A 128,230-nucleotide genomic window follows, 5' to 3' on the forward strand; every position below is an offset into this window, starting at 1 on the left:
TTCCCTCATCCCCCATTTCCTCGCTCCTTCATTCCCACATGCCCTCATCCCTCTCATGCCCCCATTTCCACACTCCTTCATTTCTTCATTCCCTCATCCCCTCATGATGTCATCCCTCATCTCATCATTCCTTTCATTCCCTCAACCCTCTCATTCCTTCATGATCTCATCCCCTCCCTCCTTCATTCTCTCCTGCCCTCATCCCATTTCCTCACGCCTTCATTTCTTCATCCCCTCACTCTTTCATTCCTTCATTCCCTCATCTCATAGTTCTCATTCTCTCATCCCCTTGCTCCTTCATTCTCTTCTGCTTTCATCCCGTTTCTTCACTCCTTCATTTCTTCATCTCATCATCTTTCATTCCCTCATCCCTCTCAGTCCTTAATTCCCTCATGATCTCATCTCTCATCCCCTCACTCCTTCATTCCCTCATCCCTTCACTCTTTCATTCCCTCATTCCTCTCATCCCATTTCCTCACTTCATTTCTCAATTTCCTCATTCCTTCATTCCCTTATCCAACTCATCCCCTCATTTCCTCACTCCTTCATTTCTTCATCCCCTCAATCTTTCATTTCTTCATTCCGTCATGATCTCATCGCTCCACTCCTTCACTCCCTCATCCCATCATCGCTCTCATTCCCTCATACTTCACTCCCTCATCCCTCACCCCCTTTCCTCACTCTTTCATTCCCTCATGATCTCATCCCTTCAGTCCTTCATTCCCTTATCCCTCCATTCCCTCGCCCCCCCATCCCCTCAGTCTCCCATTCCCGCCCTCGCGCCCCGCGCGCATGCGCACCAGGCCCCGCTCCCCCCCCTTGTCGCGCTCCCGGAGTGGCGGGGCCGCGCATGCGCGGCGGGGCGGGGCGGGAGCGCGCCCGGAGCGGCGGGAGGAGGAGGAGGAGGAGGAGGAAAGGAGGAAAAAGAGGAGGAAAAGGAAAAGGAGGAGGAGCGCACGGTACGTGAGGGGCGGCGGGCGGGGCTGGTCCCTCCCGCTCTCCCCGACCCTGTCCACCAGGGCCGGGAGGACCGAGGAGGAAAAGGAAAAAGCTGTGCGGGGCTACTCGCCTGCGCTCCAGCAGCCGGCCAGGCCCGTGAAGGGCTCGGGGCTCTCCACAGAGTCTGGAGGAGGGAAGGGGAGAGGGGATCCCATCCGTCCATCCAAGCATCTCCAGGGCTGCCAGAGGATGGGGCCAGGCTCTGCTCAGTGCTGCCAGTGGCAGCAGGAGCAGCAATGGCCATCAGAGAAAGGGCAGGCAGTGCAGCCCAGCAGGAGGAAGAACTTGTGTGCACGGAGGGGCAGAGCCCTGGAACAGCTGCCCAGGGAGGGCCTGGAGTGTCCCTGTGTGGAGCCATGGCAGCCCAGCTGGACACGTTCCTGTGCCACTGCTGCAGGGGAGCCTGCCTGGGCAGGGGCATGGAGCACAGCATCCCCACAGCTCCCTCTCAAACACAAATATCCTGGCGTTCTGGGATCCTTCACAGCTGCCCGTTTCCAGAAGCACACAGCTCTGCTTCAGCCCTGTGAGGGAACCGTGCCCTCCTCACGTTTTTCAATGAAGGCAATTTGCAGCCCGCCGTCAGTGCACTTAGAGAATTGCAGATACACCTGCCCTGTCTGCCTCCTGCTCTTCCCCTTTCCTGGCATCCAAGAGGTACAGAGCAGCGGAGCCTTGGGTTAACTGCTGTTGAGAGTAATATGTTTCAAGTGCTAATAAATAATTTTTGTGTTGGGCAGACAGGATGATGATGTGACTCAGGGTCAGACGCTGAAAAATAACGATCATTGCGTGAGGTGGTGTGTCACTTGTATTTCTTGTTAAGGAGAGGTGTGATCTGGTTCTAGTAGTTACAGGTTATTGTGATAGCCACTGACAGGGCAAGGGAAATGGCTTTAAACTGAAAGAGTAGGTTTAGAGCAGAGAATGGGAAGAAATCCTTCTCTGTGAGGGCAGACAGGCCCTGGCACAGGGTGCCCAGAGCAGCTGTGGCTGCCCCTGGATCCCTGGCAGTGCCCAAGGCCAGGCTGGACACTGGGGCTTGGGGCAGCCTGGGACAGTGGGAAGTGTCCCTGCCCATGGAACAAGATGAGTTTATGGTTCATTCCATCCAAACCATTCTGTGATTCAGTGATTTGTTTGTGGTGCTGCTACAAACACATTAAACTAGCTCTCTTTATGACACATCCTCATTAAAATGGACAGAGGGAGAGGGAGGATATGTAAAAGTGTGAGCAAATTCTCTGAGAAAAAAATTCATCCTCAAAACCCTGTGAGAAAACCCTTTGAGGGTCAAGGAGGGTTTTGAAGCCATGTGTTTGGACCACAGAGAACTGCACTGCACTGTTAAGGAAATGCATGTTAAAAGTGCAACTCAGGGCTGCCCAGTACAGGGAAGACATACTGTACTGGAACCAGTCCAGCTGAGAGCCCCAAAGATGATTAAGGGTGTTTGGTGTATGAGGCAAGGCTGAGAGAGCTGGGATGAATCAGCCTGGAGAAGAGGAAGGTCAGTGGGATCTTCTAAATGTCCATAAATACATGAGGGGAGGGAATGAAGAAGATGGAGCCAGACTTTTCTTCAGTCAAGGCAACACAAGAGGCAACAAACTGATTGGTAAATGTTTCCAGTTAAAACAGAAGAAAAAAATATTCCTTGCTGTGATAATTGAGCACTGAAACAGGTTCCCTAGAGAGGCTGTGGCATGTCCATCCTTGGGGATAATCCAAACCCAAATGGAGATAATCCCAAAAAACCTGCTGCAGCCGACACTGCTGTGAGCAGGGGGAATGGACCAAAGGTCTCTTCCAGCCTCAGCTGTTCTGCAGATCCACGATTGCCTGATGGAACTGAAGAAAAGTCTTTGCTTTATTTAAAGCAATAGCTTTCCCCCCCCCCCCATGCTTTGTTATTTTACTCTTCAGTTGCTATAAATTAGTGAAATTTCTTGGTGTTCTTTTTATGTGCCCGCACTAACCTGCAGTTTGCTCTGCAGGTGTCCTGTAGCATGGCTGGTGAAGAAGACTTCTTTTTGGAGGAGAAGAGATTCAAGCAGTACTGTGAAGACTTTGTTAAACACTCGCAGCAGATAGGAGATGGCTGGGAGTGGAGAACTAGCAAGGTAAAACAAGCAGAGTGTTGACTTCTAGAGACTCTTGGTGGACTTTTTGAGCTGCTGACAACCACCACAAGCTGGAACATCCTTCAACAACGCAGGAAACAGATTTTTAACACAGCTGGTCCAAGACCATCACAGTGCATAGGTTGATTTGAGGGTTTAGGCCAACGTTGTGAATGGGGCTGTGGATCTCTGAATCTTGGCCAATCTTTCAAAACCCTTTTTCAGCTGTGGGCAGGACCAGGCAATGAATGTGGTGGTGTCACAGTGAAATTCAATCCCTCCTACTCTGGGCAGCTGCCTGTGGTTTTATATCCCAGGTTCACTTTTAACCCTTTAGGTTCAAATAGCACACAGCATTGGTTCTAGATCCTTGGTTTGTATTTTCATTACAATTCCTATCAGTTGCATACAGCAGCCAGAAGTATATGCCAGTATTAATGATCAATTCTCATTATTTGCTGCTCCTCCATAAATTTCAAACCTCTACCATAATAACTACATATTGTTTCTAGGTCATTAACCAAAATTTTAAATAGCACAGGGGTAAGACTAGTCCCAAAGGACCCCATTAGGATCACTTCTTTTATGATGATTTCCACATTTTTTAAGTTACACTTGAGATCTGTGAATTAATACATTTTCATCCTATAGCACGTGTAAGATTAGTGTGGGATTTAAAAATGTTTTTTATATTTCCACTTGTGGAATCCACAGATATCTTAGGGAATTCTGAGCATATGTTGTTCCAACTTGTATGTTTATCAACCAAACACGTCTTCTGAAATTACACTGACAAATTGTGTTTTCTTTAAGGAAAATGCTTTTACTGTACATATTTTTTCATTTACTGAATTCCATATGACTTTTGTTATTTTGCTCGGGATAACATCAAACTAATATGTGTATAGGTACAGAAATTAGCCAGTATATGTATTATAGTGTATAAATATATATTGATACAGTATATAAATATGTGTTGTCACAGTATTTGAAGATATATTGATGCTGGGTTTCTCGAGCATGTAGCTTTTCATGTTCTCTTTTTTGTGTATCCATTCTATTGTAGAAAATTTGTTGCTCTAGGTTTTTTTTTTTAAGAGTTTAATGGCTTTAGTGGTTTCCCATGTTTTCATGGATTTTTTGGAGAAAAGTCATGATTTTCCCAGTGTGTGCCATCATTTTTACATATGTAGTTGTACATTAATATTTGTAACCCTTTCATCACAGACAGTCAGAATTTCAGTAAGAGGGAGGGCCTTGGACTTAGACTTGTTCTGTTCAGGAGTTTTTAAAAGAGTGCAAATGTTAGCCAAGTGTTACAATGCACCCTTTATTACAGGAAACCATTTGAAACTTTAGATTTCAGTCCAAGGCTATATTTGTGAGGATTTATTCAACAAAGAAAGATGTTCTGAGCCTCTACTGGGAATTTAATACATGGGTCAAAGTCTGAACTTTCTGTGAAATAAGCTTTGCTGGAAATAGCAGAATGAGATAGATTTTTGTTCTCATATAAAAAAAAAATTCTTAGAGGGTTGTTTTCTTTTTTTTAATGGGCCAAGTTGGCGACTCTGTGATTTCAATGTGTGATAAAAACCTGGCCATGGAGACCATCCATGTATAGTGTGGAGTCTGGGAAGAAAGTTTTTCCTCAACAAGATGTCTCATTGTCTTTTTGCTTTTTTTTTTTTTTTTAAACCAGTATATGTGTTGTGGGTAGTGTGGGGCACTCTTAATTTTGCTGATGTAATGCACTTGGATCCCATTCCCCATTCCTGACTCACGTGAATAGACCCATTGATAGCAGTGGGACCACACAAAGTGAACCAGGCTGGTAGAACTGTGTTCCTGTGTTCCCGTGTTTTCTGTGGAGATTAAATTTAGATGATGAAATACTCATTGTTCTCACGGAGCTGGCTCTTGGTGCATAAGCTCACATGGCCCAAGCAGAACCCTGTATTTATAGCTGTAAGTGAAATGTTCCAAATGATGTTATTTTTATAATGTGTTTTCTTGGTTTGGGTTTTTTTTTCCAACTGGAAGAAAGCTGTAAAAAAGCCAAGAGCACCTCTACTGCAGGAGCTGGTGGAACTGAACTTGGGTGCTGCTGTAGGGATGAATGGTTAAATCTTGCTGTGGAGATCGAGATTTAACTGAAGCAAACAAGGCCCTGTTTGCTCTCTGCTTTATGTTTGTTTCATATTTAGTGAGGTTAATCCAGGTAATCGTACCAAAAGCTGCATTAGTTCCTTTTGGCTTGTGATACAGCTGCAGTAGGAAGGGACTCCCTTTGCACATTAGTGGGATCAAGGCTCTGGCTACAGCTTTGATTTATAGGGGTATAGAAGTGTACAGAGCACAAAACACTGTGGAGTGCAGCAGGAGGGATGCTCCTCCTTCCTGCCTGCTCTGACACACACACAGCTAGAGACACTGCTGCCTCCAGGTCTCCATCCATCCTTCCATCCATGTTTTTTCGTGGCACTCTCAGAATGTGAAGGCTGTGAGGTTTGAGTGCACTCTGTTGGGAGGAAGAACCGGTTCAGGGAGGCAGAGGCTCTGTCCAGCCCTGCTCTGGCACAGCTCGCTGTGCCCCGGGGCATTTCACCTCTGTGGGTGGCTGCAGCACTTCCTCTGCTGCTCTTAGTGGGACAAATCCCTGTGCAGGTATCTTTCCTCCTGCTGGCACTCTTGGGAAGCTCCAGGAGGAGACACTTGGGAGGGACAAGGAGACGCTTGAGAGAGTGTTGAGAGTGAAAGAAGTGGATTTTCTGTCACCAGTTTAGGCTTAGTTTTCCTTTTGTCATTCTCTGTGCACTGGGTTCCTCCCTGCACAGCCTGCACTTGGCTCTGCAGCCAGAACATGCAGGGAAGTTTGGTGGGTTCATGCTCTTAATGAGATTTATTGAGAAAATAAGGCATACAGGAGGAGAAGTGAGCAATATAATTGCCTACAGTGTTATTCATGCTTAAAAATCAATGGGAAAAATGCATGCAGAGAGCGTTATCCTTTTTTTTGTGTGTGAAACTTGATCAGAGCAAAGTAAACAAGGAGCTCATAGTAGATTTTGGAGGTGTGTATAATCTACAGTGTCTACGGAAAGAGAGAACGAGTGTGTCAGTATATAAAAACCTGTGATGGTTTAAAGGTCAAAATAAATTGCATAAACTGTGTCAGCAATGACAAATTAACCAGAGAGTTAAATCACAGTTAAATTTGCACTCTTGTCAAGTAATTTAATGCTATGTTAATGAATTTTGTAGTGAGACTGTTTTGAATAGAATCCTTTTTCTTCAGATGTTGTGCACATGCTCCCTGTTTGTCTAAAATAAAATGTAATGGAACAGCTAATAAACCCCCAATTTATTTGTTTCCTTTGAGAAATAAATCCTTGACACGCAACTACTGTTCTTTGTGTCCTGTGCATGCCTTCTCCCTTTCAGAGTGTTATTAAACATTTATCTGTTATTAAACATTTTCTCTCCTTTTGCTCCTAATTAGGAAAAATAAAATGTGCAGGTAGACAGGCCAGTAATGCAGGAAAGCTCCTAAACTTTTCTTCTGCCACTCTGGGATTGTACAAGGGTACTTAACAACTGTGGGCCGTGTGGCCTGGGAGGCAGAATGATAAAATGGGAACTGGGAGAAGGCACAGCTTCGTCTGTTTTCTCTTACTTTTGACCTCAGAGGTGATCAAGAGAAGGAAACAAGTTGTGACTCTGCATACATAAATTCCAAAGTGGTTTTGTTTTGTTTTCAGAACTTTGTAAAGTTAGAGGGGGAAACAGAGCAAAACCAAACCAGCCTCGCAAGAGCTGGGAAGTTAATCCTGGCATGAGTGCACTGAAATAGGTCAAAATTGTTAATAACTCCTCATCTCTTCGTCACCTTGGTGCACTGCCTTCCTGTTCTTTGGCACTTATCCTGATCCCCAGGGTGCAGTTGTCTTATTCCATTAATAGCTGTATTAAACTTTATTTTTGCTGTTCAGGTCTTTGACTTTCTTCAACACCAAGGACTGGTGTAAACTATCTGTGAGAAGGTGCTGAGGAGCACTGCAGTCATCAGTGCCTATAAAAAGACTTGGAGCCTGTGCCTAAATACCATGCTCTGTTTATTTTCTAGAACAGTGAAGACATTTACCATTTTGGTTACAGAAAATTTCTTTTCTCTCTTTCTGAATGCAGGACCTTGGTGATGGTTATCTTAGTAAGACACACTTCCAAGTAAGAAATAGACACATCCCACCAGACCTCAAGGAGAAAAACAATGATAACACTGAACAAGTGTTATGTGCACATGTAGAAGTAAGTACGGATTTTTGAACTTACATGTTTATAAAATAAGTAATAAAATTAAAAAAACGCTATGCTAGTAAGTCCTTCCAGATCTGAATTTACCAGTGGTTTTTAATTAGTTGTCCTACAGTTATAGGGAAACTAATTAATATACCTCATTGAGGCGTACAGCTGTATTGGTGATGAAAATTGGGAAAGAAATGGAAAAGCATCCTTTATATAGGTATTCTTCTCATAATATTTCTTAGCATTTTGATTCACTAACATTAAGGAAACTGTTTTTGTGTGTGTGTTTGGAAAACAGATTAATCATCAAGATTTATTTATTTTAGAGGTAAATGTTAGTTAAAAGAATAAAGGAAACTTTGAGGTTAACCCTCATCTGAAGTGATATTTATTGAATAAGACTTTTATACTCAGTGGCTACTTTTCTACTGTGGAACTGAATTGTAGACTGAGCAATTTTTTGAAACTGGTGGCTGGAAATGAGATGTTCCTGAAGGAGAACAAATGTCTTTCTTCCAGAAAATTAAAACTGTTCATTAAAATCTGGCTGGACTGATCTGAATGATTATTTGCTTGCTTGAGTCTGCATTAGACCTCCAGATTATTGACTAATCAGGATATAAATGACAGGGATTCCCTCTCTTGTTATGTTGTTGCCATAAATAAGAAAATAAATCTTGGATTATAATAGACTGAAAGCAATGTATTCTGTGTGCTGTAAGCTGTTGAATAGGTGGATGGTGGTACGCTTTGCAGTTACCTTTTTCTGCAATTCCTTTCCTTTTTTCATCAGCACTCTGATTGCGTTTCTTTTCCCCACTGAGCCTCTGGTACATTTAAGACATTTCTGGTCTGAAATGAGTATTCTTGTGGCCTGGTTTCTGAAGGAAATGGCACTTAAAACAATTGTGCTATTAGTCTGTGATACAGTAATTTCTGCTGATTTTTGAGCTCACTCACAGGTTTCAGCTGCATTTTGAAGAGGGATAGATATCCAAGTCATTTAAGGAATAGCTGAGGCATTTTTCAAGTTTTTCTTTAAATTGTATTCTAGTATTTTGTTAAAAGAAGGTGGATATCAGTGCTTCAGGGGTTGTTATTTAATTGTCATTAACAACAGTGTTTGTATACTTCAGTCCTGACTTGTAACAACAGATTACTATTTATATTGAAAATCGCTTTTGATGATTGTGACCCTTTATTTTTTTTTTTGAATAATGAATCGAGTCTTCATTACAGAGTGCATTTTAAAAGAACATCTGTAAAAAGCTATTGAGTCCTTCTGGAAAGAAGGTGTCAGTTATAGAAAATGTCATTAAACAGAAAAGACTTCAGAGTCTCTAACATACTGAAATGTTACATACACCAAAATATTATAGTAAATAATACACTGAAATAAGATTCCAGGCCAAGCTTTGTGATTTATCAAGATACTGAAGTGAGCAGTCCATGAGATGTCTTGAAAGGTTTCTTTGTTTTGAACCACAGTAGTAATGTGCAGGTTGGAAGGACCCACTTTGAGATGGAGCCTTTGTACCTGTCATGTAGGAGCAGTAGAGCAAGAGAAAGGTCTCAGAAAATTATGGAGGTTATAAGACCATAAGAAAAAGAATTAATTTCTTCTCCAAAATATTCAACGCCTAATAGAGATGATGTCAAATTTACATTCTTCATTGAGCTGAAGGGTAACCAGACTGTTAAAGTTATTTAATCTATCAAATAGGAAAATTAAATTTGCTATGGATATGTAGAGTAAAGCTGTGTGTTTAACACTAAGAAAGATGAAAATGGTGGCTGTAGAGAGGTTACATTTTCTTAGGCACAGTAGTTCCTGTGTAAGATGCATGTTCTTTTTCACAGATATTGAATGCTAGAGACAAATTCCACTCTAATAACAATCTGTTATTTAAATAGGTGTTAGGTTTAGGGGGTTTTTTTAGTTTTAATATGTGTTGTACCCATAAATCACATGGTATTATGGAATTACTGCAATCTGTTTGAGTAAGTTATTGAAATACATTCTGATGAAAAGCAAAAGTTGTGATCTTGATGGAAATTGTAAAGGTTTCTTCTGGCTATTTGCATTCAATATTTACCTTTTTTTTTTCTTTTTCTTTAGAAAATTAATACTTTTTATTTTTCTATATTCGGAGCTTAAAGCTTAAAGCTTTCTCTAAATGAGAAATTAAATTTCATTTGTAAGAAATGTCCAATAGTTGCATATTTCACAATTTCCAGAATTACTGTTATGATCTTGATTTTTCTATACTGTATCTCTGTTATTTGTATCTTATTGGAATATTTCCATTTGTCTAATCTGATCTCCAAGGTGTGGTAAATGCATGTGCATGTAACAATATAATTAACCAGGAACAGTAAGAAAGGAAAAATACGGAAATTAAAATCTGAGTAATCAACATTCATTGTTAGGAACAATCAGTGTTGACAAAAATAAAAAAGCCTGTTCTGTGGAATATGCCAGGGAGTAAGAGGCCAGAAGATTTTCTTCTCCTCATCCTGGAAATCCAGTTCAAAGGTCAGAAATAGAGCATTAGTTTTGGCAGACAAGGTGAAAATTTGGAGGAACATCAGAAGACAGATTTTTGAAGTTGGGTGAAGCTGTGGGAAAGTTATCCATAGTGAGGATAACTTTAACTCCTGTGCAAGAACCCAAGACACATCAGGGAGGAGGTGATGTAGAATAAATCATAAATATATCCTGATGTTAAAACTGCAGAGAGGCAAAATTATTCTTGTTCTACTCGTTTTTAGTCTGTGAAGAGATGCTGAAACCTAATGATATAATAAAAAAATACACAAATAGCCTGAAGTAACTTTATTGAAACAGAAAATCAATTATCAGTTATCCCAGTATCAAAAATGTGTTACTCTTATGAGATCTACTGGAAACCTGACCAATTTACTTGGGATTTGTTTCACCTCTCTGATTAGCATGGATAGTTAATGTTTCCAACTTTCCATGTCATTGACTGGGGACTAAGTTTCAGGAGCCTTCCTGCTGAAGGAGTGATGAATAACTTTGTCTTCTGATCTTTTCCACAGAGCAGTCTGTATTGTGTGCTGGTTCCTTTTATACAACTTGTGTTTTCATCTGAAAACCAAGAATAAAATTCTATGTGGGTTTCTTTCTGCTTATTTTAGATATCTGCAATATAGAGCTTGTCACTTAAATCTTTGTTTCAGCCTGAGGAGGTAAAAAAGCATTTTTGGGTATAAATCAGTTGACCTATTTTAGGTGTCTCCTCTAAGAGAGGATGAGTCTAAAAGTCTAAAAGTGTGTGTTTTTCCTCAGGGGTGATCAAGGTTAAGCTGCATGGCTGTAGATGCCTGCATGTTGTCATGTGAGCCCCACACAACAAAAGGTGGCTCTGGGCTCCTTAAAGCACTGGGAATTTGTGCTGGTGACTTCACTGGGGCCGAGATTTCACTTTGATGGTGAAGCTCATGCTTAGTTGAGGCTCGTGCTTTGTAAAGTAGCAACTTAAAGACGGTTTAAGGAAATTTGTCTTTTTATACTTGGCAGCGTCTCAGTTGTCAAGCTGATTATCTTAGTGAGGTGCCTGGGGATCCTGTCTGAGGCAGACCCTATTTTTCCATTTTTCCATCCTCCTAGAATAGGATTCACACTGTTCTTCTGGTACGCCATCCTCCATTTCTTGTGGTTTTAGCTTAACCAAGATGTTTATTTCAGCATTCTGATTGGTAAACAGAAGTGACTAATGACATTGTGACTGATGATAAACTTAAGGCCAAGCTGGTGGAGGACACCCTTCTGACCCATGAGATCGGATTCAGTCCCTTGGATATGATCTGAAGAGTCATAAACCTTTTAGAGTCTCTTCCAAAAGAGTAAAAATAGCCTGAGATGCAAAGCAAGGGACAGATAGGAACACAGGGGCGCCATTTGAAAATTTTTAAGTTGCCATTTTGTTCTGGTTAAATTTTTATTGAATCAGTTGTTGTCTTTCTGAGCTGTTCTGACTTTATGCCAGCTGAGTGTCATCTGTACTTTTCCACAGACAGCATAAATCTTGTGTAACCACCATAAAGCGTTCTGGCTAATTCAACAACAATCTTCAGTATGTATTCTTTCTTGATCCAAATCAAATCTGTCCTCCCAGGACATCTGTCAGGGTCTTTATCAGTGAACATGGGGCTGTGCCTTCTTTTCTAGCAAGGACAGAACAGTTACATACATTATTGCATGAATTGTTGATAAGGTGAAAAATACTGTGCGAGATCCAAAGTGAAGGTAGTTCTCCTGCCTCAAAGAGCTTACACTCTAAACGAGTGAAATGGGAAAATCTGGATTCACTTTATGCATTCTTTTTGTTTGTTATTCAAATAGCCCAAGGGAAGCAATAACTTGGAGTAATAATTCTCAGTGTGTGGTTTGTCTCAGCTCCTCTGGGTATTGCAGAAGAAGTGAGTCAGCACGGAACCATTCCTGGAGCTGGAGCCACTGCCACTTTATAAAGGAGTGGGCAGGTTGGGAATGCTGAAGGTCTGTTCATACCTGATACTGCCTTTGGAAAAGGAGCACTGAGCCCCAGCAAACACGCTGATGAAGTTGTGCACTTGCTTTACTGTGGGCTCCACCTTTGCTGGCAGCTGTTCATGAGTGTTGGTGAGGATCTGCCTGGTGGGGGATGTGGGAATGAGTCTGACATCTTTCTTAAACATTGTCATTCCATACTTTGCTGTTCAGCTGTGCTTTTAGGTTTGTAGCAAATAGAAAACTACCATTTTTAGCAATTATTAATCATTTTTTTCTCCAAACAAATCCAGTATTTTTACAATTAGGAACAGCTCCTTTTTATTTTTTTCTGTGCAAAAATAAATGAGATGAACGCAGTGTAAACATTTGCATAACCACAGTATTTGTTGGATGGTTAAGTGAAAACCCAGCAAAAGGTGCTTAAGGAGAAAAATGTAAATACATTTAATAGAATCCAGCATTCACTGCAGGAGATAATGGAAGTACCTTAGTAAAGAGGGAGAAAATCAAGTATTGCATACCTAAAACATCAGTTTGTAGTAAATGTGTTGGGCTCAAGTGTAGTGAAGTTGCTTGTGTACCAGCACCCTTTTCAAATGCCACATCACAGAAATGAAACCCAAATGGAGACCTGTAAAAAATAAATCAAGAAACCACTTATGCTGAAGAGTTCTAAAGCGTATTGCAAAACGCAGTGAAGATCCTCGTGATTTTGCTTAAAAATCTATTAATCCGAAAGTTGGAATTAGCCTTTATTAAACCACAGGAAAATATTCCAGTGTGGATTTTATTAACTGTTGTCTGCATGGAAAGGCTTGGCAAAATAAAGGCATTGTTTAGAAATATCAAGGCTGGAAAGAACTTTTTTTTTTGTAGACATTACACCCCTTCCTCGAGCTGGAGAGCTCTGAGAAAAAGAAGAATGCCTCAGAAAGGAGGCACCTGAGCCCCAGCCCTGCTTTGGGGCTCCTGTGATGGGATGCCTGAGTCTTCTTTAAGTGCTTCTGCTCCTGTAGAGTTCAGGAGGCACGGGGAGGTTTTGTCTCCCACACACAGACCGTTGTGCATCGTTTTCACATTGGAATCCTGGCAAATCTCGTTAGCAGTAGTTACATTTAGTTTCCAACAGCTTTGGTGACATGCTGTTGGCTTGATTGTCGTTGAGGGTGGTGGGACCCTGATCTGAATTCTCTGTCTTGCTGTTCTGTTTTACCCACTAATAACTTTCCACAAATCTTAGGAAATATATCAAAAGCAAGTATATAAACTAATTATGATGCTTTTGGGAGAGCTGAAGGAGCACTTTGTATGACCTCCAAAAGTGACTCATTTTCTATTTAGATGTTAGCATGGAGTGATTTCAGCTTTTTATCTGCCATCTTGGAATTCAGAGCTGTCACTTAATATTAGCAAATAAATGCTACATCAGACACAGGAAAAGATGCTCTAATTCAGGTTTGGTAACTGAATGTGACAGTTTAGTTGGAGTTACCCTGGTTGAAGGCATGATGTCATTCCAGCAGAATGCCTTTCTTCTGCAGTAAATAAACCTTCATTTCCTGTGGAGCACACACTGAGGCTGTGGGAAGTGAAGGTGATTTTCCCAGAAACTGAACTTTGGGAGAGTAGTAATGCCAGTGACGAAGCTCTTTGTAAGCTCACCCTTTTGCCCTGTTTTAGATACTAAAAATGGGTTCTGGTTGTTGTTTTGTTTCCATTTAGTGCATTTTCTCATGATGTCTGTAAAGGTGTTTTGAAAAATCTGTACAGTGCTTTCAGAGCATCTAGACAAGATCAAAGTCAGGGTAAAGTACTTACACTCTTTTAATTCTTCAAGTTAAAATTCAATTAAATAATTCTAGTCTGCTTTAATGTCATAAATGTAAATTCTGGTGGGGTTTCTTTGTACAGTAAGTCATTATTATGAGGCTGTAAAAAATAGTTTTTGAAAATTGTGCCAGAGCAGACTTGAACTGTGGTTGTCTTCACATAGTAAATTGTATTAATTTACCTTAGAACTGTGTGTAATTGCATATACAGCGGCAGTATCAGAGATATGTAGGTCACAGAGTCACTCACCTGTGTGGACTGTGTGCTCCCCCTCTCAGCTTGCTGGGTTAATAAGATTTTTTACATGTCTTGGTGACTCTTCCATCAAATGTTTTGATGCTTGGCATGCCTTGATAGCTGGGCAAAACATCAAGCTTCTGCAGTTTTATCAATGGAAAGGCTTGTGAGAAATTAAAATCAGTTTTTCTGTTTCCAATTTAAAAAATATTACTGCTGTGTTCTTAATAGGAGAGACAGTTTTGAAAAAAGACATTTTTCCTTTGTTGTATTGTTCACCCCCTGTCTCTCTCTCCCCCCTCTTTTTTTTTTCTCCTCCAAAAAAATGTTCAAAGTGAGCTGCCATGAGTGGAGGAGGTACTGAACTGATGGCAATATAAGCAGTGCTTATGTTGGCACGTTTGGCCACACTTTGGCTTCCTTTAATTTAATATATTGAAACTAATGCGTGTTGTAACACAGTACCACCATGACATTTCCTAAGCAGTGCTGTGTGCCTAGGGATAATGGGAATGAAGAGTTTGGGGGGATCTAAATTCCCCAACTCTTAAGCATTTTGATATCAAGACATACTTTAGGCTGCAGTAGAACACAATTCACATTGGTCGTAGTTGTTCAGAGCTGTTTAATCACTGAGATACACACACTGGATTTTTCTCCAGGCACATGCCTTGAGATGTGATGTTAAATATCACAGAAAGATTAATGTTAACATTCCTGCGTTCCTGAAAGCAAATCTCCAGAGTGTTTGTAACAATCTGACCCTGCCAGGTGTAGATAAATTTTGTAGATAAATACACATTTTCAAATACTTAACGACATTAATTCACTAATGAGGGACATGACACTGTAGTGTTTGTCAATACTGTTTTACCACAATAGGAACAAAATCACAATCTGGTCAATTGTTAGCATTTTACTTTTAATGGTGAACCTCAAAACACTTCATGTTTCCAGCCTTGCATATATGCCTGCTTTTGTTTCTCTTAAATTAAATTGTACTGGTTCAATGTTATGCTCTAATTTTCTGGGGATGATGATGCTCATCTGTATTGGAACAATGCTTTTATTTTGGCCAAGTGCCTGTGTTTTTAGCAGTGTCATATGATTATCTTTCAGTGTATTTGGATTGCTTGCCTGCAGCACACAGGTCGTGCTGGCTCAGAGTGAATATTGCAGATTTAGGGCCTCAGAGTGGCTGCCTGAGAACCAGGCTAAATGGCCAAACTTCCATATGTTGCTGCTTTGTGGAAAATTCATGGTTATTGTCCTTTCAGCTGTGAGGTCCAACTGTGAGTTTTGTTTCCTTCCCAACACCATCTCACTCTCATTGTCTCTGAACTCTCAAGATTCAAGAAAAAAATGCTTTAAGTGGTTGTGAATTTCTGTTCTGGAGAAAGATGCAGTCTCATATTTAATTTTCCCCCCTGCACGATAAGGTTTTCTTTAGCATAAATATTTTTGTTAGCCTTATTAATTAAGAAGCAGCCACTGCTGGGTTTGTGTTAATATTGTAAGTAAAGCAATTTAGCTTTTTTCTTGAGGTCAGAACGTGGGGTTTCTCGAGAACATTATAGACTTATATTGTGTAATCAGTGTGTGATTTTGAGGTCAGGTTCTTTCTAGATATAACTAAAGAGCATTGAAGTTCACTGAAACTTAGGAACTTGTGGTGCTGGAAAATGTGTTCTAGAGTTACAAATTATTTTTCATGAGTCATAAAAATATCTTACTTTTCCCCATGTAGATCAACACACAGAGAGGAGACCTGCCTTTTTACCTTGTAGGAGTCAAGACTTAATATATATACACTTTAGAAACATGCCTATATATAAAGTGTATATATAACATAAGACTTTTTTTGTACTGCACTGGTACTCAATATGATGCTGCCAATGCAGAGGGTTTGGATTTGGTACTAATGTGATTATGAACTCCCCAATTTCAAAATTTCTGTTCTAGTATATGGCAGAAATTAATTTGGTTTCTGTTAACTTATATGAGACAGGTGTTTTCCTGAATGAGCAAGAGAATAGATCTTCACTACAGAGTGGGTTTTTTTTTTTCACTTGAATTAGGTTTGTTAATGTTGTGTAATCTCTCTGCCCTGGATTGCCAGGGACTAGTTCAGGCAGCACTTGGACATGCTCACTGACTTTTTAAATGAGACACTCACTTCTACTGAGTGCAAGATACTGACTACAAGGGACATTAATGCTTGGGAATGGAAAATACACTTGGCATAAGTGAATGTAACTGGGAGTATTTTCCTTAATGGGTGGCTTTCTCATGATGATCTGTGGTGGTAGCAATGAAAATGAGTTATTTGAGTTGACTCAAACATCTCTTACCACCATTTTGTTCTGAATTCTGAGGAAGATATAATGTCGTACACTAAATAAGATTTAACTTTGCTGTTTGAAGAGGAAAACAACAAAGTTTAAGAACTCACTGTGATCATGAGATAGACGTTTTCTGGGATAAGTGATCAATGAAGTTGTGGAAAGGCAGACGTGTCCAGTAAGAGAGAGAGAAAGCCGAGAGACAAAAGACTCATGCTTTAGGTCATACTTTATAACATAAGCTTTGTGTCCAACTAGCAATTTTTGTAATATGATCATTAATGTTTCCATCTGTATTTTGTGTTTTTCCCTATTTGATAGCTTGCCAATAAAATTCCTTTCCCAGACAGCTGAACCTAGCTCACACACTGACAGGGCACAAAAAAACCCCAAACCCCACCTTCAAAGGAAAGCACATAAAAAAAGCTTAGAAATCACCCGAAAGCGTTAACGGCTCTGTTGGCTGCTACACGATGGGATGCAGGAATTGCAATAATGTTCTCTTCCATCTGGTGCCTGCAAACTTGCTGTTTTCGGAGGCATTCACTGCTGTAGCAAACTGTTCACTTATTCATTCTTGTGTTAGTTGCCCGTTATTCTTTGGAAAAGACTCGGGTTGAAAGCGGCTCGGTTCTTTGTTGCAGAAGTGCTCAGTGTCAAACATATTACAAGGAGATGTCAGTCCAAATGCAAATACCATCAACTCTCAAAGCCTCCCCGCATGTTGTGTATATTTGGAATGTGCTGTGAAGGTGTAGTCCCAGGAGCGAGGATCTTGACTGACAATACTCCAAGGAAAATCATGCAATGTCCGTGCCAAAACGTCTATCTCAGGCTGAAATTTCAATTTCCGCTTTTAAATTTCCTGGCTGGTGTTAGCTAACGTTACAGCCTTGCTTTTCCTTCTTTTCTTAGGATCTTGGTGGTTATTTTCTTTGTTGCATCTGGACTGGTTAATTTTCAGGAGGGTGAGATAGCAACTGAGTGGAAGGTGTCACTCTGAGAGGGAGGAATGGTTTAAGGAACTAAAGCAAGTGAAGACACATTTCTTATTGCCAGACCACGAGATAAAGGAGTTCATATATAATTTCTGAGCACAAACCACTTAAAAATATCCAACTTTTGGTCATCCCTGAACATCTGAAGTCACTATGTTCCTACAGCAATAGTCTTTGCTGGTGTGTTCATAGCAAGACCGGTTAGCCATCACCTGTCATATATGATCCTATCCCATAATTTAAATTAGTTTCTTCAGCCCTGCAGTATTAAGCAGGTAGATCAACTTACTAATAGTTTTCCTGAAAGTACTACAGGAATTCCTAGCATTCTGCCCCATTTTGGTTGAATGTTACATAATGAGGTGCATTTATGTAAATCTTGTGTTGATTTCAGAAATTGTGAGCCAGTATTGGGGTGCACTGAGAAGACCTTGGAAACCTTCATCTCAGAATATGTAAATTTTCAGGTGCTGTACAATGTCCCTTTCTCTTTTCCAGCTTTTTTTTTCTTTTTTTTGGGAGGATTTTGGTTCTGCCTGTCCTGATGTAACCGTGGTAGCTGTGTGTGGGATCTGGCACTGCTGTATTTCCACGTGCTGCAGGTGCAGTGTCTGAAATCCCAGCCACCAGGTCTGCTCTTGAGGGTCTCAGGGCTTTTAGGTGTGTGGGAGCCAGTGGTTGTGCCTGTTTTTGACTCAACTCCTTTGGAAATGCTCTGGAGATCACTTAGGATTCTGTTTGTCACCACAGTGTACTCTTGAGGTTGTTTGCCAGTTTTTTTGTGCTTTTGAGAATGTCTAAATAAAGATCTTATCTGCTTGAGTTCAGGCAGCAGCAGTGAAGAAGTGGGTAGATGGTCATGGTGACCTTCAAAACCAGTTATTTCTTCACCAACTAACTTGGAACTTTAGCCTGAATATGATTTAATGATTCTGAATTAAGTGTCTAGCTTAAGCAAACGGAATTCCATCTTCCAGCTTCGTTAGTCCTTCAGTTAGTGCTTGTGAAGCTTCTGTTTTCCCTCCTGTATACCCATGGCAGTCCATACTTTTGGGATGTTGGTAGGGAATCCTGAACCTTTTGAAAGGGAGGTATGTCAGAAGAATTAAATGTTGTTATCTGGGCCATACGATTCCAGCAGTGTGGAAGCTGAGGCAGGTGTCTGAGCTGACCTGGGCCTTGGCAGCAGTGGGTCCTTTGCTTGGGAAAATCAGGCCACATGGGCCCTTAAAGACAGCAATTCCAATCCGAATGAAAATCTCTGATTTTGAAAGTGTTGTCCAAAATTTAGAAGATAAGGCAAAGTTAAGTGTCTTGAGTAGTTGCACAGGTTTGCAGGAAAGAACACAAGAGCAAGAAAAAGCTTCCTATATGAAATCCTGAAACCAAGTAGGATGCATGGAATATATTTAAACATCTCCTTTGCAGGATTCTTGTCTTTCAGCAGAGTCACAGCATGTGTTCTAATACATATTTAACGTATGTTTAATTAGTCCAGTGTTTAAGATGCTGAGGTGTAGTTAAAAATTAAAGAAGTTATTGAATCAAAATTTTGATCTCATACTCTGGTATAAGCTAGAAATGGTTAGCACTCAGAAAAAAATATTTTTACTGCTATTATTGCTACTGTCCACTTAAATATAAATGGCAGACTGTCTCACAGGTTTCTAATTTTTAAAATATTTCTAATTGCTGCCCATTGTTAGATGCTTAAGTTCTATATTCCCCGGGTTTTGTCCTATATTTTAGAGGGATAGAAACACATTTGCTATTTTAACATTAGATGTAGCTTTTGTGTAAACTATAACTGCACAAATTTTAATTCCGGGAAAAATGTTAAACATTGGAAAGATGAGACTGCAAAAGGTCTGCTACACCATGGTTAGCAAGGTGTAACACTTTCCTTTGGATTGTGTTAGAAAACCTGTTTTGATCTGTTTTTCTGTGATGTGTGCTTCAGACTCTGCCCTTGCCCCTTCTCAGAAATCCTTCTTTCTGTGGAGTGATGCTAACTACATTTGAGCAAAGTGAAGGTTTTTTAAAGATAATTAAGCTCCTGCAAGTGGCTGAGTGGAGGACAGGCCGTGAAAGTTCTCTGCCTGAGGTAACTCACTCTGTGCCAGAGAATCCACACGACAAAGGCCTTTTTTAAATGTCCCAGCTGGGGCAAGAGCCTTCTCCTTCCTTGGGGCCAACTTGGTGCAGATCTGAAGGATAGAAAAACCAGCCAGACTAAACATTTAAAGGTAATTCCAGGTAATTCTGGGTTTACAGTATTTAACAAGCAACCTGATAACCAATTTCAAAATGTTTTGTCATCTGAATTTGAGGCAATACAAAAAAATAAATATGAGCTGATTAAAGAACTATGCTTGCATAAAAAAAGAGACTGCTTTTTGCTATTGATTTTTTCCCCTCCTCTCTTTCCTCAAGTGCCTGTGCTTTGAGAAGACAGAGGGTACATTTGATGGAATGTGAGTAAAGATACCCTTGTATTCTTGGCACAGCATGCAAAGTACATGGATATTAAAACTTTGCCTTGTTTGGGGAAGCCCAGCTTAAACTGTGGCTGACACAACATTTGTCCCTGTGAATGGCAGATTTGAATGCATATGAACAGTGAGAATTCCTTGGCCAGGTACTTTTTTCTCCACTGTTAACCAGATTGGTGGTATTGGACTTTATTTCCTGCACCAGGCTTTTTACCTCACCTACCAACTCTACTGCTTTTCTTTGTCTCTGCATGGAAAGAGCTGCCACAGTAGGGTCTCATTATAGAATTTTATTTGAAACCCATCTCTAGAAATACCTCTAAAAATAACTAGACTTCAATGTCCTTTTTTAAAAAGTCTTTCTGAAAACTGCTGAGATAATAGTGTGACAGAGATCTTGGTAAAAAAGAAGAAATAAAAAAATAACATGAGTGGGGTGATTGGTGATATTTGTCAGTTAATGTATTTCATTACCTTCAAATGCAATGCATGTTCTTAGTTTTCTGGAAAGTGTTCTCACATTATTTCCATTAGCTGGCACTTTCAGATTTTGTCCATTGGTATTTTAAACTGTTTCTGAGAATTGCCTTTCACCTGTTGTTTTTCAAAGGCAGCCGTGGATCCCAGACCTTGTTACCATGTGTAAACAGCTGTAGCAGGTGTTCCATCACCTCTTTTTTCAGTCAGGTCTGGGAATCTTGCTGTGATGAGCTTTCCCTTACATGTGTGGAGCCCTTCATGAAGGACAGCCCTCCTCAAAGATGTAAATAATATGTAATTAAAAAGCATAATCAGTTTTCTTTAGTGATTAAAGAACATTTAATGGCCACGCATGAGTAATACAACAAAGTGCTTAAGCAAATCAAATCAGAATCAAGTGCTTCAAAGTTTTTAAAATAGTAATTATTAAGAACTGAACACTTGACACTTTGAGCTGAACTTATTAATAATTTGTAGTCATAGAGGGAGGGAGTGAATGGATGAATAGAAAGAAGTGTGAAGAGTAGGAGGGAAGTGAGCTGATGCAATACTTTGGTAAGGAAGAGGATGAGCCCATTCTAGTACTTTACAGCCTTTTTCTTTTCTTTTCTTTTTTTTTTTTTTTTGGTAGCTTCCTAGTGCCAGAAGTGAAATTGCAAATAGTTTGACTTTCAGCAGCAGGAGAGCAGAAGGATGGGTTTTCCATGCTTTTTCTTTTTTCTTCTTTTTCCCCGTCTGTTTTTTGAATTGTCTTTTACTTAAATTTCCCCCCGCCAGTACAAAAATCCCTAGATATTAAAAAATTTCTCTGTAGAGTAGATAAAGATGTATTCAGTTGGTTCTAAAGTAAAAATATTTGTTCTTAAGTAATTTAAGAAAAATAGGGAAAGCTTTTTCAACACTTCTCTCAAAAAAGAGGTTAAAGAACATACTTAGTGGGGGACTATTAGTCAGTTTGAGAGGATCTACAACTTTTTAGTTTAAAAGAACAGTTGAAACAAGTTTTGAGTATGTAACTAATTGGATTTGAAGTCAGATTTGTAGAATTATTTTTCCCCACTAGTCTATTGCAAGTGGCTTGTTGAGAACTATGGCATTATTAAATTTAATTACTGTTCTGATTATTATTTCTGAAAATGGTATGAGTTTTTGGTATTTAACAGCTGATGGATTTCTCTCAGCAGTTGTGTTTCTTAATGAGCAAAACCTGAAGCTCCTTCAGGCTTGGTTTCAGCATGTAGTGGTAAGAGCTACAGAACAGCTGGCCTGAGAAAACAGGCTCGAAAGGTTATATCATTAATTGATTCTGTTTAAAATAAATAGATGGACAACTTGAGTGTTTATGCTTCTTAATTTCCAAAGGGCAAATTTTAATTTCGGGAAGAGGTTTAATGGTTTTGACTGAATCATGCTTCATCTTCCTTTAATCAAATGTGTAGGATAGTCTGAGAAGCAGCCATTGTACCAAGATCATTAGGGAAAAAAACCCCCAACATTTAGGAATGCCAGAAAAGTATAGCTTAGTCTTTTTAGATTTAAGAGTTTTCAGAAAGAGAACCTGCTTTATATGTCGAAAATAGTTGTGAAAAGATGCTGAGACAAGTACCAGATGGTTATTTAACCCTGCATATAGCAATATTAAAGAAAGAGAAACAAGCTCAGGGAGAAGATTGCAGATAAAATTATATTTTATTCTGTTCACTAGGTAAATGAAAATAAATTCCTTTTTCCAGTAAAGATTATTTCAAACAAGGCAGTATGGCTGGTGAGGATGGGTCTGATGAGTAACTACTGTAGATAGTAAATGCTTCAATCAAGGGGGAAACAATTTTTGGGAGGAGATCATGAAGAAGAAAGAGATAACTTCTAGCCTAGAGTTTCTGTCAGGTGTCAGAAATCTGTTGGGTTTATTTTTTTTTCTATTTCAAAAGGCAAAAAGCTATATATTTATTAGTCTGGCATCGGTGATATTAAAATTTTTCGAAGAAATTCTTAAAGAAGATTTAAGTAAAAGTTGAATATGGAAATAGGATGGAATGCAAGATGATGTTATAGAAGGTAGTGGATGTATTGAACCATTATCTGTGATCTGGCAAAACAGCTGAGTGACTGGACAAAGACAATTCGGCACTCCTAATCCATGTTGAGTTTAGTAAAACTTTTTATCAATAGCCCACAGGAAAGCAAAGCCGTGTGGTAAGACCACAAAAATTCCCCCTCAGACAAATCTGATATTTTAAGTTGTAATTGCAGGACAGCGAGTCAGAGAGGGTTAAAGAAGTTTGCTGCTGGCAGAATATCTGGAGGCATTGTCAACACAGCAGAAGGTAAAAAATTCCTTTGGAGAGACCCAGAGGAGCTCGAGGAGTGTGGCACAGCAGAGCCAGGAGGAAATTCAGTGGTGCAAAGTATAAGGTCATGCACTTGGGGAGCACAGGTAAGGTAATGCTGCTTCAAAAGCTTGTGGCTCATTAGTTGGAAATGACTGAGGAGGAGAAATAAATTGATGTTTTAGTTGATCATAGGATTACTGTGAGCTGCTCATGGGCATGAATGAAATAAAGACAGGTTTAGGTTCCGTCTGGCTGTTGCTCTCTGATGGAATTGGTATTAAACAAGGATGTTGAGGACTTGTCTGTCATGTTGTGTGTTTAATTACAGCTACTCCCACTGAAACAAAAAAAACAAAGAAAATTAAAATTGAATAGATTTTTTTATGTTGGTTGGAAAAATCAGACTGGGAGAAAAGAGCAGAAAAACCCTCGTTTAGTGTTAAGAAGAGAAAGCCTGAAAGGAAATATGATTTATCTCTGTTAATATACTGGGTAAAAAAGGATTGGAATTACAAGGAATGAAAAAAAGCTCCTTAAACTAAACTATCATGTTGGCATGAGAATTTACAGCTACAAATTGACCTTGGATAAACATGCACTAGAACCAGAGAAGTGAGATGCTAAAATAGTTTCCAAAAGGAGCAATAGTATCCTGAAGTGAGTTAATCTGCAGATAAAACTATATAAATCTAGAAAAAGGCATTCTATGATGTTTATACCTGAACTTCATCACCAGGAGGTCCCTTAGCCTCCTGTTTCACAGAACATTGTTCTGAGAAATTAGAAAAAAAATCTGTGGCTTCGGTGCAAGATGCACATTTACAGTTAATTTTATTAATTGCCTTTGTTTATATGTAAAATCAGATTCTGCAAGGCTGCTTGGAGAGCAAGGAAATCAAAGTCGAGCTTGAACAAGAATGAGTATTTTCCCTGTGTGAAACAGGACCCTCATTTTTACATAGCTCTGTGAGAGGGATTTTCACTTTTGGCCTAGATAAGGGGTTCTGGAAGCCTGGGATCTGATTTTGAGAGTGTGTGATCCTCAAAATCCCTCAGATTTTATTCTTTTAAAAAGCTGTCTCCCAAGTTCTGTTTTCATGTGAAGTTCAGCTAGGAGTTTCTCCTTTTATGTCCTGATGGATTAAAGAAGGAGAATGCTGCAAGGTTAGTAATTTATTTCACCTTTATAGCCAAGCTTTGTCTTAAAGCAGAGAAACACTCTGGTCTTTAAAAATGCCATTTTTAATCACACACAATTTTCGATTATTCATAGCTTTAGATTTTTACCTTTTTCTTGGTAATCTTGTTTCCAGCTTTGTTACTGAGAACATGGTATTTTCCTTTCCTGGCTGGAATTTGTTTTCATTTGTCAGGCATTTGGTGTTGAAAAGGAGCAGAACTGACAGACAGTCTTCTCCAAGGAGGATGTGTAACAGGAAAGCAGCAGGGATGTAGAACCTGAGATAAGTTTGGGATTTTCTGGAGCTCTTTGAGGAGTCCTGCCAACTGGAGGGGTCCATGAGCACCTGGAATCTCTCAGGTGGGAGGAAAGCACCCTGGCAGCATCTGTACAGAGCGCCTTAGTTGAGATTAAAATAAAAGAAGCTAACGACAGAATTACAATTTTTCGTGATAAAATCTAATATTAATGTGCTCTTTTTAGGTTAATTTTGTCTGAGTGACTCAGACAGTTCCCAGTTGTGATTGGCAATCAAGAGCAGTGATATGAGCACTGTTTCCTCATGGAAGTGACAGGGCTCAGAGCAGACAGTGTAATTGTTTGCTTTTCTGCACTGGTACAGGTGTGATTGCACTGCTTTTATTCCAAGGAATGAGTTCATGGGACTGAAGAAGTTGTTGTGTAAAGTATCAGAGACAAAGACTTATGTGGAGGGAAATGTAAATATAAAATAGAATGGGCATTAATAAGTCATGCTAAGCATTGGCAACTCAACAGATTCTAACCTTATATCTTAAAACCAAATTAAAATCTGTAATAACTTTTTTTTACACTTTTCCAACATGGCATATGCTTTTCCTTGAGGCTTATCTCTGTAAATAAGAATTCAATATCACTGTTTTTCTTCTATGTTAGGTTAGCAAAGTTATGTATTTCTATCTAGCATCTGATTTTTCCCTTTGCCCATTCCAAATCTGGCTTGGTTCTATGTCTATTACTTAACATCTGCAGTATCAACAATTCCTTTAATGCCTGTGTGGTTAAGAGATAAACCAAAAAAAAAAATTAGTTATTTTGAGAGCACCTAATATTAAAGGGATGAAAGACACAAATTCTGAACCATGGCAAAACGGAGCAAAGCAAATACATCATAGCTGGTCAGTCAGTTTTGAAAAGCTGATTCCAACTCTGTGTTACCTACTCATCATCCATCATAATTTTAAGGAAATATATGTATTTTTAGGTGTTGTTACAAAAGTCATGTTTCTTTTTTCTTTCCTGTGTTTCTCTTTCCTCCAAAGACTATATAAAGAATTGGTATTTTCTTCTACAGAGGAAAATGTGGGAAAAGAATATGTTCAGATGTGTTTCAAGTATGCTTTTGGCACTTATTTCTGTGATTAATGCTGTTTTGAATAGAAGATAAAATTTTCAAAACTGTTAACCCTCCTAGTGTTTACATTATATTTTCAAGTTAAAGATACAAACACATTTTTCATTTACTGTAGCTCCTCTGGCCTCTTGGGTTTACAGTGGAAGTTACTAGCATGGTAATATTATTAATTTTACAGACACAGTTGTAGCGTTTTCCTGGGTTATATGTGGTAAAAATCTTGCACCACCTGAAGAAATGAATAAATTTGGGTGTTTGCAGCTTTGGGTATTACTGCATTTTGTTCCTCGAGGTTGCTGAAAATGGAATTCTTGCTGATAGGAGGGTATCCATCCTTTGGAAATATGTCTAATAGCTCACAGAGCTATTTGGCAGTGACTTTGTTTTTAAAAAACAGGTGTTCAGCACAGAGAGTTGTTACACTTGAAAAAGTCATTGGTAAGATTGTTTCAAAGCAGGGTTTTTACAGTTGGTAAAGCTGCGAAGGTGCCAGGGCGTGTTCCAAGGTTGTCTGACACATGATAATGTTGTCCTGTAATTACAGGTTCTCCTCACCTGTGGTGAAGCATCGGGCATGGTTTTTACCATTTTCAATTGTAAAAATTAAACAATTTAAATTGTAAAATTAAACAGTTGCGAAAATGACTTTTAAAATACTTAGCTATTTTAACAATACAGCCTGGTAATATTTGATCTTAGTTTTGGAATGTTTGGATTTGGAAACAAAGATATCTAAAATATGAAAATATGTGTTGAGTACTGCCATCACTTATTTTAAAGGTTGCTAATGTTCATAAACAGAAGCAGTTTTGGAGTTACTTTAATCAAATAGTGAACTAATTGGAGTGAGGGGTTTTTCTGGTTGTTTTGGGGTTTTTTTGTGGGTTGTTTTAATGTTTGAAAATGCTCACCATTTTGGCAGTAAAGGATCAGGATAACTGAATTATACTCTCTGCTCTGTTGTGAATTTGAGATGTACCTCTGATCAAAGCTTTTCACTTTTTTGTGTCTGTTTTCAGACTAGTTCTTGCTTGTAGGGGGTAGAAGCAAACAGAAAAAAACAACTTTGTAAAAGTAATCTTGATTCAGATTATTCAGTGAGCTCTGTTTGTCACTTTGTATTGGAATATATTTCTTAAAATATTCAATGAAACCATTAAGGTGAGAATTTTGCCTTGAATTAATCCTTCACTTCATTGCAATGTTTACGTGCCTTTCAACTATTCCTGTGTTAAACAACAAAAATCTGTTTAGGACTTTGCCTTTCCTGTTATATCTGGGTCTTCTTGGGTTTATTGCTGAAAATTTTGCCCAACTTTTTTTAAGGGTGGAGCTGTAGGATAAGCAAACGTGGTGCAGCTTAAAGAAAAGTCATAGCACTAAAGAGTGTTTTTGAGAATGAAAAGACCTCAGGACAGGGCTGTTGGATATTTATGTTACAGATGGTCTTGTAAGTTAGAAAAAACTTTGTCACATCAGAACTTGTATAGTCAGTGTTTAGTGTAGTGGTCTGCATTCCTCTTCCATCCTGAAATTAGTTGACAGTAAAACCAAGAAAAGTGGGGTTAAATTTCTGTCCAGCGTAATGTTACATGTTTTAATGTACTGATATGAAATAAATGGTTTTCTTTGACTATGAAGTGGCTTTATTTTTTCTCTTTTTTTCAGAGCTATGATTGCAGTTTTGATGAACATTCGCTTTTTTTTTGCTTAGTGCTGTGTGGATATTACAGTACAGGTGAAAGCATCAATAGAATTTCTGTGTAGAAAATCCATTTTCTACAAACTCAGATTTTTTTCAGGAACTTAGTTTTCTAATTAGACAAATGAAGTAGTTCATCTAGGATCAGATTAATCCTACTGAAAATGTGTACAAGGTTTTCAGCTTTTCTGAAAGTTTTTTTTATCTGCTGCATTGCCCAGCAGAAATGTATTTTTAAAATCTTTTTCCACTAATGTCGTAATGCACAGGACTACCAGGATTATCAAACTGAATGTCCAGCCAGTTCAGATTTATATGGCACACTTTAATTCGGAAATTCTGACATTTTCTATTTTAACATTTACCATCTCAGACCAGAAGGTTTTTGCTGTGGAAAGCGCTCGTATTTAACTTGTGTATTGATTAAAGAACAAGACAAATGTTACCACGGCGGGTTTTGTCGTGGGCTGGCAGTGGGCAGCGCTTGGTGGAGCCTCAGCAATTCTGTCTGTGTGCTCCGGTGTGGGTCGGGCAGTGAGGTGTGTGCGGGATCCCTGGTGGCAGCAGGCAATGAGGGACATTCGTCTTGTGATTTGTTGTCCCTGTCAGTGCCGGGCTGCCCGGGGGAGAGCAGAGCTGACATCAGCTCCTGGGCGATCCCGGCGTGCTGTTATAAACTCCATTTCCATCCCCTGCTCTATTGACCGGCCTGCCCGGCTCTGTATCATCAGCAGAATTTGTCAACAATCCCCCGCTTTTGTGCTCGGGTTGTGGAGGAATATTGTAACTAAGATTGCAGTCCAGCTGTAGAGGTGCTTTGTTAGTTGACTGTCTCCTGGTCAATAATTCTCTCTTTAGCTTTTCACGTTATTCTCTCCCCTTTCCCACTTGGCTTGTGTATCACATTTTGAACATAATCCCCATCTTCTCCACTTTAAAGAACTGCTTCCCATTTGGCCTGGTATCAAATATTTTACTGCATCCAGCCAGATTGAATCTCCTGCATTTCCTTGTCCACTAATTCAGTTATGTTATCAGGGGAAGATATCAGGTTCCTTTGGCTTGCTCTCTCTTTGACAAACCAATGTTAAGTTTTAATCCAGTTTCTACATAGCTCTCTATGATTAATTATTCTTTCTTTCAAAAATGTTCCTAATCCCTTTTGCCATTTTTAAGTACCACTTGAATTTTGGCAGTTCTTACTTTCTCCTTTAAACTTAGGCTTCAAGAAATAGTTTTTTTTTTTTTTTTTTGCTTTCCATACCTCTTTTTTGTTCTCTGTAGGAGTTTTCTTTTCATACTCTTGGTATGAATTTGTGAGGTGATTATTCACTCAGATCTGCAATTTTTTATTTTGTTTTCAGTAGTTCAGGGTGGAAAATTTTAGAAAGTTTTTGTATCTCTGATTTAAATAAATTTAATCCTCTTCCAAATTCCAGTCCTTCCCCATTTATTCTGCTTTAACTCGTGATCTCCCTTATTTCTCAAACATCTTTAAAAAATCTAATCATAGATTTAGAAAGCTCATCATGGGCAGTTTTTGAACAGATGCTGAATTCAGGAGGACCCATGAAATGCCTGTTCTGTGGTTCTGTGGTCACCTGGATATTGCAGGTGTGCCAGAACACATTTCTCTGTTCACCATACAAAGATTTGTTACAAAATCCTTACTGCTGCTCCTTGAACTTGTAAAATTCCTGCCTGATCCTAGAAAGCAGAGCACGCTCTTGATTTTCCACTCAAGACATTAAAATTTCAATAATCTCTGCCAGTCTGATGGCAGACGGGATTCCCACCTGACTTGGTGTCTTGCAGTTGGTTGTTTTTGAGAGACTGAGCAAGACCCAACAGTCAAATACACTTAATATCATGTCTGTACCTATCTTCATGTATTTTTACTTGTATGTAATTGTAATCTTTGAGTCAGATTTATTTTATGTAACCAGCTATCCTGTAATTGTCTTAGAACTTTGTTAATCCACATAAAAATGTTTTTGTTTATTAATTCAGGAAATTTAGGTGAGGAAATAATACCAATATTGCATCCAAAAATGCTAGAAACGTTATTTCCAGGTTTGTTTTTTTTTTTTTTTATATCTTTCTGTTTCCTCATGTGTGCTTTTATTCTCTGTTTGAGTAACAGGAAAATCTCTCACAACCCTTTTCCTGGTTCCTGTAAATATGAGTGGCCATGGTGTGTTTTTATTGAGAGAGGTCAGTTTTGTGTGGATGCCTAATCAACATTTGCACTCAATGATCTTAGTGGCTTTTGCCAGCCTAAATGATCCCATGATTCTACAAAGTCCAAAGCAGGGAAAGAAGTCTGCTGTGAAAAAAAGAGTTCCACATAGCTGCACTCACGCTGTGCATAGGTGTGTAGATGTTTGTGAAAGCAAGCAAATTGATAGAAAAAGACATCATTAGCCTTTTTTTTTTTTTTTAATTTATTTTTTGTAAGTTAGGTGGAGTCCTCTCAAATTCAACTTATTAAAGACCCTGGGAGCTGGTTTCTGCAGTCAGTAATTCCTGATTGCTCACGTGTAACTTCCAGACTCAGCTAAGTCAGAAACTCTTCTTTTACCTGAACCATGATAGCATGGGCACCTCAGCAGTACTGTTTGAAATATCATATGGACACCAGGCCTTTATTCTAAAATTATTCCTTCAGGGATTGCAGTTGAGTTGCACAAACATGTAAACTGAAGTTAAGAAAAAACTCAATTAACTTGTCTTTGATTTTGGTACAATGCTACCATTTATGCCTTATGAATGAAGGCATCATATGGGATGTTAAAAAACATGAACGTATTTTTAGTTGCTTTTCCTTCCCTAGATTCCCTGGTTTTGCACCTGGCTGAAGTTTAATATTTAGGGAAGCATGGTCTTGGTTGTCTCCAGATTGATTCCTTTACATACATAACCAGAGACAATTTAAATAGTAAGTATCTTGCTGTGGGACCCTGCTTGGGCTACAAGCAGCAGCATGCAGAACAAAGTAAAAAGGTTCTTTCAGCAAATGTTTAGGAAAATACTTTCCAAGAGATCTGCAGATGATTAGAATTACTGAGTGCTCTCCTCTCTGGCTTCCTGTTTTGGAATTGGATGCCTTCAGGACACTTGGAATATCTCAGTTTTGAGAAGCAAGAGCAGTTTAACCAAGTCTGTACTTCATTGTCTTAGCTACGATTTCTGTTAGTTGCAAATAGGGATAAATATATGGAATAACCCCTGAGATACCTTAATGAAATTGAAGGAATAAATTATAGAGCAGCTTTTGAGGGAAATGAGGGCAGATAAATGTCCCAACAGTCAGAGCCATGTTCTGGCTTTTTCTCTGCACATGTGTACAATTAGTGGCTCTTTCCTTGCTTCTGGATTCCCATCCTGTGGGATAATGAGTTTGAGCATTTTTTGAAACAACTTGCTAATTGCTTAAAGCATTTTATGTAGGTTATTTATAAAGTTTGAAGGGAAAATTTGATACAATTATTGAACAGTTATATACAGAATGGTTTCTTGAGATCCCTGCACCTAGTTCTGAGCAATTCAACTACAAGAATAATTCCTTGAAATGAGATTAATTTATTTAACAATTCAGCCATTATACTGATTTTTCACATGTGTAATATTTTTGTAAGAATCCATGAACTTGGCCAAGTGCAGTTATGTACATCTGTACCATTTCTAGGTGTTTTTAACCCTTCTGCCACAGTGGTGTTGTCTGGTCATTGTGTTTTGGGTGTTGTTGACCCCATGTTTTCCACCCCATACAGCAGGGGGAATATTTGGGTATTCATAATTCTGTACCGGGCTGTCTTGTAAAATAAAACACAGTTTGAATGGAGACTGTTAGAAGAGTCATTGCAGACAAAAACATTGTCAATAATTCATGCAGATTTTCTACTTGGCTTTAAAGAATTGTAAATCAAATTCCAAGTGGTTAAGTTTGCATCAAGACTTATGATGTACCACATGTCTGGAAATTGAAAATACCATGTAACACTCCATGGCAGTTTTCATTTGAGATCAGACTAATAGAGGAAGTAATTCAGTACATCTCTCCAGCTACTATGGATGTCTCCAGTATATATTTGGTGTGTTTATGATCAGTGACATTTGATAACTTTGTGTTTGTTCCTATTTAGAATATTTGTACAGAGTACTTTGTTTGAAAATGAACTTAAGGGCTTTTGACCTGCCCCAGTTTGAGTTCAGAGCTTTGCATTTTCCTCTGTAGAGTTGAAGGTAAGTGCATGTGTATTGTATCAATTGTGAATACAATAAAGAGCTTTTCAGAGTGGGCAAAAGCTGAACATATTTGACTTGGTTGGGTCTGCCCCTGTTCAGTTTAAAAACTTAGCTATTATTTGTGGGTATTTCCAAATGCAAACAATCAGTGGATTCTAATGTGCAGTCATTTTTTGTCTAAGTGTAGGAATAAATTCAGGTTTTCTTTTGGACATTTTAGGAGTAACTTCACGACTATTTTGAGTAATTTCATAATTATTTGTAGTGATAGCTAAAATTTTTAAATTCAGGCTATTTTGAATGTGAAATTGATCATTGTAATTTAGTATGATCTTCCTGTTTTCTTAATAAGAGAATAACACATGTGCTTTAGCCCTAGCATACAGTTAAGAGGATTAGATCTCACATCCAAATAAGCCAGTTGTAATTAAGCCACATTGTTTATGATTATTATTTCTAGTGGTTGTGCTTATCTAATACAGTCTATGGCCAAGCTTAGGTTAGCATCTCAGGTAACTTTCAAGATGTATCATTTTGTCAGATATTAACTTAATCAGATGCCATTTCCTTTTTGAAGTGGGCAGCATCCAAACTTTTCTATTTCTTGCAGTAAGTCACTGTCCCAGTGTCACAGCTGTTCCCTTGGAGTGTCCTGGGTGGGCACCAGTGCTGCCACTTCTAATTGCAACCCCTTAATTTCAAATTTCTTGTTTTTACAGTGCCAGATTTTGTGATAATTTGAGCATTTCTGTCTGTAACTTTTTCACCAGAATTACTGTTAAACACTGTCTGTCAGTCTTGGCATCGTTTTCATACAGTTTCCCATCTGAGAAATTAATGAGGATTTGAGTTTGTCTTCTAAAAAGTAAAGGTTTGTAGGCATTTGCTGTCAGTCTCCCTGTTGAATTAAGCGTGGCCAAAACTGGGTTGCTGCTATGATTCACAAAGCAGAAATAATAATCCTTGTTCTAAAAAAATAAAGCTGACCTAAAATACAGCTGAACTGCTACTGTTGTCTTCTAGTGTAGAATTTTTTTTTTCCTTTTTTTGCCTGTTGTAAAGCACAGAGCCCAGTCCTGGAAGCACTTCAGTTCTAAAGAAGCAATAATCTTGTGGAATAGTACTTAACCTCAAAGTAGTAGCTTACTCCAATTTGTGCAAATGGGAGATAATGACAAAAATGATGGAAAAATCCTTCAAAAGGAGGCTCAGGGGGGTCCTTGTGGCTCTGCACAACTCCTGACAGGAGGGGACAGCCGGGGGGATTTGGGATCTGGGAACAGGGAACACGGACAGGAGGAGAGGGAACAGCCCCAGGCTGGGCCAGGGCAGGCTCAGGGGGGACAGCAGCAGGAATTTCCCCATGGAAAGGGTGGGCAGGGATTGGAAGTGCCCAGGGAGGGTTGGATCCCCATCCCTGGAGGTGTCCCAGCAATTCCTGGGTGCTCTGGGCTGGGGACAAGGTGGCATGGGGCACAGCTGGGACTGGATGGCCTTGGAGGGATTTTCCAGCCTTTATGATCCTGGGATTCTGTGATTGAAAAGCAGGTGGCACAAATGAGTGGGTACAGGCACCGCCATCTCCAACTGCTCCTTTTCCCCACCGTACTTCCATGGAAAGAAAGCTGCTGTAAATTCCTCAGCCTGAGGAATGACATTGGCACAGAGCATTGGTGGGAGGCACTGGAAGCAGTTTCGGGGGGCTGCTCTGATGCTCTGTAAGGTCTGTGTCTGTAGGGGGACCTTCTTTTCAGGAGTTACAAGTAGTTTGGTTTGGTCCATCTTCTCTCAGCAGATGAGCTGTGTCCTTCTTGTCTCCTTGGATTTCTTTGCCTCATTTCCCATATTTCCTGTCATTCCTACCAGAAGAGGTTTCCTAAAGCACTGTGCCTCTGTTCCAGCCCTGTGCCGACAGCCTTGTGCTCTCTACATTAAAACAAGAGAAAATGTTTCTTCTGTGGGAGGAGAAAAGCCACCAAATTCTGCATTTTATATGTGACAACTCAGGGAGAATGAGGAGTGATTTTGTAACAATTCCCCACCTTTATGTGAAGACAAAATTCACAACTGTTCTGTTTTCACGGTCTGTTGCTTCTTTTGCTTGAAAAGGCTTTGCTTTCACTTGTGATAGTGGTTTTGAAGCAATCAAAAGACAAATCTAATTTCCAGCTGTTAGAAATGATTGTTCATGCATGAGGAACTACTGCAGTTTTATGTGCCATATCTTTTTGGGATGTAAGTCTTGGTTTTGGTGTTTTGGTATGCTGTGAATAACAGAAGGCTTGGAGTGGGGGGGCAGACTTTTTTGGGGAAATAGTTATTTTGAAAATGACTGGATGCTTTCATAGTGTCATGGCCAGGGTGCTGAGTTCAGTCAGAAGATTTCCCTTTGGAAAATGACATGTTTCAGGGATCCACTACCTATTTACCTTGACTCCACTGGTGACATAGTGGCTTTTCAGGGCAGCTACATCTTGCAAAAGAAAGCTCCTTCCACACGGTATTTCAGGCATCACCAAATGATTTAAGAGCCACTTTCTTGCTCTGTTATTGAGTATTTAACCAGGTTCTTCGCTTGGATGACTAAATTGTAGGAAGTCCAAGACAGTGGGGAGGATTTTGTAGCTGCACACAGAAAATAAATCCGTAAGATAACTTCGTTAGTTTCAGACCCTTCTGTTATGCCAGTGTTTTCCTCATCTATCACCAGTGATGTCGGCACTAGAAAGCACCTGGAGGTGGTTGGATTCCCCATGTATTCTTCACATAAGAGAGCATTTTATCAATGTACATAAAAATGGTGCAACTGGTGGTAAAGGGTTTTGTGCAACATTCATATTGCACCGAAATTCTTCAGGGAGATGTCTGCATTTTTACAGGCTGTGGTAGAGCAGGCTACGTTTGATTAGAGCCTGTAGATTTGAGCACAGTGTGAATATTTAGTAGTGATGAAAAGCAGTGACAGTCAGTAAATGCACTCAGTGTCCCTCTCCACAGGCAGGGTCACCTCGCTGGCCACTGCGTGGTCAGTAGTGGTGGCAAAAGTCTGGAGGTCTCAGGGTTGTGCCAGGCTGAGGAGTGAAATCTTGGACAGGAGGGACCAAAACCTGCAGGAAAATGTCCTGCAGAGCCTGGACCCGCGGGGGCTGCAGCAAGGATGTGGGGTCTGAATGCTTGGGAGAACACCCGGGAGGAGAACAGAGATAGGATCTCAGCACACAGCCGCACCCTGCTCATCAACCTCTGCTGTAATTCTCCCCGACGAACACTGTCCCACCATCCAGTTCCCGTGCTCAAATCTGCCTGTTTGCCAGGGGAAAGGGTTGAGAGAGCTGCTCCTGGAAGTTCCTGTGTTTCACTGGTGGCTCTGCGCCTCTGATGAGAGAGGAAAGGCGATACATTTTCAACTTTAGAGGCTGAAATGAAATTAGATGTAAATGTAAATGCAGTGCGAGCAATGAAGGCAAATTTGCTCATTAATCTGGGTGCATCTCCTTGTTCCCCTCCCTCCCACTGAAAGTAGCACTACCGGTACCTGTGCCTCTGTCACCTCTTCCCTGTCCTGCCTTTATCCTGCAGGAGAATTTCCTTTCTTCAGAGAAAACTTCCAGGCTTCCCAAGGTGCTGTATTCTATTCATGTTTAGTGAGGACATTTAGCAACTTTAGAGAGTCCCAATTAAAAGCTTTCAACAATTTCTAAGATTTTCAGTTAAGGGTTAATTGTAAAAAGGCAGGAATAAACAGAGGCCGAGGCAGCAAGAGAGGAGATGAGGAGCATGGGGACTGGGAGAAAGGAACAGTGCCTGGACATCCAGGAGAAATGTTTATTTGCACCTCTTCTCTTACCTTTTCCCCCAAAAGGGGGCCTGCTTCTTAATCTAAAAGGGAATTTAGGCTGAGCAAGAATGTCTGGCTCAGTGGGCCTCTGCAGGTGAGGTGGAGATAGGAAAATATTTGGTGTCAGCAGGGAAACCCTTTTTTTTAGGTAATTCTGTCACTGTCCCAGTTTACCCTGTGTGTCTTTCTTTTCCTTCATGGTCTCCCTGCAAAGGAACCTTAACCCACCCCTCCCTGTTTATCTGGTGCCACTTAACTACCCAAAACCACAATTAACTCTCTCCTGCTGTCAAATTAACTTGTTACCACAGGTTTTAAACTTGCCTTCCTCATCAAGAGGAATAGAAATAGTACAAATACCTTATTTTGCCTTCAGAATGACACCTGGCAGTGTTTCTTACCTATTGATTTAAATAATTTAGCATTTTAAAAGGAACAAATCAACTTAATTTGTTTTGGGGATACTTAAAGGTTGAGGACAATTTTATATCAATTAAAATCAGTGCTAATTCATTTATGATGGAACTAATGTAATTAATTAGGTAGTTGCTGCTTATCTTCTTTCTAATACATACATTGCTTTTAAACATCTGCTCAATAGACCATTATGATAGCACAGGAGTGATTTTACCTGAGAGCAATAGAGGAGCAGATGCTTCCTGATGACAGCTTCCCAATTTGTTTAGGAAACAGCCAGCCAGTCCTGGATTCACAGTTTTAACTTGAAGCATGGCAGATATGCAAGTAAATTTGAAAATCAGAAAAATAAAAAATTTGAGGAACAAGTTTCTTCATATTGTTTGTAATAACTGCAGTTTGGTTAAAATGCCTTTTTTGGTTAGTGTTGTATACAACATTTTTTAAGGTTGATGTTTGTGTTTTGTCTTTTGTGGTGTCTGTACACATGTGAATGCTTTGCAGCAAAAACATTTTGCATTTATAAAACCATCAAAATTTAAATTTAATTTCAATGTTGTCTAGTACAGTAACTAAAATTTAGCATTAGCTCAAAAAGAGTCAGAACAACACAAGTATGAAGAGGAAATGAGAACAATTATTCAAATAAAGAGTTAAAATAGGCTATAATGACATTTAAGAAAATAAAGTGAGTTTTGCTTTTTTAAAAATAAGTTACACCTGTGTTTTGTATTTATGGCTTTATCTGTAGCTGGTTAAAGAGTAAAAACGAAGTCTTGTGAGCTGATATAAAACTATCTGAGGCTCCTTGGTTCTAGTGAGCCATTTGTAGATTTTTAGATGTTTCAAAGATCACCTAAAATGACTGTACTCGTTTTATTCGTCTCATCAGCAAAGTTCATCTCATCAGCTACAGAGATACCATCAAAACTTGTAGGCTACAAAATGTACTTTCCCTACAGAAATACTGTGGGCTGTACTTGCAGAGACTGTAAAGAGCACGATTGCACATCAATGATGTGTCTTTTTAAATCAGAAAACGTGAAATTGCTGTTTACTGAGAGGAAGGGGGATTAGAGTAGCCCTGAGGAGGATTCAGCTATTTGCCTTTGCGTGCAGGTCTAAAATAGTCACAAATTAGTCATTTTACCATTATATACAAAATGCAGTGTATGCAGACAGTCTTCTTTTCTAGAACTGTGGTATTTAGCAGGGGAACAGGTAGTCTTGCCATTTCCAGAAGTATCTTTTAGGGCAGGGTAAGCTGGTGACTAAGCAGGAGGTAAGGCTGTGGTATCTGATGAAACATTAATGCCTGGGAAGCACCATGTAGGCTCAGTTCTGAGCACAGACTCTTTCTCTTCATGAAAACTGTGACTGGGTTTGGTTTTTTTGTTTTCCCACAGGCTGCTGATAGTCTCTTTTACTATTCTTCTAAAGAAGGGTCAGCATTACATGGAGAAGAAATTGATTTTTTTTCTTGTTTTTTTTTTTAAACCTGTGTTTTACATATAACCACTGGGTATGACTCGTGTGAGGAGGAGAAGAACTTCCCTTCTTTTCACTCATGTGAGAACTGGGCATATCATACCTGTCTTTATCTGGCCTGTGACATCAGGAGCAGCAATCATCACTGTCCTTCTGGCAGGTTGACTTTAGGATCTCTTCCCATGCAGTTTTTAAAACTAACTTAACCCAGAGAACACGTTTAAAAACATTCCCATTCAGTGCTTTAAGCACTTGTTTCCCCACAAGCAAAAATCAACCATTTTCCTGCAGACATCTAGGATTTACCAGGAAACCTCTGCTCTGTGGCCATCTGTGATCTTCTCACTTCAAAAATGTCCAAAAATGTATGGGCAGTTCCTTGCTCTGCAGCTTCCCAAGCTCTGGGCTTTCATTTGTGAACTTCTGTCCCTCTGCCTCAGCAGCATCTGGGTGTCTAATACATTAAATTTGGGGAAAGTCACATGTGGAAAAAAAACTGAAAATATCTTGGGTGTCATTACTGTTAAAGTTCATCCGTTTTTATATTTGTTCATATATTGATTCATCCATTGCTGACTTGACTAAGGATGTGAGATAAAAAAGCAAAATAGCTTTAAATTTCTGGTGTGTTGCCTGAACATAGTGTTCAGAGAATGCTGGTTCTTCCTTTCTGCTTAGTCTTTTTCTGTTTTGCTTGGACAGATACCATAAGCCAATATTCAGGGTTGCTTGGCAATAGCCAAGTTGTGAAATGCACACCCAACCTGTGGGGCATTATGGTTGCTAAGTTCATGCATGTAAATTTGGGGGTTTGAGCACTGAACAAGTCCACACCCGGAGTGTCTTCTTGGAAAGTTTTTTCTTATGTTTAATCTTAATGGCGTTATTAATTTAATGGTTCCATTTTCAGAGACGTTGAGTTATGACAGCTTTTAGAAAAGTCCAAACAACTGGGTGCTTAGCACTGTTGGAATATTAATTTGAAGTGTTGTGAAATTTGTGCTGCAGCTGGGGTATATCTCAATGCAATTAGTTTCATCTATTTTGATTTGTTTCAAATCTACCATAAACTTTAGTACTTTACACCTAGAATATACACTAACAGGGGAAGAAAAGCCCCCTCTCAGTTTTATTACTGTATTTTATGTTATTATTATAATTACATTATATGATATATTTTATATTATTAGCAAAAGCAACTCCTGGCGAAAAGCCTTTAAAGAAAGTAGATCAGAGGATTTTTGGTGGATACGTTTGATTTGTCTTTTGGCAAGCAAAACCAGATTATTTAAGGATACACTTCTAAAATGGTCTATACTGAATGTAATGAGGAGAGGTACAGCTGTAGTCCCCTTATTGTGCCAGTTACTGTGCCATGAAGATTTTAGAGAGAGCCTTAGAAAGGTCTCAGCTCTGGAAAGGCTTGCAAATAGTTCACGGTTTGTGGAAGGAAGCGTGCAAGATGTCTTTGTACATTTCGGACTCCTCTGATTTTCTTGCTAGCGTTGAGAAATTCCCTTGGGAGTTCGCATTAGCAGTGCTGTCTGTGAAGGGGGTGGTTGCCATTATCTCCGTTCTGCATGTTCACTGGGCTCACAGCAGTTTCAATGCAGAGGCTGACGTGTTGCTGTGGTCACTGTGTGTCGTTTCAGGAGCCCCTGGATGACTCTCAGGCGGCTGGGGCTTGCAGCACAGAAGAAGTGGTTCGCTATGAGTACCACGTCCTGTACTCCAGCAGCTACCAAGTGCCTGTGCTGTATTTCAGAGCATGCTTTTTGGGTAAGGCCACCACAGACTCAGTGTGTTTGGTGCAGCAGATGTGGAAAATTCTGTTATCAAGTCGAGGAAGAGATGTAATAAGAGACGAAGAGATTGAGGCTGCTCTCCAGTGAATTCTTCAGTGCTCTGGACTCAGAACTCCAGGAGCGTGGAGGACAAAACAGACTAAATATGTTGGGTGGAGTAGATGTAGAAAATTTTCAATCAAGTTGAGGAAGAGATGTAATGAGATGAAGAGATTGAGGCTGCTCACCAGTGAATTTTTCAGTGCTCTGGACTCAGAGCTTCAGGAGTGTGGAGATGATGATATCATCCCAGCCTGAGGGGAGGCTGATCTTTGGCTCCTGGCATCTTGCCTGTGGTTGACTGAAACTGCCGGTCATTTTTCTTGTTCTTTTCTTGAAATGTGTACGAAAACTTAGAGCTACAGATTTAATCTGTGCTGGGCAATGAGTGGACAGTAACCACAGTGCTTGAGCCACAGTTTGAGCCACCAAGGCTGGGGTCTAAATGTGTCTTTTAAAATATATGCTGTTTTCTGTTTAAATTTGCTGCTTCAGGGAAAATAAAATAATACCAATATGATATTGACCTTTTTTTTTTTTTTTTTTTTTGGTATTGAAGCTGGCTCTTGAAACAGTCTGATCCTGGTATGTACATCTTGTTACCCACTGCTCCGTGGCTGTAGCCACTGTGATTTCAGCCCCCATCCTGTCAGGGGAGGCAGGAGGAACGCTCAGCCTCCCACAGAGGCCACTGTTGGTGTCACTGATTTAATCAGGAGTGATCACACTGCAGCACTGGCTGTGCTCTGCTCCTCGCTGCCCCAGGCCTGTGTACCTGTGCCTCCAGTGGAACCTGGCTTGTGCCTGCACTGGTGTGGCCAGCAGGACCAGCTTGTGGCACTTGGGTACAAGGTTTAGTGTCAAGCATGGCTGTGTTGGGTTAAGGCTTGGACTCGATCATTTTAGAGCTCTTTTCCAACCTAAATGATTCTATGATCAGCATCTTTTTTGTTTTGAATAATATCTTAACTTTATCTAGATAAAGATGTCTGAATGTTGCCAGTGATATCTTTTTCTTTTTAATTAAAAAGTAGCTTAAGCTGCTTTGAATGTGTTTGGTAGATTTAATCACTCTCTGCCTTATATTGTTTAATGGTTTCTAATTTTGCAGTGTTAGCGTTTCAAAAAGCACTTCAGATTCAAAACTGAAGAACAAAATTCTCATAGGCTCCGTGTTGGAAAGATTTTAGTCTGAGGTGCAGTTTCAGGAATGAATAATTTGGGGTAAATTTTCAGACTGGGACGTGGGGAACTGGGGACATTGCTCTGCCTTTACCACCACCAAAACTCATTTGCACACATCCTGTTGCAAATTTATTTCCAGCATTATTACAGGCATTTACAAACGTGCAGTGTTCTGCCTTTGAACTTATTGTGCAGACAGGAAGATAAAGGTAGTTTTGCTGTGAGAGACGGGTTAGCCTATTTGTGGTCCTGAAAAAATGTCATCTTCTTGATTTTTGCTGAATTTATAGTGCAGTGTCTCTACAGAAGAGGATGGAGACGCTGCAGGTAGAGGAAGTAGGACAGTATCTCTACTGTACTGTACTTCCATATAATTAGTATTCACCATAAGCAGTTAATCACCAGAGAAGAGCTCACAGAGACAAAACAAGTTGTTTAGCTTGTCAGCACCAGGGAATCGGAGGTGTTGAAACATGACTCCTTATAGCTGGAAGTGGATATTACAGGAGCCAGTGGATGATCTAATGCACAATCATGGTATTATGTGCCAACAGCTCCCCTTGCAGTACAGAGCTGTAATTGCTCCTGCAAGTACAATTATCTTTTAAAACACTTCTTGGGAGCCTCTCACAATGGAAAACAAGGGCTTTTTTTAGATGCTTCCGAAGGTCACCTGGGTTCTCTTCAGCATTTTAAATTCTCTTTTAAATTATAACAATATCTGACTCTTGAAGGGAGCAGGATACAAAATGCTGGCAGTAAGTGTGTTTCCTACAGTGTTACCAGCTGGTATTCTCTGATTTTAATTATGGGCAGCTTACTTTTGAAGATGAGGAATTCTGTCTTCCCTGCACATTGTTGGTCTGCCTGTGCCGTGCTGTCTGAAGGTCCCAAAGTGGGATTTTTGGAAATGTACACTTGTCACTTGCTCACAGACACTTGAGATACGTGAGCAGATTATCCTTTGTCTTGTCCCAAACTTGCTGTGAGGAAAACTCTGGGAAATGCCCTGGGTTTTTTTCTTTTGAGGTAACAGTCCATGTCATGGGCTCCTCACTTTGCCAGACAGTCAGCAATATTCATTGCATTCCTCACCCGCACTAATCAAGGAACAATCTCCCCAAAACTTACCTCAATTTCCCAGTCTAAATTCCTACCATTATTTGTAGACTCGGTAGCAGGAGGAGTTCCTCCCAAGTCTCCTGTGAGCTGTTCCTGGTTCCCCTGGGATCCTGTCCATACTGATCCCCGTGCTAATTACAGCTGGCTGCGGGAGGTAGAGGTGAACAGTAATCCTTCCAGCGAGCTTCCACAGCCCTGCCCCGTCTTGCCTTCCCCAGCACAAGGCACAGAGCTGGAATTCAGAGCTCTGCTTCCTCCCTGGCAGTGCCTGCAGTGCCCATCACACCTGGGAAACAATAATTCCTCTGTTCAACCTGGCTGAGGGCTTTTGCAGCATTCACTTCCTCCCTTTGTGTAACAGCAGCTGATGCCAGCCTGTCCAAATCTGCACTCCAACAGACACTTTACAAACTTCTCTGGAATGATGAAACCAGTGAAATCCTGCCTTTCTCCCGCTGCGTGTGAGTCCAGCTTCCATTTCCCTGGTCTCTCAGTCCCTCCTAGGAAAAAGCTTCCCTGTAGAGTTGCTGGGGGGATTTTCCTGTGATCTCCAGCTTGGTTGGCATCCTCAGGAGCTTGTGGCGGTAAAGACATCCAGTTTTCACTCCTCTGTGCTAGAAGTTCAAGCATTACAGATCACTTCTTCCTGCAGAAGGGAAAAAGTTGCATTGTATCCTTGTCCTCGCTGCTGTCTAAATTGGATGAAATCACTTTCTTGAACTCAGCTCGTTTTTGTGGTTTGTGAGGTGAAGTTTGCTACGTAAGGTGGTGCAAAGTAAGGTTTGAAATTTTGATTGCAACTGAGCTAAAACATTTTGAGAGACATCTAAACTTTTTTGTAGTCTCAGGGGATGGATTTACAGGGAACATCTTGCTCTGTGCAAGGACAAATACTTCAGTTGAAAATAGTGATTAAACATGATGAGACTGTCTGGAAAGGTGTTTGGGAACACTATAGGGTACAAGAAGATATTTTTAGGCAGTGTGTACATACATAAGAAACACTTTTCACTGCCTCATGATACTTTCCACGTGGCATATATTACTAATTTCAGACCTGCTGAAGTCACAGTCAAATGTCAGGAGCTCAGGGCAGAAGCTAATTTCTCCAAAATCAGCCCTGTGCCTGCCATGCCATCCAGAAACTGAGCCCTTCTTTCTTTCCCTGGCTTCTGAGACTACCAAATAGGTAGTTGAAGAAATGCATGAACCCCTGCTGATATCTGATGTCAGCAATTAGCCCTCTTGGAGACAGATGGTATAGGCAATTATCCTTCCCCTTCAATGCTGGCATCAGCCAGATGGGCTGAGCTAGGTCCAGTAAGCTTTCTTTAATCAGCAGAGTATTTTCCTCTTTTCCTAGTCTTTAAGATGTCAAGGAGCTTCGTTTTTTCCCCCTGAACCATCCCTATCTGAAGGCAGCCATTCAGAACCCTCTTGCCATACATTAGAAAACCCACAGTGAGGTATCAGCAGCACAGGTGAGCACGGGCACCATTCAGGGATCACCCTGTGTGTAGAGGAAATAATGGCTCCTCTCACACTTCTCCTTCTTCCTGCAAAGGCAGAGGAAGCAGCATGAAAGCTGGCTAAACACTGAAAAGAAAGAGCAGGACTAATGGGAGTCAACAAGAACTGCACCCTCACTCCTCTAGAGAAGAGAAAAGAAATGAGGTTTTCAGGCTGACCTGCTCAAAATGCTCTCTCAGCTCAGTGACAGCTAAATCCCTGCCAATAAAAGCCATGCTAATCAGTGGTTAGAGAGAGGGAGCTTCTGAGATAGGGCAACTTCCTCCAGCCCTGAAGGCATGACTTTCTGTATTCACAACCACACTGGGCCTGACTGAAGTGCTTTCCAGAATACAGATTTACTTCCTGAGCTCAAAAACATGTAACCACCATGTCCTTTCTCAGAAACACAGCTGCTCTAAAACCATATCCTGTAAAAACTGGTTTTATTGTGGCTTTGGACATAACTGAAATGGAATAATTTCTATGATCATACATTCTCTTAAGCCGTAGGAGGGTTTTTTTCTCTTTTGGCAATGGTTTCTTAAGTTTGTTTCTTTATAAAACACATCAGAATGAAGCCTCCAAACGGTTTGTGCACCATTTCAGCCAGAGTGTCAAATAACCTTTAATTGAAAAATCTTAGAAATTGTTGAAAGCTTTTCATTGGGAATCTCTGAACTTATTAAGTGCCCTCACTAAACATGAAGAAAATAGAATACAGCACCTTGAGAAGCCCGAAAATTTTCTCTGAAAATAAATACGGAATTTTGTCTGCCTAAAGATTTCCTCTTTGCAGAAATTAAGGTCCAGCTGAGAACTGCCTTTCCTGTGTGGTCTGACAGCCTCACCTTGCTGCTGTGAGAGGGCACTCAGTATTCTGCTTTTTAACTATTTCTTACTTGGTGACATGATCGAGTTAACCCCAGCTGGACAGTCAAGAAGCTTTTCTCAGAAAAGTTTGTTGTAGTCTAAAAAGTGTAAATAATGAAACTATCCCAGCTGTACTTGGGATAAGCCTTGGGACACACAGCAGGCTGTATCCTTGTGGGTGACTAAATAAATGCATAGAGCCTTCACCTTCCTCTCCTACCCCTTCTCGTGGCTTGGTGCTGCTGTTTCCTTCTCATTCTGGCTGAACTTCCCAGTTCAGCCCCATCCTAGGGAAAAAAAAAAGAGGCATGAAGGCAAGAGGCTGCTTGGCTCAGCAGGTGCCACAGTGGGCCCTTGTTGCCAGCAGCAACAATTACTGACTGCTCTGTCAGACCAGCTGGATGTTTGAGGTCTCAGTGGGTTGCAAGAATGTTTAACAGGGCTGCTAAACATATGAGAGTGCTGGAAAAAGGGGGTAAGAGTGCCCAAAGAATACAGATCTGTGTTGAGAGCAAGTCTGGGAGCTCGTGAATAGAATGAATTCACCCTGTGGTAAAGACAAATCTCGTTTGTGACTATAATATGGTTAATATTTCAGTACCTTCTGATCATTTCTAAACATGGGATTAACAGAGTCAGAGGAATCTATTCCATGTGTATGTGAATCTGCTCAGTGTCATTATAAAAATCCTCACAGAAAGCTGTACAGTCTAGAGTGGCAAATCAGATGTTGCACTAGAATATGTTATTGTAGATTTTACACTTGGATTTTCTCTGTTGAGAACAAAATTGCAGGTATTCACGGCATTTCCTATCGCCTGCACACAGGTGATCTGAGTGTAAATACATCCTTCTAAAAGAAATTTATGTTGTTGCTGCAAATTTCTTTGTGACTGTTAGACTGTCTCCAGCACAGCTCTGGTATCTGTCATCACTAGACAGTGGATGTGATGGTCTGACAAGTCTCACCTTCATGAGGATAGCATGGAAAAGATGATTAATGTGCTGTTACCCCCTCAGATACTTCATTTGCCACACGATTCTGCTATATTGTGCTTATATAAGTTCAAAACTTAATACTTTTAAAAAAATATGTGCAGAAAAAACAGAGGCTGTAGGCAGCTGGTTTGAACTTGTGTCTAAACATGGCATTCAAATGTTAATTGTGTGAATAAATCTTTTTCATTTTACAGACATACAAATGTCAGTAGAATGAAACTGATTATCAGAGGATGATGGTTCCTGACACCTGATAAATGCCAAGATGAAGCTACTTATTGAAAGTCTATCGAAATACTCTGTTTGCCATAAACAAATATTCATTAAAAATAGACATGCTTATTTTCTAAGTGGTTGAGACTAATATCTTGGTGTAATTCTAGCATCACAGCTAAAAACCTGATGAAGCAATGCTGTATAAATGCAGCTCAGGAGAACATTGTGGACAGCCCAAAATGCAGTAAACTCTTATCTGCAGAATTTTGTTCCTGAGATTTTTTTCTCCACTCTCTCACTATGAGCTGCATATGTTTACAGTTGGTGACTCTCCGTGGTGCTATTTCGTGGTTTTAAATCCACCCTATCAAAACTTTGTTTAACAGAACTAGTTACACTTCACACCTTGCAATCAGCACAGTGAGTTCTTACTCTCAGGTGACAGAGAAGAGAACTGAACAGGGAATTTTAGTTCTGTGTGCACCTTCAGTCAGGATTTGGACAGTTACCAGTTTTAGGTGGTTTTTGTCCTATATTAAAGATACAGCATGCTTAAGAGCTTTGGCTGAAGGTGGTTGTTTCTTCCTCCAGATGGAAGGCCTTTAACTCTGGATGAAATATGGGGAAGTGTTCATGCATCCTACCAGGATCGTCTGCAGGAGGGGCCCTGGGACACTATTACACAGCAGGTGAGAATCCTCTGGTCCTTCATGAAATTGGGGAATGCTATATATGCCTGGATCCTCAGTGGCCTTATTCTTCTCTTGGACAGAAGTGAAAAAAAATATTAAAAAAAATTATATATGTGTATATATATCTATATATATCATGTCGTGCTGAACCATTTGCCAGCAATAGTTTCAGTCCTGGATTTTGAAGGATATGTGTGTTTGCTTTTACATTATCTCACACGTAGAATACTTTTCCAAAGCCAGTCCTCAAAAATTCAGGCAGTTTCTGAGTAATCGTGAATTTGGGTAAATACAAAAGCAGACTTATGTAAATAAAACATATCAGTATAACATTTCATGGATTGTCTGGTAATCAAATTACCAAAAAAGACTGTGTGTAATTTTCAGTTTTAAATTGCAGCCTTCAGGATTGAACAAGGGAAAATTGGTTTCCTATCCAAATTTAGGATGGCTGTCTAATAGTGCCACATGGCTCACAGCTGAACTGGTTGCTCTGGTGTCTTCCCTTTGCTCCAGGTCTCACAAGAAAATCTGACAAAGAATTGAGACTCTGCAGGTGTGAGTTTTTTTCCCATCAGACCAACGTGTACTTTTCCTTTTCCTTTTCCTTTTCCTTTTCCTTTTCCTTTTCCTTTTCCTTTTCCTTTTCCTTTTCCTTTTCCTTTTCCTTTTCCTTTTCCTTTTCCTTTTCCTTTTCCTTTTCCTTTTCCTTTTCCTTTTCCTTTTCCTTTCCCTTTCCCTTTCCCTTTCCCTTTCCTTTTTTTTCCCCTTCTATTTTGATTTTAGCTGTTTCCAGGCACTCAGGTCTCTCTCCACAGCAGCATGACAAGGGTGTGACATCCACCAGGTCCTACAGGTGCTCCCTTAATTCAAATAACACAGTTTAATTACAGGATGCCTGTTAGGTGGTGCTCAGCCATGGGAACACAAGCAGCATTCTTGCTTTTGCAGCCACAGACTATTATTTATCTTACAACAGCTTCCTGAGAACCTACAAAGCCATGGGTGTTCTGGTGATTGCTGTGCATGTCTGAGTTCCAGTTGTGAGCTGGCAGGTTCTTACAGTACACACTTTTCACACGAAGCATTAATTACCTGGCTTGTCTGTGAATGAAGATGAGGAAACTGGGTTTTAATAACATCATTTGATAATGCGACACTACTGAGAATAAAGCATAAACGGGATGTTTGGAATGTGTGAAATCAGAGTTGTGGAAGCCAAAAGGAAAATCAGGTCACTCCCACATGGGGATTATTTTTGCTTCTTAAGGGACAGTAAAGGAAGAACTGTCCTGCATCTAATACCTGGAAGTAAGTGTGGGATACATAAACACAAATTCCTGCAGAAACAAGAGTTTTGGGTGGCAAAATGTGTGGAGTGATGAATCTGATTCTGAGACACCTTCCAGAGGTGGTACAGCCAACTGTGAGAGCAGTGACAAACACAGAAAGAACATTTTGGAGAAATTAGCAGAGTTAACAGCTGCAAAATGTGACTTTCTGTTAAATAAGATTATGGAAGATAATGAAAACTAGCCTGCAAGCCTCAGATCAAAGCAAGAGTCAGGTCTACAAGAAAAAAACTGTTTTTCTCCATCAAATGAATCGGGATTCTGAACTGAAATACGGAGTTTTGTCTTGCCTTGCTGCTTTTCTGCTGACCCATTTTGTTATGTGGGTTAGGCTTTGCCTGCAGGGACACAGATCCTATAATGCAAGTCACTGGGCAAACTCATCAAATCAGGCTTGAGCACTCAGTACACATGAGCAGCAGAGTAAAAAGGTTTAGGATTTTAATCCAAGAGAGATACAAATTTTAGATGCTGCAAGCACTCCACCACTGGGAAGAAAAATTGAGTTTGCAAAGGGTCCATGCATGTTACTTCACTTTTAACTAGGGCTGATCTGCATTGTGATTGGCAGACCAAGAAAAGAAAATGCTTACTGACTTCTTGGGACTTTTTTCCCATTTATTTCATGAAATGAGAGTGCCAGGCCTGTGCACATTTCTGATACAACTGTTTTTTCTTATATACTCTCTGTGATAGAATACATCTATAATAAAATACATCTCAGGAACTGAGACGAGCTGCAAAGAGTGGAGATATTTGACATTTTCAAATTTTAGGTAAAATTTGTGCTTTTATAGTTACTTTTGATTACGGTGCAAAGTTATGCTCATTTCCAGAGAAAGCATCTTGAAATATTTTTCCTGACTAGATTACTGCAGAAAGCAGAAGTCAACTAGTTACCTTCTCATAAATAAATTAACATGATAAGGTTGCATAGTATTTTATAATGATAATTGATAAATGGTGATGATTTAATTGCACTTCCTCTAGTAATAATCTTAAAATGCTCAAATGAAGTTCCTGTGATTGGCTTTCTTGTGAGTTAAATCTCCCTGGGGTCTTCAGTCATCCCTTCTCCACATCCGGCGATAACTTGCTTTAGCTGTTTTAAATAATACAAATCAATTAGAGCACACAGCTGTTTAACAAAACTTCCAAATGTTGCTACAGGTCTCTGTGGGTATTTCCTGATGACTTATAATGACATCAATTTAGCACACCTGGTAAGATCTGTGTGAGCTGGAAGTGGCTTAATTCTGCAATGACAGGAAAATTAAGGAGTATTTATGGATTACTGTTGCCTTCCAGAAATGTTGCCAACCGTGATTTTCAGCTTCTTTTTAGGAGGATTCAGAAGTGGAATTACAGATATTGCAGCCCCATCTCCTGAATTGTGTACTTGTAACTTGGTGGGTGCTTTTTAGTGTTATTTATTTTTAGTAGTAATTTAAATACCCTATAAACATGCATTATATGTATGATGTAGAATATTAGTTATATTAGTTATTATATTAGTTATATTAGTTATTTATAAGATATTAGTTATACACAAATACATAATGGGACTGCCTAAACAGATAAAACTTACTGGGCCTTCTGTGTGTAATAAGTGTAAGAAATAGCAGGTGTGATGTCCCAGCTAGGAAGGCAGCAGCCCAAAAGTGCCACAGTCAAATGTTTAAAGGTGAGGGAAAACTGAGAGAATAAAACCTCACAAGAACAGGAAAAAAGTTCAAGGAAAAGAAAAAGAGCAGAATGGAGAACAGAAATGAGACAAATTGGCAGAAATCTCCCCAAATGAGAAGGTGAACATACTTTGTCACATGGTAGTGTGTGGTGTAAGAACCAGGAATTAAAAAAAAAAAATGGATAAGTAATATTGAGTTTATCTGCAGAGGCTGCATAATTGACCTTTTATCATTTTGGGAACATCTCTGAAGATGAGTGGGAGATGTGAAGCAGCAGAGAGTGACTCTGTGATTGTAGCCAGGAATTCAGGCTGTGTGTGGCCTTGGTTGGGCCATATGTGTGGAGTTGGAAATGCAACCTGAAAGGCTTTTTTTATTAGGATGGGTGTGGGATAGGCATTGTCAGGGCACGAATTTTCATCCTGCTGGGGCTGAGGGCTCCACACCTTTTTTGAAGTGCCTTCATCAAGATCCAGGACACTGGTGTAGCCTTCACATCCAGGTATTTTCAGAGTGTGGAATGATGCTGGATTGATGGATACACCTGTTAGGAGGGTAAACTGAGACACACTGATTTCTCAGTAGTTCTCTCATAGTGGAATAAGGGATTGGAAAGAAAATGGGTAAAGACACTACTGATTCTTCATAATTTTTTTGCCCTGATGGATATTTATAAAAGTGTAGACAAAACAGAAGGACTTCAACAGGGGGAGAGACAAATCTATGACAAGTATATTTCTAAGACTACGATGAAGTTGAGTATTAATGTAATTAATTCTATGAACACAGGTGCCCAAGTCCGTTTTTGATTTTTGTTACTTCTGCTGATCCATGCCTTCCAATAATTTTTTTTCTGTGGGGAAGCAAACTAGCAAGAGAATTTTGCAAGCTGACGAATGAAGCTGATCACAGTCAGTAGCATCACCAACAATTTTGTTTTTAACAGAGTGATGTTGTCATAAAGCCTGACCTTCCCCTGAGGAAACAAAGTCGTAAACACAATCAAGTATTGTGCTAGGGCTTAATCAATGCTTAGTGATGATGGAACGTAAAACCAAACATCCAAGGATAGAAATCGAATTGCATTACTGCAGGAGGCTCAAGGGTTGAAAAACTACCCCATAAAACAAGAACAAAAGTTGGTGACTTGAAGAGCCTGCAGAAATAGTCTTAAAAATTAATCTGTGAGTCAGGATTGCACGGGACTCTGGAAGTTGTGGAGCATGTGTCCATACATGGCTCCCCCTCCTTTTTAACCAACGCTCTTCAGATGCAATTGCTTCTGCTACCCCAGTGCTCCCAGCTGTGGGAGGGGACACATTCCGTGTGTGACACCTTGGTTCTGGATTTGCCAGCAATAAATTAGTATTTTCTTGGTTTAGCCGTTTGCTGTTGCTGCAGATAAAGTAACTCAGACCATTCTGGTACTGACTGTATCCTATGTTCCTGAAGAGTGAGTGATCAGGAATTCTGCATCTGTTTTTTCTCAACCATTCATCCCTCAGTTTCATCTAAACAAGGTGTTTTTCTTCTGTCATTTGATACTTAGTAGGTAGTTTTAATATGTCCTTTCTGTCATATCAAAAGTATTCAACCAAACCTAAGTTAGGGAAATCACAGCACAGAACTGCACCTATTTCTGAGTTAATCCAGAGTCTTTTTCAACCAGGAGTTAGGAATCTGGAGGACATATTCCTTATAGTACCTCAATAATCCTGTCCATTACATCACTTAATTTATAGCAGTGTTAACAGAAAAATCAATAAACATTATTTCTAAAATGTCAGGGATGTTAATAGTGCGATTTAGAAAAAGGAGAAAGAGTCAAAACTCTGAAGAGAACACATTGATAAAATGTTGTAGAGGCACATCTTGCTGAAAATGTGATAGGGAGGATTTAAATCATTACGGCTCAGTCATTTTGAAAAATGTGGTAAGGTAGCTATTCTTAGACATACAAATCTTTCTTGCCATATTGTGGGATTTTGCTAAGTGGGGGAGGCTGTATACAGTATTTCTTAACAGAAGGTTGCTAGGATCGCTCTTAACGAATTTCAGTTGCATCAACAGTTGCTATGGATCCCCTGCTAATATTTTTGGAAAATTATTAGTACAACTTCCTGAGAAAAGGGAATCTTACCAATACAGACTGGAAAGCTATTTGACAGGGGGAAGATACAAGGATGGCAAAGCTGGGTGGGTATTTACTTCCCACTAAAATTTTCTACGATGTGTTGAACTCCTGGGGTTTAAACCAAGCTGTAGTATTGTACAAGCTACCAAGGAGGTTTTATTTTAAAACTAGACACTGATTAATAATGTTCAGGTGCCCTACAGTTTAGTCATGCTTTTCCCCATAAGATTTCATGGACAATAATCTAGTCTAACTAATTTCATAGAGGGAAAAGACCAAATAATGAACTAATACTAAATGCAGAGTAAATACAGAAGCTTGATGGATAAGCAGCTGACAGATGTGCAGCTGATGGCTCCTACCAAGACTTGTGCAAGGCATTTGACACTGTCTGACATGACATCCTTGTCTCTGAGTTGGAGAGCCATGGGTTTGGTGGATGAGCCCCTGGGTGGGTGAGGGATGGGGCTGAGTGGCCACACTCAAGACTTGGGGCTGATGTCCAGGTGGAGACCAGGGACGAATGTGGGGACCTGATTGAGCCTAGGTCAGGACAATTCCAGCACAGGCTGGGGCTGAGCAGATGGAGCAGCCCTGGGGGGCTGTGGGGCAGAGCTGGGACCCCAAAGCCCTGTGCTGGGCTGAGCCCCAGCCTGGGCAGCAGGGCAGGGGGGATTCTGCCCCTCTGCCCCCCAGGTGAGACCCCACCTGCAGAGCTGCCCCAGGGAATGCAGGAACCATGGAGAGAGACAATTGCCCAGGGCTGGAGGGACAGCACACAGGGAATGGCTCCCAGTGCCAGAGGGCAGGGCTGGATGGGATCTTGGGAATTGGGAATTGTTCCCTGGCAGGGTGGGCAGGGCTGGCACAGGGTGCCCAGAGCAGCTGTGGCTGCCCCTGGATCCCTGGCAGTGCCCAAGGCCAGGCTGGACACTGGGGACAGTGGAAGTGTCCCTGCCGTGGATGGGGTGGGGTGGATGGGATTTAGTCCCTTCCCACTGCAGCCATCCTGTGATTCTGTAATAATTTACATGCAGAGATAAAAGCAATATGAAGTTCCCTGCCAATTTCTCGGACATAATTCAGGACAGACTTTCAAGTCCTGGTACTATTGTTACTTGAGTTATTCTGAATTGAAGACTCAGTAATATTTTCCATGCAGATTTCATAATTAATTGAACAAATTACAATGTAATAGTATTGATTCTCTTGATTATTTTCTACTTATTTGGGAAAATCTGTTTCAGTGCTGTGTGTTGCTTTTACTGATAATTTATGTAGCAGTGGTTCTTCTTCCAGAGAGCTTCCCAAGCTGAGATATGTGGAGTAAGTTGTAACAGCATGTTCCCTTCCTGGTCTGGCATTTCTCCTTGTGAGCTGAGGTGGATTCTGTTCTGTCTTCCCCCCACCATGCCTGCTGGCTCTCCACTGCTGGAATGAACCTGTCTACTGGACATTCCCCAATTATGGAAAAATCCTAAATTACACAACAGCATTGACTGCACAGTATGAAAGAAGTGAGGATCATATATGGCACACTCAGATCCATTTGAAAGGCCACTGGAATGGCAAGGCATTGTAAACGGTACTTTTTTTCTTACTTTATTAATAAAAAAAAAGCATTTTAAGCACTGCTGAAATGGGAGGTAGGTATCTGTGCTGACAGAATGCAGTTTGTACCTAAGCACCTGTGCTCTCGAGTGGTGGCAGCAGATAGTGTCAGCAGTTCAAAAGCATTTAGACAAATTCATGAGGCCACTTGTCCATAGATGGATGCAAAATTACCTGGCAGGAGTGTGTCCTCCAGTGCCCCTGGTGCAGACCTGCTGGAGCAGTGCAGGGGGAATGAACCAGAGGAAGCCCAGGCTTGCACTGATCCCAGATGCAGGAGCCACTGCTGGGGCATCCACTGGAATCCCTGGGATTGTGGGATGAACCCTCTCAGGCCACTTTTGTCAAATGCCAGCATGGGTTTGGGTTGGGGTTTTTTTCCCCCTATTATAATTTTTTAATCAGGGTAGAAAATCTGTCTCCAGTGTCTTTTCCATACTTCCACAGCTTGTTGGATCGTTCAGTTTTGCACCTTAGATGAATCTCACAACTTAAGAACAGATTTTAAATAGTAATTAATTAAGACTATATGCTTCATAACTAAAATGGTGACAACTGAATTAATCTACTTTTGGCAAGCATGGAAGAAGAATCATCTGTTTATTTTCTTAGGAAAATGGCTGAGATGCCATTTCTTGACAATGTAACTATGGACCTGCCAATTTTTAAGTATGAAGTTTTCTTGAAAAATCCTAAATGCATAAGTTACGTGCTTGTGAGAAGCTTTAAAGGCTTAAAAGAAGCTTGTTAAGCTTTAGAAACATGCCTGAGTGTCACTTACTGCTTTGATTCCTCCTGTTCTTAAAATTAATAATTCAAACCTTATTATATATATAAAATACGTAATTACAGATCAGCAGTGTTGGCTATTCTTGATTACTGTTTTGCTCGTCCTGCATTACCTCTCCTTCCTTTCAGGGATCTTATGTTAGCTATTTAGTAAACAATAAAACAATAAAGTTATAAAATGTAAAAAATAATCACCACCTCTTCAAAACTGTAAGGACTCTAGAATCGGGCAGAACTGGGGCATAAAATATAAATTACAGAATCACAGAACGGTTTGGTTTGGAAGGCACCTTCATTGGGACCCATGATGGATTTGAAACAGCAGATGCAAAGTGGTAGGCGTGGTTCATCTCAGAGAAATTCTGGCTGTGTTAAGTGTCCTTGTATTTCTGTGTTGTAGGATCTGCCAAAGCATCTTTGCTTTCCTCAGGAAAATGTAGCCATTTAATTGCCTTTTGGGCTTGGACCTGGTGTTTGATGAAAGAAGGACGGGATCCAGCTTAATTGGCTGCGTGGTGTTGGAAGCAGTGGAGGTGTCAGTGAAAAATCGTGGCTGAAGTTGGGTCTTTGGGAGCACAGGGGGAACGAGGGCATTAAATCATGGGGGCAACTGCAAAGAGCTGGAGTGTGAATCAAACCTCTCTGCAGCCTCCTCTAACAAAGGCTCAGTCACCACAGAAATCTGCTTTTTGGGGCTAGCTTGCACTTCTCTGTCTTGTCAGGGTCCCTTCATGCTTTCCCTTGCTCCATGCCAATGCAGATGTGCTCTGATTTTCTGAGAAAAGCAGGAGAGCTGTGGCAGTGGTGGTCCTTCCTCAGCAGGCTGGGGAGGTTGTTCCACCTTCAGCGTCTGCATTTGGTGGCATTCCTGTGTTTTGTTTTTGCAAAGCTGGAGAAACTTGCCTCAGTTATGCCAGCAGGATGACTTGCCTTCTGGTTGTGAATTGCAGCCAGTGACCATGAATACATTATCTGTCCCAGGCCACACAATCCCAGACTGGTTTGGGTTGGGAGGTCACCCATTCCACACCTTCCACTGCTGCTCCAAACCCCAGTGTCCAGCCGGGCCAATTCCTTCCCAAAATCCAGCATCACCCTAAGTCAGTAGGATGGAGAAGCCCTGTACAATTACTATGCTACCAACAGCTTTATTACTGTGATTTACACCTTCTGTCAGGATTATAAAAGTTCCCTGTGTCATTACAGTTCCTTAACATTGTGCTTGCAACGTAGTGATTCCGTAGTAATAGAGTTTCCATTGTAGTAATTGCATTATTAGAGGAAAATCCCTTTGACCTCAAGTTCCACACGTTTGAAGTTCCATGTGTGCAGTTGCTGCTCTGGCTGTGGGACTCAGGGTCAGTCTGAAGAGAGGAATCTTCCTTCTTTATGAATGTGTAGAGCTGGATTGTATTAACAAGTAAGTTATTATTGATGTGCATGAAAATAAGGAATGAAAAGGATGATAGGCCATGAATTCAAGAACGTAAATTACTTGTGGTATGATCTTGAGTGAAGAATTTTTACTTAAACCCAGCAGTTTGCTTCAGTAAATGTGGTCAGACACTGGGAGGAAGGGAAAAACTTACATCCTCTTTTTATAATTGCATCACTGTTTCCTTTTCCTAAATGGAAGAGATTACGGGGGGCATGTTTTATTAATTCTGACTTTCTTTTTCTGACCTGGTGGCTGGGGTTTTGAACACTGCTGGAAAAATGTCTGGAATCAATTGTCAGTAGCAGTGGTGTTTGCTGGTAGGATCCTGCTTGAAATTTTTGACACCCGTGTGTGATTTTATTTTTGCAAAGCAACATCATGCAAACCAGGTCGGGGAAGAGGCAGTTTCAGGCACAAGTCCCCTGCACTATCATCAGTGGAGAGACCATAAATGTTGTGATGGATGCTTGAAGGCAGTTTAATGTAGCACTGGAGAAAATAGAAGCCATTACCCCTGGAAGAGCTCCAGTTATGACACAGAAAATAAATGGTGCTGTTACAAGAGATGTACTGACAACAAAATTCCTGCTGGCTGGGGAGGAGAGCAGCAGAGCACGGTACAGAAACCTACAGACAATTATCTGTTATCTGAAGTAATGTTTATTTTTGGTTTAAATCCGACATGGAGACTGCTTGATAAAATGACTTAATCCAATCTGACAGAAATTTAGTCTTAATTATACTTGTGCTTGGGAACTGCCCAGTCTTTGCCACTGCTCAGATCAGTGTTGTGACATTTCGCTGCTCAGCACCTGTGTGTGGAGGGCTGTACCTGCACAGACAATGAACAGAGAGCTGTGCTGTCCAACCCAGCCTGGGCTGGCATTACAAAACCAGGTTCAGGACAAGGGGGAACAGCTTCCCACTGCAGAGGGCAGGGCTGGATGGGATCTTGGGAATTGGGAATTGTTCCCTGGCAGGGTGGGCAGGGCTGGCACAGGGTGCCCAGAGCAGCTGTGGCTGCTCCTGGATCCCTGGCAGTGCCCAAGGCCAGGCTGGACACTGGGGACAGTGGAAGTGTCCCTGCCCACCTAAACCATTCCAGGACTCTGTGAATCATTTTCAAGCTAACTCGTGGAACATTTAGTGTTTTTCATCCATCTCTTGGCTTCTGGTTGTGAATTGAAGGCAGTGACCATAAATACATTACCTATCCCAGGTCACAGAACCCCAGACTGGTTTGGGTTGGGAGGGACCTGAAAGTTCTCTCCCAGATTTTTTCAGTGGGAGGAGTTGAGGCAACAGCTACAACAGCAGGCACAGAACATCCTCACACATCTTTCCTGCATCACCTAGGAGAGAGGTCTTTCTACAGAAAACAAATGAAGCAACAGTCTGAGCTTCCAAATTCAGCAGAGCAGGTGCCTGCCTGTGAAAGTATTCTTTCCCCATCCCACCTGGGTCAGACTCAGAGGGAAATGAAGATGTGTGATGGATTCCAGCGTGTGCTGCTGAACAGGCACTGCTGTAAATCAGCCTCATAGCTAGATAGATCCCAAATCATAGGCAGATCCAAGAAAATAATGCTGTTGATTTCAAATGAGCTGTGTGTCAGGGTATTACTGCCCAGAAGAGTTGTGGGCAACCTGCAAATGGGTTCTTGCAGTACAACGCCAGCGAGTGCTTGTGGGAATTGACTTGAAACTCTCACACTGACCTGGTGCATGACTGACTGGAAAAAGATTAATTGCAAACAAGAAGTGGGATGATTCTTACATATTGTTTGTACTGTTTTGGGTTTTTTTTCTTCATGAAGTCCCAGTAGGATTTTATATTTTTGGTGTAACTGGCACTGGACCAGGCTAGATGAAGGGTAGAATTGCTGCCCTAATATTTTGCTTGGGATACATTTCATTGCATTGTTCTGCCAGGTGAGTGCAGCAGGCAGTGAGCTAATGCTAATGAAGCTGATGCAGCACAAACTTTCATTAATTTTCACCCTTCTGACAGTGTTTGAGAAGGACTTGGGGCTCATCCCAACTCAGCACCCTACCCTCTCTCAGGGCAGGCTGGGGGCCTGGCAGTGAGAGGCTCTGTAGCCCATTACCAATTCTGAAATCATCCAGGGCTTTGATAGCTCCTGCATTTTTATTGGCAGCATCCCCATGCTTCCTGCTCAGAGCTGCTGTGTCAGTGGTTTAACCTTGAGTGTACATCAGAGCCTCACAGGATGCCACTGTGTGCAGGATTTGGAGTGTAGCATTTGACTGAATCAGAGCTGCTGCTCTCTGAGTGTTTTCCCTGATGCTCCACAAGCTCCTTGTCCCCACCTCAACCTTTTCCCTTTTTTAAGCCTGCTCCTTAATGGCTCTTGGCTCAGGATTTCTTCTGGTCTCTTGTACTTCTGTAGTTTTTCCTGTCAGTGTGTGACACATTCCTACCTTTTCAGTAGTCATTCCTGCGTTTGGGAATGTTTTCAGTGTTACTTTGTTGCCATGTTTTAAGAAGAGGAAAGACTAAAAGAAGAAAGATATAGAAAGTAAAAGTAATAAACTGTTGTAAAAAAACCAACTCTGGCCTCTGTGTGTCACTCACTGGTGGTTTGCTGAAGCAAGAAGTGCAGGGCAAAATCAAATACTGGGGGTCGGGGTGGTTGGGAGTAACTGCAGGCTGAACATTCAGCTCTGGGAATTATCATCATGCCTTGTTCAGAGAGCTAAGTCACGTAAACCCAGGTTACTTCTCTCTTCTTTCTGAGAGTTTGTGCTCCCTCTTACACTCATCTCCTGTGTAAGGGAGCTTGCTGAAAATGTTTGCACAATCTTTTTTTTTTTTTCATAATAGTTTCGTAAATATTATTAGCTATATATTTTTTGCTGTCTTTAAGGTATGCCGCTGGCACGATCCATGTATTTTCTGGAATCATTTGGAGCCTAAGTTAATTTGAGCAGATAATGAAAAGGAGTTTTAATTCAAAATACTACTCTTTCTCCAGGAAAAACTGCATCAGTTCACTTTTGACAACAGCAGATGGTAGCATTCTTATACAAGTTATCTGTTTGCAGTGTGAAACAAAGCTGAACACCCTTTTTTGTATGTTCTGGAGCTTCTGGGAGTTTTGTAAAGTTCTCTTAGCCATAAAGGGATTGGTCCTTGTGAGAACATTTTCAGCATCAGAACCCAGAGGAAGTTAAGGCCACTTTGAGAGCACTTTCTTCTCCAAATGGAACCATGTGTATTTCCCAGCACCAGCCTGAAAAGATGCCAGGGCTCAGGGTCGTTGAAGACTTTTTTTCCTGAGGGGAGTGGGTTTTACGTGTTATATTTGATCGGAGTACAGTTGTACAATTTACACAGTAGCTTTGCCTCTCCGCAGCCAGTTAATGCTGATACAATAACTTGAGTTACTTTTGCAAACCATTACATTTTAACTAAAACAGAGGCATAGCCTGGTTGCTGATCTTATTTCCCTTTCAACAGAGCAGAATATGTATTATTGATGTGTAATATGTACAATATATATTAATTTGTCATGACTGTGAGAGGAAGAACAATGTGAGCTAAGACTCTGAAGTTAGGAAAATTGCATCAGGGGCTGACTGCACCCTGCCTTGTCTTTTCCAAATGCACGTGATGAGTTTCCTGCTTTTCCCTTCCATGACAGCAAATTCTGTTCCCTTTTAGGAGCACCCCATCCTCGGGCAGCCTTTCTTTGTCCTGCACCCCTGTCGAACCAAGGAGTTCATCTCTGCTGTGCTGAGTAGCTCCCAGGACCATCACAGGTGAGGGGCACTGCTGGGCCTTGCAGGGCTCTGTTGCAATGCAGGTAAAATCAATCAGCTGCAGAGTGGAAATGGCCAAAGCTACTCCCTTGGTCCTAGCAGAATAAGACTGATGTATAGTCACTTCAGGCCTGGAAATTAAAATACGTTTGTGATAGGAAAAATGAGGGAATAGCCCCATCCGAAGTTGTTTTGTGACTGTTGAGACTGTCTGGAATTCAGAAAAAGCTGTGATAATGTATTTATGGTGCTTTTTTTGTGTTTTTTCTTCCCCCTAGACACACAAATTACATCATACTGTGGCTCAGTACTGTAGGCCCAGTTGTGGGCCTGAATCTGCCTTTGAGTTATGCAAAACTGGCACTTGAGCAGAGCACAGATGCAGATTTGGCTAAAAGGTAAGAGAAAAGGAAATCATCCTTTCCTCTCCCATCCTCCTGTTCCAAAGATCAGATGGATAAAGGGCAGAACCATTACCTTTGAAGCCCTTGGTTAATTTAGGACTCACCTTTCACTGTTTTTCTTACCTGCCTGCCTTGTTGCCTCCTTTGCTTTGCAATGAAAATTTGTGCAGAGAGAGAGGGACTTGGCCCATTGCTGACACCTTTAATGAGCCCAGAGGGTGCCTGGTGCCGTGGGGGCTCTCTCAGGTGTGGAGAAGTATTTTAAATTGGTTTCTCCAGCACAGGGTTGGGGGTCTGGCTGCAAGGATTTTAATTTAACTGTTTTGTGTTTGCTGTCACCTCTCCAGAGCCCTGAGCTGAAGGACTGGGAGTGGTTAGGCTGTGATAAAGCTGCTGCAGACTTCCCTGGGGATGAAGGATCCTTCCTGGCTGGCCATGCCAGAATGGAAATGATTGCTCATGGCTCTTTCTCTGGCCAGAACTCGCCACTGGTGACAATGGGAATTGGCTGCAGCTGTGGGAACACCTCCCCAGCACCACCCAGACCTGACCTCCCTTGAAATCACTCATCTCCTGCCTCCTGTGCCCTTGGTGAGGCTGCACACCAATGCACAAGCCAGAGCCCAGTTTCTGGAGCTACTGAACTTAGCCCTAGAAAACCTGCACCATCCGTGGGGCAGAAAATGCAATATAAACACAGAAAAATGCTCATGGGATGTGGTGTGAGCTTGTGGCAGTCAGGGTATGAAGGTTGTGAGCTCAATCCTCACACGGGGCACAACTTGTTAATGGCTTAACTGCACCACCTAATTAGTGCCTTGTCTTCATTTCCTTCTGCCTTCACTCAGAGTCAGGATTAAAAACACAAAGGAGATGAATTTCTCATTGGGACTTGGTTGTTTATTAAATCTTATCTAAAGTACAGAGTTCTGCAGCACTCCCAGCTAAAAGTGAGCAGAATGGAGCTGGACCGAGCTGGTTACAAGGTGTTTAAAAGCCAAACAGTCCAATAAAGAACTGACACCTGTATTATTGATACTTTTGACCCAATAACCAAACTCCTGTGACCCCCAGTGCAGCACTGACTGTCCAACCAAAAACTACTGCCAAAACCTGGAATCATGAAAGAAGGAAGAAGACAGAAAGAGACAATGCCCCAAACCTTCCATCTTGTCCCATACCTATTACCATATTCTAAAACCCCAAATTCCAAACCCTTCACCATGTGCAATCACACACTTCTATTTAACTCCACACCCGTGATTTTAACTCCATCACTCAAATTTTGGAATCCTTCTCCAAGGCCTCAGGTCCAAAGCAGTGTTCTCCTGGGGGTCAGTGCCAGAAAGCACAGAAAGCTCAAAACTCCCAGGATTCTGGGATCCAACAAGGGTATGGGGCTGAGACTGCTTCACCTGGGAGCCACCTTCTCCACCAGGGCCTGGAGAGGCACCAGCCCGTGTTCCCCAGCACACAGAACATCCTCATCCCTGGAATATCTCACACACATCACCCCTCCGGGAGCAAGCAGGGTGGGGACTGTCACAAACGGAGCCCTTGGAGCGTGCATGGAGTGAGCAGGTCCCGCTCTGAGCTCAGGTGCCTGGAGCAGCCGTGTGGCAACATCTGGCTCTGCTGTGCTCCCCTGCCTCCAGGGAAGCTCCCCGTGCCCCCGGGAGCTGCTGCTGTTCCCAATTAGCGTTTCTGTTGTGGTTGTTTGATCTCTACCCTGCTCTGCTTCTGCAGCCTCTCCTGACAGCTGTTGGTTTTTGGGGAATTGCCTGGTGGTGCTGCCACTGAGAACCAGATTACGAGGAACTTCCCTGCCACCCATCCTGGCTTCTCTCCCAATCCCATTTTATTGGTAGTGAAAAACAGAGTCTGAGCAGTTGACCTTGAAACACAGATTTTATTTTGTACCTTCAGCCATTGCCACTTGCACACAGAGTCTAGTGTGTGCCCAGTCAGAGCTGGGAGTGTGAAATGCATCCAGATTCCGGTTTTCCAGATCATGTTTTTAACTTCCATTACTTGTCGTTGGTGGATATGGACTAGAGGGTGCAGTCCTTCAAATTCCATTGCTGCGGAATTTGTTTGGAATTTGGAATTAGTTTGAAATAGACATTTGGAATTAATAATAAAAGCACGTGGTTTATTCTGTTCTGTGTCGCAACAATCTGGAAAGCCGTTTTTCTCATGTAAGATTTACAAAATATGGCCCCCAGCTACATTGATTTCGTTAACACTTTTGGTAACACATGCTTGATGATTGCATCCACAGCCCATTTTTAAATTTAAGTGAGACTCAGATAGAAGGAAGAGCCAACAAAAAGAGGTAACAGCAGGTTTAAGAGCTGTTAAATGTTCATCCCTGCTCCCTGATCATCCCTGATCCTCACTTGTAATATCCTGAAACAGAAGAATAGAAGCACTCAGCCTTCAAAACGTGAAGTTTATATGTAAAGGAAAATAAATATTTTTATTTTACATGGAAAAAGTCTCAACACCCATTGCTTTCTACCTTAATTTACCATTTGCAAACAAGAGGAGGATTATTTGTCCAGGGCATTACACATTGTACTGGGCTCAAACAAGGAGGTGACAGTGCAGTATCTCATCAGTGTCAGTGTTTCCCTGAAATTTGCCTGGAAAACCAAAATTCAGCTCGGTTAACACAAATACACGGAGGTTAGATGGAGAAACAAATACAAGGTAACATAAATATTGTAGACAAGGAGATAAATAAGCCCGTTTGGATATCTCCTTTTTAATGGCTGAGATAGGATGTAGTTTCCTGTTTACATTTATGCCTTAATGACTTAAGATACCTTAACTGAGTTTTTATGTACGGAAACTTTGTTTTTTCAAGCAAGTGAATTGTGGCACTGGTTTGTTTATGTTGCAATTAATTATTTAGTGAAACTATTGAAGTTCCTTAGACCTGAGCTTGGGTTTTGTCTACATGCATTGTCTGAACTCTTGCATCCTACCAAGGAGAGCATTTCCAGTTTAGATTTGTATATTTGCTGAGTTGTTCATCTTTGTTAACCTGCAAAGACACATCAAGGGAGGTTCTTTACTTCTTGTAAGAGAGAACAGTCTCATACCTGCCCTGGGTTGCCAGAATCCTCAAGAGGAATTAATTTTATGTGTTCACCTAAGCAAAAAAAAAAAGTGTTTTCTGTAGTTGCAGTTGGTAGCCATGTACATAATCCCTCATTTGTGTCAGCATGACCAGGTAAGAATTTAACCCCCTGCCAGGAGATTTGAGGTTGCCTGGCTTTGGTTGCTAACAGGAACATTCCTTTCCAGGCAGGAAGTGTGGAGCTACTTAATTGCAGCTAAATGCAGTCAAGTAATCAGTATCAATTCTTGCCGCAACTCCATGAATTTCAGCGAAACTTTATCAGTAACTTTTTCCCCCCCACTCTTGGCTACGATGATGTTTTCATGAGTCTGTTTGGACATCTGTATTTATATTGCTCACATAAAAATGCAGTTCCAGCACAAAGGAAGGACGATTGCTCTTCCCTCTGAATGGTGAAGTTACAATTATTTCCTCAAAAAGACTCTCGTCTAGAGAACAGCGTGTGTATGGGTATTTATACCTATTTTTAGTAACACGTAGGCTTTTAAAAGTGTTTCAAGGAATTCAGTGCATTTTTTAGCAATAAATTCTTACCACCTAGAATAAAAAAAAAAAAAATGCCTAAAGCTGAGAGAGCTGCAAAAGTAACCCTGTATTGAGTGCTCAGGATTTAGGAAGGTGACACACAGGTTGTTATCTCTTGGATTTCATTAAAATCGTAAAAAACCCTGCACCACGAGGAAGGTTTCAGTTCCCCACTTGAGAGCTTGTTGCAGCTGTCACCTCCTGAAGACAAATTCACCTTAGGGCGAGAGGGGATTTCACTGCTGTGTTTGAACAGAGAATGGATTTACAGAGCACCCTCTTGACACCTTCCTCAAGTGTGTTACAAAACAACATCTCTTGTAGCAGTTATTACTCAGTCAGCTACTGCTGGTGTCAGATGGTTGGCCAATTGCCTTAATAAGTGAAAATATTAATTAGTTTTGGTGACGAGGTGGAAAACATGGCCTGCTGTGGGTTCCCCTCTGTTTTGGGTTACAGAACACATATTTATTAGCCTTAAACCCGCTCTAGTAGCAATTTGGTGATGTTGGGCTCAGCTCATCTTTCTCCGAGTTCTTCCTGCAATATCCAGGTGACACAAACTGTTCCTGGGCACTGGCACAACCACAGAATCACAGGATGGCTGAAGTGGGAAAGGACTAAAGCCCATCCAGTTCCACCCCATCCACGGCAGGGACACTTCCACTGTCCCCAGTGTCCAGCCTGGCCTTGGGCACTGCCAGGGATCCAGGGGCAGCCACAGCTGCTCTGGGCACCCTGTGCCAGCCCTGCCCACCCTGCCAGGGAACAATTCCCAATTCCCAAGATCCCATCCAGCCCTGCCCTCTGGCACTGGGAGCCATTCCCTGTGTGCTGTCCCTCCAGCCCTGGGCAATTGTCTCTCTCCATGGTTCCTGCAAGGCCACCCTGAGCTCAGCCCAAAGCTTCTCCTGTGCAGGTGAACATTCCCAGCTGTGCCAGCCTTTCCTCCCAGCAGAGCTGCTCCATCCTCTGCTCATCCTGGAGCCTCCTCTGCCCTGGCTCCAGCACCTCCAGCTCCTCCCTGTTCTGGTCCAGGGCTGGGGCAGCTCTGCAGGTGGGGTCTCACCTAGGGGGCAGAGGGGCAGAATCGCCCCTGCCCTGCTGCCCAGGCTGGGGCTCAGCCCAGCACAGAGCTTTGGGGTGGCAGCTCTGCCCCAGCCGGGATCCAGCCCCCGTTTCCTTTGTCACATCCCACTCAAGTTCTCGGCTCCGGCATTTCCGTCCCTGCTCCCCGCTCCTGTCGCGACATCTGGTGGCGACACGGCGTCACGACACCGCCCGCTCCATCTTCCTCCTCTGGAATTCGGAACCACGAGCGGGGACAGTCCCTGCCCTTCTGCTTCCCCCGGGAATTTAACTGCACAGCCCTCGGGACAGAGTCTCAACAGATTAGATTCCTTCTCCACTTTCATATAAATTATCAAATTTTCACATCAATTCTATATAAAGAAATGGGTTATATGAATCAAAGCCTTTCCCTCACCACACAGACCAACTGGAGTTATAACAAGGGAATTATTCACTCTGACTTCAGTCAAATAAGTATTTTGAGGTTTTACCGCATTAAGAAATCCCTGAACTATGCATTTTTTTTAATCTGGCTAAGCAGGTAAAAATTCAGAGACACACAAGTCCGTGCACAGCTCTAGCATACCACAACAGACGTCTTAAAATTGGGCAGACTTGCCCCAAAAAACCTATTTGTTGGTTCAGTCACCATGGGGAGTTTTGTACCTGTGTTCGTACCTGAGAACAGAAGTGCTGCCACAAACACCAATCCCAGCATTCCAGTGTGTGTGATGTGAGGAAGGCTCTTTTTCACTATTATGCATTAAAATCCATGCAGTTTCTCATCCCCTGGGGGGATACTTTGATTCCTGATTAGTAGTCAACAAAGGACATTAGCGGGCTTTTTCTCTGGCCAGATCTACGGAGAAATTTAATTTCAGTTTCTATGTGAATATTTTTGTGATGGTCCCATCTCCTCCTTCCAAAACCCCAAATAAGCAGCACGGAACTCCTTTAAAATCGAAGAATTTATTGGTGGTGTTGTCAGACCGGTGAGCATTTACGACCTGGGTCTCTCCTTCTTGCCCTTGTAGAGGGCCAGCAGGGACACGTTGGCCACCTTGACCACCTTGAAGCGCACACCCGGGATGTCCCCCACGGCGTGGCCCTTGCGCCCAAAGCCGGCCACCAGCACCTCGTCGTTTTCCTGTGGTGACAGCGACAGGACAGGGACAGGGTGTGAGAACCAAACACGGCTTCCCGTGGCAGCTGCAGCCTCCCCCAGGCTGGCAATGCACCCAAACCCAACCCCTGGGAGGGTTTAATCACAATACATCTGTTATTCACGCCTCCTCCTCCCCAGGTTTGAGGCTCTTTGGCAATTACCTCGATGAAGTTCAGGCAGCCATCGTTGGGGACAAAAGCTGTGATTTTCTTGCCGTTCTTAATGAGCTGGACCCTGACACATTTCCTGATGGCAGAGTTGGGCTGCTTGGCTTCTACCCCCCTGCAAGGGAAACCAACCAGCAAAGAAATCAGTGTAGTACAGGAGGGGCGGCAATTTACACAAAATTAACGTTTTTACCCTTGCATTCAGTGTAAATTGCATCTGTATTTCAACACCTGTGAGCTTTTGTAACTATTGAATTAATATTACATAATATATATGTAATATATATATTAATCTGTATTTATGTATGAATCTATAAAATACCACTTCCTATGCCAAACAGGAACTTAAAATTATCTCTGGACTGATGCAGTAAAGTTCTACAAAAACCACCATACCAAACGAAAAAAACAAAAAAAAACCCCCAAAACAAAACCAAAATAACCAAAATCAAAAAGTGCCCCAAAACCAGAGCCCCATGAAATTTATGAATTATTAAAGAGGAAAAAAAAGGCAGTAGGTAGGATCTATGACAGACGCTTTCCTTTCCATTTGTGCCCAAACTCCTGATTATCCCCTACGCAAAAAAAAATAAAAACCTTGTTTTTCCCCGTATTTTTAACGAAAGCTCCCTATATTTTCCTATTTTTAAAATTTATTTTCTCCACAGCTTGCCAAAAACCCCAGTTTTCCCTAAGTTCTGAAATAAAACCCCACGTTTCTTATTTTGCTTTATTTTGTGCCAAACCTCTTTTTTTTTAAAACTACTTTTTGCCCAAAATCTGTATTTTCCCCCCTCACTTTTGAAATAAGTATGCTGGGTTATTTTCTCCAATTCTTGGGGGGAGGGAAAAAAGCCACCCCAAATCCCTATTTTTCCCCATCCTTCATGTGAGCTGCATCCCAGGGGCTCTGGGAGTCCCACTCCAACCGGGAGGAGCACCCACACTTTCTCCAGGACGATGCCTTTGGCGTGGGAAGCGCCCCCGAAGGGATTAGCCTTCAGCGCCGTGCCCAAATGCGCCTTCTTGTACTGCTTGTCGTGCCACTTCTGGTCCCGGCGGTGGCTGCGCAGCTTCCGAGCGGTGCGGAGGCCTCGGCACTTCCCTGCAGGACGAGACGTGAGGGAGGGGAAGGAGCCATGAGGGGCGAGGCCATGGCGGGCATGTGGCGGGTAATGGCGGACGCGGCCTCACGGCCTGCAGCGCTGCCCCGCACCGAGCCGGCTGCGGGCGGGCGGGCAGCACCTACGGAAAGCAGCGGGCGCTCCCAGTTATCCCCCAGCCCCAGCTCTCGCCCTAGCCCCGGCCCCACTCCCGGCCCCGGCGCGGAGCTCACCCATCTTCTCCGCGCGGCTGCCGAGCGAGAAAAGAAGGATGAGAGTCCGCGCCTGCCGCCTATAGCCGCGCCCGACAGGACCCGCGCGGGCTGCCCGCGCCGCGCCTGATCCAATTACTGACCGGCACCGCGAAGGGCAGCCCGGCGAGCAGAGGGACCGCGTGTTCGAGGCCCGGCAGGGCGGTACAGCCAGGACCCCCCGCCCGCTTCCGGCCACGGGTTCGAGTCCCGGCGGTCTCAGGTTCGTTCGGGCCTCAGGGAAAATTGGGGAATAAAATTTTGGAACCAGAGCTAGTCGTAGAAAACGGCATTGATTTCTTACCGCACCGCGCGCGTGGAGGTGCCTCTCTTCCTGTCACCCACTCCGGGGTGCTCACTGTCGTAGGTTACTTATATTACTTGTTACTTATTGCTTGTTTTCAGAAAGCTTTACACCTGTTTCCAGAAAAGCCTTCTAATCAAGGAAGATTAAGCCACAGACACCACAGGTTTATGTCCAAAAAAGAGGCAGAGGTGTCCTTTTACTTTATTCAAATAAAGGGAGAGGCCATGGGGCATTTCTCTGGGATCTCTCAAATTTTTGGAGCCTCCTTTTTATCCCAATTTCCCTCTCTCTTTCCCCATGGGCTGAGGTACTGGAGACGCACAGACTTCCCAAACACCTGAAATTCCCCTCTAATGTATAACCCTCCCTTTTAATTCTTAGAATTTTTATTTATAATAATATATAATTTATAATTATATATAATATCTATTATAATAACTATTATAGTAACTTATAATTTATAATATTAATTTATAATTCTTATAATCCCCTTTGTGTCTTTCATCTTTCAGTATCCAATTTCATTTATCAGCAACCCGACAGGGTTTTTTTTAAGGCAAATATATTTTTTTCCCCACTCACCCATCAATGGAATCCTTCCGACTGTTTCTTTTATGTCTCAGGGCTAATTCTATTTTACAGCAGACCCATAGCTTGTTTGTAAAGACAAATCCCTGATTCCTGTCAAGAGGAACTCCTGGTTATTACTGGTGTGCAGAAATGCTGAGGAAAGGTTGCATTATTATTATTATTATTATTATTATTATTATTATTATTATTATTATTATTACTGGCAGGTAAAACCGCAGGTTTTGGTGTTTTTATTTGTGTGTTCCTCTTGTTTCCACAGATGCCTTTTGGCATCCCTGGAATGGAGCACTTGTTATAAGTACATGCTATATTATTGGCATTTTTGCAAACATTGAAATGACTGCTACACCTATAATGTTGAAAAACCTTGCTGAATGAATATAGTTTCTTTTAGTTCTGCTATTAACAAAAATTAGAAGTGTGATAAATATATATTTTTCTTGGGCTATAACATGGTGATGTAGAAGGATTTTTGTTCATGTTACTAACTCAGAGAATGGTAAAAAAAAAAGATAATCAGGAAATTGTTCACATTCTTGGATTAACAGACACCAGAACCCCAGGGAAGGAATTTATTGGAAAAAAAATTGATTTACAGGTTGGGGAGGGATGATTTTGAATAATGCATGAAAAGTCTACGAATATGCAACATGTTGATGGTTTTAACCAAGTGTTCTCTGTGTTAGTGTGCTCTTGGCTGAATGTCAAGCACCAGGCCGCTATAACCTTTTGCTTTATTCTGTGCCTCTTATTGTCTTTTATTAAACTTTCAAAATTTTCCAGGAAAGTGAACCTTGTTTTTCACAGCACTGCAGTCCCAGAGGTCACAGCTTCAAATCCTTTGGAGTGTTTGTGCCAGGCAAGGACCTGGTGGGGCTTGGACCAGGATTCCTGCCTGGAATGAGCCTGTGCTCAGCTGGGATTCAGCTCTTCCCTCGGGGAGGAAGCAACAGGACAAGAGAAAATGCTGCCCAAAGTTGCAGCAGGAGAGGTTCAGGTTGGATACTGGGAGAATTCCTTCCTGGGAAGGGCTGTCCAGGGCAGGGATAGGGTCCCCATCCCTGGGAGATGGTTGGACTGGCTGGTTTTATGGATCTTTTGCAACCTCAGTGGCTCTGTGATTCTTATTTGCAGCTTTTCATGGAATCATGGAATTGTTTGGGTTGGGAAGGACCTTGAATCCCATTCAGTGCCACCCCTGCCATGGCAGGGACACCTCCCACTGTCCCAGTGTCCACCCTGGCCTTGGGCACTGCCAGGCATGCAGGGGCATTGTGACTTTAATTTCTGCACAGAGCCAAGGCCTGTAACAGAAACAAGCTTGTATTTCTCATTTTTGAAAGCTGCTGCAGTCCACGCTGCCAAACTGCATCCATCCAAACCATGAACGTTCCCTTCCCTTTTGGGAATGACTCTGAAGAGGCAGTAATTAGATATAAACACATCTTTTTTAACACAGCCCGTGCTCATGGATTAAGTGGAAAAATACATATTTTGTGTGTTTACATAGGGCTGGTTTTACATTCAATCTTTTTAGAATAACTAATTAAAAAAATTTAAATATTATAAAAATCCAACCTCCCCCTGCAAAAGAAACTCCAGGCAATCCCAAACAAAACCATAAACCCCATCAACACTTCAAGGAGAAGCATTGCTATTATGAAAGACAGCTCTTGAAGATTCAGTTACAGTGTTAGAATGCAGTTGTCATTTGGTAATTTCAGAACCATTTTGTCTTTGTGAAAATGCTGCAGCTTTGCTTTACAAAGTTGGGAATATTAGGAATACTTAAAAAGCTGACTGGGGAGGCAATTGGTGAATGTAACATAAACATGCCATAACAAACTGGCGTTTATTGGACAAATATTCATTAAGAGGTCAAGATCTGGGAAAGAGATGCTTTGCCATTAAGCTGCTGTGGGATTTGCTCTTTTTAAACTACACCAGGATTTGGGGACACTCCTGTTAAGACAAATATTCTTTGTTTCACCACATTCTTCAAAATTAATGCTGTTTTTTTGTTTTGTTGTTTGTTTTTTTTTTAATCGAGTATGTCATGTTTTAACCCCAGATTGCAGCTGAACACCACGCAGCCTCTTCCTCATTCCTGCCCCTCTCCTGGAGGGGAACTGTACCAAAAATGGGTTCAGAAAGGAGCAGTTTAATAACTGAAATAAAGCCAGCAATAGTAGTTAAAAACACGTATCTGATTTAATGGAGACAACAAATAGGAATAAAGTCAGTTAAGGCTAATGAGTGAGAGGTTGGCAGGCACAGGTGGCCTCAAGGAGGGGATCCCATGGCAGGGGGTTGGAACAAGGTGACCATCAGTGTCCAACCCGAATCATTCTGTGATTCTGGGACCCGCAGGGAGTCTGAGACTCCTTCCTTTTTGCACAACTCCCCTCCTGGGCACAGCCCTCAGGGCACTCGTGGGCAGCTGTTCTCTTTGGAGAGTGCTGCCAGATAAGCGCTTCTAAAATTAAATGTCTCGGTTGGCCTAGCAGACAAATCCACCCAAAATCCCACCACTTATCCTGAAACTCCCAGTATAATCTGATCTCTGATGCCTGGTGTCCCGTGGTGCTGCACAACCAGGGACAGCTGGGTTGTGATACACACTGGGATTTTTGTGGGGTTTTTTTTTTCGGGTGTTTTTCCCCCCTGACTCTTCTCTGAAGGTGGAGGAAGGTTTGGAGTCTGCATGGGGATTTCTCAGGGATGAGATCCTTTGGGGATGCGGGAGCCCAAAAGGTAATCCTGGAATCCCAGACTATTTTGGGTCCTAAAGCCTATCCTGCTCCACCCCTGCCATGGCAGGGACACCTCCCACTGTCCCAGGCTGCTCCCAGCCCCAGTGTCCAACCTGGCCTTGGGCATTCCAGGGATCCAGGGGCAGCCACAGCTGCTCTGTGCCAGCCCTGCCCACCCTGCCAGGGAAGCAGAGAAGAGTTGTAGAAGGATTAGTTTTTGCATCCTATCCCAGAAGGATGCAGAAGGGCTTTTTGGCCTGCTTAGTTTCGCAGAGGGGAGGAATGTGTTGGAACTGAGACAAGATTTTTTGAATATTTTAATACGAAATAAATTTTGTGTTTTCTGTCCGTGCTTCCATAGCATTGTCAGTGCACTGTGAACTAGAACAAGAACGATATATTAGATTAAAGAGGTGATCCTGTAAAGTGGCTGACACCTCACTTTGGTTAATTTAGGAAGCTTGGTGGTGACCTGACATGGCACTGGGGGGTGGCTGCAAACAGCTGGAAATGATTTGTGCTGTGTGTGCCCGAGGAGATGCAGCCACAATGATAAATCATCCATCTCAGTGGCATGCAAACCCAGCCTGTACACGATTGCTGCAGCACAGCTGGCATCCCAGCGTGTCCCCGAGTGCCCATCTGGTCACTCTGTGTGGCAGGGGGTGGCTGGACAGTGGTGACACACCAGGAGTGAGCAGGGTGCCACGTCTAACCTCTCCCTCTCTGACTGCTCCACAGCCCTGACAGAACTGTGAGCCTCTGCACTGACTTGAACTGAATATAAGTACCTTTCGAGGCAGATTTAAAAAAAAAAAAGTATTGTTTAAAGTTCAATAAGAGCCGCAGTGCTTCCTTCCTGGGGGTGGGAATGTCTCAGTAGGAGATGGGGAGCAGACAAGTGGCACCTTGCTGCCTGATCATCAGAGGGGGAATTCTGCATCAGGAATAACCACAACCAGCACCTCATGTCCAAATGGAGAGGGAAAAAACGATAGAAAGCAGTTTTAACCCTTTCATGTGGAATACTGTACACTTTCAGCCCATCTTGCAGGCTTCAAACAACAAGAAGAGAGGGAACGGCCCCAGGCTGGGCCAGGGCAGGCTCAGGGGGGACAGCAGCAGGAATTTCCCCATGGAAAGGGTGGGCAGGGATTGGAAGTGCCCAGGGAGGGTTGGATCCCCATCCCTGGAGGTGTCCCAGCAATTCCTGGAGGTGGCACTGGGTGCTCTGGGCTGGGGACAAGGTGGCATGGGGCACAGGCCGGACCTGATGATCTGGGAGGGATTTTCCAACCTCAGTGATCTTGGGATTCTGAGATTCTGCTGCCTTCTCATTGACTTTGCCCTACAGGTGGTTCATTTGTAGCCTTTGTGGCTACAAAAAAGTTCAAGGATGAAGCTTTTTCTGGTTGATTTCAACATGAACCAGACCAAAGTACAACAGCATTCAAAAAGGAAATCACAAGAGCTCCCCTAACCATGTCTTTGTCAGGACTGCTGCCTGCAAGGCTCCATTCAGAATTTCTCTCAAAGCTCAGTAATTCAGAGGTGCTGATTTTGTCATCATTCTTCACCAGAATGAGGATCTAATTTCTTTTCAGGTACCAAGTGTATTTGTTTATGCTTGAACCTCATAAAAAAGCAGCATTTTCACGAAATGTTGAATTGTTGTTTTATCAGCAAGAGTCCAGGGGTGAGGAGAGGCTTTTATTCTTGCTCTTTGATTCAGCAATATTTCAGTTGATTATTGATTAGTGACTTACTATCAGTACCCCTAGCATTAATATGAGAAAGTCAGAATATTGTCACTGATTTACTCTGGTTTAACCTACGCTGGCAGTTTGGTTTTAGGTGTTTTCTGGGTTGTTTGCAACCCCTCCATATTTTTTTCTGAGCAAATTGGCAATATCTTTTCCGAGGTGACATGGTGGTCCAAGAAAGCAGGTGTTGATAAATTGATAAATGGGAACACAGGGGATGGAAGTTGGAGCTAAAAGTGCTTTCAGTTTTCACAGAGCATCATCTGGGGTTCAGCCTGTGCTGACTTTACCTGTGGCCTGACATTATAATGATGCTTTCTTTCATTTTCTCTGCCCTCAAAGGACACATTTTTTCTTCTTTTTGCCTCTACTGGTTTGTATTTCAGATTTTTTATTTCTATGCTTTTGCTCCCAAGTGGACGAGGAATGGGGAATGGATGCACGTGGATCAAATCTCAAGGCACCACCAAAAATCCCCTCTGTGCCTTTCCCTCCATTTATTTACTAGCCAGGAGTGCTGAGGCATTGAACAGTGACATGAGTGACCTGACAGTGCTTAGAAAAGTGTGTGATGCTTCTGCCCCTTCCCAGGGCTGCTTAAATTTTTAACTGAGCCATGTGTCCGTTTTGGTGTGATTGCTGTAACTTTATGATCACTCATTGCTGCTGATGCTTCTCAGGAAATTTAGGGGTTATCTTCAAGTGGTTTTTGCTTAATCCTACATTCCCTCATCTCATTTTTCAATCTGGGATTGTCACATAAGTATCTTTACTCCTCCTTAAATTGGATAGAAGCCGCTCAACTGAGGACAAGCTGTTGGGGGATTTCTCAGATGAGCAGATAGCCTCTGCACCCCAGAAGGAGAAATGAATTAAGATGGCAAATCCTTTTTAATGATTACAATGCTAAAGCCCCAATCCTTCTGTAATATCTGGAATGCAACAGGCAGGAGCTCGTAATCAGCAAAGTGAGGCTTCACTGATGGTGCCATCAGCAGGTAGCAGGACAGGACTGGGTGTCTGATGCCTGCAGACTGGTGTGTGGCTGTGTCCTGCCTGATATTTAAGGATTTTGGAACCAGATGATCTCTAAAGTCTCTTCCAGCCCAAACCATTCTATGATTCTTAGGGCTCCCAGTGTGTCCAACCCACAAATCTCTTGAGGATGACCCCGAGCCAAGCTCCTGTAGTCACAGGGATGTGTGTGGGCTTTGGTGTCTCAATCTGAAACACAGACACTGTGATTCTGTGGGCGTTTCACAGATCTGGCCTGGCCTAGAGCTTCCCACTGCCAGAGGGCAGGGCTGGATGGGATCTTGGGAATTAGGAATTGTTCCCTGGCAGGGTGGGCAGGGCTGGGATGGAATTCCCAGAGCAGCTGTGGCTGCCCCTGGATCCCTGGCAGTGCCCAAGGCCAGGTTGGACACTGGGGCTGGAGCAGCCTGGGACAGTGGGAAGTGTCCCTGCCATGGCAGGGGTCGGATGGATGAGTTTTAAGATCCCTTCCAACCCAAACTGCTCAGTAATTTTAGGATTAAGAGCACCAAAACAGTTGATCCAGAAAGCTAGACACACACAAACTGAATTAGTGCTGAAGAAAGGAAACTGCTTTCAAATATTAGGCTCCAAAATTTGCAATGTCTTGTTTTCACATCAGTTAAGTTGAGATATTTAACATACATATATCTATCGCATCTATGTAAAATATAGATTACGAGATGCAAGAATACAGCAGGGATGGGGAACAAGGATGGAGCAGGGATGAGGCAGGGATAGAACAGGGATGGAACAGGGATGAGGCAGGGATGGAGCTGGGATGGGTCAGGGATGGAGCAGAGATGGGAGCAGGGATGGGGCAGGGATAGAACAGAGATGGATCAGGGCTGGAATAGGGCTGGAGCAGGGATGGAGCAGGGATGGAGCAGGGATAGAATAGAATGGATCAGGGCTGGAATAGGGCTGGAGCAGGGATGGAGCAGGGATGGATCAGGGCTGGAATAGGGCTGGAGCAGGGATGGAGCAGGGATAGAATAGGGCTGGAGCAGGGATGGATCAGAGATGGATCAGGGCTGGAATAGGGCTGGAGCAGGGATGGATCAGGGCTGGAATAGGGCTGGAGCAGGGCTGGATCAGAGATGGATCAGGGCTGGAATAGGGCTGGAGCAGGGATGGATCAGAGATGGATCAGGGCTGGAGCAGGGATGGATCAGAGATGGATCAGGGCTGGAATAGGGCTGGAGCAGGGATGGATCAGAGATGGATCAGACATGGATCAGGGCTGGAGCAGGGCTGGATCAGAGATGGATCAGGGCTGGAATAGGGCTGGAGCAGGGATGCAGCCGCAGCTCCGCCCGCAGCCGCCGCCCCGCTCTGTCCCGCCCCCGGCGCTCGGCGCTGCTGATGTGCCGGGCTCTGGTGATGTACCGGGCTCTGATGTGCCGGGCTTGGAGGGGCTCCTCGCCTCCCCATGGATAGCAAGGTTGCCCCGCGGCTCCTGCTGCTGCTCGCCTGCGCCGGGCTCGGCGGTTCCGAGGAGAACAGGTCGGTACCGGGCTGGGAGCGGGAGGAGCGCACCTTTCAAACGCTGCCCCCTTCACAACGCGACGGCACGGCTGTGCTTTCCTTCCTCGGTTTGAAAACACCCCGGGCTAATGCTGAAATTAATTATTTTTGAGGCAGGCGGTGCGTTAGAGCTGGGACTTTGTAACAATTTTGCGAATTTTGTGGATTTTTGTTTAAAATCGGGTGTTTCCTGTGCATCCGCCCCGCTGTTCATTCCGTTTTAATGAGTCCCACACCGACTTTCCCTGGTCCCTGGGAAAAGGGAGTTATAAATAGTATAGGAACAAGGGCGTGAAAACTACTCCAGGGAACACAGGCACGAAAATATTCTGCTTGTGTTGAATATCTGAGGCGTGAATTCAATATTGCAAGTGAGTATTAAACTTAGAAATTGACTGGAGAATTTGGTTTATTATTAGTAGCGCTGTTTCGCTCTCTAATGAAACACAAACAGCGAGCCCAGATCATAGCAGGGGGAAGAGGGGACTTTGTAGAGCCAAGCATTAGGAAAGTGAAAACAGCCTGAGCTGTATGAGTTGAATGATGCCCAAAGTCACCAAAAACACACAGAACGAACATGCTGATGAAGGTCGCAGCTGTCAGTAAAATCTGTGTATTTGAGGCAAGAAGGACATGTGGTGATTTGCTTAAGCTTGTATTAAGAGGTCTGGTAGCCAGTTACTGATAAATACTACAATATGTTTTCATTAAATAGCTTACTTGCTGCTCTCCTCTGCCATTTCTCGGATTTCTTACTGCTCTTCTTAGTATAATTCCACTATTTTTCTGGTTTTTGTTGTTGTTGGTTTTGGTTTGGGGTTTTTTTGTTTTTTGTTTTTGTTTTGTTTTGTTTTGTTTTCTTTTAATCAGTCAGACCAAAATCTGATAGAGAGCGAGCAGTGGAGCATTACCTGAACTTTATTGCAATAAATATTAACAGATGAAGACCTTGATGCCAGTGAATCACATGGGAATTTTGCCTCATTGGGATTGTGCCTGCAGAGTGTTAATTTGCTAGAACTTCTATGAGCTCAGTGTCTCTCTTTGTATTAAAAATGGAAGCTTGAGTATCCTCTTTTTCTGATCCAGACCTTGTTGGACATCCATTAAATTACAAATCAGCCCCAGTAATCAGTGCTTTGTAAAATATTTGTGGAAATCTGTCTCCCTGTGTTAAATCACACATTAAAATCCTCAAGAGCTGTGGGGTCTGTAGATAATTCTTACTGATGGAACTTACACAGAGGCATTTAAAAGGCAGTGATATTTTTTGTCAGGATGTTTCTTAGAGGGAGCCAGCTTTTTCCTTGAATCTGGTCTCTCCAAACTTACACATCTATAGCATTAATAACTTCACTGAAATGCCTTATGTTGAGTGTCCCTAGGACTGGAAGCAGTGCATTGTCCTCAGGTGCTCCTCACCTTTCAGAATTTTATTTTTAGTGCATTTGAGAGGTCACATGTTATTTTCCAGTTGGATATCTCATAAATTAGCTGTAACAAGTTCAGTAACCAGTTCAGCAGCCAGTGAGGAATTCTGCAGCTGTAGGTTATCATTCTTAGGGAGATGACTCTGAAGCAATGGAAATACAGAAATACTGTTTCTGTAGATGTGTTGGGCATTTTGCCCATCTGGTGCAGTTTATCAGAGCAGGGATATGAAGAGTGGAAGTGTGGACATGCATGAAAACTGCCTGTGGCCTCCACACCCAACTCCTGCTGAGTGCCAGGATTATTCCTGTGCTTATCTGGGTGGAGAAAATGCTGTTTGCATGGAAGTCCTCCAGAGCTGGAGTGTTTATCAACTTTTGCAGACAAACAAGCCAGACTCTGTTATCTTATGTAGATGGATAATGTCATCTGATAAGACGAAATTTACACGTCTTTATGCTTATAATCCTATTTAATTGGGTTTTACATAGTGATTAGTCATTCCAGTGCTTTGTATTAGGGCTAATCCAATTTCAAGTGGGTCCCTAACATGCTTGGTGTGGTAAATTCAACATACAACATACGTGCCTGGGTGCATCTGGGAGAGCTCTTTACCAGCTGGTAAGGGAAAATATGGCTCATCCAAATATGAACCACCTGTGATCAAATGAATTGGAAATTTCAGGCTAAGAGAGGCTGATAAAAGGCTCTCTAACTCAGTCTGCTAGAAATTATTTGCTGTGGAGAATGCTCTAGAGCTGGCTACTTTCTTTTCTCTTACACATGTAATTTTTATAATCTAAAGGAAATGTGTATTTTTTAGTTTGCAGCTATTTTCTCTTTATTCTTTGTTCTTGTTTGAATACTTTTGTTTCTGTGGGATGACAGGATGCTGAGGATTCCCCAGCTCACCTTTTTGGGTGGAAAAGCTGCTGTTTTGGAAGCAGGGTGGCCGTGGCCAGCCACAATTCCTGTCATGGGTCACACCCTGGTGGCACCTCAGGGTGCCAGAGCAGGTGACAGAGGTGACAACACCAACATCCACTGTGGCACAGGGTGATGGGTTTCCCTTCCTGATGGCAATTCGTGCCTCCTGCAGGGGGAGGGCAGGCAGCCAGCACTGCTAATTAACACAGTAATTAGCAGGAGGGCCTGGCTGTGGGGCTGAGTGTGTGGCTCCCAGGTCACTCTCTGCTCTGCATCCCTCCTGAAAACATGAATATTTCACCAGCTGTGCACATTCATCTCTGTTCGAGCCTCTTCATGCTGAAAGCAGAGATGTGACATCCCTCCCAGAGTGGCTGTGCCTACATGGGGTGAGGAGGAGCCAGGATCCATTTCTCTTAATGGGCAGTCACAAAAACAGAATTAACCTTTCCTCTTCCATGAACATCATAGAAACCTGTCAGGGAATGGGATGAATTGCACAATTTTACACCATTCTGCTTCCAACCCCTCAGTGTTTTAGGGCAGGTGCCACAGCATGGTGATATCCAAGCTGGAGTAAATGGGTGTGAGTGCTTAATTATTAATATATGCAGACAGTGCTTAATTATGCATGTGGAGAGGAGCTCAAAGTATAACTAAGCATAACCAGATAGATTATATATAGCTGCAACTAAGTACAACTTAAGTCAGAGTAACTAAATAATGTGCATTCATGTCTTTTTTGGCATGCTCTGGATTTGTAGCTATCATCATGGAAAAAAATGCCCCCCCCCCCAATTTTGCCTTTTTCAGCCTGAAGGCACAGCCTGTCATGAAGAAAGACTGGATGAGACAAAAAAAGCTGCATCAAATTGGAAGACCTATGTTCCTAACTGTGAAACAGCCCCAGAGAGGGTTTTGTTTAAGCAAGAAAACCAGTTTTGGTCCATTGTAGCCACACCTTTCGTTACCTGTGTGTCAAAATCTGAATATTTCCAACCATTTCTGAAGCCTGTTTGAGCATGAGCAGCCTCAAGCCTCCAGGCCAGCACTAACCCAAAAATCAGTGAGAGAAAGAGGACCCACTCTGGAAGTGCTGCTTGAAGCCACTGGGGTTTCAGAGCTGCAGCTGAGGACAAAGCTGTCCTCTCCGTATGTACATAAAACTGCCAGACGGATTTTGAGCAGAGTTTTAACTGTTCTGGATATAAAGTCTTTCAGCCTGGCAGCAATCCGGGTGGGCTCCAGGCTGCCCCACTATTGCTTGGGGTATTTATGTGCCCTTGAGGATACTGTGATGGAAAATGAGGTTGGGATCACTCCTGTGTGTGCCAGGGGGTCACACAGATCCCCCTGCCCGGAGCCCACCAGGGGAGGCTTCACCCGGCTGGCCAAGCACTCCCCAGGAGCACCAAGCCCCGACCGTGCAATTCCAACAATTTATGGTGAAATTTGCACCTGAACACTGAGAACTGCCCTAATTCCTCATATCGACATGCCAGCCTCGGTGTAAATACTTCCACAATTTTTTCTGCTGTGGTGGTTTGGAAAGATGGTAAGGAAGGGGGCAGAGGAAGAAGGTGGAAGTGTATTTCCATGTGCAGTGGGAGGTGAGGCAGGTCTGGAGGGGCACAAGAAGGGCAGGATATGCACGGTCTGTGGGCTGGTGCTCAGCTGGGAGAGTGGGAATTCTGCTGGAAATCTTGGGAAGGGGGAAGAGACCACCAGAGGAGCAAATCAATCCAGTGAAGGGGGATGCAGGTCTCAAGGAAGCCGCTATAATGTAGAAAGTGTTCATGAAGTCATGGAGAGGAGTCTGGTCCCGAGTGAGTCCTGTTTTATTGAGCTTTGGTCTTTAGGTGTTTGCTGGTGTTTGTGAATCCACTGGGCTTGAGTTTCTAGCTCAGGAAAGCTGATTGTGCTGACACCAGCTGAGGAACTATGGCTGAGAAGGGAATCAAATGCTGAAAACTGCATGAGCCTGGTGGCTGTTCTTCACCCGAGCCCCGCCTTGCAGTGACTTCCATGGCATTTGTTAGTGCCTGGGACCATCCAGGAGCTGCCTTCACACGGTGTAAATCTGTGCCTGAGGCTTGCCCAGCCCCTGCTTGTGCTCCAAATCCAGCTCTGGTTGTGCTCTGATCCTCCCTGGGGAACGAGGAGGGTGCTGAGCTCTCCTTGGTTCCCCTGCTTGTGCACTGGAACTGGATCTGTCCCCATCCCTGTCCCAGAGCATGCCAAAAAAGATGTGAATGCACATTATTTAGTTACTCTGACTTTAGTTGTCCTTAGTTGCAGGTGTATATATAATCTATCTGGTTATGCTTAGTTATACTTTGAGCTCCTCTCCACATGCATAATTAAGCAGTGTCTGCATATATTCATAATTAAGCACTCATAGCTGAGATCCCATGGGATGGGACAGGAGGGGTGATGAAGCCTTTTGTTGTTGGAACCCAGAATCCTGGGAGTTCTTGAGCTTTCTGTGCTTTCTGGCACTGACCCCCAGGAGAACACTGCTTTGGACCTGAGGCCTTGGAGAAGGATTCCAAAATTTGAGTGATGGAGTTAAAATCACGGGTGTGGAGTTAAACAGAAGTGTGTGATTGCACATGGTGAAGGATTTGGAATTTGGGATTTTAGAATACAGCAAAGGGTATGGGACAAGATGGAAGATTTTGGGTGTTGTCTCCTTTCTATGATTCTCTTCTCCTCCATGGTTTCAGGTGGTTTTTGGTTGGACAGTCAGTGCTGCACTGGGGGTCACAGGAGTTTGGTTATTGGGTCAAAAGTATCAATAATACAGGTGTCAGTTCCTTATTGGACTGTTTGGCTTTTAAACACCTTGTAACCAGCTCGGTTCAGCTCCATTCTGCTCACTTTTAGCTGGGAGTGCTGCAGAACTCTGTACTTTAGATAAGATTTAATAAACAACCAAGTCCCAATGAGAAATTCATCTCCTTCATGTTTTTAATCCTGACTCTGAGTGAAGGCAGAAGGAAACGAAGACAAGCCACTGATTAAGTGCTGCAGTTGTCACATTTACATTTTGTCACCGTGGTAAGGACAGCCTGTCAGGGCTGGTCCAGCTGAAAATGAGGCACTTATAGCCGGGCTACAGCAGCTTTGGGATAATTTGGGATAATCTGGGATAACAGCCCTGTTCCTGTGGCCTTCACCAGCCAAGGACCTGAGCTACCTGTGGAATGTTTTGTGGAGTGAAGCAGCAACAGGAGCTTTCCCCACTGAGCTTGCTGCAGACTTTGAATTCAGATGCTGCACAGTAAATATTTTTCTCCTCTCTCCTAGGTCACATGAATTTTCAGATCAAGATTCTCTCCAGAGAAATGGTAAGGCTTTTGGTGTGCTCAGTCCCTGGATGCTGGTTCTGTTAGTGTGGCTGTAGGAGATTTCATTCCCAGATTCTGCTTCTCTTGGCATTGGAGACTCTTCTGTCACATGTTATGTTAAAGCATAACCCTCTTAAAAATACCCTGTACAGGATTTACCTGTTAAAATAATAATTTACTGTCCAACTCTGAGCTGCATTGAGAATGTGGAAGGAAAAAGCCTTCAGCTTTTTTTTAACCAAATGGAAACAGAGTTAAATGTATTTGCTGCAAGTCAAATATTTTCCAAGGCGAAATCAGTGATTCTGACTTACACATTTTGTGCAGAGATAATTATTGTTTGCATAAGAACTTGAAAGATTTTATAAGTGTGTGTTTTTACAAACGTGTGTTTTTATAAATGTGTTTATAAATGGATGTTTATAATATGCTAATAATGAAATAACACTCCTTCTTCTGCAGGTTACACAGGCCATGTGAAGCCGAAGTTTAATGTCAGTCAGGTGGCAATTGCACAGGTAATGTCTGGAGGACTGGATCTGTGAAGCCTTTCACATCACATTTAGGTCTTTCAGCTTACATTTACTATATAAAGTTAATCTGTTTTAGTTTGTTTACAAGAAACAGCCAACCAAAAAAACAATTGTGATACAGTTCTGCCTCACCACTTGTGCAAATATTCCCTGCTTTTCTGAGGCCTGAGGTGACACCTCAGGTGCTGTTGCTGGTGCTGGCTGGCCATGGGTTTGGGCACAGGCTCTTTCTGGAAGGACAAAATCCTTATATCCATATTCTCTACAATGGGATTTGACTGCTGTGACCAGTCTTGTTCTCATATCAGCTGGTACTGAGGGAAGAGCTGAAGCAAAACATCAGATTTTTAGTTTTTTTTCCTGATACCAGGCAGTAGGTCTTGTCAAAAACTGAGCACAAAAGGCTTCCTTCCCAAAAGAAAATCACTCACCAAAAGTGATGCATTCCAATGTTAGTAACAAGTTGAATAAATGTCTCTCATGTGGATTTCTGAGGTGACATTTGTATAAATACACTGATAGCCACTCAGCACATTTCCTGACCATGATCTTGCCTTGCTTTCAGCTTGCTGCTGTCAGTGCTTACTAATTTAAATCCTTAAAACATCCCTGTGCCACATGTAAGGTCCAGTATCAAAAGGGATCTTTCAGGGTCTGAGCTGAGAGTTATGGTTTGCTAATCTAAGCAGCACAAAAAAAGAAAAATCTCTCTTTAAGCCAAGACAAAACCTTGGGGCTTAACTGGTGGCCCTTCTGGAGCCTGGTAAGATGCTGTTTATGACTGGGACTCAGAAAACCTTTCCTGTTTTAATGTGGACTTGTTAGAAACAGTCATGCAGATATTGTGTGTGTTTTCCTGTTTGGATAGGGCAGAGATGGTGACTGGAAATCTGAGTGTGAAATCCGAGGATGCCAGTTAAATTCTTTAGTTCTTTCTGAGCCCTAAGTCCAAATGTCCTTTTGCTGTGAAATTTGGCTTTTAAGGGATGGCGTTTTTCTGGGGTCTGCAGGGGACAGGGAAGCTGCAGCCCCCGGGTTTTAATCCTGCAGCTGGTTTTGTGAAAGCAGGGATCCCTGCTTGATCCACCCCATCCTGCAGCAGGCATTTCCCTGATTTAAAGCCGTGGTGAACCAAGCTACCTGCAGCCAGGTGTGCACTCAGACATTCCTCTCACCTTCCAGCATGGTGGGCTGGCACAACCTGAGTCCTTTCCAGTGGGCTGAAGCAATTCTTAGAGGTCTAGAGAGACTCCTGGAGAGTTTTCAGCTGAGGGGAGCACCTTCTGTGCTGGGGCTGGATGGTCTGTGATGTGACACTAATTTTAGAAAAAATTAGGATTTTAGGCAAAAGATAGATTTGCTGGAATTAATTAAAGCAGGTAGATAAATAGGCCTTGCTGGAAATAATTAGGAGTTAGTAGAAAGAAGCTGGACTTGAGATAGTTATCTTGAATTTAAATGACTAATTGCTTGTCACCTTTATGTTTGCTCAGCTGGATTTGCAGTGAGAAAAGGAGAAACTGATAAACAGATCTAAATAAACACACACAATTGTGAATCTTTTACATCTCGAAACCAACTCAAAAAGTCACAAAGGGAGGAAATTAGAGATCTCCCAGAGATCATTTGTGTTGTCATCTATGGGAGGGGTTGAAAGTTCAGGGCGAGGAAGACTCGCCTTACTTTCTATTTTTATGACCCCTCCCCGTAAAAAAAGACCACAGACCCAATTCAGGGAGCAAACCATGCATGATTAACAGCCATTCAAGCTAATTACCATGGGGAGCAGGGAATGGGAGGTGCTGGTGCTATGAATAAGCAATAATTTAAAGCTTTCGTAGATAAATGGACTCTGTGACCACTTGTGATTTTGCAGTGTTTTAGGGGATTACCCCATGCAGTTTCCTAGTGAATTAGACGTTACACTTTCTAACTTTAAATTGTGAGAGAGCCTCTTGTCCATCACAGTTAGACGGGTGTTAGAGCAATACCCGTATTTTAATAGAGCAGTGGGAAGGGGATGCAGCCAAGCCTCCCTGTGCTTCCTCCATCCCCAGCTGGCTCCCGTGCTCTGCCGGGATGCCGAACTGCTGAGCCCACCTCTCCTGACGGCGACCCTTTGTGTGCTCCCCCAGGTTGGCAGCCCCAGCTGGAGCAGGGGAGGGCAGGGGGAAGGAGCAGCCTGGGGGTCGTTCCCCCAGAGCCCCTGCAGCCCCCTGAACGTCACCATCAACGGCAGCCCCTGCATCCTCTTCTGGGCCAGGAGGATCCTCATCAGGCTGCAGAACCACAGCCAGCTGGACCTGACAGACAGGACCTTTGGGGTCCACGCCACCGTGGATGTCGGGGACTCGAACTGCAGCCAGGACAGCGCCCTGTAAGGGGAATTCTGCTCGGCTGGGTAACCAGATAACCACTCTGGGAAGTGCTCGTGGCAGTGATGCCTTCAGACTTTAGCTTTTATATTAGCTTTTTATATTTTTAATATTTTTTATCTATATTTTTATCTATATACATATATTTTAATATTCTTATATATTTTAACATTTTTATTGATTTATATATATAATTTATATATATAATTTATATATATATTTATATCTGTTCATATTTTTATTTATTTATATATTTATATATATTTTTACATTTTTAATTAATTTTTATATATTATTTTAATATATTTATGTATTTTCATATTTTATTTATTTATATATATTTAATATATATTTCTATATATATTTTATATATATACATATACTTATATTCTTATATATGTTTATATGTTTATTTATTTTTATATATATTTTTATGTATTTCTAATATATATTTATATATTTTTATTTACTTTTATATATTATTTTTAATATATATTTATATTTTTATATATTCTTATAGATTTTAAATATATTTTAATATATTATTTTTATATTTAGCTTTTATGTTTTTCAAATCCTGTTCTGCTTTACTGCCTAACTCTAAACTCCCTATAAAGCGTTAGTTACTGTCTTCACGTTTTGGTCACACAAAACAATTCCTCTATGCCTGTGGTCCAAGGACACAGCACAGCCTCAAAAGTATCAATAAAAGTTACTTGGGGGAACAAACTGGGGGTAAATGACTTCATTACCTGAAGCTGTAATTGGAGATTAGCCCCTGATATGTAAATGGGGTTAAAAATTTATAAATTATATAATGATTATTGTATCATAATATTAGTAATTATTAATGTCATTACACAATAATATTAATAATATTAAAATATAATATTAATAAAATTAAAACATTATACTATTATAATAGTGTACTATTATAATAATATAATATTAGAACAGTATAACAATAGTTAATATTAAATTACTATAACTATTAACAATTATATTTTATTATTAATAATAAAAATGTAATCTATATTATAAAAATTTAAATTTAAAATTTTAAAATGAAATTTTAAATCTATATATAAAATTTTAAATTAAACAGATTTATAATTGTGTGAAAAACTCATGACCATTGTCCATCCTGGGTGCAGCCCCTGAGAGGCTTTGACAGCCCAAGGTGTATCTATTGAAGGCCTTTAATAAATTCCCACTTTATTCTTTTCACTCTGCCTAGCCTCTGTTCCAGGAGCCACCCCAAGGCATCAGGAGAAGCTGCAGAGCCCCAGTCTTTTCCTGATGAAGTCCTGGCACTGCAGGCAGCAGGGGCTGTGTAATTCAAGCCCAGCACACTCATACTCGGTTGTGCAGTGTGTGAAATCCCTCCTGGGGCAGCCAGCTGTGCTCTCAGTGCCCCGGGGCTGAAGCTGTTGCCCTGTGTCAGCTCCAGATGTTTCACACAGCTGCTTGTGGGGTTGGAGAGGGGATCCTGCACTGAATGTGGGGCTTGAGTGCTGCCCATGAATAATTATCCCTTCATGGGGTGTGTGCCAGTCAAGCCTTTTTGGGCTGCCTAAAAACAGAGGCCAAACAAAATTAAGATAATAAAAATCAGTTCTATTTATTGAAGGACTTTCAGGTGTATTTAGGGCAGACAGAATCTCCTGGGGGCTACACCCAAACTGGACCCTGGGTCACAGTTTTCACACTTGGATAAGTCTGGTCCATTTCCATACTGGGGTTAATCTCCCAATTCCAGCTCCAGGTCATGAAGTCATTTACCCCCAGTTTGCTGCCCCAATCCCTTTTGTTTCCATCTCTCAGGCCTGGGGCAGTGAGGGGTCCTTGATTGCCAGCCTGGAGAGGAATTGTTGTGTGTGCCCAAAATGGGAGAGCAGCAGCTCACACTGGCTGTGGAGTTTAGAGTCACACACCAAACAACTGCAGGGTTACAAACACATTAAAAATATAAAAACTGAAATGCCAAGGCATCACCAGCAGTGCTGCACAGGGTGCAGGTCTGTATTTGGATGGTCACCCCAAATCCCAAAATCCCAGATGATCCTTGAGGGGCTGGAGACAAAGAGTTTGCATGTGGCACAGGAGTGTCTGAAAACCTGAGCTCTGCACACCTGCCTGCCATTAATTCCTTCACTACCAACAGCATTTTGCAGCTTTGCTCAGTGTTTCTCACCCTGAGTGAGAAGCATTCAGCAAAATTCTGCTTTTTGTGCTTCTCACGCTGAGTGAGAGCTCAACACGGACCCCACTGCATCCAAAATCCTCCAGAGCCTTGGCTGTTCTAGGAAGGCAGGTGGTATTTTTAAGTTTCTTTTCCCACGTGCCTGATTGCTTCTCTCCCCCCATGCAGTGTGAGCCTCGTGGCTCACACCAGATTCCACTCTGGGAGGCCTAAAAATCAAGAGGTAGATTCCTAAATAAACATCAGCACTGATTCGACCCCATAAAGGAAGTTTAAATCTGTAGTGACACACACAGCAATAAAAATAACATGATCGAAAACCATCAGTTTCATTTATTTCCTATGCAACATTTCAGCTGTACATCTAAACATGTTTTCACTGAAAAGTAGGTGTTACCTCTTTCTGATTGTACAACACAAGGTGCCCAGACATTTGGGTGAGGTTACCAGAAAGCTAAAAGTGAAACTGAAAAATAACCCAGCATCACAATATTCAGTAAGGCAGTTTGAATATTACATCATCATTCACATAAGGAATATTACATCATGTGAAATAATCCAGCACTCTTTTGACAGGCAGAGGGAGAGAATGGAATAAACTTATGTTAAAAATCAAAAAGTGATAACAAACATTCCACCCTGTCTTCTGCCCTACAATTTGAAAATAATCTTAGTCTGATTAGTATTTTAACCTAACAGAAAATAAACGAAGGCAAAATTAAGAGTTTCAAACCACAGAGAATGGTATCAGATACAATAATCCAAGCTGCATTTTTTTTTTCTAGTTGAATGGCACATTTGCCTGTGTCCAATCCTCAGCCAGCTCTGACTTCCCTTTGTAATAAAGCAAGGGATGGTCTGGAGTCAGTGTCCTGTCTTAGGGGACCAGTGCTACCCAACACGTCTGGATCACCTGGGAAATTGTGGAGCTAGCTGTTTTTTATTTTGATTGTTTTTCTGTTTGTTTGTTTTGAAGTTTTTGTTGTTGGTTTTGTTTGTTTGTTTTGTTTTTATTTCCTCAAGCATTCTTCAGCTTTAATTTTGGAGGCCTTTCAGAACCTGCATGCTTTCACTGTGCTTTTTTTTTTTTTTGGTCTTCCTTGAACAATGAGAATTTCCATGCATGTTTTAAGAGGCAAGATATTACCTTTAAGTGAGATGAATATATTCAGCCTAATCATGTACTGCATTAGTTATCCTGATAGGGTCTTTCACTTTATTTTCACTTTATCCAGGTGCCCAAGGCTGCTGCAGGTGAGCACTGCAGAGCTGCCTCACAGCCAGGGCGTCTGTGACGAAGGAACATGGAAATCTGAGCTCTCACCTCTTCTTTCTTCCATGCTCTGATGTTTAAAAAGAGGAGGACAAGGTTTACACTTCCCAGTGACAGGCAGGGGTGACGCTTGACTGAGATGTCATGGCTCGAGGAGGGGAGCACACATCCCCCGAGCCCAATTATCAGCCAAGGTGGGAAGCAGTGGGACTGAGTTGTGTTGGAAGTTGAACACGAATTTCTATTCTTTCTGGGTAGCCTGGGCCTCGTTCCAATTAACAGGTGAACTAGAACGTTTCACTGGAGGAATATTTAATCCTTTCAGGTTTTTTCCCCACTGACTTTAAGGGTAGACTGAGCAAAAAATTTCCACGTATAATTGAGCTTAATCTTTCTGTGCTGCTTTTTTCTCTGAAGGTTTCTGAATTTTTTTTCCTAACCTGATGTTACATGCGTTTTGACCTAGGCTTTCCCTGAAGTTTGGTGACATTGGCAATCTAAAGGGACTTGTTATCAGGTAAGTTTATAAAATAAAAACCTTACTAGATAATAACACAGTGTTAAGATACATTGTTATGCAGCTGCTTGGGGAATCAAAAGGAATTTGTTTAAGCAAAAATGTTGTGGGAGAAACTCCTGTATAACTGAAACACCTCCATTCAGCACGTCTGCCTTGTTTCATTAAGGCATTTTTTCTTCTGCATTGACTTTTCTACTCATGGAAAAGTTTGGGTCATTTCTTTTGTGTAGAATCTTCCCTTGTCTGAGATTTTAGCTGAACCTTGCTACTTCACTACAGGCTCTGACCTACTTTATGTTTGCTTCTTGGTGGTAGAAGAGAACAGCATTTCTTGATAAGTGACTTTGCACACATCAGGTGGAGGTTGGGTACAACATCAGTGTTGCATTCACAATTTCCCCAGTAATTACACAAAATCCCCTCATAGTCTTCTTGCTTTGTGGGAGAAGCCAGACTCCTTCAGTTGCCACAGCAAATACAGAATCCCAGAATCCCAGGATATTTGGGGTTGGAAGGTGTCTTGGTTTGAAAGACAGGTGTTTGCTAAGACAGGCAGAAGCTTCTCTTTTTTTGAAAATGCAGAATGTAAACCCCCTCCCTCCAAATAACTTCATTTATGAAATGAAGGGGCTCTCAGGCAAGGATATGGGAATAGGAATAGCAGTTCTTTGCCAGGACAATGCCAATAGCAATGCAGTATTGCAGAGAACAAACCCAGAGCAGGGGCAGAGGGAGAATCCAAGGTGCCCCCGTCAGTCAGGCAGGGTTGGTGCAGTCCCATTCCATGGTGGCTGCATCCTCCTGCAGTGACAGATGTGGTTCTGCTGGAGCAGGGCTCCTGCACAAGGTGCAGTTTTCCTCCAAAGCTGCAGGGATGATGTGCAAGGCTCTGGTTTTCCTCTGGGATGCAGTGGGAAAAGGCTGCTCTGCTGTTCCAAATCTCCCCTTTGATCTGGGTAGGAAATGCTCGGCTCCTGCCCTGGCTGGAGCATCTCCCCATGGGATGATGGAATTTGATCAGCCCTGCCCTGGGACTGCATGGCCATGAACAGGAGAGATCTCCTGGAGGGAGGATGGGCTGTGGGCAAGATAAAGAACACTGCAACAGCTGGGTGAACAGCTGGGATAGAGCACACACTGCTGGGCACTGCCTGGGCTGCACACTCACACACAAGGGATGTCTGGAGATGCTCTGATCCATCCCCCTGCCCAGGCAGGAGCACAGCAACCTGTCCAGCTGGGGCTGGGATGTCTCCAGAGAGGGACACTGCCTGGGCAGCTGTTCCAGGGCTCTGCCACCCTCTGTGGAAAGTTATCCCTCCCTTTCCAGACTCCATGGAAAGAGCAGGAGCTCACTCTGATACAACCTGCTCACACCAGCGAGTCGCATGAATCCCAAGGCATGAATTTAACAGCTGCGACCCTCTGGCTCATTCCCTGCCTCCTCTCTGTTCCCACACGGCATTCCCAGGCTCCTGCTGACCACCAGCTCCTACCAGCTGTCCGTGCAGAGCTGGTTCAGCTTGCAGAGGCTGCAGCTGCTCTACAACCACTCGGTGCAGGCGACCTTCAGCGCCCCGGGGATGGGCGCGCCCGCCACCTCCTCCTTCCGCTGCCACCACCTCAGCAGCCTGCACAGACACGATGCTCTGCTGGTCCCCAGCTCTGCAGACGACCTCTCCCACCTCTGGGAGGTCACCTTCATCGACTTCCAGGTGATGCCATGCGTTTCAGCCTGCTGGATTCCCGTGGATGGGTGGAGGGGAGGTTTTGTCTTTCTGTTTGTCGCCTTCCATGCTCATTTTACATTTGTGCCTTACCTGTGATGCCTTCTGGGGCTACCTAAAAACAGAGGCCAGACAACACTAAGACAGCAAATATCAGTTCTATTTATTGAAGGGCCTTCAGGTACGTTTAGCCCATCCAGGGGCTGCACCCAAACTGGACCACGGGTCACAGTTTTCACACTTGGATAAGTCTGGTCCATTTCCATACTGGGGTTAATCTCCCAATTCCAGCTCCAGGTCATGAAGTCATTTACCCCCAGTTTGCTGCCCCAATCCCTTTTGTTTCCATCTCTCAGGCCTGGGGCAGTGAGGGGTCCTTGATTGCCAGCCTGGAGAGGAATTGCTGTGTGTGCCCAAAATGGGAGAGCAGCAGCTCACACTGGCTGTGGAGTCACACACCAAACAACTGCAGGGGTACAAATGTATGGAAGATATAAAAACTGAAATCCTAAGGCATCACATGGAGCACGAAATAGAAACTAAGACTTTTCCTGCCCTCATTAATGGCTGTTCTGTGTAGTCTTTCTGCTTGTGTTCCCTCTAGTGGCAAGCGAATCTAATTTCCTGTCTCAGACTGTTCTGAGCTGAGCTCTCACCAGTAACAGCACCACACACCCAGGCACGGGGCTCATCTCACTTCACTTTTGATGCTTAGGAATTTTAACCTTGTGCCCTGGCTATAGTCACCCCAGCCTGCCTCTAAAGCCATTGGATAATTCCCCTGACCCATCTTAAGTCCTTATTTTAGGATGAGATTAATAATCTGCTGAAAGTGCCAATTCTTCTTTGTTTGACAGTGAGGGAGCCTCAGATGGCAGGATTAGAGTGTCTTGCATTTAGATACCTGAGTCAGAGGGCATGAGGAGCTGAAAAAGGAATGGGAAAAGCTGATCCCCTTTTGTCACCGTGTGAGAAATGTCCGTGGACTGACTTAGTGAGGCAGAGAGTCAATTCCCTGCGTGCCAGAGTGCTAAAATCCATATTAGAACTGAAGCCACGAGTAAAACTTTGTGTTTTCCATAGCTGGGTGCAGCTTCCTGTACTTCAGCTGGTTTGCTGCCACATATCCCCCATGTGGAACTGGTGAGAAAAATCTTGTCCTAGGGCAGGCACCTGAGAATATTTCCTGGATTGTCGTGTTGAAATTCATGCAGTCTGAGGCAGAGACTCTGGAGACTCTCAGCAAGTGATGCTGGAGATGCACAGTGAACCAGGCTTGCAATTAAACATTGCTGGGGCACCAAGAGTGAGTGTGGGAGGTTTTGTTTGGAAGTCAGCCTCAAATCCTTTGGGCTGCAGAGTGGAGGGGATTAGAATAGCTGTCAGTTTCAGAAGACTGACCTGGATAATCTCTGAGCATTAGCTCCAGCCATCAGCGGGAGACAAAAATTTGCAGTGTGCAGGTGAAACCAGAAATCCTCACTGCCACCAGGAGCAAACTGATGGAGCACCAGGGCTTGATTTAACGTGACCCCTCTTGTTCCCCCTGCAGATTCAAGGTTTTAACGTGCAAGAAGGACATTTTGCCTACGCCAGAGACTGTGCATCCTTCTTCTCCCCAGCAATCCTGATGGGGCTGGTGATGTCCCTGGTTCTGCTGCTGGTCCTGGCCTATGCCCTGCACATGCTCCTCCACCTGAAATCTCTCGACAGGCACTACGAGTGCAAAGCTTCTCCTGCCTATTTTGCACAGATGAAGGACAGTGACATGGGGGATGAGAAGGAGCCGCTGAGGAACAGTGGAAATGAGTCCTATGAACTCAGGAACCAACAGTTTGGTAAAATTTATATTTAGATGTTTTCCATGTTTAGTGTTTCCTTCTGCTGGCACTGTTGTATGTAGTCTGTGCAGATTATTTTTACCAGCTGATGAAAGAAAAAGTAGGTAACAGATTGTTTAACCAGTTATTCACTGATAATCATCTGAAAGAGGCCTTGGGAAAGAAGCTGAGAAAAAAAAAATCCATTGTGAGTATGAGGTATTCATGTTGTGGGACTTTATTCCTCAGGCAAAAGCCAAAATGCATAGCTCTTCATCCAGGTCTTGAAGAGAGAATCTGTAATGGACACTTTGAAATTAAATAAAGGTTAAACAATCCCCCAAACCAAACTCTTTGTTTATTCTTTCAGAAGTCAAGATTTCCCCTAATTTTATATTTGCTCTGTGTCCTGACAAAACAGCAACAGTTTCTTCCTCAGGATGTATTTTCCTTTTATTTCCCAAGTCACAACCCCTCCTTTTTTGCCCCCATAAACTCATTTTCCTACTCTGGAATCTTCAGGGCCCCACACAGGGTGTGTTTTTATCCACTGCTTATATGAAATATGGGAAATATGGGAAATATGCTGCAGGACAGCAGCACCCTGGTGCTTTCCTGTGTCTAAGCTGGAGGTTTACCCCGAGGATCTGATGGGAAAACACCAGACATCTGCTCACAAAGGCTTAGCCTCAACTCCCCAGCTCAGCCCCGTGCCAGGAGATGGATTATGAGCATTATATCCTGTAATGCCAGGTTAATTTCTTTCCTACCAAATCCCATCAGACTCCCTCAGGACTTCTACCTGGATGGAGATTGCCAGATGGAAAACACATATAGGCAGAGGGCTGGAAGCTGCCAGCAGTGAAAAGGACACTGTGATATGATTTTCACTGCTGCTTCTGGGAGTTTAGGGTGCTGCCATCCCACTCATCCTTTCTTCTGTTAGAGGCAAAGTTTGGGAAGTTCGGATTAGCCACAATTGAGCTCTGATTTCCAGCAAATGTTCACACAGCAATGTTCTTAGCTCTGCAGTGCTTTTATGTCACGAATAATGGAAACCCCAGCGTGACAGAAAATCAATCCAAACCAGATTTGTGAGCAAATGCCTTTTTAAATTTTAGATTAGAGAATTAATTAGTTGTTTGTAGCCTTTGAAATGGTACTGCAGTGGTCTTTAAATACCCTTCAGAGATGGCCACATACATCCTGTTTATTGGTACAGGTGACTAGATGTGGAGTCCTAACAGATTAGTTCATCTAGGAAAGCACTTCAGAGGGGAAAAAATATATTTTTGACACGTAACCAGGTGTAATAGACAAGCTTCTGAGGACTTGCCAAGGCTGCCTGTGGCCAGCTGCTGCCAAATTTTTTTCCCCTTCCATGAAAGGAGCAAGCAAAAGCATGAATGCCTGGGCATCTAGCTGAGCTGTGCTTCCCAAACCCCTGGTTCTCCAGGCACAGGGGACCCTCTTCCTGCCACAGAGGTAATTTCTCCTCCTGGCTGGTGTCTGGTAATAATTCTGACCTGATAATTCATTTTCTTGCATGGTTTAAATGGGCAAATCAACACCGTGGCTGTGAGAGATTCTACAAGACTGGGATTGAGAATAAGGGAATTTCCCTCTGGTCTCTCACTCCTCACTCCCTTTTCCAACCCAGCTGTATTCCCTTTGCTTTCCCTTGGTTTTCAGGGTGAACATCTGCTGGCTTAGTGTTCGAGATGCTCAGCACTGCAAATCTCCAGCACGTGCCTGCCCAGATTTTTGGGTGCAGAATTTCAAGACTTGTGTGTGTGTGTGTCCCTCCCAGCCCCGCCTGAACAAGAGACAGTAATTACTACCTGATAACTTACAAGGAAAACTTCTGAAGTGAAAGAGAATGCAGATAAAAATTAAAAAAAAAAAAAATTAAAAGAAAAAAAAAATTCTTTCAGTTTGTCAGCTTTTTCTAAACCATGGCATGACTGGGGTGTCCTGGGGGAAGGAATACACATTGTAGTTATCTCTGCCTGGCAGGGGAAGGTAATTCTCCTGTGCCAGGTAGCCCCTGTGTCATCAATTCTGCTCAAATGACAGAAGGATTTAGAAAGGATAAGTACACCAATTGAATTAGATAGGAAATACATTGTTCATCACAGGACTGGGAGGATGAGCCATGTATTTGTAAAGAGTTAATGATGCTTTGGTGGAAAATGCACCAGAAGAGAAAAAAAATCATCATAATTGCAGTTTCTATCTCTTAGGGCCATGTATAAAAGCAAGCACCCATGGCTGAAAAAAAAAAATGTGTGTTCTTACATTCCCAGTAAGCTGTGAGCCAAACAATCTTTATCAAATGCACATTTTGGAGCAACAGAGACATTCCACTGCCTCGGTCCTGAAACAGGAAAATTAAATTCAAAATTATTTGTGTGCTACAGAAATTACATGCAGTGGCACTAACAGACTAATTTATAAAATACAAGCTTTTTTTTCCCACATGCATAATTTCATTTCTGCATGAGGACACCTCAGGCTTCCCAGCGTGTATGTGTTCACTCAAACAGAAACCTTACAGCATCCTTTCTAAACAGATTCAGTGTTTCAAATTCAGGCTCCCATCCACTCCCACTCAGAGCTAAAAGGAAGATTCTCACTTCCTTTAACTCAAACAGGATAAATTTCACAGGCTGTCATAATGCTGAATTGAACAAATGAATACATTTGTTCCTCATACATTTCATCTGCAGCAGTTAAAACGTTGTATAATTTCCCCTCACCCCAATATTTGACAATTTTACATCTGCAGGAAACTGGATTTTCAGATGGAACTGAAGTGGTGGAGTTTTGGCTTAGCATTAATTATAAATGCACAAGGAATAATCAGTGTCACTGTCAAGGCAAGGGGGCAAAGTAATTTGTGTCTGGCAAGTAACACTCAGTTCCAGGCAGCCAGAATAAACAGATTTATTTCTTTCCTTCAAGGTTTTTAAATGGTGGCATTTCACTCCCATCCTTAAAACGCTGATTCTTGCCACAGCAGCTTTGGTGTTTCTGTTGTTCTTCTTCTAAATCAAGGGTTTCCAAAAGGCTGGGTGCAACCTCTCATTTCAGAAACTTTTCCCAGGAGTTCAGAAGGCATTTTCAGGGTGGGTTTGTTCTGTACCATTATTGAACACCTCCTGAGGGGTTCTCCATCTCCAGTAAGCCTTGTGACATCCCATTTAGCTGCTGTGTGATGGGCCTGAAATCTGATTTAATGATTCCTAGGTCACCCCTTAATTTGTTTGCTGTAACAATACAGTAAATCAATACAAAATTTGGTGTTATAGGGCAAAACCTGAATGAAATCAGAAGGAAGTGCTTAATCTTGTGTGTGTGTATATATATATATATATATATATATATATATATATATATATATATATACATATATATATATTTACACCTTTTTCTTCAAGCTGATACCTTGTCATAAATCAGAAATTGCAACTTTTTTCTCCCGAAAGAGGTGTAAATTTACTCACAACTCACATTATGTTTGAAGCCTAACAAAGAGTTTCAGTTCCTGCGAGCTTTGGAGCAGCCTTCCTGCACATTCTGCAGCTACCTCTGAGTGCTTTTTCTGGGTGAGGTTTTTGGTTCTGGTCTATCAGCGTGCCTGCCTAAATATCTGCATTATTTATTATTCACTGGTTACTGCAAATAATCTCCAGGCTTGTTTGCAGGTAAGTGCTGCTGCTTGGGGATATGAAGGAAAATTCACTTGGGGTGGAAGCTGGAAAAGGAGGTTTTCCAATTAATGAAGCAACAATTTTTGTTTGTCCCCATGATGTCCCTAACACCATTGAGTTGCCTCTCAGGTGTTCTGGACACAGTCCACAGCTTTCCTGTCATCTCTATATTCTGCCGTGAGAAAAAAAAAAAAAATCTGAATTTTTCAGCTCTGGTCATGATTTCCCATTTTTCTTTAAGCTAAAACTGGTCTTTCCAGTGAAAAGGAATTTCCAGCATTTTTTCTTATCACAATGAGCAGGTTTTTCACTCCCAGCTGCAGTTTTCTGTCACAAAACATCAATCAAGGCCCTTCAAGAGACTGAAGAGCCCAGTTCCAGTTATGCCCATAACTGCACAGATGTGAAGCCTGAGAGAAAGGCACAGTTTTGACTTCACTTCTTGAAAAAGCCTACACTCAACCACTCTGCAAACACAGCCTGGTGAAATGGAGTGAGTGACAAATCCTGCCCCTAATCAGCAAAATGAGTGTGGTGGAAATCCTTAAACCTGTTCCCAAATAAGCATATCCTCTTATTAATTTTATTAATTATTATTGATGTTCTTCCTTTTCAGATCTGTTTCAGCTGGCTCGAGGTGACTTGGCTCCTGGAACAACACAGGAAAGAACCTTAAATCCATTTTGTATTATATATTTTGTACCTTTTGATCCCCTTGTTGCCTCTGATGTCACCTGGGAATTTTTAAGGGTTGAAAGGGTTTACATAAACACAGTTGCAGTAAAACTCATGGTCTGACAAAGTCCCTTAGGATTGTTGTCCCCAGGATACGCCATGCAGCCCCTGGAATTTTGCAAAACTCTGCAGGGAAAATAAAAAAGGCTCAGAATTACACATATAACCTTGCTGTGGTGCTGGGAAGATTAATGGGTCACCAGCAGAGGGGAAATGATAGTGTTAACCTCTGCAAAGGCAGATTCTTCATGTCATTAAAGTGATCAGAAAATCTTAATTTCTCCTGAAAATCTGCTTAGTGAATTACATAAACCCCTGGTTGCAATTTGTGTGGAAGTAGCTGGAGCATCGTTCTCCAGTAGTGCCTGAATAGGTTTGGTTCTGTTCCTTTGGCTAGGAAGACATTTCTAGGCCATGTTTAATATTTTATTTTTGCTGTTCTTTGCTCTGTAGATTTTAGGGGGAACTCTCATTTTATGTGCAAGATGTGCAGGATCTAGGCGTGACACTGGGACCTCACTAAATTTTCTTTCATTCTTCCAGACTCTGACATGAATAAAAGGTTTCAATTATTACAGCTTTGTTGGATTTTTTTTTGTGGTCCTTTAAGAGACCTGAATTATTCTAATAATGTCTGAATTATTCTGAATTAGTGAAGCCTCATTTCTTCCAGGACACGCTGGGAAGAATGGCTGGGAATTTTTAAGGAAATGCAGGTAATAATTGAAAGATGAATTATGGAGAATGAAGCCCCCCATAAGCAGAACCCGCCCAGAGTTATGGAGAAGCTTTTCCTGGTTGTGATTAACTCCTTGGTCTGCTGGATCAGGCCCCCAGCTGGTCTGTACACGATTTTAGATGCTGTGTCTGCTGCTTTGCCTTATTTATTCCCACCACTTCTGGCCAAATTTGAAATGCAGGAATCTGGAATGCTGGGAAAGACAGTGGGGATCCCTCCAGAGGGCTTTGGAGTTGGCATGGGTGGGTCAGAGCAGAGCTCTGTGTCCCCCCCTCCTCCAGGGGGGAGCTGGGGTGACCCCAGCTCTCTGTGCCATGGGGCACCTTCTGGGGGTGCCTCCAGCAGGAAGAGGAGCCTCTGGCTCTGTGTTTGCTGGGAAGCCTCATTTCTGTTCCCTGTGCCCATCTCACCCCTCTCTCTGCTTGGTTTGCTGTGATTGTCCCCTCCTGGCTGTCACTCGGGAAGATTGATTGTCACCTGCCCTAATTAGCCCCGGGAGAATCCTGCCTGTGGCTTTGTCCCTCCTGTGCCTCTCCTGCCACACAGGGCTGGTGACCACCTTCCAACCTTCCCTCGGATGGCTTCTGCCTGTGCCCTTGTGTGTGAGTGTGCAGCCCAGGCAGTGCCCAGCAGTGTGTGCTCTATCCCAGCTGTTCACCCAGCTGTTGCAGTGTTCTTTATCTTGCCCACAGCCCATCCTCCCTCCAGGAGATCTCTCCTGTTCATGGCCATGCAGTCCCAGGGCAGGGCTGATCAAATTCCATCATCCCATGGGGAGATGCTCCAGCCAGGGCAGGAGCCGAGCATTTCCTACCCAGATCAAAGGGGAGATTTGGAACAGCAGAGCAGCCTTTTCCCACTGCATCCCAGAGGAAAACCAGAGCCTTGCACATCATCCCTGCAGCTTTGGAGGAAAACTGCACCTTGTGCAGGAGCCCTGCTCCAGCAGAACCACATCTGTCACTGCAGGAGGATGCAGCCACCATGGAATGGGACTGCACCAACCCTGACTGACTGACGGGGGCACCTTGGATTCTCCCTCTGCCCCTGCTCTGGGTTTGTTCTCTGCAATGCTGCATTGCTATTGGAATTGTCCTGGCAAAGAACTGCTATTCCTATTCCCATAGCTTTGTCTGAGAGCCCCTTAATTTCTAAATTATAATAATTTGGAGGGAGGGGGTTTACATTGTCCATTTCAAGAGAGGCTCCTGCCTTTGTTAACAAACACCTGTCTTTCAAACCAAGACATCTTGTCACACCACTGCTGCCTGACCTTCTCTGACTGCTCACCAGTTACACACCAATATCTGCTTTGGGCACCATCTCACAGGACAGCAGGGAATTCTCTCCCCTCTTCCTCCTGCTCTCTTCCGTCTCCTGGTGATGCCTGGGGAGGCTCCCTGGAGCTGAGGCTGGGCAGAGTTAAAGGAATAAATTGGGATTTATGGAAAGAAATAAATTGGAATTTATGGAAAGGAATAAATTGGGGTTTATTAAAAGGAATACATTGGGATTTATTAAAAGCCCTTCCAAAGATTCACCTTGGGCACTCCAAGAGCCTGGCCATGGCTACACCCAGGATGGAGCCTGGGTCAGGAGTTTCACACTTGGATCAGTTTGGGTCCATTCCCACCTTGGGGTTCATTGTCCAATCCCAGCTCCAGGCTCTGCAGTCCCACCCTCCCAGATTCTCTCCTCCATTCTCTGCTCTTTGCACTTTTTGGGGCTGGAGCTGCAGCTGTCCTTGGTTGTGGGGCTGGAAAAGGATTGTTTGGTGTGCCTGAGCTGGGAGGAGAACTGGGAACACTTTGTGTGGAGTTCAGAGTTATATCCTAGTGCAGTGCAGAATGTGGAAAATAGGAAAGCTCAGTCTCATAATCTGAAGGTTGTGAGCTCGATCCTCACATGGGGCACCACTGTGTTGTGTTTTATTTTCTTTTTGCCAGGGTCAGGATTAAATGAGCAAGATGGTGTTTCTTGTATTTTTTGTTTGGACTCAGATGTTTATTAATTCTTATCTATATTACAGCCTCACAAACTGTGAGTTCTACAGCACTTCAAGCTAACAAGCTAAAATGGAGCTGTATTTCTTTTTCTGCAAGGCCTTTTAAGGGCAAACTGTTAATTAAGATATGACACCTGAATTATTTTTACTTTCAACCCAATAAGCAACTACTTGTGGCCCACAATGTGGACTATTCTATCTAATTACACAGTATCACCTAGACCCATGAAGAAGGTGAAGAAGGACATACCTCTGCCCCAAAAACCTCAATTTTGCTATATCTATCTATCTATCTATCTATCTATCTATCTATCTATCTATCTATCTATCTTTTACTGTATTCTAAACAATTAAACACTAAATTTTCTATCATGTGATATTACACACTTTTATTCAAACAGCACACCCATGGTCCCAGTTCTATCACTCAATTCTGGAAACCTTCTCCACAGCCTCAGGTCAAAAGCAGAGTTCTGCTGGGGATCAGTGCCTGTCAGCACAGAAAGTTTAAAATTTTCAGTGAGCAGGGTTCCAGCAGCTACAACTTAAGGCATCATCCTTGCTGTCCCTCCCAGCCTCTTCTGAGCTCTGAGTGGTTTTACGCTTGACAAGCCTGAGTGTTGCTGCTGCCTCCCCTCCCACAGATTTATTCCTTGGAGTCTGTGCTTCCCCTCCTGGCTCCTGGTGGCTGTCAGATGTGATTTCCCCTGGCCCTGTACATGGCTGATGTGCAGCAGAGGAGCAGCCACCAGCCTCAGGCTTCTTCCTCTTCCATGAGAGGGTCAGGTCACGCTGGCTGTGATGAGCCTGGCCAGTCTGGGGCAGGAAATATATTCAATAAGATGCTTGGGGGAAGGCAGCTCTTCTACAGTCCCAACTTGACCCCAGGTAAAGATGTGGGACATTTTTCTTCCTCCTCACATCCTGAAAACCTCGTGGCAGAGGGTTGTGTCTTGCTGGAGGAGAGATTCCAGGAGGCCGTTGTGTGGCCAAAAGGGTCTGGAGACTGCCTGAGAAGGGCCAGCTACAGGAGGAGAACTTCAAATACACCAAAACTATTTACCACGGAAATCTAAACAGGAGGATGAAACACGAGAGCATAAATAAGTTTATTCAAAGATGCAAAAACATCCAAACAAGCAGTATTTTTTTCAGATAAACCCTCTAATCTAAGGAGATGGGGTTGCTTTATGGGGCTGTATCTCAGACAAGTCAGCTGAATTTATTCGTGCCATTCATGTGCATGGTTTAGGATGGCACAAGGAATTCCTGGGGTGCAGAGGAACTGGGATGGCCTCAACAGCAGGGACTGGGATCCTCCATGTGCAGGAATTGGGATCCTCCAGTTGCAGGAAGTGGGATCCTCCAGTTGCAGGATTCGGGATCCTCCAGCTGCCCTGGGGTTCAGCTGGTGGTGGAGCAGGAGAGGGGATCTGTGGCTCTGCAGGTGGGGATGCAATCCCTGGAAGGGGCGTTTTGCTCCCCTGCCTGCTCCTGGCTCTGGTTCTCTCTGCTGTGACCTCCTCGTTGTGCTTGGGCAGCTGGAGGGCATCGTTCCCCCAGAGGAAGGAGATTCTGCTCCTGAGTTTTGCTTCTACAACTGCAAATACCTGAATTGAGTCCTGTGCCAGATTCCAGGAGGCTCCAGGGTGCCAGCTCTCTCTGTCAGATGGCAGCTGCCCAAACCACAGACTCACGGAATCCCTGAGGTTGGGAAATCCCTCCCAGCCCATCCAGTCCCAGCTGTGCCCAATCCCCACCTTGTCCCCAGCCCAGAGCACCCAGTGCCAACCTCCAGGAATTCCTTGGGCACCTCCAGGGATGGGCACTCCACTGCTGGAAGAAGAGCCCCATGAGGAGTTGTCTGACAGACTGACCCACCATCCCTGCAAACCCACGCTCCTGCACCTTCTCCCTGCTGTCAGATCCTGAGTATCCCTATCAAACACACATTTTCATCCCCAGCGCCCAGCCTGCCAGCAGAGACACCTTCCCTGAGCTCTGGTAATGCCCCAGAAACCTCAGGATCACATTCCTTCAGGCTGCAGCGCCAGAAAACCATTATTTGTTAGCAGGGCTCGGCTCACAAACTGCTCTGGAAACAACCCCTGCGGGATCCCATCACCAGCAGTTTATGGCAGACACCAAAGGCAGCATCTGCCATCCCTCACAAACACTCTGGACACCCTTCCCGGCGTGCCAGAGCTGCTCAACAGCCCAGGCATCCTCAGCTCTGGGTTGTGGGGCCGGATGGATGGCTCAGAGCCACCTCTGCCAGGTGTGCTGTGTGGGGACAGGGACAGCCAGGTGTCCTCCAGGGACGTGGGGGCAGGAGGGAGAAGACAGACAGAATTATTGTCTCTTCAAGTGAAGGGATGGGATTACAAATGTGCCAAAAACGATTTATTGCTCCAATTCACATCAGCCTCAGGCTGATGAGATTTAGAGAAGCAAGAATTCAGCCACAGCTTAAAGTAGTCACAAGTTTCTTTGTTACAAGGCCATATATACAATTTTAATCCGATAGAAAGTTGCTATGAAGTTAATTTTGCCTTTTTAACCTATCACCTTTACTTAATTCTGCTGCACTGCAGAATTACTGTTACATGCACACACATATTCTTCTGTTATAACACTTAGACTTTTACCTTACCTTATACATCACTACACTATAAAAAGTTCTTTACCATCTTATCTAATACAGTTTCTTACCTATTTAAGGCATATTCTTACTTATAACTATGGAAATATAAGCCTATAATTGTCCTGCCTTGATGTCTGTTTTTACAGACATCTGCATTTTCACATTCTATTTTTGCACCAATCCAAGCTTCTTCCAAGGCTGCAAATCAAACCCTTCAGTATCTCTGGAAGTTTCTACCTTTCCATTTCCCATGGACAGGATGGGAATGCACACCTTGGGAGTGGCAAATTTACACAGAGAGTGACCAGAAGGATCCCAGGAGATGTTGCTGCATTTTCCATCTCAGAGAGGGGTGAAGGTGTCTGACACCAACCCTGTTTTTCTCTGTGTGATGTTTTTTTATGGAGAATTCTGCAGATTGCAGGTCTGACTCCACTCCTGGCTGGTGGGAGGCTGGCAGTGTGTTTAGAAAGGAAATGGATTATCCCTAATTAGCCCAATTAACATAATTTAATTTTGCAGCTGTGGACCAGCCTTGCCCTTGCAAGGTTAAGGTTTCCCTGGCTGACCCTGCACCCACCACCCAGCTCTGCAGAGTGAGGAGAGCCCCAGAATTAAGCAGATATGTCCCCCCATCAGCAGCATCCCTTGTCAAAATGTCGTTTTCATTTCTTTATCGTTGTGAAACACTGCAATTCCATGCAGGATTTATGGAAAACTGAGTGCACAGAAGCTCTTTCCAGAGGGTGAGTGCACAGAAAATCCATGCTGGTTTTGTCCACATCAGGAAACCAAGAATTCTGACAAGCTGCAGAGTTTCCACCAGGTAAATTTTAGCTTTTCATTTGTTCCAGAGAGAAACTGGAGCAAGAAAAAATTAATAAAATCTAAAAGCTTGAAGAATTTTTATTTTGATCTCTTTGGGCAGCTGAGAAGTCTCACGCTACCTCTACATCAAAGCAAATAAAAAACTTGTGTGTTCTTTTGGCAAGCTGGAGCTCCTGTTGGAAGCAGCCTACTCAGAATTAAAAAGTTGCAGCATCAGTGCTAAAAGAACAGTGACACTGAAAAGCAGCAGCTTCATCTGCTGTTTCTTCTCCTCCTGCCTCCCCCTTAGGCACAAATCAGTGTTTCTTAAATTTCTCAAGAGGTCATTAATTAACACCTCACTGCCCAGATGATTTTGGTGCTTGCTGATCTCAGGGTGAACTTAGACACCGGAAAACTGAGTTTTCTTGTTAATTAATGGGCTTTTCTTGAATCTAAATTAGCCAGTGTTAGGTCTCCAGGGGCAATGTTTGCGTGGGCTTAGTAAAACCAAAGTAACTTAATTTCTGCAGTCCTCTGAATGAAAGAGGTTTTGCGTTAGAGCACATTTAATTTTTAGTTATATTGTTTTTTATTTATACTGATTTTTACCTAGGCAGCTTTACATTTATCTAAATAAATCTGGTTTAAATAGTGATGTGCCAGGGCTGTGGGGCAACACTCTGAGTTTTAGAGGTGAGCAGGTTCAGCTGCAGATGTAAAGATGTGAGGTCAAACTTGGTGTCAAGGCCATTTCCAGTTAATCCAACTTTGTGCCACAAGCTGCAGAGGCTTTTTTAATTTTTCCTGTGGATTCAGGAAGAACTTTTCTCTTCAAGGCAGCTTCTGTTTGGACCAGATCAAAGTTAGCACACGATTCTTTTTTTACCAATTCCAAGGCCTAAGCAGCCAAATCTTCTTCAATTAGAGAAGAAGTACCAACAGCTGCACAATTGGGTCATCTTAAACTGCAGATTCTCAGGTAATTCAAATGATTCATTTTTAAATTGTTATTTATTGTAGGACTACCTACAGAAGGGGTTTATCAGCAATAAAGAGGGATGCAAGATAATTTCCACAGCACATGGATGGATGGGGAGCACATGCTTTATTCTGCATGGCAGGACATGTGCAGGGCAAAATTCACTGCAGGTACCTGAAGCACCTGGATTCAGAGGTGTTTTTTTGGTTAAAACATGCAGGACTTGTGAATTCAGCATGACAAGGAGCTTGTTTAAAATACATCCCAGCTGCTGCATGATTAAACCCCTGTGATGTCAGACTGCCCTTTGCTTCCACTTCTGCAAATTATTTCTGAAATTATTTGGGATTGTTTTGCAATTTTTCCTGGAGTGCCAGCAGGACCTGTGGCATGCTGAAAACACACAGCAGGAATGTTGTTCACCCCTCACACCCCTGTGTTCCTGGAAAAAAAAAAAAGCTGCAGCCTCTCCCAGGTTATTCACAACATTTTCCCCCTTTAAAATAGGTTTCCTTTGCTGAAAATGGATTTTTCATGTGGCCCCTGCTGAAAATATCAACTAGGTCAGTGGTCTCTGTGGGGATGGGCTGGGTGAGCTCCAGACATCCCTTCCAACACCAGATATCCTGGGATTCTGTGACATTTACCTCATACATTCTTATCTTTAAAAAGACCTATACGGTGAAAAACAGTTTTTGTTTTCTGCAGGTTTTCTGAAAGTTTTCTGAGGAGCTGGGAAACCTGGGACAGGGTTTGGGATACTGCTGGGTATGCATCAGGAGGAGGAGGAGGAGGAGGGGGTAGGTGATTCAGGTGGACCAGTGCTTGGGCCCCAACATCTGTACCCTGGGAGAGTTAAACTCCATTCTTAATATACTGTTCAGCCCAGAGGAAGTTAAAATGATCCAGACTGCGGGAATGCAGGAGAGAGAAAATAGGATGGGACACTCTGGTGAACATAAAATAGACCCTGGGTGGAACCCAAACCATGAAGAAGGACAGAGGAACGTGAAGGACTACCAGTCCGTGATAGTCCAGGGAATAAGAGAGTCTGTCCCCCGAGGTACCAACACAAAATTGGCTTTTGATGGCATACAAGAAAAAGATGAAACTCCTGCAAACTGGCTAAACAGACTGAGGAGAAATTTCTAATTGTATTCAAACATTGTCCCTGACAGTCCAGAGGGCCAAGTGCTTTTAAAAGTACAGTTTGTCACAAAATCTTGGCCTGACATAAAGGGAAAATTGGAAAAGATAGAGGACTGGCAGGAGAAAGGGATAAATGAACTTCTAAAAGAAGCCCTGAGGATATACCAGAGGAGAGAGGAAGAAAAGGCAAAGGCTAAGGCCAGGATCATGGTGGCAATAGCCAGAGAAAGCATAAGTATAGACTGAAATCAGTCAGGGAGGTCATCCAAGCCAAACAGGAACGGAGCAAGACCCTCATTTAGGGAAGACAAAGATAAACCTTGGACCAGTAAGGGTGGCAACAATACTAAGGAGTTTAGAACACCACCAAACAAGGAGTGCCAATACTGTGGGGAAGTAGGACATTTTAAAAGCAATTGCAGTAAGTTGTCACTGGATGAGGCTATTGCCCAGGAACAAGAGGCTTTGGAAATAATCCTGAGGGGTGATGAGGGTGATGATTAGGGGCTCTATACATTAGGGGACCCGATGAGACATCAAGAAGAGCCCCTGGTCAAGAAGAGCCCCTGGTAAATGTTGAAGTGGGTCCCCAAAATGAGGAATTTGAGTTCCTGGTTGATACTGGAGCTGACTGATGGAGCATAAAAGAACTCCCAGCAGGGGATGGTATTGGAAGGAAGGTCTGTGAAGTGTTAGGGGCTGAGGGGAAACCATTCAAAGCCTCAGTAATTGAGGATGTTGAAATCAGAGGAAACTCAAGACAACATTTTGCCGACTTTTGCCGTTTGTCTCACTTAGAAAGTGACCAATTAGGAAGAGGCACAGCTGTTCACCTGCTCCTCTGCATCGACCCCTCGAGCTCCCCACCCAAGCTGGCCTCGAATAAAGGCCTTGAAAAGGAGCTGGCCTCCAGTCCTATTCCTGACAGCCTGGGGGCTCATCCGGGATAGCCACATGTGAAGAAGACCGAGGATGGGATGGCCACCTGCCCTGTTGGGCCTCCAGGGAGCAGCTGGCTATGCCACACCCAAGAGGACAGCCTGGGACCCGCGATGCAGAGGAGCATTGGGGCTGGTAAGGAACTGGTGGGGTGAGTAAAGAGGTGAGGGAGTGAGGAGTGAGGGAGATGGGGGTCGGCAGCTCAGACCCCCTAAGGGACTGAGGATCCTGTAAGAGTCAGTCTGGAGTTCCCTCATTTGCTTCATGACTGTCACAAGCATAGAGGCTGTCCCAAGGACCCCCACCCGCTTCTGGACAGGAGTTCTGGCCTGGCCGAGGTGGCTGCTGGCCAAGGGACTGTTTGCTGGTGCTCTGTGCTTGCTGTGCTGTCCACAGTACAGAGCCTTTGAACAGGTACTGCACCTACAGCTGCTTCTCAGAACACCACTGCATGTTCTGTCTCGAGCACCTCACAATGGCCCATAAATCTCCCAGCTCTTGGCCAGACTCCACTTGCTTTGGAAAAGGACAATAAAAAAGTGACCCTCTGGAGAAGCCTTTGAGATCTCCCCACAGAAGGCGAGTCTATTGGCTGGGACCATGAGGACACCGGAGTCTACTGGGCCAGACCACGAGGACATCGGTGTCGTCTGTCGGTAGCTATTCCCTATTCCCCTCTTTCTGTCTCTCTCTCGTTGTGTTGTTTGCTTTAACTCTCTCTTTATCGCAAAACTGAGTTGTTGGCACTCAATAAAAGTGCATTTCTGCTTTGAGCTAACTGACTTTGCTGTCTTTTGCACCCATTGAGATCAAAGTGGACCAGCACGACTCCCACCTGTATGAACAGGGACCATGACAGACCCTGTAGTTCCGCGGTTCCGGACTCCCGCGAGGGGGCCAGCTGGGGATGGGGGGAAGCAAGAGAGACCTACCAAGGCCCCAGGGAATGGGTGAGGTGACTCCTGGGGATGAAGAGGTCCCCCCCAGGAGTGCAGGGCATACTTGGAGTGAGTGGCACACGAAAGGGGTAGGCACCTGTCACGATCCGCAATTAATGCAGAGCGGGGGTCCTGATGGTTCTTTTGATCTCAAAGGTGCAAACAGGCAAAATGCAGGGGACAAAATCAGTTTATTCAACAGCAGAAAATCAGTTTATTCAACAACAGCAATGCATTTCATCAAATGCCAACAATTCAGTTACGGTAAAGGGGAGAGGTACAGGATAAGGAAAGGGGAAGGAAAGGAAGGGATGGGGAAATAGCTACCAACAGACGAGACGGGCGTCCTCACGGGTCATCTGATAGACGAGTCTTCGTCCGTGGGGAGATCTCAGGGGTCTTCTCCAGGGGGTCTTCATCAGTGGAAAGATCTCAAAGGGTCTTTTCCAGAGGGTCGCTCTTTATAGTCCTTCTCCAAAGCGAGTGGCCTCTGGCCAAGAGGTGGGAAGATTTATGGACCATTGTGTGGTGCTGCAGGAGACAGGTACGGACAAGCAGTCCTCAGTTGGTACAACACAACCTCTGGTTGGTGCCACAACAGCACAGTCCAGTGAACACAATACACCAGCACACAGTCACGAGCATCCACCTTGGCAAGGCCAGGAAACCATTGTTCAGAGTCAGCCTGGGTGGGGGTCCTCGAGGTCTCCTTGTGATGGTTGGGAGGCAAAATTGAGGGGAACTTCGGACTGACCCTTGCAGCGCCCCTCGTAAGGGCTAAGCAGTCTAAGTGACTCTGGGCATGTGCAGGCTTAGACATTGTGTGGATCACACGCTGTTGGAATGCCCCCAGGCAATTCTGGTACCAAGTGTCCACGAGGGTCCCCACTTCCCAGGGCTGGATCAGACGTACTGAGAGGTGGGTGTGCTGCCACAACTCCACAGAAGGGAGCTGTGAACCTACTGCCCAGAGCACGGGCAGACCTCGCTCAGACATAGGGGTTTCCCCCTATGAGATGATGTTTGGGCTCCCTTTCCTAATAACCCCCTTCAGCATAGCAGATTTCCTAGAGGGGGAAGCAGCAACTCAAGAAATTTAAGGACTATTGGGAAACCATTGGAGAGTCTTAGGAAGAAGAGATATCTTCCCCAGACCTCTCCTCTTGATGCAGATGTTCACCAGATTAGCCCTGGGGATTGGGTAGTTATTACATCATAGAGTAACACTCCTTTAACCCCTAAATTTGAAGGTTCCTTCCAGGTACAACTCATGACACACACCGCAGTGCGGACACAAGAAAGAGACTGGACTCATATCTCCCGAGTAAAAGGACCGGTACCATCCCCTGACGGACCAGACTCGGCAGGGTCATTTGCAAACTCTCCCGAGTGGACTGCAATTCCAAATACCAGAAATCTTAAAGTAATTTTTAAGAGAAAGACAAAGGATGCCTGAGAGACTGACATTCCCATTGAATAGTTTTTAATAACTACTGGTGATGTTTAAAATGGTTGTGAATTTGTTTTGAAATTGTTGTTGTAAATTTTTGAATTAAAAAAAAAAAAAGATTAAAGTTAATTAAAGTTCCTACCATTTCTAAGAATAAAGGAAACACCGTTTCTCACCTCAACTTAAACTAGTTCTCCTACAGAGTATTCCCCAAGGGCCACTAAATGTAAAGGAAAAACTGGGGATAAAGTAAAGAGACTCTGCTATCCACTCTGGAGAATTCCCCATCCCCAAGAGGCAAGACCAGGTGAGAGCAAGAATGGATCATACCAGACTCTTAGGATGGCTGATGCTAGCCCTGCTTGTTATAAATGGCTTAATGCTTGAGAGGGAGATTATGAGTTACTAGTTGATATAATGTAATTATGTATTGTTAAGGAATGGTTATGAAGTTATGTACTGTAAGAAGTTAATACAATGTAGGTATGGATGGTTAAGAAATTCTTATAGAGTTGTGTTAAAATGAATAGTTATGAAAGAATTGTCAATAGACTGTTCCAAATATGTTGTAGGTAGACAGTTGCCACAGTGTGAGTGTGTGGCCACTAAGTGGGAGACAAACAGGAGTTCAAATTGTTTGAATGGTAGGAACTTTCTAGAACATGACCTAATGGGGTGAGAACATCAGCTTGATGTGTAATTGGAGGGTGAACTAACCTATAAAACCCGAGAATTCCAGAACGATTTGTCAGAAATGCACCTTGTTATGGACCAACCAGCAGCCTGCAAGGGAACCAGTCATGGAGGGGATTGAAAAACACACCAATCCATGAGACAACGAGAGTATAAAAACTGTCCCAGGTACTCTGCACCTGGTCCTCCAGAGGAAACACGGTTCCAAAGGAGCACCTAGTGCATAGGTGTGACACTGGCACTGTTATTGTTGTTATTTCTCTCTGGCCTGGCTCGTGGGGCTCGAGCTTATCTTGAGTCCCCATTCTCAGCTGTCAATTTAATAAATGAGTTGACCTAACATCAAGTTGCCAGCCTCGTTTATAACACTGCTGGTGAATAACATGATAAAAAGCAAAGAAACTGTATGTACCAAGTGCTGTCACCCTCTCTATGATGGGGAAACTCTTGGGTCTCTGATAAGAGTTCACACCAATATAAACCCCAGTTGTTTTAACCATTCACAGATAACCACTCATTCAAGAGGACAGGAAGGTTTATTGGATTGCAAAAAAGACAGCTTCATTCAGGCAGCGCTTATTTGGGGAGTGCCCTGTAGGAGAAACCTGGTTTTGATTTAAACATCAAGTGAATCAAGGGGAACTAGCAGACCTGATAAAAGAGAAGCAATTGACAGTAACTAAAAAGGAAAACAACTTGGAAACACGCAAAGGAACAAACCTACTTATAGATTTGGTCAAAAGGATTAGCAGGGAATTAAACATAACCAACTGTTGGGTTTGTGGGAATACCCAGATGTCAGAAATTTGGCCTTGGGAGGGAATTAGTCTAAGACCACTAGAGATTCTAAATTGGAAACAAGCAGAACAGGAACTTCACATCCCAGGACACAGAAGAAAAAAGGAACAGTGGGACTTAAAGTCTAAAGTAATCGGGGAAGAATGTATTATGAGAACAGGGAACAAGTACAAAACTCTTGTAGGAAGAATGGTGTGTAAAAGGTACTTGATAACACAAAATTTAAGCACTAAATGGATTCCCTGAGAATCCTGCAGCTGCAAGACTGGGATCCTCCACACACAGGAAGTGGAAGGAGGTGATCAGCTGTGTCTCTTGGCAAAGCAAGGGCTTCCATCCTCACAGGCATTCTCAGGAAAATATGACCTGTCTCTTAATCTAGGGATGTCATGTCAACCAGATGCCACAGGGTCATGGTGACAAGGGGAAAAAGCCCTGGTTGGTGATTTTGTTTTCCCCAGGGTTTTCCCTACCTGGGAGTACCATTTTTAGATGGTTATTTTTGGATGTTATATTGGCTTATTGTTTTTTAGGGGTTTTTATTGCCGAGTTTTGTCCCATGAGCACTTGCTGTTTCCCTATTTGCATATCATGTTGGGCGCCATTTTGGGGGGGTAGTGGAGGTGGATGTCAGTGTGAGAGTGAGTAATGGGACAGGGTAAGGGACAGACAACCAGGAGTATTAACAATTTACATAGATATACAACAGTCAATAAAAACATCAACAATTATGGTCAACTAGGTGGACACACATCAACACAAACATCAATAGCTGTAGTCAACTGGGTGGACACCTTGTAGAGAAAAACCTGTGTTTGGGAATTCATTCCCCACAATAGGCATAATTAAACCTGCCTTCTTCCTTCTCCCAAAAGAATCAGAGTCAAACTTGGAAGTGCCACTGTACAATAATTTAAGAAAAACTAGTTGAAAAAGGACAAATATATTGACATGAGGAGTACCCAAAAATGGAAAGGAAAAGTCTGGACCCCAGAAGAGATAATTAAAACTTATGGACCTGCAGCCTGGGCCCAAGACAGATCTTGGGGGTACCGTATCCCGATTTATATGCTCAATAGAATTATTCAGTTCCAAGCAGTATTGGAAATTGTTTCTAACAAAACAGCTCTCGCCCTTGACCACATCAGTAACCAATTAACCCAGACCAGAGCAGCCGTTTACCAAATTCGACTTGCTCTAGATTATTTCTTGGCTGATGAAGGAGGAATATGCAGCGAATTTAATTCCTCAGAGTGCTGCTTGGAGATCGATGATAAAAGCGAAGTGATCAAAAACATCTCTAAAGAAATACGCAAAATAGCATATGTTGGTACCCAAGAGTGGACTCCCCTGGTAAGCACTAGTTGGTGGGATGACTTCTGGTCCTTTAAAGGAAAGTGATGGAAGAAGGCAGCTTTTATTATCACTATTGCATGAACAAGTTTACTGTTCCTACCATGCCTACTCCCTTGCTTGCTCCGAATAGTAGCTTCCAAAATCCAAGCAAATATATCAGGAATGACCAGTCAGAGACAAACCAAAATTATGACAGTAGAAAGCCAAGAATAAGAACATAAAACCACTAAAAAGGCTTATAACCAGTACCAAAACTTAGGAAAATTTTATTTCCAAGAATCAGAAACTGCAAATTGATGTGGGCTTGAGCCCGATCAAAAAGAAAGAGGGGTAAAGAAGGTAAAAGCTGTTCCTTCAATATGACAGCAGTCCTGTGTGCAGATTGTTGCTTTGTGCCTGTGGGAAAAAAGGAAGGGAAGATGTGGAATGGGGATGCAAGAAAGGAGGAGTCTTATGGACAACACTGTCTGCTTCACCTGGAAAGGAATGAACAAGAAACTCATTGAAAAAGTTTATTTCTATGAATTCTTTGCCATGATTATAAATACAAATTTTTTGAAGGCCTTTTTTTAGCAAATTATGGAAGTAGTCAAATAAACAGGTACTCAGAAGCAGGCTGCTAGCTTGGTTGAGGGTCACAGATTGGTTCTGTCTTGGCTTGCAAAGCAGGCAGTGCCCAGCAGTGTGTGCTCTATCCCAGCTGTTCACCCAGCTGTTGCAGTGTTCTTTATCTTGCCCACAGCCCATCCTCCCTCCAGGAGATCTCTCCTGTCCATGGCCATGCAGTCCCAGGGCAGGGCTGATCAAATTCCATCATCCCATTGGGAGATGCTCCAGCCAGGGCAGGAGCCGAGCATTTCCTACCCAGATCAAAGGGGAGATTTGGAACAGCAGAGCAGCCTTTTCCCACTGGATCCCAGAGGAAAACCAGAGCCTTGCACATCATCCCTGCAGCTTTGGAGGAAAACTGCACCTTGTGCAGGAGCCCTGCTCCAGCAGAACCACATCTGTCACTGCAGGAGGATGCAGCCACCATGGAATGGGACTGCACCAACCCTGCCTGACTGACGGGGGCACCTTGGATTCTCCCTCTGCCCCTGCTCTGGGTTTGTTCTCTGCAATACTGCATTGCTATTGGAATTGTCCTGGCAAAGAACTGCTATTCCTATTCCCATATCCTTGCCTGAGAGCTCCCGAATTTCAAAATTATGATAATTTGGAGGGAAGGAATTTACATTCCCCATTTAAAAAAAAAAAAACCAAGAAGCTTCTGCCTTTCTTGGCAGACACCTGTCTTTCAGACCAAGACAGGTTCTCACTCTGCCATGTCCCTTTTTCCTGTGCCTGGAACACAGGGAGAGCTCAGGGGCTGCTGAGATGGGATGAGAGGGGGTACTGAGGGGAGGGGGTTTGGCTCCCTGCAGTGGAAATTGGCTTCTGAGGGAGCAGGAACCCTCCAGGCGTGGGGTAGAGTCCTCAGGTGGGGCTGCTGGTAACAAAATCCCCCCCAAATCCCCCCAGAATCCCCCCCTAAATCATCACGGGATCACAGAATTTGGTTTAGAAGGGACCATAAAGATTTTCTTATTCTTCATTCCCCATTAGGGGTCTTTACATTTATGTCCTGTTCTTGCCTTGCTGTTTATTGCTGCCCCTGTCTTTCTGTCATCTGCCAAGTGCAGCACTAACACTTTTAAATATTCCCCCATGATCATTCACAAAACGTTGTATGGTGTATATACCCAATACCTAATTACTATAATTGCAGGAAAGCCCATCTTGTTTTTTGTTTTTTTTTGTTTACAATTACACTTAGAAATTTGCCATTTAATGTATGCCACGTGTGGGTTATTTTCTTTTCTTTATTTTGTTGGAGTACTCTGTGTCATGTAAAAGTGTTTGTGCATCATTGCATTATTAGATTGACTGAAATGTTTTGCATAACTCTTTGACAATTAAAATTTTCTCCTGACCCAAAGATTTTGTAAACTTATGATTAATTCAATAAAGAGCTTAGGTTCAGGCAAATTTTAAAATCCCATAAAGAATAATTAAGTTTTTTCAGACTGGAACATTGAAAGTTTGTCAAGCAATACTCTGGTAGCGAAATGCCATTTAAAAGAAATTAAGGATTTCCTAAATCATAAAGACATTTGTGGTACTGCATGCAATAAACTGAGAGGCAAAATAATTCCTTTTTTATTTTTTTTCAAATTTTATTTTGCTTTTTAAGAAGAATGCTACTTTGTACCTTTTTGCCTTGCAGAATTTGTTTCTCAGCCTTCCTAGTTTTATATGGGGTGTAAGGCTGATGACTGATATGTAGGAGCTTAGAGAATTATGATGAAATAATGTCCCATATTACCAGTCAGGCAAAACCATACTGACTTAGTCTGAACAAATCCTGAATAAATGAAAGATTTAGAAATAGCATGACATGGATAATGGGCAATAGTAAGGTAAAAACCCCAGAGGATACAATGGACTACCCTGTCAAGGTCAGACCATTATCATGGTCTAATTGAGAACCACTTGTCAAATGTTTATTTGTAAGTCACTGATTTCTGCCTCCCACTGCCTCTGCCAATTCTGGTGTGTAAACTATCAGATTTTAAGTGGGATGGAATGGAATGGAGTGGAATGGAATGGAATGGAATGGAATGGAGTGGAATGGAATGGAATGGAATGGAATGGAATGGAGTGGAATGGAATGGAATGGAATGGGATGGAATGGAGTGGAATGGAATGGAATGGGATGGAATGGAATGGAATGGAATGGAATGGAATGGAATGGAATGGAATGGAATGGAATGGAATGGAGTGGAGTGGAGTGGAATGGAATGGAATGGAATGGAGTGGAGTGGAGTGGAGTGGAATGGAATGAAATGGGATGGAGTGGAATGGAATGGAATGGAATGGAGTGGAATGGAATGGAATGGAATGGAGTGGAATGGAATGGAATGGAATGGAATGGAGTGGAATGGAATGGAATGGAATGGAATGGAATGGAATGGAATGGAATGGAATGGAATGGAATGGAATGGAATGGAATGGAATGGGATGGAATGGAATGGAATGGGATGGAGTGGGATGGAGTGGAATGGAATGGGATGGGATGGGATGGGATGGGATGGGATGGGATGGGATGGGATGGGATGGGATGGAATGGAACGGGACGGGACCGGACGGGACGGAATGGAGTGGAATGGAATGGAATGGAATGGAATGGAATGGAATGGAATGGAATGGAATGGAATGGAGTGGAATGGAATGGAATGGAATGGGATGGAATGGAATGGAATGGAATGGAGTGGAATGGAGTGGAATGGAATGGGATGGAATGGAATGGAATGGAGTGGAATGGAGTGGAATGGAATGGGATGGGATGGGATGGGATGGGATGGGATGGGATGGGATGGGATGGGATGGGATGGGATGGGATGGGATGGGATGGGATGGGATGGGATGGAGTGGAATGGAATGGAGTGGAATGGAATGGAATGGAATGGAATGGAATGGAATGGAATGGAATGGAATGGAATGGAATGGAATGGAATGGAGTGGAATGGAATGGAGTGGAATGGAATGGAATGGAGTGGAATGGAATAGAGTGGAATGGAATGGAGTGGAATGGAATGGAATGGAATGTGATGGAATGGAGTGGAATGGAATGGAATGGAGTGGAATGGAATGGAATGGCATGGAATGGGATGGAGTGGAATGGAATGGAATGGAATGGAATGGAATGGAATGGGATGGGATGGGATGGGATGGGATGGGATGGGATGGGATGGGATGGGATGGGATGGGATATAATAGGATAGAATAGGATGGGATGGAATAGATGGAACAGAAATAGAGTAGAAATAGAGTAGACTAGAATAGAATAGAATATCCTGAGGGGAAGGGGCCTACAGGAGTCTCCCAGTCCAACCCCTTTCCCTGCACAGACACCCCAAAATCAGTGTCCAAACGCTCCTGGAGCTCTGGCAGCCTGGGCAGTGCCCCACGACCCTGTGGGGGAAGAAACTTCTCCCAAAATCCAGCCTGACCCTGCCCTGGCACAGCTCCAGCCCTTCCCTGGTCCTGCCCCTGTCACAGGGAGCAGAGTTTGGAGCTGGCCCTGCTCTGCCCCTCGGGAGGATGCTGTACACCACCACGAGGTTTACACCCTTTTGTTGCTGTGCCAGGGCTGTTATTTAGCCTGACAGCTGTTCTTCCTCCCCAGGGTTTACCCACTGGTGTATTTTTGGAGATCAATCACACTCCCTCGCTTTGATATGCTAAGCAAGCCTTTCCCATATCCTCTGTGCTGGCCCTGGCTCCTCCCCACTTGTCCAACCAGTCCCAAATTCCAGCCTCAGCTCCTCTTTGAACACAGAAGGCTCAGCAGCAAAGGCTGTTCCAGATGGGGGTTCATCCCTGTTTGATGAAAGAGCATTAATGGCTTACCTGGACGCCTGCTAAGCCAGAGGATGCATTTCCCTGGCTTTGATGGTGAGGAGGGTCTGATGTGCTCACTCCTGCTGAGTGACCCCCATCTGGTGCTTGCTTCTCTGACTGCACAGTTTCATTGAAATCTTTGGTGTGGAAGGTGCAAATCATTGAGGCAGTCTGTTGGCTTCCTGGGATATATTTTTTCTCCTATTTTATATTTACATATATAAATATACACACAAACAATGGGATGGGGATGCTGGAGCAGCTGCCTCAAAGCTTTATTCCATCACAACCATCACTCTCATTTTACAGAACCAAGCAAGGGAGATGGAACAGCTTCAGCTGCTGGCACAGCAGATGAAATTCTCTGTGTTATAAAATCTTTTAACAACTTTCTAGCCAATAGCATCATGGTCAGAGCTGACAAGTGTTTGCTCAACCAATTATTAAAGGTGCACGTACATCTTGTTTTGAGCAATGCTTGCTTGTAATAGCTTAAAACAAAGGATAAAGGTTTGTTATTAAGCTCACATATTTCTACTGTCTTGCTTAAGATATTTTCCTGAGGTCTGTCTGTGCACAGCTCACAGCCCTGGTGTTTCTTGTCCTTGCATCTCCAGCATTCCTGCATTTCTCCATCCTGAGATTTGCCTCCACACAGCCTGCTGAGAGTTTTGTACCTTCTCTATTTCCCACAGCAGTGCTGGCATTGTGAGGTGGAGCTGCTCAGTGTTCTCCTGAACAGAACTCCACACCTGCTGCTTGTGGACCTTGGTCCTCCCTTTTTGGTGGGGGTGGGATGGAAGCCACGCCATCCTCGTAACTGCTGGCATTTGGGATGGAAAATAAGGACTAGAGAGACTTTTGGGGGTAAAAGGGGGAGGAACACCTGTGTGTAACCTGGATGTGCAGGGCACATGAGGAGCTGGCAGCTGCAGAAGCCACTGTGTACAGATGAGGTTGCCCAAATAATTGTTTGGGGGGTGCAGTTCAGGTCCTGTGGGAGGTGGAGAAATTTTTCCAGTGCCTGGGACTGGATGTGACTGTGCTGCCAACAAAATTTGGGTGCTGAAGAAGTTTCAAGCACTGGGAACTGTAAAGCATTCAGAGGTGAGGGGATGAGGTGGATAACTTGAACAGAGAAAATTCTGGAGATTTAAACCCAACCTGCTGCCCTGTGCAGAGCTCCCATCCCTGCAAAGGGCAAGTTCTTGCAAGGAGAAGGCTGAGATCCACTTGGATGGACCCTCCCTTCAGGAAGAAATGCAGGGAAATCAGAGTTTAATGAGGATTTGAAGAGAGTCTGCAATAATTTTAGTCCAAATGAATGGATAGTGTCAGTTCTGATTAAACCAGGGCAGTGTTAGCAGAAATAAGGCCTCTGTCCTTTAAACCACAAAAAACAAAAGTGAGAAGAAAATGAGCGGGACAAGGCCAAGGGCAGAATTTTATGTGGTGAATTTAAGGATTAAGTAGATGTGGCCACAGGTGGAACAATTTTGTGTCAGAGCCCAGGGAAGGTGACCAAGCCCAGCACAGTGGCCAAGGCAGGAGGAAGAGGATGAGGGTGAACATCACCCTGTTTGAACAACACACAGCTGCTGAAATCTGAATGAAGAGGGAATCCTCATTACACTGGAAAGAGTGCCACTCTTATTTTTCTCTAGAAGAGTCCTTTTCTCTTTTCTTTTCTTTTCTTTTCTTTTCTTTTCTTTTCTTTTCTTTTCTTTTCTTTTCTTTTCTTTTCTTTTCTTTTCTTTTCTTTTCTTTTCTTTTCTTTTCTTTTCTTTTCTTTTCTTTTCTTTTCTTTTCTTTTCTTTTCCTCTTTCTTTTCCTTTCTCTTTTTCTATTTTACTTTTCCCTTTTCCTTTTCTCCTTTTCTTCTTTTCCCCTCTTCCTCTTCCTTTTCCTCTTCTCCTTTTCTCCTTTTCCCTTTTTCCTCTTTTCCTCTCTTCTTATTTTCCTCACGTACATCCATGCTCAAAGAAATTTCAGAAATTTCAAAGGGACAGACGTAATTTCACAGAAACATAAACTCAGCACTTAAATCGCTGTATTTCTCCATCAGCTGCACCAATTTCAAAATCTGGTTCCACCTTTGCATCAATGAGTTGCACCAGATGATTCAAAGCCCGAGGGCTCCATGGGAGGAGAATATTTGGCAGAAATATACATAATTCAACATGCAAACTCAGTATAATATTTTTCACTTCACTCTTTAATACCCTTGAATGCTTTACCTGGTTCCAATCAATCAATGCTTGCTTGATTTTGTCTGTGTTATTTGTACAACTGATGAGGGAAAACTTTGGGCAGATTCATCAGCAGATTCACATTTTTATTTTTGTTTTTATTTTTTTTCCCCCCAGTGACAACACTACATTGATAAAAACATAAATATTTTCCAGTTCTGGGTTCTAGTGCTACCATGCTGACATAAGTATTTGCTTTGTTTTATATTCTGTTAGAGAGAAAGAAGCTATTGGTATATGCATATAGGGAAGCAAAAAAAAAAAAAAAAAAAAAAGATTTTGTTAAAATCAGTATTTTTCTCGGACTAAGAATTTTGAATTGTATTTATTCAATAACAACACCACCACCACCACCAACAGCACACAAAACCAAGCTAACAGCCCTACAACAAAAAACCCAAACAAAAACACCCCCAAAAAGCCAATTCCTCCCCTTCCTCCCAAAAAATCCAATCCCAAACCGAAAAATCAACCAAGGAAAGGAGAAAGGGCTCTAGGTAGACCCTGCATGAAAATCACTTTAGATGAAGGATGAGGTCTGACAAGGGAACCAGGTCAAGCAGCACACATTATCTCTTCTGAGCTCTTCTAAGTCACACTTAATTTAATGCTAGCTCTGTTTAAAGCTCAAGTTTTGATTTGCTTTAATTTTTTTTTTTTTTTTTTTACAAATTAGGAATGTCTGGTGATCGTGGGAAATTCAGGGAAATTCGGGGAAATTCAGGGAAATTCAGGGGAACTCAGGGAAATGCGGGAAAATATGGGGAAAATCAGGAAAATTCAGGGAAATTTGGGAAAATTCAGGGAAATTCAGGGAAATTTGGAGGGACTCAGGGAAATTCAAGGAAACTCAGGGAAACTCAAGGAAACTCAGAGAAATTCAGGGAAATTCGGGGAAATTTGGAGGGACTCGGAAACTCAGGGAAACTCAGAGAAATTCAGAGAAATTCAGGGAAATTCGGGGAGACTCAGGGAAATTCATGGGAATTTGGGGAAATTCAGTGAAAACAAGTGTTGGTCACAACCAAAACCATGGCAAGTGCAGCCCAGTCCCTGGTGCACTCCCTCTCTGGTTATACAGGCAAACGCAAAAGCCTGTGATCAGAAAGCTGTAAACCATTCCTGCTGGCTTAATTCTGGCACGGGATGGCTGAAGGATTTGCAATTTTACAATGAGACCTTCATCTCGGGCTGGTTAAAAGCTGGGGGGGAGGGAGAGGGGAGGAAATTGTGGTTCCAAGTTCACCTGCGAGCGCGACCCCGGCGCTGTCTGCATCCGGGTTCTAATTAGACAATATTCCTGGTCTAGACTGCAGTCATGATTAAAACCAGACCTGACGCTCTGGTTTGAAGGAAAATTGAGTTAGCCTTTATTAACTTGCAGTTATTAACTCCACGAGGTACAAAGGAATCATTGAGCTGAAACTATTTTTGGGTTTCGAGCCGTAAATGTTTCCCAGGGCCGAGCTGTACGTGGGACAGTGTGGCAATCGTGGCTGTTTCCTCACTGAGCATTTCATTAAGAGCCTGAAAAAACTGTGGCCACCTAGGACTGGCCACAAGAAGGTTTTTTTCCCTCCAGCCACTGAATCCCAGCGAGGTTTGGGTGGTTGCTCAGTGCCCACGGTGCCCATGGGGATGTGCTTGGGCCAGCACAAGCCCAAGGACTGCTCACAACGCTGGCACAGCCACCTCCCCTTCTCCTGTGCCCCCAGGTGGTGTTTTTGGTAGATCCAGGTCCTACCAAAGAGCTTGGGAACCTGGGCTGAAATGCATCCAGCACGTGCTGGTGTTTTGGTAGGTTAATTTCCCAGCCCGTGATGGTATCACCCATCACCAGATGGACTCCACCACCTTCTCCAGAAAGCTCTGAAGCCACAGCTCTGTGTAGTGTGCAGAAGTGGGGGAAGGTTTATTCATTCTGATTTGCTGCAAGATTTTTTAAAATTTTTTTTCATGCAGCAGAAGATTTCTTCATACCTGGAGGAAGAAATCATCTCCCCGTGTTGCTTTTCTTCACCTTTGCTTTTTGTTTAGTACCTGCTCACAAGAGGAAATCTGTATTTCAAGGACCAAGCACTGGATTGTAAATGAGGTGACTGCACCACCTAATTAGTGGCTTGGCTTCATTTTCTTCTGTTTTCATTCAAAGTCAGGATTAAAAACACGAAGGAGATGAATTTCTCATTGGGACTTGGTTGTTTATTAAATCTTATCTAAAGTACAGAGAATTCTGCAGCACTTCCAGCTAAAAGTGAGCAGAGTGGAGTGAACCGAGCTGGTTACAAGGTGTTTAAAAGCCAAACAGTCCAATAAAGAACTGACACCTGTATTATTGATACTTTTGACCCAATAACCAAACTCCTGTGACCCCCAGTGCAGCACTGACTGTCCAACCAAAAACTACTGCCAAAACTTGGAATCATGAAAGAAGGAAGAAGAAGACAGAAAGAGACAATGCCCCAAACCTTCCATCTTGTCCCATACCTATTACCATATTCTAAAACCCCAAATTCCAAACCCTTCACCATGTGCAATCACACACTTCTGTTTAACTCCACACCCGTGATTTTAACTCCATCACTCAAATTTTGGAATCCTTCTCCAAGGTCTCATGTCAAAGCAGTGTTCTCCTGGGGGTCAGTGCCAGAAAGCACAGAAAGCTCAAAAATCCCAGGTCTGTGGGTTCCAACACTGGAGATCTCTTCTTGTACCAAATTAAGAAGTCCAAGGGTTTACCTGTCCCCTGGACACACAGAGGACACAGCTGAGGTTCATGGTACCCTTTGGATCTGTAGGCTCCTGCTCAGGAGCCCCAGGGCTGCAGAATTCCACGAGGATCCTCCTCTTCAGCCAGGTGAGGCTCAGGTTCGCCAGGGGAGGATCAGAACTGATATCAGGAATTTTGTTTCCTACTGAAAGAGTGGCCAGGCATTGGAATAAGTCGCCCAGGGAGGTGGTGGAAGAAGTGTCCAGATGTGGCACCTGGGGACAAGTTTTTTAGGATGGTCATGGTGGTGCTGGGCTGGCAGTGGGGATTGGAAAATCCTGAAAGTTTCTTCCATTCCTGATGATTCTGATGTGACTCTGTAAATGTGGGAGCACATATTTACAGAGAAAAACCAAACCCCAGAGAGGGCAGCCATTTAACAAGTTTCCTATTCTTTTTCCTGATTAATTCCTCGCACAGCTTTTTGCCACATCTCAAAAACACCCAGAAGTGTGAAGAATTTAAATTTGCTGAAACTTGAATGATTTCAATTTCCTAATCAAGGAGGTGTGACAGGAGTTGCTTTCTTTTGTAAAGAGGAATAGATAGGGAAGAAATTCAAACTGATGATTTAATTGTTCACTACACAAATGAGGTTTTCCATGGAAAATACCTGCAGAGTAGGTGTTTTGGATAGATTTAGTGCCAGGGGGCAGAGTCTGATTTGTGCCTGGGCTGTCAGGATCAGCTGGTGGGAGATTGCAGCAGGCTGCTTTTGTTTTTAAAGCACATAAATGACTGTGCAATGTTAATAAATTGCACACAACCTTCATTCTCCTGAAAAAAAAATTTAATTTTAATGTGAAAAACTGATGGCATTGCCCAGTAGCATCTTGTGCTAGTGGAAAACATTTGAAATACATCAATATTGTTTAACCTGAGACATTTTTGTGACAGAGCAAGTGCCAACAGCTGCCTGGAGCCCCATTCTTCAGCGTGATTTTGGTGATGAGCAGAAGATGCCTGGGTGAAATCAGCACAGGGAAGGGGCTCTTGGCTCCCCTGGGTTCAGGATAGCCTGAAAAGTAACAGAGGGAAGAGATCCTCTCTCTCCTGGGGGACTTCCCTGCTGATAAATCTTCTGCTGGGCATTTTACCTGGTCCTTTCGTAATTAAAATTATTAGAGAGAAGCTTCTGCCCGAATTAAGGTGCAAACGAGACCATTTGTTGAAGTCAATAATATGGATTATTATTTAATGGGCAATGTGATGTTGAGAGGGAGATAAGAAAAAGAGGTTGGGAGTGGTGGTGGGGGGATTTGGGTTGGAAGAGAAAGAGAATGACAGAGAAGCAGGAAAAACATCACCACCCTGTAGATTCTGATGAAGTCCTGGTGATCCTCTTCCCCTAATCTCTCTGGTGGGTGCAGACTGCATCGAGTGAGTGGTGGGGGGAAGAATCCAGGGAACACAACCTGGGGTCACCCAGGTCCAGGGGGGAACGCCCAGGGGTCTCCCCCAGGCTGGGGAAGTTCACACTGGGCATGGGCCATGGGACACCTGGGGGATGTGGTGCTGCATCAGGGACATCTCACGAGCCCTTGACACCTTCTGAGATGCTGCAGCTCCTCTTAGGTCGGGTTCAGGTGTACCTGAGCCCAGGGTGGCCCATCAGAGGTGGAGCCTTCATCCCACCTGTGAGTGGCCCCCGTGCTCCAGAGGGGAGATCCTCCAGGCCAGTGTGGAAGGCAGGACTCTGCCATGGTAAGATCAACACACCTGGAGCCTTATCAGCCTCCTCCCTCACCTGGGGAACCCAGTTTGCATCCCCAGAGCACCTGGGAGCTGCTGTGAGCATCATGAGCAGAGCACCTGTGATTGTTTGAGACTGGGGCACCAACAGCCCCAGCTTGGCCAGCACTGGGTCCAGTGTCTGAGGCATTAATCAGAGTCCAGTCTCTCACATCCACTTGCTCACAGGCTGCCTCAGTTATTCTGCCCCCGTGGTCATGGTTCCAGCATTCCACCTCACTGCTTGTCCCCTGAGACACCTCTAAATTTAGGGCACTTTTGATGCCTGGGGAGGCTGCCTGGAGCAGAGGCTGGGCAGAGGTAAAGGAATAAATTGGGATGTATTAAAAGGAATAAATTGGGATGTATTAAAAGGAATAAATTGGGATGTATTAAAAGGAATACATTGGGATTTATTAAAAGGAATAAATTGGGATTTATTAAAAGCCCTTCCAAGGATTCACCTTGGGCACTCCAAGAGCCTGGCCATGGCTACACCCAGGATGGAGCCTGGGTCAGGAGTTTCACACTTGGATCAGTTTGGGTCCATTCCCACCTTGGGGTTCATTGTCCAATCCCAGCTCCAGGCTCTGCAGTCCCACCCTCCCAGATTCTCTCCTCCATTCTCTGCTCTTTGCACTTTTTGGGGCTGGAGCTGCAGCTGTCCTTGGTTGTGGGGCTGGAAAAGGATTGTTCTGTGTGCCTGAGCTGGGAGGAGAGCTGGGAACACTTTGTGTGGAGTTCAGAGTTATATCCTAGTGCAGGGCAGAGTGTGGAAAAAATAGAAAAGCTAAAACCTAAAGCATCACTTTCATTCTGCACCTCAGAAAATGAGACAGGATCACAAGTTGCTGCATGTTCCCAGGGCTGAGCACCCCTCCTGGCCCCCTCCCTGCCTTTTTTGTCTGTGGGAAGGGAACCTGTGCCCTAATGCAGGGCTGAAGAAATATCACCCACCTCGATTCAGACACCTGGTCCTGCTCGCTGCTGCAGACAGGGAGGTGATGCACCCAAAACATGCAGGCTGGTGATCCAGCCCTCCCCCTGCAGCAGCAGAGCAGGAAAGAATTGATGATGAAAGCTGAAAGTGTAATAATAATGGAGCTTGGTTGTCACGTATAAAACAAGAGACAAACACAGGCTAATGAGAAACAGAGTGGCCCGAGAGGAAGGGAGAAACAATGCCTGTACTATGGGGGGAAACATGAGAAAGGCAAATAAACTGCCAGCTGCAGGAGTTTATTGCAAGGGGAAAAAAAAAAAAAAACCAACAAACCAAAAAACCCAAACCAAACCATTTTGCAAACAATGACAGAAAAAGACTGGAAGTATGTGCCAAGTGGAGAGTGACAGTGACATCTCCTTGGACAATATGGTTTTCACTGCTTCCCTGTGGAAAGCTGCAGGAGCAAAGCCAGGAGCTGGCTTGCCCAGCTAAAGCTTTGCATGGAAGCACGCTCAAGCTCTACACCTGGCTTAACGGGGTTTAAAAGCAGAATTATACTGGCTAAGTTCTCCTCTCTGCAGGACATGGCCAAGGATGAGGTGTTTGGGTATGGCTGGGTGATGGGGGCTTCAAAACCTCTTCTCAAACAGAAACCACTGCCTCTACCCTCAGCAGGGAGCTGGGATCAGGGAACAGCCGGGAATTGTCAGCTACAGGTGGAGGGAGTCCTGATGCTCACTGAACTTTGCAGAATTTTGGAGCTGCTCGTGTCACAGCAGGACAGGGAGGGGCACAGGACAAAGGAGGGTGATCTGAGAAATTTCAGGTGCCTGGCAGGTGAAGAGGAAGATAAAATGGACATTAAGAGCCAGAGTGTGAGGGTCAGGGTGTGCAACTCCTGTTCTCGGAAGGACAAAAATCCCCCTTTGTTTTCTCTTTATCCACGTGGCCCCTTTCTCCAGCTCTGAACATTTTGCAACGTGAAGGGCAACAACAAAAGGGAGTCTTAGCATGTCTTTATCGATAAATGCCAGTTTCCTTGCATACCTGCTTTTCATTTACCTGGAAGGTGTCTCCAGACCTGGACTCTTCTTTATGACACAGGCAAGGCTCCCCGTGTGCCTCTCTCCCTCTGTCCCTGCCCTGTTTTCTGCTCAGAGCTGCAGTTCTCATGACAGCCCTTGTCAGATGCACTTCTGAGGCGTCTTCCTTTGTCCAAAAGCTGTTTCTGTGACGTGTCCTCGAGGGACAGTGCCCTGAGCTGCTCTGGTCACTCTCTGCTTTCATCTTCTGCGCTGTCAAATTGTTTTCACCCGTGCTGGCCCCTGCCCATCAAACGTGCTCCCCCCTGTAAATACCCTCAGGCAGGAAACCCATTAGCAGATGGACTCCATGACCTTCTCCACAAAGCTCTGAAGTTGCAGCTGCGTGCAGAGTGCAGAAGTGAGGGAAGGTTTATTTATTCTGCTTTGCTGTCGGATTTTTTAATTTTTTTTTCCTGCGGCGGAAGATTTCTTTATACCTGGAGGGGAGAAATCATCTCCCCCGCGTTGCTTTCTTCACCTGGTTATTGCCTTTTAATTTAGTGCCTGCTAACAAGAGGAAATCTGTGTTTCAAGGACCAGGCACTGACAGAAAATGCTTCTTCGGGCCTCCTGTTGGAGTGAGATCTCACACTGAGGAGGTGCAGAGACATCCTTTACTTTGGGGGAAAGGAAAAGCAGCCCCTGAGGGAGCTCTTTTCCATTGCAGCTGGTGGGAACAAGGTGCAGGCCAGGTGTGGGGCTGGTCAGGAGCCAGGCAGTGCTGCCTGCATGGATAATTTTGGGATTATCCCACCCAACCGTGTGGGACACAGCTCTCAGAGCAGTGTGGGTGGAAAAGCTAGAGACAGAGAGGCCACAGACAGCCAAAGCCACATTTGCAAAGCATCCATAAAGGAAAAAGGGTGAGGAGCAGTCCTCTGGAAGGGTCCTAGCTGGGAAAAGTTTTGGAGTTCTGGATGGAAAAGTCTCGTCCCCTGCTGCTCGAACACAATGGGGGAAGGGAAATGGGGCTTTGTACATTCACTGCAGAAAAATAGGAGAGCACCAGGCAAGTATCTGATTTCTTCATCAATTACTTCTAATGGAAACAGCATGTCTGTCCCGAAATTTTGGCTAGCTGCTGGAATTGCAAAGGGTGACAGTGCTGTGGGATCACCCCACGGAGAGGATGCTCTCCTCCTGCTCCGTGCTCGTCCACAGGGAAGACAGAAATTACTTTTTTTAACACTCTCTCCCCATTTCTGTCCTTCCTTGGGGATCAGACCAGGGACCCCTGGCTGCTGTGGTTTCCTTCTCCCTGTCAGAGCACTGACCTGGCCCTTCACTGCCCCCAGCCCAGGGTGGTGTCTGCAAAAGCTGGTGGAATTAGAGCATTTAACAAGTGGTATTTTTATTGTAATGCCCTCCTCTCCTTTTCCGTGATGCTGTAGGAACTGCTGAAACACCAACACAGCAAACCCACGATCTAAACCGCGATGAGCAGCTTGTTCTGCTGCCCCTTATTTCATTTCTGAGCTGCAAAACACTTGCAAAAAAACCCTGTTGACAGCGCACACGTGTTTATTAGGAACGAAAACGATACCTAGGAGGTTAATCTCTGCCGGGACAACAGACTAACTCCAGAAACAGCAAAAAAAAACCCAACCAAAAAACCCCTAAAATGACAGCGGCGGAGCAGCAGAGGGCATCCACAGCCTGTGTTTGAGGGCTGCAAGGAGGGGAGTGCTGGCTCAGCAGCACAATGCTGCCTCAACCAGTGCATGGAAACCCCCAGAGCACCCCTGACCCCGGCACAGAACCACCCCACGCCGCAGCATCCTCGGGAAAATGAGTTATGAAGGAGGCACACAATGTCCTGGCGCCGGAACAGAGCGATAAACGGGGCAGGTCACCGAGCTGTGCCTGCCTCCCCAGCCTAAACCCAGGGGTGTGCTCGGGATTAAACAAAGCCATGTGCTGTTTACAGTGTGGTTTTCCAGTCTGTGCCCCCGTGGAACAATAGCTGGGCAAACGGGGAGCAGCCCGTGAACAATGAGCAGAGCAGCCAGAGGGAGCTGGGGCGTTTTAATTCCCGGCCAACATCCCAGGCCATCGGTTTCCCTGGCGGAAAAATGGAAATCCTGTGAAGCTGCTGGTGCATTGTCACCATCCTGGAAATTGGATTCAGATTTTTGGGAAGGTTCTTGGAGCAGTGGATGGAGCAACGCTGGATGGTGCCAACCTTCCCTCACGCTGCGGGCCTTCTGCTGTTTCCTTTTAAAGGATTTTTATTTTTTTTTTTGGTCACAAATGGAGGTTCCTAAGATGGCTGCAGAAATCTGAGACGTTTAGAAATCTGCCCTGCGTGTCTAGCTCCGAGCAGGGAGTCTGGGGAAAAGCAGAAACAAAGAGCACTGGATCATTCCTGTGCTGTGAACTCTTCTCCTTGCATTTCACATCCTCTAAATTAGGATAAAACCAGACCATTTCAGCATCCCGTGCTCCCCTAGGGCGAATAGCAGTGCTCCTGCAGCCTCGGGGCAAGTTTTTTTTCATCAATACGGAGATGAAGAACTCTGGTTTGCACAGGGTAGGCAATGAAATTCCTCTTCAAGAAGTGAAAGTGGTGCCCGTGACCCTTTGTTGGGATAGATTTACCCTACTCCTAAGGATATGAGGCAGTTTCTTATTTGCCTTTTTCCCCCCCTGCATTTCAGAGAGCAGAAACAGAGGAGGATTGCTAGAATATTGAACCCAGCGTAAAAACATACAAGTTTTATCATCTTTATTTTATTTTTTTAGAGATGCTTGCATTTCCTCTGACTCTTAAATCCCCCAGAAACTGATAGTTTAACTGCAAGGGTGATGCTCAGCGAGGAAAAGCAAACGAAGACAAAACCACCAACGCGCCAGTGAAATAAATGGTGCCTGAAATGTGAATTAAATGTCTTCACAGTTCAAAGCAGCTCGCAGAGGCACAGGCACTGCCCTTACATTTCCTGTCCCAGGAGCTCATTTGTCACCAGCTCCGTTTCCAGCCAGGCTGGGGGCTGCTTTCTCGGGAGCTGTGGGAAGCTGGTGTGCCTCTGCTGCTTGGATTTCTCACTGGCCCTGGCAGGACAGAGCAGCATCCCTGCCCTGGTGTGACACTGGCACCCTGGAACACCTGGAACAGAGGCTGGACAGAGAAATCAGGAAGAATTCAGAATTTGTTTAGAAGAATAAAGTGGGTATTTGTTAAAGGCCCTTAATAGATACACCTAGATATACCCAGGATGCACCCAGGATGGACAATGAGTTTTTCACACAATTATAAATTTGGTCCATTTACACATCAGGGGTTAATCCTCCAATTACAGCTTCAGCTAATTGGAGTTTCACTCCTTCCCAACTCACTTTTGTTTGTACTTTTTGGGGTGACTTTGGGTTTCAGAGAGATTCTTTGGTCTGACCAAAATGTGAAGACAGTAACTCTCTATATGGACCTTAAACAACAATGAAGGATCTAAAAAACATAAAAGCTAAAAACTGAAGGCATCAACACCTCAGGACCACACCACACAAGACCTCAAGTCCAGGCAAGTGCTCAGTGCCTGTCAGCACAGAAAGTTTAAAATTCCCAGGGTCGCCAGGGCTCCAGCACAGGCTCCTTCCCAAAAGATGCCAAGAGCAGCTGCCTTTGGTGCTCCCCACAAGTGCCTTGCACCAAGGCTCCCTTGCACTGCACGGAATTCCCTCCTTCAGCATCACCTCTGCTTGCAGGAGCCTCCCTCACACTTTTTTTTGGGCTGCCAGGATCTGCTCCTGCCCTCTGGATGCCTGGCTCAGCCATAAGAGAGCCCCAGTGCCAGGGGCTGCTGATAAAACAGACAAAAATCAGGATTTCTGGTGGCTCCTGGGGTGTTCCACCAGGAGAGGCACAAGCCACTGGCAGGATTTGCTCCTGAATTCCAGCAGGACCTCGCTGGACACAAATTTTGGCTTTTACACCACCGGGGCATGTGAGCACTTGGTTGCTCTCAGGATACAAAGGAACCTTCAGATTTTGTTTTTGTTTTGTTTTTTTTTTTTTTTAACACATGGGAAAGATTATGTCAGGGTGAAAATGTGGGAAGGGAAGGAAGTGGAGCCCAGCATATTTTCCAGAGGTGTGGATAAGTGTGAAGATTTCATGCAGTTCAGTCAGTCATTATCTTTTATCTCTTCTGGAAAGCAAAACACCAGTAAAATGGAAGTGTTATGTTTAAACCCTTTTCCAGAAACTGATTTTATCCAGAAGGGGTTTTTTTGGTGTTTGTTTTTTGTTTTTGTTTTTTTTTTTTTCCTGGAAGCAGGGATCAGTAATAACTTCTGTGGGAATTATCCAGCTCCTATTGTTGAGCTGATTCTTCTTTCTTCCCTTCATGATTACCTTCTCCCACGTTTTTCTTTTACCTTCTCCCCTACTTTTTTTTTTTTTAAAGAAACTCTGATAAGGTTTTCCCAATTGGAGCTCTTCAAAACAGAATAATTCTTCCTGGTTTAGGGCCCAATTTTCTACTGGGTTGGCTAGTTGGATTTGTTAATTTTGTGTAAGGTAAGGCACCAAGTAGAAAAAGACAGGTTTTAATATATCTTCATGGTTCCTTTCCACGTTTTAATGTAACTAGCCAATCAGAAGATAATTTGAATACATGGATACCTCCTAAACTTTGGGGAAAATAAACCAGTCTCCAGGATTTAGGCTCCAGAGCAGTAACTGGGAGGTGATAACAGTCTGGAACAGAGAAGAAAAGGCAGAGAAGAAAGGCAGTGCTTACATCCTTAGCTCTGATGTTGTTCCCCTCTCAGAAGAAGGGAAGTGCTTTTTAGAACTGATGGATGTTATCTCTGTTTATTTTGACTCCCCATCTTGAGAAGCAAATTGGTCTCGTTTCTGAGTTGTCAAGGCTGAGGCAGGCCTGGAATATTTTGAACAAGAAAAAAATTAAGACAAAAAAAAAAGGAAAAAAAAAGAAAAAAAGGGAAAAAAAAAAGAAAAAAAGGAAAAAAAAAGAAAAAAAAAGAAAAAGGGAAAAAGGGGAAAATGGAAGAAAAGAAGAAAAAAGAAAAAAGAAAAAAAAAGGAAAAAATAGGAAAAATTGGCATTATGCTGGCCTACTATTTTTTTTTTCTAGAAGCCTCATTGTGGATACAAATGGATTAGCACATAATGTTGAAATATTGTGAGTATGCTGACATCTCATTGTTTTGCTCAGGAAGTAGTTTGTCATTGTTACCAAAAAAAAAAAAAAAGTAACACGACTGTTTCAAAGCTAATTGAGTGTGTTGCAAGAACTTTTAAATTCTGAAGTAAACCCACTGGTTAATAACCAACTGTTTGTCCTTGGATGGAAAGGGCTTCCCATAGGAGAAGTGGGAAAGTGTCCAGATGACTGGCAGGAATTTATTCAGATTTATGTCATGGTCGTGCTCAAGAGAGCCAGTGAGAAGCCAGGGAAGTGAGACATCAGCCTGAACAGCTTTGCAAGGGAGGAAGCTGATGTTAAAAAACTCCCTCCTATTCCAGAGCTCACTACCAGAGAGGTGGAATTCGGGAGGGTGGGTTTGGCAGGCTCCAAATCTGGGCGAGGAGCATTTTCAATGGGATGCCCTCCTCTCACAGCATCATCCCTGCAGCAGCACCCAGCCCTCACACACCCCAAAATTGGGTGTTTTTCCTGGGAAGGGGTTGTTCTGCCCACCCTGGCTTAGGACAGCTCTCAGTGGGGCGAGGTGTTCATCTCTCCTGAGAGCCCCTTCCAGGCTTACCAAAGCCTGGTGTAAAAATCTGGGAGAGAGCTGAGGTGGGCCAAGGAGGGGAACCTCCAGGGAAGCCAGGGTTGAAAAAACACCTGGAGACATCTGTAGCTCTGCTGGGAATCTCACCTTGTGATTGCAAGTCACTGAAAAAACAGAGGTGGTTTGAAGTGTTGCTGGACAGATTTATCCTCTGTAAAGCAAAAGATATCA

At 43.2% G+C, this 128,230-nt stretch overlaps 3 protein-coding genes across 3 annotated transcripts; 2 read left to right on the forward strand and 1 right to left on the reverse strand.

The window, feature by feature from the left end:
• The first annotated feature begins 853 nt into the window (after nt 1–853).
• Nucleotides 854–61,059, forward strand: ATG10 (autophagy related 10). The gene is made up of 8 exons (XM_088157330.1): nt 854–959; nt 2,997–3,122; nt 7,311–7,430; nt 38,577–38,703; nt 45,264–45,361; nt 58,061–58,158; nt 58,437–58,556; nt 58,910–61,059. Exons 2-8 carry the CDS (start codon nt 3,009–3,011, stop codon nt 58,920–58,922), a joined length of 690 nt encoding a protein of 229 aa, XP_088013456.1. The 5' UTR covers nt 854–959; nt 2,997–3,008; the 3' UTR covers nt 58,923–61,059.
• A 3,200-nt stretch (nt 61,060–64,259) lies between these two features.
• Nucleotides 64,260–66,098, reverse strand: RPS23 (ribosomal protein S23). Its single transcript, XM_014886524.2, has 4 exons — nt 65,975–66,098; nt 65,584–65,743; nt 64,633–64,753; nt 64,260–64,453 (listed from the first exon to the last, which is right to left on the reverse strand). Exons 1-4 carry the CDS (start codon nt 65,976–65,978, stop codon nt 64,307–64,309), a joined length of 432 nt encoding a protein of 143 aa, XP_014742010.1. The 5' UTR covers nt 65,979–66,098; the 3' UTR covers nt 64,260–64,306.
• Nucleotides 66,099–73,773: 7,675 nt separating this feature from the next.
• On the forward strand, nt 73,774–90,472 carry LOC106859341 (V-type proton ATPase subunit S1-like protein). Its single transcript, XM_088157329.1, has 7 exons — nt 73,774–73,947; nt 79,636–79,676; nt 80,139–80,194; nt 82,345–82,586; nt 86,527–86,577; nt 88,052–88,295; nt 89,860–90,472. The coding sequence occupies exons 1-7, from the start codon at nt 73,874–73,876 to the stop codon at nt 90,160–90,162; spliced, it is 1,011 nt and encodes a 336-aa protein (XP_088013455.1). The 5' UTR covers nt 73,774–73,873; the 3' UTR covers nt 90,163–90,472.
• Nucleotides 90,473–128,230: the final 37,758 nt, after the last annotated feature.

This window comes from Sturnus vulgaris, chromosome Z (genome assembly GCF_052056855.1).
Source record: "Sturnus vulgaris isolate bStuVul1 chromosome Z, bStuVul1.hap1, whole genome shotgun sequence".
NCBI lineage: Eukaryota > Metazoa > Chordata > Aves > Passeriformes > Sturnidae > Sturnus > Sturnus vulgaris.

Bases quoted from the DNA above. Each gene is read 5' to 3' on its own strand.
- ATG10 (XM_088157330.1), top strand. From the start codon at position 3,009: ATGGCTGGTGAAGAAGACTTCTTTTTGGAGGAGAAGAGATTCAAGCAG. The intron at 7,431-38,576 runs GTAAGTACGGAT...GTGTCGTTTCAG, and splicing joins TGTTATGTGCACATGTAGAA to GAGCCCCTGGATGACTCTCA. The intron at 38,704-45,263 runs GTAAGGCCACCA...TTCTTCCTCCAG, and splicing joins TTTCAGAGCATGCTTTTTGG to ATGGAAGGCCTTTAACTCTG.
- LOC106859341 (XM_088157329.1), top strand. From the start codon at position 73,874: ATGGATAGCAAGGTTGCCCCGCGGCTCCTGCTGCTGCTCGCCTGCGCC. The intron at 82,587-86,526 runs GTAAGGGGAATT...GTTTTGACCTAG, and splicing joins TGCAGCCAGGACAGCGCCCT to GCTTTCCCTGAAGTTTGGTG. The intron at 88,296-89,859 runs GTGATGCCATGC...TTCCCCCTGCAG, and splicing joins TCACCTTCATCGACTTCCAG to ATTCAAGGTTTTAACGTGCA.
- RPS23 (XM_014886524.2), bottom strand. The intron at 64,754-65,583 runs GTGGGTGCTCCT...TTTCCCTTGCAG, and splicing joins GGCATCGTCCTGGAGAAAGT to GGGGGTAGAAGCCAAGCAGC. The intron at 64,454-64,632 runs GTAATTGCCAAA...CTGTCACCACAG, and splicing joins GCTGCCTGAACTTCATCGAG to GAAAACGACGAGGTGCTGGT.